This window comes from Cyprinodon tularosa, unplaced genomic scaffold (assembly GCF_016077235.1).
Source record: "Cyprinodon tularosa strain WSP-4 unplaced genomic scaffold, ASM1607723v1 ctg16, whole genome shotgun sequence".
NCBI lineage: Eukaryota > Metazoa > Chordata > Actinopteri > Cyprinodontiformes > Cyprinodontidae > Cyprinodon > Cyprinodon tularosa.
The window spans coordinates 1238950-1383128 of record NW_024038437.1 but is presented as its reverse complement, the minus strand read 5'-3'; the positions used below and the strand labels follow the sequence as shown (position 1 = coordinate 1383128).

General features: G+C 36.3%; 3 protein-coding genes across 7 annotated transcripts; 1 reads left to right on the top strand and 2 right to left on the bottom strand.

Moving 5' to 3' along the window:
• Positions 1 to 25115: 25115 nt before the first annotated feature.
• On the top strand, positions 25116 to 81569 carry shisal1b (shisa like 1b). Of its 3 annotated transcripts, none has more exons than XM_038280445.1 (5): positions 25116 to 25193; positions 25264 to 25400; positions 49574 to 49781; positions 55165 to 55378; positions 61133 to 61442. In XM_038280445.1, the coding sequence occupies exons 3-5, from the start codon at positions 49715 to 49717 to the stop codon at positions 61440 to 61442; spliced, it is 591 nt and encodes a 196-aa protein (XP_038136373.1). In that variant the 5' UTR covers positions 25116 to 25193; positions 25264 to 25400; positions 49574 to 49714. The 3 variants fall into 3 exon arrangements, with proteins under 3 accessions (XP_038136373.1, XP_038136375.1, XP_038136374.1); XM_038280447.1 differs by adding an exon at positions 78216 to 81569 and having other exon boundaries at positions 25142 to 25400; positions 61133 to 61438; XM_038280446.1 differs by lacking the exons at positions 25116 to 25193; positions 25264 to 25400 and adding an exon at positions 29946 to 30044.
• A 16574-nt stretch (positions 81570 to 98143) lies between these two features.
• parvg (parvin, gamma) lies at positions 98144 to 112442 on the bottom strand. The gene is made up of 13 exons (XM_038280383.1): positions 112060 to 112442; positions 110323 to 110423; positions 108000 to 108064; positions 106252 to 106354; positions 105979 to 106122; positions 104149 to 104264; positions 104009 to 104064; positions 103890 to 103927; positions 103725 to 103786; positions 101485 to 101553; positions 101255 to 101356; positions 100615 to 100687; positions 98144 to 98365 (listed from the first exon to the last, which is right to left on the bottom strand). The coding sequence occupies exons 2-13, from the start codon at positions 110384 to 110386 to the stop codon at positions 98292 to 98294; spliced, it is 966 nt and encodes a 321-aa protein (XP_038136311.1). The 5' UTR covers positions 110387 to 110423; positions 112060 to 112442; the 3' UTR covers positions 98144 to 98291.
• Positions 112443 to 116238: 3796 nt separating this feature from the next.
• parvb (parvin, beta) lies at positions 116239 to 143187 on the bottom strand. Of its 3 annotated transcripts, none has more exons than XM_038280435.1 (13): positions 142915 to 143187; positions 126546 to 126635; positions 126069 to 126139; positions 125866 to 125968; positions 124812 to 124952; positions 121856 to 121971; positions 119819 to 119877; positions 119692 to 119711; positions 119271 to 119335; positions 119095 to 119163; positions 118744 to 118845; positions 118583 to 118655; positions 116239 to 117003 (listed from the first exon to the last, which is right to left on the bottom strand). In XM_038280435.1, the coding sequence occupies exons 1-13, from the start codon at positions 143027 to 143029 to the stop codon at positions 116927 to 116929; spliced, it is 1101 nt and encodes a 366-aa protein (XP_038136363.1). In that variant the 5' UTR covers positions 143030 to 143187; the 3' UTR covers positions 116239 to 116926. The 3 variants fall into 3 exon arrangements, with proteins under 3 accessions (XP_038136363.1, XP_038136365.1, XP_038136366.1); XM_038280437.1 differs by having other exon boundaries at positions 119271 to 119332; XM_038280438.1 differs by lacking the exon at positions 142915 to 143187 and adding an exon at positions 130707 to 130841.
• Positions 143188 to 144179: the final 992 nt, after the last annotated feature.

The window sequence follows — 144179 nt, the reverse complement described above, 5'->3', positions numbered from 1 at the left end:
AATAAAAAAACATCTGGAGCATATGAGGTGAGTTTCCCATGGTAGTAGATAAGAGTATGCTATAGCGAGACCTCTGTACACCACATACATTTAGTATGGGGGTTTAAGTAAATTACCTGAACACATTTTATTTTTGGAGATGATAGGTGGTATTGACCCTATCCTCAGCAACATTGAGGCAAAGAGGCCTGGCACAGTTTATGACATTTCATACCTGGTATTTCATTTTAGTTTATGATGCCATGCAGAAGCAGGATTTTGATTTTAGTAAAAGTTACGGCTCACAGCATCACACAAACCCTTGTAGTGGGGCTCTGTTATGATGGGGAAAAAATGGAAGACAATGCCAGAGTTCCCTTAGATGTTGTTTATTGTGCTCATCTTCAGGTAGGAAGTAAAAAAGCTGAAGCAGCGGTAAAATACATCTTACCATGGACATCCAGGCAGGCTTAAACAGAAAAAAAGGCAGTACCTTATCAGAAAGCAACATTGTATAGTAACGTAAAAATACTTCACTGTACTTAAGTATATTTTGGAGTACTTTATACTTTCCAGCAGGCTGATCACCACAGAGGAAAATGCAGGACAGACATGTGCAGAAGAACAGAGTGAGTTAGTATAGGAAAACTGAAATAAAAGTTTTCTATTTTATCAATCCATTATAGCAATCAGTCACATAAACATACAATTGGGTACTTTCATACCTCCTAGAATAAAAGGAAGTTGCACCCCTGCTCAGCCAATATAAATACCTTAAATGTACCAATTACTTCATGGGAAAGTGATATCTAGATGTACACACCAGTATATCTAATTTCAACAGAGCAGCACTGCTAATTTTAGAGTAACTAGCTTCTGGTGACCTCATTTTACAAGTTTTTTTTTTTTTTTTTTTTACAAATTTTCATATCAAAATTCAGTTTTCTCCACATATTTTATTTCTAGATGAACAGAAATGAAATGTATTTGCTATTCAGTGGATTTCAGTGTATTTTACTGCTGCTATTTTAATGCATCTACAAATTTTTTACATTACCGACCTATTCCACTTCGGATCTTACATTTATTTCTCAAAAATGTTAATCTAATGTATATCCATAACACACAAATAGCAATAGGCCGTGTAAATGAAATGATCATTCCCAAAGACGTATTTTGTATCTGTAATATCGAAAGAATGACCAGAAATGGTGCTCTGGAGGCAGAATGTGTTTGAGGGACTGTTGTAAAGTCAACGACACAATGCAAGGAGGAGAAAATCCTGCAAACTCAATAACTGGATGGGATCAGCTGGTTGTCTTTAGATGGAAAACTTTAAATTCTAGCTGAATTTTCCCTGTAAATTGCCTTGAGATTACTTGTGTTATAAATTGGCGCTATATAAATAAATCGGTCTGAAATATTTCAAAGTTTATAATTTATGACCAATCTAATTGAAATCACTTTGCTTTCTAAAAATGTTACAGAAAGCAAGATTTTTTTCTAAAATGAGACGCACATACTGAGACAGAAAAAACACAGGCCCTGAGGTGCGTTAAGTCTAAAGAATTGACAGATTGAATCAAACAGTTAGAACAGATAAAAGACAAGACACAATATGTCTGTGGGCATGTGTGTGTGTGAGAGAGATGGATCAAAGCTAATCTTGCAATCCTCAAGGCACTATCCAAAAAAAACACAATGTCACAGTTCACTCAGCAAAGACTTGAGTTTGAACACTTTACTGTGATTTAAAAAGCGCCTTTTTTGGATGTAGGAGGAAAGAAGGCTGCACTGCAATACTAAATCAAACATGTAGAGCTGAAGCAGCAATCAGTTCCCCCAAACAGGACGTGACAGCAAAGCAAAAAGCATCTTCGTCTTGCTTCACTTTGATAAACAGTGTGAAAGCAGCTGTGTTTTTGAATTATTTCCAGACCATTAACGGAAGCCTTCGGGCTGGGAAATTTCATCATTTCACTCTCGATGCACTTATTAGATTTACACTGAGTAGCCTAATGTATTTGCGATTACGATTTTCATTTATTCTCTTTACGGCAGTTCGTGAGGAATGTCATTTCACCTTAACACTGAGGAACCATACAGAATTTTTTTTTTTTTAAATAACAGCAAATAAATGAAATATTTGCATGTTATCACAAGAAGGAGAAAATAAATAATATGTGCTTAGACTATCAACTCCTGCATTATTTCTCCATCTGATTACATTTGACTGTTTTTGCCTGTGGAAAGCTGTAAGACCTGTATTACTGTAAAGCTCTCTTTTATGGGTTTCTTGTCCCGGATCTGATGTGTATTTTCATTTTATCATGAACCAATGTAATTTTCTGGTACTGTTTTTTTTTTCTTTTTTTTTAACCCCAATTTTATCCTCTGGAGGAACCAGAACAATCTCAGGTTACCCAGGTAGAAATGTAGCCCAAAAATCACTACCAGAAACTGAGATTACTGCTGGATTGGTCTGATTTCACAGTTTCTAATAGATGAAAGCTGTTAGACTTCTGTAGAAAGAGAGACTTCAGGTCTTAATCATATAAACAGCTCATTTTTGGACAGTACAGTGGAAACTAATGTCAGCCAGGATAACATTATAAGCTCATGGAAAAAAAAATATTCCTCTCACATGGTTAAAACAAGAGTCAGGAATAAGATTTTATCACAAAACCTCATTTGATTAAAGACTAATGGACAAGAGAAAAGTAACAACTAGTCTTATGGTGAAATATATCTAAACTCATTTTACTTTCTTTAGCATTCTTCAGGGTTACTGAGCTTGATTTGGAAACATTAAATGGAATTGGGATGACTGAGATTAGCATCATGTGCCTGGCATAAAGGAACACTGTCTGCTGAACTAAAATATCCAAGGCTTAGGTGTACTGCAGTGAATAGATGTTTTCAAGAATGCCTCCACAATATCTAGGAAAATCTAAAAAACATTGGATTTTATTTCACCATTTATCAGATATTGATTGGTGGGCTAAGAAAAAATAATCATGGAAGAATTATTTTCTTCCTTTTTCCCCCCCCCTAGTTGCTTTGATTCTGTTTTATTTTCCTATATTTTAATCACGTAAAGAACTTTGCATTGTCTTTGTACTGAATTGTGCTATACAAATAAATTTGCCTTGCCTTGCCTTACATGTCTCATAATCTAAGGATCCATCAATGCTGACATCCATCCGCCTTACATTTCCATGACACACCCTGCAGAACTTTTACAGTTGATTCCGACATATGCTCTTTGGATTAGAGATATGGGCAATTTGAGTCTAGAAACATCTGGAGTTTCAACATGAAATATGTCCTAAACTGACACCACAAACAAGTTACCGCAGGGCTGTGTTTTATTGGGCACAAACTGGAAATGATTAGAAAAAAAAACTGTGTTCAAAAGAGATCTTTGCCAGTATATATAATCTATTTCTTGTAGATCTTGGAGGTTTGCCCTTCATGTAAAAAGAATTATCATCAGGCTGTTTAAAATTTAATTGCCTCCTTAGGCACTCTGTGTTCCCTGATCTTTGCCTAAAGCTGTTAAAATTATATTGTTGCTTTCACAATAGTCTTTGAGTTGATGATTCATTCTTGGAGGATTTGAGAGCCTTGTCTTGTGCAGCCAAACCCCAGCACTACACATAATCAGAAAGCTTTGTGAGGGATCCGCATCTTTTTATTGCTTGGTTTCTGGCCAAGGACACCAGTCTACTTTAATTAAGGTGTGAGAATCTTGATTAAAAACGAGCAGGAGCTTCCCACTCTCCACACCTCCGAAAGAAGAAACTGAGAAAACTTGATGTCATGTACTGATTCTAGACAGAACACGTATTGGGTACAACTAAAACATGTTTCACTGTGGTCACCCTCAGAAATAAGACATACCAGAAACCCAGGTTGACTTTAGAGCATATACTGTAATCTGTGTGAACCAGCAGGCCCTTTATATACCTCCTGCTGAAAGAAACCAGTTTGAGAGAATCTAACAAAAGCTTTTAGAAAAAGAAGCAACTGTCCCTTTTTGTTGTTATATTTTCTGTAAATTTAGAGGGGAAACTGACTTTCTAGTTTTATGGATGTTAAACTAGGGGGTTTACTCATATAAATTTTGATTTTACATGACATATTTCTATTTGTTTTTACAGTTTTACAATCGTAAGCATATCCAAAGCTGCCGGTTGTATTTTATAGTCAGTTGGAGTTTTTTTATTCAGTTATTTTGTGAACCATGTGGAGTTGTGGTTTTTTTACTGCTTGGTTTAAAATGATGAATCATTTCAAAATCTTAACTCTGTGTTAGATATTGCACTTCATCATAAATGATAGGATAATAAAAAAACAGAAAACTTTCCATAGTATCTTTGTCAAGATGTAATTACCTCACCTTGCACGCCTTATCCGTCTTTGTTTTTAGAACAACGGTATTGAAAAGATTAAAAAGTTTTCTGAGTTACTAAATTCAGCATGAGATAAAGGAGATTTATGGTGCAAAAGCCTCTGAAGACATATGGAGCACAACCTTATACATGCAGAAATGTGACTGTCTGTGTATGCTTAAAATTCATATAAAAAAAATAATGAAACAAAGAAATATATCTGGGTTGAAAGAAAAGCTTTGGTAGTTCTGACTGATGTTTCTGATCCAGAAATACCAAAAACTGATCAAACTAAATATATGGAGGAAACTTCATTAGTCCTTCCATGTACAGAAAGAAGAAACCTGAGCGCAACTTTTTAAATGCTGAGAGGATCCCTCTTTCACTATGACTGTCTGTATATTAAGTAGCATTTTAGTAGTTCTTTGAGTTCATCTTATGTACCGTATTTTTTGCATTGTAATAAGCACTTAGCTTTGGCAATAGAATATTTGTTATTGCCTTGAAAACTTGTTTAAAAAAATTTGTTTCTTAGGTTGTTTGTTAATTTTCAGACAGATTAATAAATATTAAGCATCACTTTCCAGCAGCAATCAAATTATAATCCATAATAAAGGATCATGTTTTAGCTGAAAATACCTCCTGCATGACTCTAAGCGAAGGTTAAGTCATTCATTTGAGGGTTTTTTTTCTCCAAAAATTTGTTTCGGTGGAAGTCTTCTCTGTTGCTGCCATTGAATTACTTCCTTTTGGCAAATTATCAGTCATATTAAGGATTCTTAGCAGGTGATAATAATGAATTATGAATTGTTTGGAAGTTATTTCAGTAGGCCTACTGATATGCTTAGCTATTCTAGGAAAATTTTTTATTGGTTTAATGAGATAAAAATGTATATTACATTTATATTTTTACAGCGATCCTGTGACTATATTTCCTTTGTCCAAGGTCTTGTAAGCATCAGCTATACATGACCTTCATGAGTCATTCTGTCCTGTGACTCTAATCAGCCAGATCACCATTGACAGTCAGGCTGTAGCAAACACAGGTCATCAGTCATCCGCACAGTACACGCCTGGTCAAACAGACCAGCAGAGATGAAACACTAACATGATATCATGGGTAGATGTGCAGCTTTCACAAAGGAAATTTCAATATTGTTATTTGTCTGATTTGGTAGAGCTCCAAACCTAGTCAGTGTCAAAAACTGTTTTACAAAGACCATCTGAATTTCTAAATCATATATGCTTGAACAAACATGAAAACAATGTGCATGTCAATAAATACTGTGAAAGTCTAGATGAAACTCAGTTGAAGTAAAGCAATGTCCAAGCATGAGACTTTTAAATAAAAGGCTCAAACTGGTTTTCTTACAAAAGATTTGAGAATGAAGAAGGTGTGTCCTTTTAATCACTGTAGATAGGTGTATACAGATGTTTTGCAATGGCAGTAATTCTTTGGGCTATGGGTAACAACTGAATGAATGAATATCTGTGTAGACTGGTCGAAATTTGTATATTTATATGTACATGGGATTATTGCTCATGTTATAGACTATAACAAGGTGAAGGGGTATGATTACACTGCAAAAAAAGATATCTAAATAAGTAATTTTTTCTTGCAATAAGTGCATTTTTTCTTGAAATAAGGAAGTAAGTGAGACACTTTGCCAATGGAACAAGACAATTTACATTTAAAATAAGAAAAAACAATTCCCTTGTCTTATTTCAAGAGCATTTTATCTAATTATCTTACTTTAAGAGTAAAAGTACTCATTCCATTGAAAAATTATCTTATTTACCTACTCAAATTAAGATTAAATGCACTTAACTGAAGACATTTTTGCTAATTTCTAGATCGTTTTTGCAGTGTAAATAAGTTTTTAGTTCTTTATACCCCTTTTTTAGCATAAACACAAAAATATCCCTTTAGCAACGTTCACATGCATATATATACACACACACACACACACACACACACACACACACACACACACACACACACACACACACACACAATACTGACCTGCGGCGTACACAGACAGCAAGAGTGCCGTAGCAGATTCCATTTCATCTCAGTAATCTGTTTTCTCAGCGTATTTCAGGTTGCTACTAGTTACCAGACACTCAACTTGTTTGTTGGTGGTGGGGCTTAAAGAAAAGGCACTAGCGCTACCCAGTGTATGAGCGTCTTTTTTCCTTGAGGAGCTCCGCTCTCGAAGCCTATGGAAAATGCATAGACTGGTGGAAAATAGCCCCGCCTTCCCGCAGGCTGCAGCGGGATGTACTTGGAAAATTGTACCATAAAACCACATAGCGTTAACCTCACTTAATCTCACGTTAAAAAAATTATCGCCATTGAAATGGCCTCGCGTTAACGCGATAATAACGTGATAATTTTGACAGCACTAATATATATATATATATATACTGTATATATATATATATATATATATATATATATATATATATATATATATATATATATATATATATATATATATATATATATACTGTATAGATAGATAGATAGATAGATAGATAGATAGATACACATGTATACGCATAGATATCAATATATGGGGGTTATTAGAGCTTCTGTAAGATGTCTAAATTAAGGGAAAATAAAAGATTAGATGCAAATTAGGATGTAATGTTATACTGATTTATTTCAAGCCACTTCATATTATTATGCTTGGTTACACTTCCATTATCCACACCACACTTGACTGTTTTTTGACAAGTATCTTTCATAGGTAATCAAAAAGAAAAGCTCAATGGTAAAGTCTTCACCCCTGGAGATGATGCTGCTGTTTGCTTCCTGCAGGTCCCATGTTCTTATTCATTAGGGTAAGCTCAGAGGCACTGAAGAGCTCTTGAACTGACCTAAACAGCTTTAATGGTTCTTAGGCAATCACATGAAAAGGCTCTTGAACTGATTGACAATTTAAGTACTAATAATTAATCCCTCTTCAATCAAAAACAATTTCAGCAATGAGAACGTTGTACTCGTAAAATGTCTCTGTTCCTATGAATAAGTTTCATCCATTATGATTTCTGTGATTTTTGTGTATGTGGTAAAAAAAAAAAAAGAAGATAGAAAAACAAAATTTAAATTGAGAGTTCTAAAAGTGTCAAACTTTGCCTGCTGAGTGGGTGTCTGATGTGTTTGTCACCTGCAGTAATTTGGACTTTTTCCTGGCTTCTTGATTCATTTCAAGTGTTACCTATTTTGTGATTGTAGATGCAGCATTTTAACTCTAAAGGTTGCACGAAATACCTGCAGATCCTGTGATGAAATCCCAAGGTTCTTTGAAAACTCTTATTGTATGAAAAGAGCCAGCACCTTTGCCAGGAGCACACAGACCCAGACAAATTGACAGTCATTTGGATCTGAGCCTTTTTTGACGATTTTCTAGTGAAATCATGGTGGAATTATTTTCCCCTCCTTTTCAGTCTATAATAGTGAGAACAGAAATGCTTGAGTGCCATAAAGGCAACAAACTTTCAGGACTCAGAACAGAGGACCCAGAATTTGAAGCAAACAGACAGATGTGTTTCACAAAAGCATTTATCAATATATATGTTGGATCTGTAACTCACCAGCTGAGACGTCAAAGGTCAGAATCTCTGTAGGTGGAAAACTCAGGTTAGTGACCACGTAAATCTGACGGAGGATGATTACGAGCATATGAGTCACTAACTTGGTTTTAGATTTCAGTCCCTGCCCAGAAGAAGAAGTGGAATCCAGTCGGATGGCTACCAACAGCACTTGGTGAACGCCGCCCAGAGAATTCCAGGAACCAAAGCCTTGAAGACTGCTGAACTGGCAGACCCAAGTGGATGAAGGAAGGCAGGAGTTTCCAGAAGATCCAGTCCAAGCCGGTGTCCGAGAGATCAACAGGAGTCCAGGCCAGAAGATCAGAGATTCGAAGAGGGGAAATCCAAGTCCAAGTCAGGAGGCAGATCCAGGTACAGTCCACAGACAGAAACCAGCAGGAGTCTGAAGACAGGTCAGGCAAACTAATCTGAAACAGGAACAGGCAGGCTCAGAGGTCTGAAGGCAGAACAGGTCAGGATCTGGCAGTAAGAAAAACAAAAAGGTGCGCTAGATAACTGACCGAAAGGCTCAAATAATCTGGCACTGATGACTGGGAGCAAGCAGTTTAAATGAAGACTAGAGCAGGAGACACAGATGAACGGTGATTAGAAACTGGGCGGAGCTAGACAGGAAAGGTGAATGATACAAACTCTCTCTCTCTCTCTCTCTCTCTCTCTCTCTCTCTCTCTCTCTCTCTCTCATGCAATTGATATATCATGAATTCATCAATCTGAATTAATCTTCTTTTGTTTAAGCGGTAGTTGTGTGTTTCGCATCCTGTTGTTCTTGGAAGCCATTGACTCATATTAGTGAAAAAACAGCTTCATGACACAGCAGACATTTTGGAGAGGAAGACATGGAAAAGTCTGAAAAACTTGCCATTTAGTACTGATTGTTCTTGTTTCCACAGATTGTTCTTTATTTGAGTAAATTAGTCATTTACACGAAACATTTCACCTTCAAGTTTTAATAGAGTTACACTAAAAATTTTCTGGTCAGATGATGTCATAGCTGAAATAATTAGTCTACATTGATAACCCTGTGTATGACAGAAACATCACTTTACATCATCTTGAAACACTGCACTTGGTGAAATATGATGAGGCTAACGTTACACATTTAGACTTTGCATGTGTACAAATTTTGAAAGGTTATACAGGTAGAACTAAACATTTTAAAACCATAATAATGTTATCATTTGTGGAGGGTAGCACAGAAATGTAAATATACAAGTGAAACTGTGCAGCACAGCTAGCTTCTACTGTAGACTAGCAGTTTGCTCCCATCAACCATTGTTTTAGTTGCAAATTAGTGACTTGGAGGTTGGATAATCTATTCTACTAATCGATTCTATTGGTACACAACCCATAAAGCCATAAAGCACCTTGTCATAGTGTGTTCAGTAGCTTGTAGTATCTGTATGTCTTAGTATGTTATTTAAAATCGGTAATAATATACAGCTATGATAAAAGTCATGTGTTTTACAGTGTTTGCAGTTTGGACAAGATACACACATGCATTATAACCTTACCCTCATTCTTATTATTGTTAATCAGACTTCTCACAGATGGTTTATGTGCTCAAATTTATGTGGTAAAGCATCATTTATGCTAAATAAGACTTTATCCTTCCATGACCACTAAATAAAATCTTTTTTCCCCAAGGGAAAAAAAACTTAATTTTCCCATACCTTAAGCTGTACATTATTGGTGGCCTAGGAGAGAAAATGTGCAAACATTTCTAGGGTATAAAAGAACATGTATGAGCCATTATTAAACCTCTCTACAAAATGCTGCATTATGGGGGCAGTTACTGAGAAAGATAGAGACATGGTCCCCACAGCTATTGACAATTGTGTGGCTGTGTCCCAGAGCTATTAACCACCAAGTCATTTGAAGTCCCCCTGGATACGTCCAACTCTGAAAACCTTGTGAGTAAACACATTACAAATGTTTCTGAGTGCTGCAGGGTGCACCTCTTGTAAAAGCCCTCATGGCAGACTTCTTTAGAAGGCCCACTGGACTCAGCTGTTTCCTTCAGAGAGTTAAATGTGTTCTCATATTGTAAGCTACATTGTTTCTCACTATAGCTAAAAAACTGGGTACTACTTTGAGATTAAAGACACATGACAAACAGACACACAGGCATGAAAAGTTTAAAACCTCCAATTAACTCCTGTCTGGACTTAAGGAGAAAGGCTTAGTGCTTGATTAACAAAAAACAAACAAACAAAAGAAAACACCTATGCATGCACTAAGAGGATAAAAAAAAAACCCATAAATGCACAACTGCTTATCAACTCACTAGTTTCCAACAAGGTGCTTTCATGCAAAGGCTTAGCAGATACATTAGACTTCTTAAGACTATAGTGATATATATTTTTTATGTCTGTCATGAATTAGCTGTGAAGATTCTACACATACATTTGTCCAGAGATATCAAATGCACAGAAATGCTCAGAGTAGGTAAAGAGTCGGGGGAAAGAGTTTTAAGCTTAGCAACAGCTAATTAGTTTTCTTGGAACCGTTAAAGGCTAAAAGGTCAGTGGCTGCCTTATAACTCCTCAACTTAAACACAGTACAAGTACCAGAAGCAGATTTATTATTCCAGAGAGCTGTTCGTTATATTACACCCTTATTTTATGAAATATCAAGATATAAGTGAGGATTTTCCTGTTGTAAGATCTTCATTGTATCTTGAGAGCATGGAATTAGGTTGTAAACTCTTCTACCTGCCCAAAAATACTTATTTGTTGCTAAAAAAAAAAAAAGTCATTTAGAAAAAGAGTTATATCTCTCCTCTTACTGCACTTTAGTTGACAATAGAGAGTCCTGGCAATTTGAGGTGTATCCAGTAAGAAGTTCAGGTATTTTCCTCGTATTGAGAAAAAACAGTCCAATGAAAATGTGCAAGTTAATATTGCTGGTGAACCTGTGATAATGCCAGAATGAGATCGATGGCCTTGAGCTGTGGATTAAATTTTAAACTAAACATTTTTGAAGATGTCAGTGCAAATCCCATCTGATTGAAGGCTTTAAAAGTATTTCTAGTTACAAAAGAAAGAGTTCTCGAGGTACTTCTAGCATAATTACCTTCCCTTCTTTTAGATTATCACAGAGCTTTAATATATTTTTTGTATATTTTCCAAGAAAACAGCATTTATTTTTTATTATCTTTTGCTATTTATTAGGTAAACTCTAATTGCCAGTTAGGTTTCCATGTTTACAGCTAGATGTCTTGAATCTCTGTGGTAATTTATTATTGATGCTGCAAAGACAAGAAATCTTTAGCAACCTGTGGATCTGACACAGAGTGGAATTGATCTCATGCCTGGCAATCCCTGCACTGCTTCTCACTAATTATCCATGGGGCAAATCAACAGTAAAAGCATCAGTCACTGCAGATGACATGAGTCACTTCTGAGGTGAGGAGCTATAGAACTTTGCACAAAGAAACAACCTAATCCATGCAGTGAGAAGGGAATGATTGCTGTGATCACATTTAATCCTTATGCACATACACAAAAGTAATTCTAGTACTTTATGACCACAAAAACATCTCAACCATGTCGGTGACTGTGAGCAGAGCTTTGTTATTTTTGGTTTAGCCCAAAGTGTATTTTCACATGAATTACTCTTGAAAGCTTTGTCCCCCGCTGAAAAGCTCATATAAAATTTAGTTAGACCCTGAGTGGACCACTTTGACTGACAGATATTCACCACTCTGAGGCTTCAAAGCAACATGTCATGACAGGTGACAGTCCTTTAAGGGTTTTACATGCAGATAGGAATGCAAAAAGTAAATCTATGATTGACAGATTTTGAATATTTCATAGAGGTGTCCTGTGTCATTTGACATGCCTTTTAGCCTCTCCATTTTTGAATGTTTGAAAAATTAACAAAATGGTTAGAAACAGTTTAATTTTAAGGAATATGTTTTTAAAAAATGAAAAAGAGAATTTTAAGTTTGTACAATTTACCAATAAGCCATCTTTGTCTTACATTTAACCAGGAGTAACAAAGAAACTTAGAACATTTGAAGACTTCATAATTATATCTGTTATCTGACAGTCTGAGCAGCAGAGTAAAGTTTTTTTTTTAAAGTACAGTAATTATTTTAGATTAAATAATTCTCCAAAATAGCATTGTTTGTCTGCAATTATATCCAAACAATGTTTAATTTGCTTTCAAATGAAATGTTAGGCAAATTTCAAAATCTTGACCAGCTGATAGACATTTAAAACATATCCATTACTAAGCACATAAATACACACATAACGTCTAATGGAAATTATGGGAACCTGCATCATTACAGAGAGACAGTTTTTTTCTCAGTGAAGCTATATAGCCTATAATACTGAACCAGACCTGCTCTGATCCCTGTTCCAGAATTACAGGAATACATTGACTCATGTTTGCAAACATGTTTGTCCTGACTGCTTCTATTAACTTCAAATATAAAGAAAATCTGTTCACTTTTTAGAAGACAGACAAAAAATTAGAACAAAAACTTTAATTGAGTCAAAGAATTTTTTACCTGACAGGTTTTGCAATGCCATAGCTCTTCATTTGTAAATTTGTACATTTTTACCATCAGTTTGTGTAAAAGAGTTAACGAGCATTTCTTAAATGGAGTCTCAGAGACTGTGAGGATTAGATCCATAAAAATAAAAAGAACAGCAACATGTATCCGGTATATTTCCCCCATATTTACTGTAATGGTAGTGAACTTGTTGTATTGATAAATGTTTTTTTATTTTTATTTCAATCATTTAGTATGTTTATTAAATTTGTCAGCTTTTTTTTATATTAAGTTACAGGGTAAAAAAGTTAAGTTCACCATATACCTGTTCAAACAGCAAAACATGTAAGTTGTGACATGCCGAGAGAGAGAGCTGTAAAAGCAAAAAAAAAAACAAAAAAAAAAACAACAAAAAGAAATATTTTGCTGACCTGATTCCTTGAAACATGATGACAGTTCGGACAAAGAGATTTTGAGGCAGCATGGCTATTTCAGTGCAATGCCAGAACCAGTTTGTCAATTCACCTACAGCAGGAGAATATTCCAAGAGGCATCGGGCTCATTCACATAGAAAAATTTTTTTTTGCAAAGCTTGTGTGTGGATTTAGATAAGCAGCATAAAAGGTTGCTTGGAAAATGTATTTATTTAGAATATCCTAATATCTTAGAAACAAATGTTTATGAAAATTAGACTATTCTAAAGCACTATGGCTTTTTTAAAAGCATACATTTATGCAAAGCTTTAAATTTCTACCAAACATGAAATGTAGCAAATAAAAAGGCTATTATATTCTATCAAATCAAAAGCTCAATCAAAACATAAAACAAGTTTGTTTAGAGGTGATAGTAGTAGTGAGCAGTGTGTTTACAAACTGCAAAAACGATCTACAAATAACTAAAAAAAATCTTGAATTAAGTGTATTTACCCTTACTTTAAGTAGGTAAATTAAATGATTTGCCAATGGAATTAGTATTTTTTACTCCTAAAATAAGATAATTAGATAATATGCTCTTGAAATAAGATAATGCAATCTTTTTTTCTTATTTTAAATGTAAATTGTCTTGTTCCATTGGCAAAGTATCTCACTTACCCCCTTAATTCAAAATGAAATGCACTTATTTAAAAAAAATAAAAATAAAAATGCTTATTTAGATTGAAATTTTTTGCAGTGCAGCAGAAGAGCTGCATTAATTTTCCACTTTAGAGTCGAAACTAAGCCTTTTCTGGATTAAGCTTGCTTCTATTTATATTTAATTTGTCAAGGGTTGCTAATTCAGAGTTCCCAGTACTCATTGCACCATTTATTTAAGCTGGCATGACTAAAATAAACATTGGTCATCAATTAACATAACAGATTTACCAGAGAACATGATGTTGTCAGATTGGCTGGCTGTGTTGTTGTTTCATAGCTTGGAACTAAACTAAATGATTATTTACCTGGGCAACTCTAATGATTGCATGTCAGAGAGATTTTCCCTTGCAACAAGAATTTTTCCAATCTAGGCTCAAACTTTGGAGATGGCAAATGAAAGTGCTACTCAAAGCTTTTTCCTGATTTGATATTCATAGCTTTCTATTACTGAGTGTAATCTCCACAGAGAGAGCCAAGTATTTTACAACAACCTGATCAATCAGAAAAAGAAGAAAATAGCTGTATAAATAGACGTTACGAATTATCCAAGTTTATTAAACAAAACTTTAGAAAACGTCTGTTTATTTAAAAAAGCACATGAGATGTCAACTGCAGTTTGACTCACCATTTATCGACTCATTATACCCTCTAGTTTTTAGGAAGCATTCTCCCTCCTTAAGGCTGTTGCAAGGTATGTTTTTTTCCAGATCAGTGATGAAGAAACCAACTGCTTCCTCTCTAATCTCTAACCTTGATTAAAAGGCTGCTGTCTCTGTCCTAAGTTTTTTTGCAGTTTATTTGCAGATACATCTTTTCTTTTTTTTTCTCAAAATGATATATGGTGGCATACTCATCAAAAAACACGGCTTAGCATCAACTTAAGCCCTAAAAATAAATATGGATACACAGGGTCACGGATGTAGCTGCTAATGTGTGTGTGTGTGTTTAAAACCTAATCTGAAAACTGTGAAGCAGCAACACAGTGCGTCGCAAAGGCAGACCTTTCTGAGGCACACAGAGGTTTGGTTTGGTTTAGATTGTTATTCTTCAAGTTTCTTGAACGACTTGTGATTGAATCTAGCAGTTGCCAATTAATGGCGACACCTCATTGCATTTGAAAAGAGGTTTATCGCTTTTAGGTTATGAGGAAAGAAACAGCTCATTAAATTAGGAAAAGTGGATCCAAAACAAGGTGTTTTCCCCTCTGTTTTGTGTCAGTATTAGCATGTCAAAGTCACATTGAAAAAGTTGATTTTGTTTTGATTTGTTTAGAAAATTAATTTAGTCACTTGAAATCAGCACAATCTCCTTTCCTTTAGCTGTTTCATCTAAGTACCAGAGGACATGCAATAATTTATGGGGATTTGTTCAATCTCTTGTTCCTTCTTTGACCTCTATTTCTGCACTAAGATGAGCCCCAGAGAAAGACTTAGCAAAATTTTTTCTTAAAAATAGGGCAGGACTTTGCATTATCATCTCTAAGACACTAATTCATAGCTCAGCTCAGTTCTGCAGTCGCGTTTAAACCAACCTTTTTAAGAATACCAAGTAGAGAATATAATCCATATCTTGTGGTTGCGGCTTTACAAATGCAAATGATATCACATAGGTGAAAAAATAGATGAGTGTTATTTTTTTCTTTTTAAAGACTTAAAGTCATATTTGTGTCAAACCTTCATTTAGTTTGTTGACATGCCGTGTAAGCTTATTTTCTACAGTTTTATAACCTGCTAAAATTATTTTTAAGTATCTGTTTGAACCTCACCAAAAAAACAAGTTAGCATCTATCATCCACATGTTTTAGAGAAAACACGTGGGTGATAATAATAAAAAAAAATACCACAGCAGATTGATTTAAATAAAACCTTCTCTGTCATTTAAAGCCTATATAAAAACTCTTTTTGAATTTATTCTAATTATTCAGCAATACATCATCTCTGATTGTTTATGTTGTCATGTAGGATTTAACTGAAAAACCAAAATCAGTCTATCAGATTTGCAAACCATTGCCACGAGAATGCACAACCATTTTTGTTTCTTTTTTTAGATATCTTTTTGTCATGCTCCTCAGGTGTTCAGGTTTGATTTTGTGTTGATGTTTGCAAATGATCCTCTTATTGTTTTCTAACAGACTTTGCCATATTCTATTATTTTGCCATCAGGGATTTGGCACATTGTTTCTTTCCCATGTTTAGTTTCTTAGTTTATTCTTGTGTTTTGCATTTTGTGTTTACAATTTTCTGTATTCACTGTGAGGTAGAAAAAAAAGAAGGGACCAGTCTCAGTTTTCTCATTAACAACCCCAGCTGTTTGGAGGATAGTTCAAACAAGGAGCTTGTCATGAAAATGACCCCACACCTGAGTGTGGTCACTGATCAAATGTGGGGTTTCTCATCCCCATGGAGATGGGTCACACCTGTAGGTGAAACATCAGGTACTGAGAAAAAAGATGAAATGAGTCATCTAACTTCAAAAGATGCAAAACAAGTCATCACAGGGACTATCTTGAGACGAATGAACATGCCACACAGCTTCCAAGCATTGCATTCATCTATCATGACCTGATTTACTGCACACATTTCAAGCTCCTCAATAATTCATACTTGTTTGAAGGAAATGTGTAATGTTTACTTTATACTGTATCCATGTGGGCGATGGTTCCATATGAATTCCCCCAATAATTTCATCATCTGAAATCATCTTCTTTGACAGTGCAATAGCCTTGTGCTTGTTTTTTATTCTCACATGCATGAAGAGAGGAAATAACATGACTTAAACTGGTCATGTCACTCTTCAAGTGATACATTTATGCACTATTTTTGCACGCCATGTATCACTTTACTTGGATTTATCACTTTAGTTAAATATTCACTTTATTTGGATTTAGTTTTTACATATGCATATATACATATATATATATACAGAAGAGCTATATGTGTATATATTTTATCTCTTTTTATTCTTATTTTTATCTTTATTATATTGTGTAGTTGGATGTGTGTGTATATATATATATATATAAAACTGTAACTGGAGCGTGTAACAAAAGTAATTTCCCTCTAGGATTATTAAAGTATTTCTGATTCTGATTCTGATTTAAGAAGCTGCAGATGCAGCGAATCTTCTAAGAGCAGGACTTGGCTTGTGGATGGATATACTAAAAATGGACAACAGTGTTCAGGTCCGCATGCAGAGACACAAATGCACTCGCACAGGATGCATTATATCTCTCCCCTGCATATTTCCTCCTGGCTGAACATCATACGGACCAATCACCACACTGACATGCTTCGGGCAACCCTGTCGGCACATGTTCCTTTGGACAATAACTGGACTATAACACTCCCTCCCTCTGCTGCATGTTGATATGTGTTTGAAGGCAACACCCGCAGCTTAAATCCGCATGGTGCTCCACGGGGGTATCTCATGCTCGCCTGGTCCACGACATAAGACGAAGCAGCCATATGTCCCTACAATTCATTTCCCCACTCTCTCCCTCTTCATCTGTGGCGTGACTGAAGGTCATCCTCACCTTGGCTCTGGTGAAAACATCCCGGTGTGGGGCACATTTTGACACTTTATCAACTGAATGAAAGAAACAGTCATTGTGACCCTTTAATCACCTTTCATAAATGGTTGGGACCTCATTGATCTGCAGCTCTATGTGCATAGTGACCCAGAATTCATGGTGCTCAGGGGACACATTTAGGCTATTCAGCTGCCAAGTTACATCAGGAACCAGCAGAGTGTGCAAGATGGGCACTTAGAGGATGTTCTTCCCGTGCAGCACATGCTGGGCTGAAAACTGCAAGAACGGGTCACAGACCTCCATGATAGTTTGCTTCAACATCTGTAAATGTCACAAAAAACAGTGCTTCCTACTCACTTTTGGTTTTTGCATTATTACAACCTATGAGCATATTTCAGTTATTGTAGACTTGGTGAATATAGTAATGATTTAATTTGGTTAGGCAGAATATTTTTTTTCAATTACTCAGTTTTTAAGTGATTTTTATTATTGATTTAATCAAAAAATGTTTGGCTGGTTTAAAAGCAACCTTTCTTGCCAAACTAAATTTGATAATCAAATAAAATAGAGAAAAACATAATTTAAATTGAATATCACTATAGCTGTGTGGAAATAGAATATTATGCACTGAAGTTCTTGTTACCATGCATTTGCAAGCATTAGAGCATGACCTTTTCTTTTGAACGGACAAGTCAACCTAGTATCTATCATTATTTTGGCCATTTCTATTGTATGTATGTTATCATATTCGCCAGTTCACTGTATTTTTCATATGCTTTATCTTTTATTCCAGTTTTATCAACAAATGAAGGGCTAATTGCATTGGTGGGTGATAACTAATTATATTTTTTCAGCTACATATATTTGATTATTATTCTTTTTTTTAATAAATACACCTTTAAGGGTTGTTTTACTGTAAAGTATTTCTTATTTTTACTTGAGTATTATTCTTGTGAATTGTTGCTGTTCCTGCTTAGGTAGAACTTTTAGCTACTCTGTCTGCTTTGAGAAACTTGAGCTATTCAGGGATCAGGTAAGACAGTGGATACTGTCAGTGGAGGTTCTTTACGATGGCCAATTATTTTTGTAATGATTGGTTTCATAAGTTTATGTTGAAAAAAGTCACATTAAGTTTGTTCGACTGCATTACTTCTGAAGATTAAAAGTAATGACCTAACAATTACTCTGTCCTTGAGTAGCCTTTATACCAAATACTTTATTACTCTTGAGTAATTTCTGGGATGAATATTTTTCATATTTTCTTGAGTAAAAAGGAGTTGAAGTAGCGCTACTAAAGTAAAATGTCTGGGTTACCCTCCTCTGGTTAAAGGCCAGGTACTGTATCTGCTGAACTTGCTGACATACCAAGGAGGTGAGTTCGAAGTTTGTTTGAGGTGTGAAATAAAAGGGATTTATGTAAAAGCTGTAGAAAGTGCTACTTGAGGAGCAATGTTGTCTACCTCTGATGTAGAGGGACTGTTTAATGTTTGTTATGCAACCTGTAATCTTCATGTCCTCTGCAAATTTAATAAAAGTGTTTGATTTGTTCAGCAGACTAATGAGAGCACAAGAGGGCGTTTATCATGCATGCTGTGGAGCACCACTGTTTTAAGGCACTATAAATGAAGTGTCATTTCTGATCTCTACCACCTGTTGCCTTTCTGTCAAAGGGACCAAGACTCAGTTGCCTATTTAAACAATGATAAGGATATGTGTATGTGATAATCTCTTGGGACTATTAGTTTTCCTGTTACTGGAAAGTTAGATGAGAGAGCCCTAAGGTTTTTAAAAGCTTGTGAGGTGATAAGCTACATGCCATGTTTTGTCAGACTCTAGTTTTGACCTCAGAATGGGGGAGCAGGAGAAAATTAACTTTTCCGTGTATATCTCCCAAAGTTACTTGCCTGGCAGTGAACCTGCTGGTTGAGTAGAAAGTTGATCCCTCTACAGTTGTTTTTTTTTTGACCAGGTTCTAACTGTGAGTTTTGCAAGTAGGTTCATGTGAAAGGCAGAAATGGTTGAGGCACATCTGCCAGGAGGAGATTGTTGTTCTTACCAAGTTTTGCAGTAAAATGTTGAGGTCTTCCTAATAAATTCTGGGCATTTCAGGTTCTACATTCTAGTATACAGTATCCTGGAAAAGCCTTTCTGACCTTAGTTGAAGAGGGATTTGTCAGAGGAAACTGACAATTGGTTTGAGTTTGGCCTCCTACTATTGGAAGATGAGGTCTAATTTTCTGTTGTTAAGCAAACCTTGTTATGTTCATTTATTATAACCTCAAAGCAGTTTAAAGCCTCAGTTTTAATGTTTTCTTTTAGAAGGGAGGTGTGAAATCACTTTTTCTGTTCAATCATTATAGAGTAATACTGTGCCATATCCTGTTTGATTCCTATTTTTTTCCTTTTTAGTCCTTTTCCTTTTTCCTTTGGTTGGGTGAGTCTGGGAGGCGAAAGAGTCGGTCAGTGTAAAGAAAATTGGGGTGAGTGATTTACATTTTATCCCTATTTAAAGGCGCATTCAGAAGATGAGATAGAAAAACATCATTAGAATAAAAGTACATAAACATAGAAAATTCTTTAAAAACCAAAGAGAACCTTTCCTAATCTATTGGTAGGTAATAACTCCAATGTTTCCAATTTACAGATGTACAGGTGCTGGTCATAAAATTAGAATATCATGAAAAAGTAGATTGATTTCAGTAATTCCATTTAAAAAGTGAAACTTGTATATTATATTCATACATTACATACAAACTCATATATTTCAGATGTTTATTTTGTTTAATTTTGATGATTACAAATGACAACAAATGAAAATCTCAAATTCATCATATCAGAAAATTAGAATATTACTGAAGACCAATAAAAACAAAGGATTTATAGAAATGTTGGCCAACTGAAAAGTATGAACATGAAAAGTATGAGCATGTACAGCACTCAGTATTTAGTTGGGCCTCCTTTGGCCTGTATTACTGCAGCAATGCGGCGTGGCATGGAGTCGATCAGTCTGTGGCACTGCTCAGGTGTTATGATAGCCCAGGTTGCTCTAATAGTGGCTTTTAGCTCTTCTGAATTGTTGGGTCTGGTGTATTGCATCTTCTTCTTCACAATACCCCATAGATTTTCTATGGGGTTAAGGTCAGGAGAGTTTGCTGGCCAATTAAGAACAGGGATACCATGGTCCTTCAACCAGGTACTGGTAGCTTTGGCACTGTGTGCAGGTGCCAAGTCCTGTTGGAAAATGAAATCTGCATCTCCAAAAAGTTGGTCAGCTGCAGGAAGCATGAAGTGCTCTAAAACTTCCTGGTATGTGGCTGCGTTGACCCTGGACCTCAGAAAACACAATGGACCAACACCAGCAGATGACATGGCACCCCAAACCATCACTGACTGTGGAAACTTTACACTGGACTTCAAGCAACGTGGATGAAGTGCCTCTCTTCTTTTCCTCCAGACTCTGGGACCTTGATTTCCAAAGGAAATGCAAAATTTACTTTCATCAGAGAACATGACTTTGGACCACTCACCAGCAGTCCAGTCCTGTTTCTCTTTAGCCCAGGCAAGACGCTTCTGACGCTGTCTGTGGTTCAAGAGTGGCTTGACACAAGGAATGCGACAGCAGAAACCCATGTCTTTCATACGTCTGTGTGTGGTGGTTCTTGAAGCACTCACTCCAGCTGCAGTCCACTCTTTGTGAATCTCCCCCACATTTTTGAATGGGTTTTGTTTCACAATCCTCTCCAGGGTGCGGTTATCTCTCTTGCTTGTACACTTTTTTCGACCACATCTTTTCCTTCCCTTCGCCTCTCTATTAATGTGCTTGGACACTGAGCTCTGTGAACAGCCAGCCTCTTTAGCGATGACCTTTTGTGTCTTGCCCTCCTTGTGCAAGGTGTCGATGGTCGTCTTTTGGACAACTGTCAAGTCAGCAGTCTTCCCCATGATTGTGTAGCCTATAGAACTAGACTGAAAGACCATTTAAAGGCTTTTGCAGGTGGTTTGAGTTAATTAGCTGATTAGAGTGTGGCACCAGGGGCCATCAATTTTGAACCTTTTCACAATATTCTAATTTTCTGATATGATGAATTTGAGATTTTCATTTGTTGTCATTTGTAATCATCAAAATTAAACAAAATAAACATCTGAAATATATGAGTTTGTATGTAATGTATGAATATAATATACAAGTTTCACTTTTTAAATGGAATTACTGAAATCAATCTACTTTTTCATGATATTCTAATTTTATGACCAGCACCTGTATATCTTACAGTACTATTTTTCATATTAGTCAACAGTAGAATATTCCCATTATTAGATTAATATAGCCAACATTAATAATGAAATGAATGAAATAGTTTACAGACACAAACAGTTAAGGCTTTTTTTTTAATAATTGCACTATATGTGTGCCATACACAATATGATCTAAACAAGTTCAGTTTAACTTCATCATAGCACTAGAACTTTAGCTTGAGTATGTGACATTTGCAAATGGCTTTTGTTTTCTTACCTCCCTCTTTTAGAAAAAGAATCTGCCATCATGGTTTTGTGTTGTTCTTTCTAATTAATCATATAACATATTTATACTTTGCATTTGTCAATCTTTTGTTTAATTACCCTGTCTAGGTTTACCTGCTGGAGCCCAAGAAGCAGTAGCTTGTGGGCTCCAGCATGATATCTAAACATATATGGGTTTCAGACAGACCTAATTTTGATCATGGTATTGCTTTTATTATAAGACAGGCTGGTTTCCAATTAAATTTATATCAGAAAATGACCTGGATATATCAGTTTTAGAGTAATTAAAGCCCATGCATGCAACTGCCTATCTTAGTGATGTTATGTTACATATTCAGTGTAGGCTTAATAGCCAGTTTTCCAACAGTGTGAGAAAGCCAGTCTATGTGTGTAATATTTTTGGGGTACTTGACACAGTTACATTTGCAGGTATATGAACAAATCAAATTGATATCTCAAAAAGAATATGATAAACAATAGACACATTGAACAAAAAACATATTCATACCAACATATTCATAGCAGCATGAGGATCAATGAAAATGATTAATTTCAGACAATGCAAATTGCAAAAATTTGCTGATCAGAGCAAAGCAGTATAGCAATAGGGACAGTGGACCCAAGGATGGAGCACATTCATGTTGCGTTAACCAATCAGGTTCATCCATCCATCCATCCATCCATCCATCCATCCATCCATCCATCCATCCATCCATCCATCCATCCATCCATCCATCCATCCATCCATCCATCCATCCATCCATCCATCCATCCATCCATCCATCCATCTATTCTCAATAGGGATCCTCAGACTTCCTGATTCACACACACCTCCTCCAGCTGCTCTGGGGAAACCCCATGCGACACCAGTCCAGCTAAGAGACATAGTCCCTCCAGCGTGTCCTGAGCCTTCCACAAGGCCTCCTCCCAATAGGTGACCAGGATGCATCCAGAAGAGATGCTCTTAGCCACCTCAGCTGGCCCCTGTCAACATGGAGGAGCAATAACTCTACTCCAAGCTCCTCCCGGGGATCTGAGCTCCTCACCCGATCTCAAAGGGCGCGCCCACCCACCCTGTGAAAATAATTTTTCCCGCTTGTATTCGCGATCTTGTCCTTTCAGTCATTAACCAGATGTGATGACATCAGGTGACGTCGGGAACTTAGATCGATAGGTAAATGGGGGTAAAGCTATTTCTATCTTGGTAAATCTCATCTTTCTCACGTATTGTTTAAATAAACAACAGTTTTGATTGTCAAATTAGAGCTGTAATTAAATTTACAGAATTATTTAATCCATCCGATTTCTCCAAAATGAAAAACCTACTAATGTAAAACACAATTTACTTAGAACTTAGAGTTGTACATACAAATCCTTTTAGTAACTTACAGTATATTCAAATAATAGAGTCATGGTCTCCACCACACAGACCCAGCTTTTTTATCTCTGTTAACTGACTAGTCCTACCCTTTTAGTTTCCAAATGCTTTTTCGTTATTTATAACAGCTTATATTTAGTAAATGCCCTTTATATTACAAAATTAATTAGAGAATATATTGTTAACATATAAATTCCAATTATGCAGGACTTCAGTGCTTTACATTTGTTTTTGGTTTTTTGGTAATGTTTCTTACGGCACTAGTGGCTCATTTTTTGTACAGTTGACTGAGAGGAAAAGGGTATGAGAGAGGGGAAGAGCCATGCATGGTTGATGCGCACTAAGCACTGCGCTACTTAAGCACACCCTGCATTTAAAATTCGATATTATATATAATACACTGTGCAATCAGCAAACCAGGTATAACTAACATCCAGCATTGAACAGACCCCAACAATGCTAACAGCAACTTCGCCTGATGTATTGCCGTCCTGGCTAAAGATATTGCCAAATATTTAGCCCATAATCTCTCATTCTTAGGTTGATCAGTAAAAGTCTATGGAGTGTTAAAGAAGGAACATTAAGTAAATATCTATCATAGATAAATATGAATATACCATGAAAAAGATATATATAAAAATATATATGTAAATATATATGTCCTATAAAATATTCCAATAAATAGTTAAATATATCTTTAAGCAAAACTTTTGAATGACATACAACTATTAAAATTAATTTCTTAAGATAAATGTATAAATATTTGTGATGTCATACTTGCCCCATCTGCCGGGACTAAATATCTATGGTATCACACCAGTGAATATGGATAACAGTGGCTCAGGAGGTAAGAGCTTGTCCTGTAACTAGTGGGCTGCCGTTTCAAGGGCCAAGGTAAGACACTTCACCCGTCTTGCCTGCTGGTGCTCAGAGTATCTGATGTATGGCAGCCTTGTTTCTGTCAGTATTACAAAATTAGTTGTGGCTACTTCATAGAAATGTAGCATTGTGTGAATAAGTGCACGAATGACTGAAAAACTGAATGTAAAGTGGTTTGAATTATATGACTTCAAAAACACTATAGAGATACTGCCCACTAAATGCCTATTACTCCAATCTGATCTGTAGGAAACCTCCATCATAATTATGTCTTGAAAACAAAGCTAACTTTTAAAAGTTACATTTTGAAATAAAAACTGAATTTAATTATCTTGGAAAAAAAATTATCTGTCATGTCACACCACTCCCTCCTGCAAGACAAACCAGATTTGGTCCACGGGCCTTGAGTTTGAAACTACCTACTGTAGGCAGGCTGTGGGGTTTAAAGAAGGTTAATCAGGTACAAGATTTATCCGTACAATTAGACCCACAGCAGCAGCATTATATGTAACCATAAGACAGACTGGTTCTATTTTTTTAATGGAAAGCGCCTTGCTTATCTCAATCCTGCTCCTAAAGTCATACCTATCAGAAAAGCTTTTCTGGGGCCAAGGATCTAAAATCCCTGTTTCTTCATTGATGATGTATTTATGACTGCAAGTTCAGCAAGTAATCTTTACTACATCATACCATCATATATGAATAAAAGTACCCACAAAGAAAAAAAAAAAATAAAGAATCTAAATACATTTTTGCTTTGTTTTTAGATACAGCAGCCGATGCCACATGAGTAGGTTAACCACTGCATAGGCCATGTTTGGAGAGGGGGAAATTATATTAAGGCTGGCCTGGAAGCCGATAAGTCTAAATTGAAGACCCGCTAAGCAGGAATATGACTGCATGAGAGAGGAGAATTATTAAAAACAAAAAGACCAACAAACTCAGACCTCCTTCGCCATGAAGAAAGTTAAGGAGCGAGCTTACAGGAAATCTTTTCCCTCAGGAGGAAACCAACTCTGGTTGCTGTAAAAGCAGCTGACCCTGTGGCTTGTGTTGGAAAGGAATGCATGCACATGAGGCAGACAGACAGAGAGATAAACAGGAGCTCGTACTGTACAGAGGATAACCCTCCACTCTCTCACACCCTCTCACTCACCCATGGAGTGTCATTTCCTCCTCTCCCTCTCTCTCTTGCGTGTATACACACTTTCAGTTGCTGCGCTCTGACGGATGGGGATAGACTGCCAAGGAGAACTAAGGGGTGAGAAGAGTGTGTTTCTTCTCCACTCTGGTGTGTTTTCTGGCTTTCTCGCATGAGCTGTTAATTTCAGCCCCACGCCCGAGGATGAGGAGAATCTATAAGTAAGGAAGACACATAAAAGAAGAGGGAACAAGGATCAACAGGGTGGATGATTCTGTGAGTGGCAGACAAGCAGAGATCTTTTATTTTCCCCCAGGATCAGTCAAGGTAACTATAGAAAGCTTTTCAGCATTGAATACTTCATTCTGCTTTTGAATACGGTAACTTCTCTCCATTCAAAGCTGGCTTTGTTTTTTTCCTGCTTTAACTTTTTGCCTTCATAGTATAGTTTTTTATTTTATTTTTTTGTTTGTTTTTAAAGAACATGATGTTTCATGTTACTATGAGTGACATTTCCCCAGTTTCCATGTTGGTTACCGAAGTTTTTACTCCAAGCCAGCAATACTGTTTATTTCCCTAAGGGGTGAAGAACAATTCTTAGATGAAATCCTCCCCCCTGGAAAGGTAACAGAGAGACTGATCTGCAAGAATAGGCGAGGACAGCTCCCTCTCATTGCTCGCTCATCAGCTGTCAGTATACACAGGAGGCAATTAAGCGGGATTGGCAGCCAGTGCTGCTGGTAACTTAGAAACAGGCGTGTGGGAGGGAGCGAGGCGCCATACGATAGGATTCAAAGAGAAAGAGAGAGAAGAGAGGAAATTCCCTTTGTTCATTCAAACAAAAGCCCGTTCTTCTGTGAAAAATCATGCCCTTGCCAGTGTAAAAACTGGCCCAGGGGCAGCAGTTGTAAAGCTTTTATGATTTTTCATGGAGGTGAGCTCCATTCATGTGTATGCACTCCAAAGGCTGGCCGTAGGAAAGTGTGATTGTGTGTCATATTAGTAGCTGTACTGAAAGTGGTGTGTTTTTGCCTGCACCTTTAATACAATTATCAGAAAGGATTTGCTCAATATTTGTCTCATACATACTGCAAATAAAATGTTTACCATGCCCCTTCCCTTGATTGGTAGATTAATTAAACACCATAGCCACACTAGATTTGCTCTTGACTTATTCTTTTCTCTCTGACATTGGTGAACATATCTTCTAATGGCAGGTTCAAAAAGCATAACCCCATCAAAAAGTTTTAATCACCTCAGACATCTTGAATATGACAATAAGGGTATTGATCTGGAGTGGCATCAGTGGTCACCAGTCCATCAATCCATTAAACCCCCTCTAGGATGTGGTGGAAGGATATGCAGCCGGCAACTTTGATAAATCTGTGCCATTAGGGCGTCCTGCAATGTGCCTAAGAAAGTCATTGGGAGTAATTAGATGAAATTTGTAAAAAAAAAAATGACAAAAAACTTCCTCTGGCTCTTATAAATATACACCCATTCCTTAAATCACACATAACTTGAGCTAATAGATGTTATTAATTTGAAATTTATTATACAGAATACAGTTTTTTTTTAAAAAGGTCACTTTACACAGGCTCTCTTCTTCTGGGACTTGGTAAATCTCCTTGAAACCAGCAGAAATCCTATTATCACCTTTCTTACATTTTGCCGCACAAATATGATAGTAGCAGACGGGAAATTTGGCCCAGTTGCTTAAAGGAGGTCTTTTATTTGAGACCAAAGCAATAAGATTGAGGCGAGAAGTTCTTTGAGTCTTCGTTTTTGGGTGGTAAGGCAGTTATTCTGGATCGCAAGTGTTTGGACAAGAAAAGAGAAATAATGTATAAGCCTCCGGTCTATTCATTTTGGTGACAGGAAAGTGCTGGTGTTCGTACAGTGTGATGTGTTTATAGAAAGTGAAAAATGAGCTTTTAAAACAAGACTGTTCAGCTGGAGGTCAGTGTGGTGTTCACGGTTGCTTTGTGTTTAGTCTGGATTTGCACAATCATACAACAGCAGTCGGAGGGGCTGAATGTATGTGAGGTCAGGGTAGTCAGGGACAACCATCAGCCAATAGTTGATGGTCACTTTCTGCGTCACCTTGTCTTAAATACTTGGACAGCGCTGCCCCACAGAGATTATTATGGCAAGTTCTTCATGGATCACTGACGTTTCTGACACGGAGGAGTTGGTGAACTGTAAAAGCAATAATGTGAGTTCAAATTTAGTCTCATCTTCAAAAGAGCTTCCCAGTTATAAGTTCATGGTTCCAGGAAGAGATTTATAGTATACGGAGATCCACACAGGAGGAAGCAGAGCGCAGGATCTGTCGTGACAGTTTGCTTGGCAGAAGCCCCCAAGGTAAAAATTTAAAGTGTGGAGGGTTTTAGATCTAGTAAAGATGATCAAACCTATGTTGAATTAGCAGAGCAGCTGGGGGGCATCAGATCTATACAATCTTCTGGATGAGGGAGTCCTTTTGATGCATGAATTTCTAACAGAAAGAGCTGGATGATGGAGTTTAAACAGATATCAGCTGTGGTCACGCTCAACTTGTGCTTGTGGTTCCCACCACAGTTCAGTTGTGAGAAGATATGAAAAATATTTAATTTCCCAAGAGGTACTTTGTGTACTCTGATAATTCGAGTAAAGCTAATCCTACATCAGATCAGAGAGCAGACAGGGAAGGTGTAGATGAGTAAAGACAAGCCAGGAATATGTCTGGAGGTCACACTAAGAAAGTATATCCCACTTTATCTCACCCTGAACAGATGTGAGCATTGGGCCAACTGGATAACTGCCTACAGGAAGTCAAAAAGCACCTGTGCTTTGCAGCTTCTTAACCAATAGAAAATGCCTTTGTGCTTAGGCAGCCTAAGCTATGAATCCGGCAGCCCTTTATCTCTTGTACTCAGCATGACACGACTTACCAATTTGCAAAGGATTAAGTACTACTTTAACATTTCTTACTTCCCTTAAATTCAAAACTCACACACACATGAAAATTGTTTCCGAAACTGCAAATAAAATTACTGCCACATTTAAGTGACAAATACTGTCTTACATTGAGAGGATTCTGATAATAACAGTGATTTATTATTTAGTTCTGCAGATGTTCATCTTAAGATTACCATGTGTCTGTGAGTATTAATATATTCAATTTCTTTTTTTTTGTCATGAGTTTCTTCCAATTGCTTCTTTATTTTGCAGTTTTATTTGCATGACTGTTTGCTTGCAGCTATGCCACTGCAAACCACTTTTACAGGTCGATTTTCAAGGACAGGAAAACCACATGTACCCTTATTATAGTTATTAGTGCAGCTTGAGGCAATGAACGTCGTTATTTGTTTAAAGTTACTATTTATATCACTTATTATTTATGTTATGTATTTATATATACTTTAAAATGTGTTTATGTGTTCAGCCAATATTTTCAAATCTGAAGAGTAGGATCTGAAATGCATCAATAAAAGGTTTGTAGCCAATTTTAAACACCTATTGACCCGTTTTTAGATATCTTCTTTATAATTAATATGTGCTTGCTAATGTTTTATTATGCAGCACTATGCAAACCTCTAATATGTGAAGTTTTTAAACTTTTATAATCTTTTCAGGTCACATGCTGTGTCAGCTTTACTTTCTTTCATTTACTGTACGGTGCAAACAGCTGACAAATCATAGAAACAGAAAAGCTGCAATGGAAAAACCTAATTGTTTGAATCATTTGCTTTTATAAAAAAAAAAAATAGTCATCATTGGTTTAGTTACACTTGTAAATAAATAGTTGGCCATAAATGGAAAAAAGAATCTTGCTTGAAACGGTTTTGAACATTGATGCAGTATTTGGTAGTTTTTACAACTTAAAAGCTAATGGAGGAATTTCAGAGGTTTTGTGTGAGAATATCTTCAAAAGATCCTGTGAGATTAAATAATTCTCTCAGCTTTTGGCCCTTTATATTAGATCAGGCAGCAGCACCCCAAAGTGATGAGGGGAGAAGCTACCCACCCGAATACCACAGAAGAAATAAGATGTGTAGAGGTTTAAGCGGAGAGCTGTGGAGTCCAGCCCACTGCTATTCCTAAGAGATTTGTCTTGAAAGATATTCCTCAAAAGAGTTATTTCTCCATGTCTAAGGGACACTTCCTTTATCATCAATATGACCCCCTTTTTACGGCCGCCTGCCTATAAAAGCACTAAGCTGAGACTTCGACAGAGACAGAGATAATGAGCTGGACAGGTATCTACCCTGCTAGCAGGGTGACTGAAATCCTGAAATCGATGCTTTTTCAACTGAATCAGGGGAGTAAATGTTTAACTCAAAAAGACCTTCAAACACCATTCCCACTTGAATTTGATAATATGGAATCAGATTAAATTGAATATATTTTTACTGAAGGTTTTAAAAGTCTGAAGAAGACTGAGAAATGATGGCTGTCCTGCAACAGTTTGAACAGTTCCTGGCCCTGCACAGCTAAATCTGATAGCTGAACAATCTGGGAGCATGCAACCAGGTTGTACAGAAACCTGTTGATGACCAGTTTATCTGAGTGATCTGTATGTAACCAGCAACACATCTTTAAGTTGCAGAAATCTGGCCCTCAAGGACTTAATAAGAGCTTAATCTTTGAATGATAACATCAACACATGTTCATTTGTCATTTCTTTTTCCTCTTTTTTTATATATCAGAAGTAGATCAGCTTTTTAGCCTCATTTGTTTGTGATTTTATGTATCTTCATACTTTCCATCAGTTTATATCTTTAGATCTATGTTAATATAACTATACACTGTGATTCAATTATAAATAGCAAAAGATAGTTAGAAGAACCAATGCTGTTCTACTGTCAACAGGTCCCGGAACTTACTAGCCATCAGGCATCCCTCCAAAAAAAGGACCAAACTCATTGAACCGCTTCCAACTGAGAGTAAAATGGATTCATAAACACCAGCAGCAGCGGTGGTAGTCAAGTAATTACACTCTCCAGCCCTGAAAAATAAACACAAGCATGTAGTCACTCTGTGAGCATGGGGTTATTTTGTTTTATTGAACCACCACTGCTGAAAACTCTGCTTTTCTTTGGCTTATCTGTTCTGTCATCAAAACATCTGGGTTCACACCAGGTTCCTCTGCCCCCAGTCCAACTCTGTGTCAGAGTGTGAGCATCTTTGTGTGAGAGAGAGTGAAATTTATGCTTTAAGCTGTATTATCTCTAAATAGATGCTGGTGTCTGTGATTGACAAAGCAAAGTTAGAAAATGAGATGTGGGCTGAAAAAGTGTTGGTGCATGTTTTGCTACTCGGCGTCTACAGTTTTATGTATTTATTTATGAGATACTCTATAGGGGCCAGCAGAGGCAGACAGTTATCAAGCTGCAGCATTGCATATGATGGTAACTTTGACTCTATATCAAACACTGGGGAACACATGATAATCTAGCAGAGGTTCTGGAGCATTAAAACTTATTCACTTATCATTCCTAAGGAATCACAGCAGAAAGCTAGAGTGGTATTATGATAATGTTGATGCTAATATCAGTTACTCTCATCAAGTGGTGACTTTATGCATTCCCGACTTGAGGCATCATCCAACACTTTCTCTTAATCTTCATACAGAGTTTCTCATTTAACTCTTATTTTATTCTAATAGAATAACTTATATGTTTTATCATAATGAAATCTCAATAGTAATTTAAAAGGGAGCATTTTTTATTACATCACTGTTGTCATTTGCATGTTTGAAGGTTGCTTTGAGCTTCTTTGCTGTTGATCTTTTATTGTGTCTTTTTTTTGTTGTTATTGAGGGGGTGGAGGGGTTTGGGGATCAGAGAGGCATTTCCTCTGTGTGTGCAGCTTCAGAAATGAATAATCAAATGACAGACAAGCTGCTGCAACTCTGACAAAGGTTTGCCCACTGGCTCTTTTGAATATTAATGCAGTGTCTTGTCTGTGTTTGTGTGCATCTGTATCTCTGATGAAACACAAAACGGAAGAAAAATGACCTTGGCTCCTCTGAGCATTAACCCAGGCAATGCAGTTAAATCATACATGAATGATCTGCAACAGGAGGACATAAGGATATTTATGAAAATATGGAATGTACCAAGGACAATATATCTTCTGTATACTTTGCTACTCTTTTTAGAAGTGATGAACACAACCATACTTAAATGTTGTCTTTAATCAGTTGTCTTTAATATTCCTCTCCGTCAAACTTGTTTCAACCTCAATCATTTTTAACTTTTTTGTTTTTTTTTACTCTTACCCCCTTGTGTGTAGGGGGTAACCCCAGAGCATGATGCTGCCAACACCATGTCTCAATTTTAGTGTTGGTTTATTCAGGTTCATGAGCTATGTTTGTTTTCTACCATTCAAACATTACGTGTAAGCAAGAGATTGAGCTACTGGCTTTTAAGTCATACACATATACATGCGAATAATTTTTTTCTATTCCATGTGATGTTCCTCACATGGCTCTAGCCAAATATGCGCAACATTAACCAATCATAGCTGTAAAAGCTATTTTTACCTCAGGTGTAAATGTCTGCTTGTATCTTAATCCATGGTTACCTAGAGCCTTTTGTTTGCTTGATCATATCACTTATTGTGGACATTAGTAATATGTTGGCATAGGTTTGTGAGTCTGATGTTGTACTGTTTGCATTTTCGGATGATAGCATGAAAGGGTAGAGCTAGCTTGAGATTGTATTTTTCAACTTAACCCTGATTTAAACCTTTCTAGATATACATTTCTAGCATCTTTTCCCTTTTGATAATAACTATTTTTCATATGTTTTTTTTAACATACCTCTGAATAAAGGACTTTTCAGTGTGAGTTGAATTAAAGGGTTAGTACATTTTGGGAATTAAAAAGGGATTCTTATGTGCAAAAATGCCAAAAGACTGAAGTAATATATATTTTTGTTTTACAGTTATGTTCTGCTTAGCATAGGTCTATTACATAATGCCCCAATGGATCCCACCAGATGTTGTTCATGCAAATGTAATAAAATCTGGAGAGGGAATACATAGGCAAGGTACATCAAGATTTTCTTTTAAATCACACAGTTCTCTTCCTTTACTGTTAGTGATAACTTACTGGCTTTACCTTTAAGTAAAAAAAAAAAATTTTAGATGTCGCTAAAACTTTGAATATATGCACTAAATGTAGAACCCTCTGTTTCAATTAAGTTCAAGATAAAAGAGCCTCTTGCCCTTACAGACTGTGTTGGCTGTCATAAAAAACGCATTTATCTTAGAACTCATGAAAATGTGATCAAACACCCGTTTTTCTTGAGCTGTTTGTGACGAGCAGCAGTGACACATGCACTTCAGACTCAGATAAAATAAAGCTGTGCAGGAAAACTATGAGCTGTTAAATGATTTGTGGAAGAGTAAATAAGGTTTTGTCTGCTGCCTTAAACCCAGAGCTTTTGATATCCTGTATTTACAAAAGATGATGTTTTCAATAAAAGATGCAAGCTTTCATTTCTTGCATGGATTTGAATTTGCCTGTGTTTAAAATAGCATTAACATTTCATCAAAAGTAGAGTGAGGAGAAGATCTCATGTAAAATCCTCACCCCACAGACTGAGAGGAGTTAAAGGAATCAGCGGCTGTTTGTAATTGACTGCTTTGAAATGCTAAATGTGAACAAAGGGTTAAACACTAATCGTCTATACATTTAGCTTCTTAAACAGCCAGGGGTACGGATAATTCTGCATTATAGCCTTAAGGCAGCAGCCTTGAAGGAAAAAACATACAATCAATAGATTTTTAAGTACATAAACAAAGATAAAATTTATGCAGTGACGTAAAAACAACTTTCAGAAATCCTACAATACTAACAACATATTCACTTATTTAGGGAAGGGATTTCCCAATTCACCTCCATGTGTTTTTGAAATGATCAGCACTAAAGTCCATGAATTAGTTCAGCTGTTGATACCTGCTATATTGTGCTGTCTTGGAGTTTATGTCAGCTGTATCTCCAGCGTTCTTTTCAGCCATTTTTCAGGCAAACAAATTTTAAAACTTGCTGTCAACAACTGTGGATACCTTTGTGGTTCTAACAAATCTGTCTTTTCCATAAACATGAGGGTTGTTTTCACTCTTTGCAGTGGCATTCACCATGAAATACAGACTGTTGACTGCTGTTGACTTCTGTTAGGCTGTGAGGCTTCCCTAAATACTTGATCTTTTTCAAAGAACAGAAGAACAATGTCTGCATTAAGTTTCATCTCCATTATACTGTAATATGTGAGTAAAACTATCAGTAGTTTACATCAGAACAGAGAGCTAACATGCTACCCTTTGCTTAACTCTTCAGCATGCTACAGTTTCAAAACATCACTTACAGGCAGGAGTTTATTAAGGACTGCAGCTGCATGTATCAAATGATCAATCTGTTAAAACCTAAGAATGACTACAGAGCCTTATCTTGGGATAATGTGCGGCTGAAATTAATGAAAAACATCAGGTCTGCTGTTTGCAGAATGTGTTCGGGCAGTGAGTTAGACGCTGGATTTATGAAAATAAACTACTAATAGCATCTTTTATTTACTGCACTTTGGTGCACTAGTGTCAGCCGTCATTGCACTAACAAATGCGTACTAGAAGATAATTTTTCATCAACTAATTCTTATCCATGCAAATGCACAATCATGGGTCTTCTTGTCCTTCTGAAATATGACCGCTAGTTATATTCTAGTGCTTTATGGAGCTTTTTCAAGATCTAAAGGTGTTTCATTAAATTTGTTTATCTCTCTACTGGTAAAGCAACTCATGTTTTAATGGTGCAACACACATACAACTTATAACCAATCAACCTCTATGCTCACGTGTCACATAAATAGTTTTTGCATTGAAAATTAACTCATATCTATTTTTAGTCACCAAGATGGGTTCCACTTCCTACAATCTATTATTTCCTACAGATAATTTTGGAAATTTCTCAATTTTGTTGAGGTTTCTCTTCAACAAGGTGAGTCTTAGGAGATTATTTTAGCAATAGCACTTTTCTCTAATGTTGAATCTTACTGTTAAAAGGGAATACGACTGAAAAAGCATTGGTGAAAAGCAGCGAAGAATTGCCGTGGATAGAAACTGTAGGTGTGGGCGGCTGGACCCCCGTGTCAGCTGAATTTAACCCATCAAAAAATCTCTTGAGTTTTTCTATTTTAATTAAATGACATATTTACAGAGCAAACAGGGATAATCTATCCATTCTTATGGGCTCAAATGATTATAATTTCTCATTCAACTTCTAAAATCATGGCTCATTCTAACCAATTTCTACCATAATTACTCATAATCTAAATATGCACAAAAATTAGGTTCACATATAATTGCTGAATTGCTGAACAGTAGGTAACCCTATTGTTCATTATGATTATAAAAACTGACTCCACAGAAATTTTAGTTTAGCAGAACTTGATGCAGTAGGGTTAGACTCCTAGTTATTTGAGGTCTTAACAGAAGTTATTTTTGACAAAGCACAAAAGGAAGGGGGGTCAAAACCAGGAGAGCCTCATTAATGAGGAACGATGCCACTGAAAAGGCCAGTCAACCAACACTTCCACTAATAATCGCTGGAACAAAACACAAACACTTCCTTGACTTCTTCATTTCTTTTACTGGCTGTTTAAACTGACTGCCAAAACACCATTAGCATTTGGATGAGGAGGAGTGTGGAGCGTTTTCCACTCACATCTGAGGTATTCTTGGCTGCTCGGTACAGAGCCGCCTGTGACCTCTGGTGTTGTTGACCCTGCGGTGACTGGGAGCTCTCCATGTCTGCTCTACATCTATTGTGGCTATTTTCAAGGCTGAGAAATCCAGTAATGCTGGATAATATATTTTTTTATGTTTTTTTTTTGTTTTTTTTAAAGGTCACTGCGGATTAATAGTTTAGATTTAAGGAATGTCTGCAGTGTTGGATCAGAGTCATCCACGTAGTTGTAAAGCTGCTCGTCAGTAACATTATGCTCCTAATGAATAATAGCAGAGTACTCAAGCAATTTTAAAACCATTTATATATTAATAACACCCTATCATTACCTGTAATGCACTAAAAGCTTTAGTCCTTTTGTTCGTGTCTCTGCTCAGCAATATCTCTCTTCTACCTTAACTTAAAAAATATTTTCCTCCATATCTACTTTTACCTCAGATCATATACAGGTTCAATGCGGTTTTCCCAAAATCTGCTGCCAAGGCAAAGACATGTAGGAGAAAGTTAAACAACTATGCTCCTGTTGCATCTTTCTTTTGAACCACTATTACTTTTTTTCCAAATCAATAATTTTTTTCTTCGTTAGGATTTCATTTACTAACAAATTCAGTTTCTGAATTAACACAAATATCTCTTGTTACTACATGAAGGGCAAAGAGAAACGTGTTTTAAACAAAAAAAAATGCTTCAGATTAGTGTGTTGGGACATATTTAGAAAGAAAACCTTGGTCCACTGCTGAATGATAAACGGATCATTTGATATTTTTGTCAAATATTAGCTTTTATTAAGGTGTATTCTGCTTGCTTTGGGAGAAAAGAGAATACAATATTTATGAGCAAATAACAGCTCAACAAAAGACTAATTATTTTAGCAGTCTTCTTTTACATTGCCAAGTCTTGCTTGGGTTTTTTTTTGCGTGCCATTTTTGAAATTCCCTCTGGATTACTTTTCTTTGGGTAGGAGCTATTTTAAATCCCGGGGTCAGCCAATGATGACAGGGAACATTTCCAAAACAAACCAGATGAGCTCTGTGTGTAATGTTGAAAGAAATCCAGACAAACAATGGTGGCTTTTCGTCTGGGATGTTCTTTCGTCTCTGTCTGCATCACAGACACCAACAGACCACAGGATACGTTTCCTCAGCTTTAGGGCTAAAATCGGTCCAGTTAGTCTGCATGAGTCACAGTCTCCGTATCTTAGAAAACAGACAATGAGCAACAGAGAACAAGAGGAGGCCTGAATAACCAGCAGAACGCTCCGAACCATGATAACGGTGCGGAGCTGGAAGATTAAACTGCTGTTTCACTGTTTTATACACTGTTAAAACAGCAAGTTTTTGTACAGTAATGCTGACAAAATAGCCCAGGGTAAATTCTCTTAACCTTGAGCCCGGTGGGCCTGGTACCGGGCCCAACTGACACCATGTTGATCCAGTTATAGAAATGGCCAAAACCCAGTCACATGATGTTTCATCCACATGCCTTTCAAAATGGGGCTTTAAAATTTCTAAAACATGTCTCAAAATATTTTTTTCACAAATACTTTTTGTTTTATAAATGTGTTAACAAATTAAATGTTAAATAAATATTTAAACATAACTAAATAATTAAATTAAATTAACCAGAAACGGACGGGGCCGCCTTATACAGCTGCATTATGTATCTCTGCTTCTGTCTCCTTGAACCCCAGTCGGCCTCAGAAGATGGTCGTTCACACTGAGCCTGGTTCTGCTGGAGGTTTCTTGCTGATAAAAGAGAGTTTTTCCTCTCCACTGTCGCTACAAGCATGCTTAGTGTGAGGGATTGTATTTGAGTCAATGAGTCGATGCAATCAACTGGTTTTCCTTAGATATAAAACTTTGAATCAATTTGACTGTATGATCTGGTTGAACTGTAAAGTGCCTTGAGATGACTTGTGTTGTGAATTGGCGCTATATTAATAAACTGAATTGAATTGAACTGAATTAAATTAAATTAGATTTAAAATTCCACCTGACTCTGTGGGAGTAATGCAACAGGACGTATTAATTTTTAGCCACACCCCTTAATGGTCAGCATCATTGGATACTAGAGGCTTAAACCTTTCCAATGAGGGGTTGGAGGTAACTGTATGGCCATTTCAGGTGATGCAACCACCATGCATTACATAACCATTGCATAAGCTTGCTCTGTTATCTTATTTTCTATTGAGTTTGGTGATATTATTGTGCATTCAAAGGTAAATTTCAATTTTAAATCTTAGGAGCAAAGGCTTTGTGTTAGGCAGAAGGTTTCCTACAATGTAAATCAGCATATTTGTTTTGCAGTGTTTATTTTGAAAAAAAAAATGTAGAGGCCAAATATGTCATACTAACACAAACATTTGTATTTCCAATTTACATTTTGGGAGCTGTACTTGCTTTAATCCACATATGTAATTACAATCGGAATTTGCTCCTAAAACCCTCAGGGATTAAGGGGTTAAAAGTTTATTGTAATGATAACTTGTCCACAAGGGGCATATCACAGATGTCATATCAGACTTGGTTCTTCTGGAAAATTTATTTACCTCAGTTTAAATCATTCTTTTGTTTATTTTGAGCCATACTTAGACTTACTGTAATATAAAAGGTTTTGGATCATGCACTGACACTTAGCACCATTCGTTGTTTCATGTTTCTTCAAAAGTTACCTTGTTCCATCAGAAGAAATGTAGCACCAGAAGTTGAGTCTTCCACTGCCACTCTTCAGTCCATCCACAGGAAAAATGTAACAAACTGTTTTATCAAGTAGACCAGAAAATTCTGAAGCCTACCCGGCCAATTCCAGTGCAGTGCTTTTATCAGTTATGAACAAATATCCAGCTTTTGTAAGCTTTCTGCAAACTATGGCTTTTGATAAAGATGCTGTTTCTTTGCTATTTCTTAAAAGTTCTGTTTATTAAAACAGCAAAAAGAATGCAAATCCCAAATTCTCTTTCAAGTCAACATCAGATAAAGCTCAAGTATATAAAATAATTGAGAAAATATTAAAATGAAAAATTTAAAAAGTATTCATAATAAATCCGTTTTTAATCCGGTGTCCTACAAAGTTTAAATCTTGCATCTAATTTTCTGTATCGCACGAAAATGAGGGCTTTGTAGATTTGCATCGTTTCAGATTGGCTTCCAAGAGGGCTTCCAAGAACTCCCATTCCCCAGCTGACTTTCAGACCTTGATTGTATAATTAATTCAACTTATTAAACTCCAGTAGCTGTCTCATTATCTGCCTCTCTCTTTCTGCATGCATACATTTATTACCCTGGAAAAAGTACTGATAAAATAATGAACCAATGGTAGGTTCCCAATTTGGGCACAGATATATTTCCCTTGTTAGCTACGATACATTGGAAAACTGGTTTATGTTTGTGACCACAAACCTTCATTTATTTTATCACGATGTTATGTAATTTAATAAACAATTTGCACATAGTTCACATAAAAAAAAATATTATTTTTTCTTTATTTTACAAATAAAGAAATGAAAACATTTCTATTTATGTCTGACATCCCTAAATAAAGCTCCACTACAACTAGTAGCAAAATCAATCTGAGTATAACAACAGCTGTTTCTTTAAGGTCTTAGATTATAGAGAACCTCAGCAAAAAAAGAAAGAGCCAAGAAGCACATGGTAACTGGAGGAGCTGCAGAAGTTAATAGATTAGTTGTAAAGTACAACCATTAGTTATGCATGCCACAAATCAAACTATTATTGATCACTTTGCTGCTTTGTAAAAGTTTGTCACAACTTTATGAGCAGGTCTCTGTCTGCTTCTAAGACAGACTTTAGTGAGGTTTATTTTACATCTGTATTAAAACAAGCCTTGATCAGACTCAAATAGAGAAAGCATTGTTCTCTATGGATTTATCAGTACATACTGTAGTAGTGAAAGTAGTAAATCATATTCGTCTGTTGCTTAGCAACACTGCTGCCAGTACGCGATGGATCTCCTTACACTTGCAAAATGCATATCCAACACCGTCCCAAAACTGAAAGGAAAATTCCCAAAAGTCTTCATTGAACGAGCTGCTCTAGGCATTTCGTGGTTTTGCAGCTGTAATATCAGAACAAATACGTAAATCAGAGGTGCTGAATGCAGAAGCCCTATAGCCCTATAGCAATTTCCTCAGATTCCAGGACTCTGCTCCATCCTGCACTAGAAATTTCAATTTAATGAGAAGAGCAATCTTTGCAAGCATGGGTTTGTTGTAATCCACTCTAGAATGTAAAAATAAACTGAATTGAATTGAAAATAATAATAATAATTTTGTCTTTGGTCCGAAAAAGAAATGAGACCATTGGTCCGAAAAAGAAATGAGACCAAAGGACATTTCTGAATATTTTATTTGAAAAAATATTATAAAAGAGATGGAAATATTAGAAAATATTGTGGTTGTACTGTGTCAAAACATGAACACTTTAGTATGTAACATAGTTTAACTAAGTAGTTAATAGTAAAATTCTTAGTTCAAGGCCTAGGGATACATTTGCAAGGCCTTATAAAGTACTAAAAATATCTGCTGTGATTGGGACTAAAAAGACTCTTTTAAATGTTTAAGGTTGTATATAAATATTTAAAGTCTCTTTGAACTTGCAGTTTTATCAATAATTATAATGAAACCATGAAATAACCATGAAAAAAAGGGAACATAATTGTAATTAGAGAGATTGGGTCCATTAGATGAGATTTACTATAAAATAGATACTAATAACAATAATAAAGGCTTATTTGGAGAAAATTTAGATAAAAAATAAGAGGTGTTATTCTAACTTGTTACTTTGGTTGTGGGAGGATAAGCCAGATTTTCCACTCTGGTATATAGAAGCAAATTAATGAGGGTAAACTTTGAAACACTAAATTGATTTAGGAAGCAGGATTGTTTCCATCACATGATAGGTAGCGATAAAGCAGACCTCCTGCAGTTTAATGTTTGAATACACTTCTTCTTCCTCCTGTAATCTCACAAACCAAATTAGAAACAACAAAAAGACCACCCATGCTGCTATGCAGAAACCCTGTTCAATAGTTAAGCTCATTATACTGCCAAACTGGTCAAAATCTCCTAAACAAACGCTATGGCAACCCTGTTGTTTTTCTCCTATTAGATTTTTTTCTCCCTCAAAGATGGACTATATTAATTTCCTGTGTAATACATTGTGGGAACTAATTATAAGGTGGTACATTCTTCCCCGTGTCTTCTGTGACGTCGCCGTTTCCCCGGCGACATCAATCCTATCGACCAAAACATGCTGTTGCTGCTTCTGCTTTATTTAGAAGATTTGAGCTGGAAAATTCAGTCAGTGTCATGTAAACCAAAAACTATTTCAGTTCATTCCATCTTTCTATGAAATGTTTGTGTTCTAGAGTTATTTCACTGTAAGATCAGCCAATACTCTGGCTCTGCTTCATGGCTACATAATAAAGTGATGGCAGATTAAAAACACAAGGGAAACATCCAAGGTTATTGTTACTGGGTATCTCTAAAATATTCCCTTAATTCATTATCTTTTTATTCTAACTGAATAACTTATTTTTGTGCAGGTTTATCTGTAATTAAAGATTGATAAAATGCATCTTAAATACCGTGGCAAAACATTTATCTTTGGTCATTACTGCTTTAGATTAATATTATGCTGTGTCTTCCGGCACAGTTTGTGCCTAATCTTTTCCTAAAAAAAAACAAACCTAAACTGCTACATTATAAGTGAACCACGGCTTATCCAATGACTTGTGATTGATTTCGAAAGTGTAGTTATTTTATCTACGCAAAATTGCAATGCTTAAAATATGAACAGCTCTAAGCTGTGACTGACATTTGTTGGTTTTGTTTTAAAGATTATTAGCCAGAAATTCAACACCCATAAAGCCCTAATGCTTCTTGTCATTTTGTTTTAAGAATAGGAGTGAGCAACGCCATAGTTATTGTTCCTAGATCTACAAAAAGCAGACCTGGTTAAGAAAAAATATGATAAACAAGATGATATTTGTTTATGGAGACCTGATTTTTTTTGAGAGCAGGTATGTCATCTCTTCCATTAACATATTTTTTTCTCTCTGACACAAACACAGTAATAGATGGCTCGTTATTAATAGGAAGGTTCATGACCAACTTCTAATGAGACAGCCAGCTGGATGAGCTTATTAAATGAAGATGCGTACTGTAGAACGCGCTGTACTCTGGGCAACAGAGCTGTTAGATGGGCAGAGGGTAGAGCAGAATTTCAGGAACAGACATAAGCACTGTTTATTTCCTTAGATAACAGGGTGAATTATATACATATGCAAGTAAACAGCATGAAGAGATAACTGCTGTGTTTGTTTTTTGACCATCTGAGTGTACATTAGACAACCTTTTATTTAGATGACAAAGCAGCAGGTCTGAGAGCGAAACAGTTTGTTGATGCAGCGGTCTACATTCAAGTTAAAGTGTAAATCATTACTTGAAGTGATGGACAGCACTGCTTCCTCCAACAGCACAGTAAATGCACTGGCTATGAGACTGAATATAAATTGTGAAGAAATGCTAGTGGCAAATAATTCAACTTAGTAGATGATTAGCTGCATCGAGAGGAAGACACTACTTTGCAGACATTATATGGATGAGAGAACTGCAAAGTTTCCTGAACTGAGAGCAAATCAGCACATAATTCTAACACTATTTATCAACTGTGCCTCTTACTGTCTCTGTACACATTACAATAATTAGATCCCAGCACTGCCAAGTGTTACAACGAAACTCAGAAGAGCTTTTGAGAGGGACTCTAATGGCATACAAAGTGAATGACAGCTAATTTAGTATAACAGTCAAGAGGAGCATTAATTAGGGGACAGGGCTTATTGCAGTTGATCAGTCCTTGGACACAAGCCCATCATCAGCAGAGGCACATTTGGGCAATTATCATGTGAAAATGGAGTCCCATCTCTAACCTGTACTTCACTTGGAATGCTCTTAGGCTCATTAATTTTACAGTGATTGATGCTTCACATAAACATGGATTAAGACCATGACTGTAGCTAAAGAAAATGCATAAAAATCCTTCTAAAATAATCAAAATGACAATATTTTGTTGCTCAAAAAAGCTTGATCTGATACGTCTTTAAAAAGTTGTAACTTAAAGTGCTTTGGCTTTTTGAGCTTCAAAAGCTGCTTAGATGAAGAAAATATTTCAGAAAAACTTTAAGAAATCAAGCCCTTTGTACGTTTTGACCCCCCCCCCCACACACACACACAAGAAAAAAAAAAAAGAAAAAAAAAAAAAGAAACAGGAACTTTGAGCCCGATGTCTGTGAGATACAGCCAGCGAATCACTGTGTCTAATCTCCAGATAGCCCAAAAAATTCCACAGCGCATTCCTTCATTACACAGCTGACAGATCTGGGTCTAGTGCTGTGTTGTGATGAAAAGTGTGTTAGTTTCACAGGGGTTGCCGCAGTAATTGGTCACTTCACATTCAATTCTTCTGTTTGGCTCCAGTGAGAAGTATGTAAATGAATTTAAAAACTCCCTGAGCTTTTGTTAATTATGAGTTTGGAGGTTTTATTTACATGTTTGTGTTCACAAATTTTAAATTTAATCAGACACCCGGTAGCTGATAGATTGCTGTGATGCTCTTTATTTATATTTTAGTCGGATCTACTTGTGTTGGAAAAGCATGGCTGCTGTAATTTCACCCTTTTGCAGTGATACACTGTTCTCAATGCTCTATCTGCCTTCCTGCATGTTTTACAGTACATGTTCTGCTTCACTAACATCAGACTCTTTACACAAACCAATCAAACGCTCACTTCTTTGCAAACAAGAGCTGCTGCACTGTGAACCTCAGCCGAACAACGCAGAAAGCTGTGTACATATAAAATGGATAAATCTGCTGTACAAAAATATGTTAAACACTGCTGATTTTGACTGAAAATGTGAGTGGGTCTAAAAAGGTGGGGATTCCTTTTCTCAGACAAAGGATTCCGCTGAAGCGGAAATAAAAAGATGGGGGAAATCTTTAAGAAATTCCTTTCTCCCCTAGAGGGGAAAGACTGTCAGTAAGGGGGTGGAGGGAGTGTGGGGAGGGTATGTGGAAGCAACTGACCTGGATGTCCCAGTTTTATGTGTTTGGAAAGCTGGCTGAATGTAGGGGTGGTTAGACTTGCCCATGTGACGGGTTGTTTAGGGGGAGTGATTGCCTGGGATAGGCCGTCACTTGGGGTGGTGCTGCTCTGGGATTTGCTCTGGTCGGGGGGCATTCAGGTGAGGCTCGGATTATAGCCACTTCTCCTCCATATTGAATGGAGTCAGCTCGAGTGGCTTGGATGTCGTTATTGGATACCCCCTGGTCACCTCACTTGGGAGGTGCTCCAGGCACATGCCACCAGATGGATAGCCATGGTGCAACACAGCATACCACATGTATGAGGAATGTAAGGATATTTTTATTGTCTTCCCCTGTCTGTGTCTCTGTTAAGTGATTGTATATGTCCGTATGGATGTAAGAGTGGGATTGTGTGAATGTCTTGTCTTTGTCTGCTTGTCAGGTTAAGTGCTTACCTCCCCACACCTACTTGAACATCACATGCATCTAATATGAGCAGGGTCTGTCTCATTCCCCTTCTTATGCTCCCCACCGTTGAGAGGTGCCTATGTCTGCAGATGTGCTAGTGGTTTTCTAGGTGCAGGGATAGCGTACTTCAGTGGGTGCTGTCTCATTCTTGGTGGCTGGCAACCCGGCCCAAGACCTTCTGGCCCTGTGTAGTCCCCACTAAAGGGTGGTGCACCCCAGGCTTGGAACACTGTACACTCATCTGGGTCCACCTAGGGCCTGACCATCTGCTGGCGGACGTCAGAACTATGGCCTCTGGCGTCGGGTCCCTCAGGGACTGGGCCTACTTAGGGTTTGGCAACTCGGAGGTCGGGCTCCGGGTGCTATTGTCTGCCCCTCTCTGGTGGGTGTGGCCCCCCCTATGTCTACCCTCCTTGAGTCCCAGTGATCTGATGCCTTTGGGAAATCTAGGTGTGGTGTCTTCACTTTATCGATCCAGGGCCTTGTAGGGCGAGTCTGGGGCCACCTAAACCTGCTATTAAGCATATTTTCCTTCGGAAGAAGCTTTGTAAATCCTTTATACACAAGCATGTCTACACATGCATACCATGCCAGTTTGGTTCCATGTGTTCATGGATACACACAAATACTAAACACTGAGCTTGAATATCATTGTGTAAACACTATAGGTTTTGCCTTCCACACACATATATATCTAAGGGATACCTAATATTTACTTTGGTTGTTGGTTGTTTTCTTTTAGCTGTTATGATTTCTATTTTTTGCCCCTCTTGTCTCATACAGGTGTGGAAGCAGACTTCTGGAGTTACTGTATATCTTTTGTGTTGTCTATTTTTTCTCTCTGTCTCTCTTTTCATGTTCTCTTTCCTGTCTCTATCTCTTTTTCTTTCAATTTTCGATTTTACTCCCTAAATAATTTTCAGTAAATATTCACATACAAATTACCAAACTGAATCTTATGGCAACAGTCACAATAGTCTGCTTGTGAAAGCAAATCTGTTGGGTTATCATCTCTGGGACATTGATTTGCAGAGCTATATTGGCAAAACAGGACACACACACACACACATAAAAGGAAGAAATTCCCCTCTAACAAGGCTCCTGGGACCCCAGCTGCCTGTGTTTCTCCAGCAGGAGGATCTTTAATGATCAAAGATGTGTTTAAAGACTCAAGCACAAATGCTCCACCAATGCTCCACCAACAATTTCTACACATTATGTCCATGCATTGGTTTGGTCATGTGCAGCTATCAGTCAATGATTTCAGGACTGCAAAGGGAGAAAAATAAGCAGCTGCTGCTAGAGGTTTGGGTCCTCTGAGGTGTTTTCCTACATATTTGTTTATCCACTCAAGCTCAACTAGACAAGAATATTTTTTCCATTATGTAATCATTTAATCAACGTGCATGGATATAAGTCACATGAAAAAGTTTTTATTGGTTTAGAATGAAAGAAAAAAAAAGGACTGAGGAAAACTGAACAAGGAGGACTTCATACTGTAGGTCTCTTAGCTCAAACATTTGAGAGCTCACTCTAATGGTGATGAACAGCTGTGACTGAGTGTGTTTAACAGCTCTGATCACATGGTGATATTTTTATTACATGAGACAGTGCTATGTTTACCATCAGGCAGCCCACTGATATCTGGTTCCATATCATGCTGCTACTTTTATTGTTGTCCTTCCATGGTGTTTTTGAGAGAGGAGTTACTGTAAAGATGAATTTCAAGAAAATTAGCATGAATACGATTATTGAAATTGTAATAACTGTGGAATTTCAATGAGTAATGCTAACATCTTCAAATGAGTGAGACTTCTTGGAGGAAGTTACATGATAATAGGCTTTGTTAAACTTTTCTTTACTCCCTGTAGTGACCATATATTTTTTTATCTGCTCTTTTTCTGTTGCCTGAAACATGATTTTTTTATTTATTTATATTGTTCTAGTCACCAGCTAATTTCTTCATGCATCACAACCCCTTTTCTGTAACACAAGTATTTATAGCCTCGTAAACTAAATACATGAGTAACGGTTGGATTTAGGTATATAAGATCCTAAAAGCATGTCTGCAGGGAAGGTACTGTAGGAGGACCTAACCAAGAAAACCACTTAACCCACTCCTTAATTAAATCCGGAGGATTTCCACTTTGACAGCAAAGCTGTGTAAAAGTAGAATTAGGATGAGCCGCTTTTGAACCAAACTTGTTCAGATGTAAAATCACCTGCTGCAAACAAGAAATTAAGACAAAGAGACATTTGTTACATGGGCTTCCTAATATTTGATCATGTATTTGTTGCACTCTCCATGCAGCTTCACTGTGCTACCACCATGCTTCACTATAAGTATAGTGCTCATTTAAGCCTTTTCCATATTCTTCTTCCTCCTCCAGAACCATATAAAGTTCCAGTTCTGATTTGATCCACTATTCATCATAGCAGATAAATTAAACGTTTGTGAAACTTCTTAACTTATCTTTCTTGCATTTTGGGTTGAGTGTTTTTTTTTAATCTTCTTGGAGGTTGAGGCATGTTCAGCTCTTAGTAACTGTATCACTGTGGAAACTAAGACTTCAGTGGCTGCTGCTGTCATAATCTGCAACAAGCAGGAGAAAAAGGTTGTGGGTTTTTTTTCCAAAAAAACTAATTTTAAGTTCAGGTAATTAGGTAAGAAAACGTAGACTTAGAAAACTTTTATTGTTATTTTGTATACAGAGAGTGTATACAAAACAAAATTTCATTTTGTACAGCTCTTCAGGCAGTAAATGAACATTTCCATCCCATACAGTGCAACAGTGATCAAATGTAAACAGTGTGGGAGAAATAACTGGTGCAAAAAAACCCTGCAAGTTCAGAGCATTAATGTATATAATGAAAATATGCAGTATTTTTTGGTTTGTATTAACAATTTGATTCAGAGTTTGTGTATCAAGAGTTTTTTCAACAGTTCACCAGTCTGATGGCAGTGTGGAAAAAGCTGATGCAGAATCTGCTGGACCTGCATTGAATGCTGGGAAGTCTCTTCCCAGAGGGCAGCAGTGAGAACAATCCATGGCGGGGGCTTAAGGGGTCATTGATGATGTCACAGGCTCGGAACACGCCGCACTGTGATGAAATGTCTTTTATGGAGGGAAGGGGAGCCCCAATGATCCCCTCGAAGTTCTCGGCAAAACGGCATTTCCCTTTAAGGCACACATCCTCTATTTACATGTGCCCTTCTTTTTGTTGGCAACAAATATAGCAGATATACGAGTAATAACATTCCTTATTCTGCTATGAGAACCAGGATGGTGGTATAGTGTTCAAATGGGGTGGGTCTTATCTGCTAGTCTTTAAATATTTTACATGCAAGCAAATAGGAAGGATTCCCTGATATGATGAAGAAGCCTCAGTATTTTATCTCTAAGCATTACATGCACTCAGAGTTTTAAAGAAATAGCTAAAAAAAAGTTCAAAAAAAGACATTAGAGGCTGGTGATGTAACGGCAAACGGGATATGGGCCTCAATCACAGTATTTTTTAGCAGAGGTGGCCTTATGTACTCATGTTGCTGCCTTTCTTCATAAGTAGTTTTTCTCTTGCTGGCAGCTGCCATTCCTCTGTCAATAATTCAGTAGTCAACTTTTGCAGTGCTCTCTGTGAAACTCATGCTGAGATGAATTTCAAAATTCTCTACGTGAACTTGCAGCTAAAGCTGTGAATAGTTTAGAGGTGACTTTTGTGGGCTGTTTTTTTTAAGCAGCAACATTCTTCCAGGTATTAATATTAATAAAGGTTCAAATTGGATTTATTGCAGGTATATTTACTTTGGTGTTGACACATGCAAATTATTTATATGTTCATTGACAAAATTTTGGAATTAGCTTTAACAAATGATGTGGCTAAAAACTGTTGATATGCAATTTCTTCTAGTAACTGGAATGAATTTACCCTTTTACAGAAAGGTGCATGCCTAAGCAGGTCCTACCCCCATCTCATTATTCTCACTTATATTCAATGGAGAGACGACTTCGACAAAGCTTCAAATGTTAACCAAAATAAAACAGTAGAAAATAAATGCATACATTCCCAAAATACCTAATTTATAAGCAACATGCTCCTCAGCAGTTTAATAATCAAAACCCTGACACTGTGCTGAAGGAGCAGATTCTTTGTGATTTATTAAACATTTGATGCAAACATCACCTTTTTCTTATAATACTCTCCTTTTACTGCATTGCCAGCATTTTTCCATGTTTAAACCAAGTAAAATAGAACTGTGCACTCATGGATGTTAAGCTGTTTTCATCTCTACTCTCTCTGTCATAAAAAGAGAAAAATTAAAGTGTAAATTTAAGATATATTGCTGCCATAACTGTTCCTCTTAAAGTTGTTTATGCTCATATTTATTTTTTCTATGTACTAAATATTTTATACTATAGGCGTACCAGATTTATAAGCATTAAGTCCTGTTAAATGTAAATCTAATAGAGAAATAAAACTGATGTTTTTGAGGCCTAATGGGGTGAATTCCTAATGGAAGTAATAAATACAGGGGCCAGCAAAGGTAAACCGCTCTAACTTTAATACATGTTATATTACAATCAAGAACATTGATATAAAAGATTTACACACACACACTTACACAATTTACTCTATATATATAAAATATGTACTTTGAAGCATGCACCTCTAATCTGGTTGTCAAGTCTAAATGATATCCAAAAGTAAAATTGTCCACTATCTTTGAGATAGAAGTTGTTTGTTTGAGACAAATTGCATCCAGTGTGTTACATTTTATTGCAAATTTTTTTAACCATTTCTGAAGAATGGCAAAAAAAAATTATTCTGTTTGTTGTTTTCCATGTAGGGACACTGCAAAAATGTAACACAAGTGGCAGTTGTCAGATGGGCTAAAAATGCACAAAAAATATATGCATGGTGCAAAAGTAAAACACATCATCCAGATTCAATACATATTTTTGGTAAAACATGGTAGTGGTAGTGGTGGCATCACTTTGTGGGACATATTGGTACTGTTCAAAAAAAATGGCTGGAGATAACTAAAGGCTATGTTGGCAGGGGTGGAGCTAGATGGGTGGCCAATGATTGACCGCCTAAATAAACACCAAACTTTGCAAATAGTTTTTGCTCAGATGTTTTCTACAGACTTTGCAGTTATTAACTTTGACTCCAAAAAGTACCAGAAATGTTTACGTTTGTTTCAATCAATCAATCAGTCAATTTCTTTATTGTAAACTACAATTTACTTTGTCATTGAGATTTCAGTTTCAGTACAAACCGACCCAGGGCCCCAGCCCATAGGTGGTTCCCTATAGTGCTGAAAGATAGGAGCGATATTGGGGAGGAAGAGGAAAAAAAAAAACATATTCCACACTTTATCCTTAACAGGATACAGTTTGAGATATCAAAAAAACTTCAGCACAAGAAAAGCACCTGTAACACGAGACAGACATTTTCAGCAGAGGGTCGCATTGGATGATATGGAGGCGCTTGTTTATCTATGCTCTGTATTTTGGAGGAATCATATACTTTTTCAGCACTTTTAACTGAAATCATTTTAAATCCCAATGGAATACAGTCACATCTTCAGGGGTTAGGATGTGGCAAAATATGAAGAAGTTCAAGGAATTTTAATACTTTAGCAAAAGGCCACACAGAGTTTTCTCTGTGAATGCTGTTCTTTATTGGTACCTCTTGTGAGTGAGATTTGGCTCTTTCAATTTTTCTGGATCTATTTTATTGTATTTTGGATCCACTGTTCTGCAGGTGCAGGGTGCAGCCTTCGGCAGAGGGTTGTTGTAATGGTGTTCCCAAAAGAATGCTGAGGAGGTAGGAGGAATGTGTCAAAATGATATCCGGATGTCAGAATATAGATGATTCACTGCAGCAACCTGCTGAAATAATCAGCTGTCAGTTTGTTTTCTTTGTGCCTCAAAGATTATTTGAAGTTGGTTGAATTTATAAGCATGACTTACCAGCAAACCTGAAACCCAGTTTAACCACTGCCCAAATTCTTATCTCAATTAAGCTAAATGCGTTTTTTTTTTCTGTTTTGCAACTTATTTCTAGATGGACAAATTTAGGAAGGCATCAGCAGTGTTTCCTGCCAGACAAGCTGTCCTCCCAGTTAGGTAGAACGCCCAGAAACCGAAATCAAATATCTTAATCTTTTGTCTCCTTGCTTGTCTTGTTCCCTTCAGGAGTCCTGTCTCCCAGTAGCAGCCATGTGAAAGGAGCTGTCAGCATGCAGAGGATGCCCACTTCCAGCTAAAACAGAACAGTCCTCCCCCTCTTCTTCTCCCCACCCGCTCCCTCCCTCCTTCCCACATGAGGGCACGAAGATGACTATCACCAGCCGGCAGTCCTTTAACATCCTGACGGTCATCTTCCTACTGCTGACCACTGCAGGTATGTGAAAGCTAGGATGGTGCTCTGGATCTGGCTGAATCTGCCAGATGTAAAAGTTCTGATTTATCTCATTAGAGGGGTTTATAGACATCCCTGTGGAAGTTCCAGGTCATATCTATTGGTGTATCCTGATAATTGCATCTCTTGTAAGGTAAAGATTCTAAAAATGCATATATCTTATAGGATGTAGCCGGGTTTTGAATTTACACTGTGATTAAATCCTATAAAATAACCAAAAAGCTTACTTATTTATCTGCTACTAACTTCAATGGTGGTTTTGAGTTCTAAATTGAACAGAATAAGTAATTGTTAATATATTAACACTATGGTCAGAGTTGAGGGCAAAGTTTTGAACTAAACTGTAAAGAAAAACTGAAAGGGAGCTCAGCTCATCCTGAGATCATTTAATGATTCTCTGTTGAATAAAACATTTACCTTGTTTCTTTAAGGGGTACATTGATTTTATTGTTTGTGGTCATAAGATAAAACAAAACAAACAGAAAGGATTCAATTGCTTTCTATTACACATCTCCAAAAACATCTTAAAAAATGTGTCAGGGTTTATTTTTTTGATCACTCATTTGAGGAATTAAAATATATCAAGTATTTATTTCTTGTAATTCTGTTGCACATGGTTCAATGAAAGCCACAATTTAGTGTCTCGGAAAATGTGATTATCAAAAAAGAAAAGAATATAAAAGTAAGATTTCAGAAATCCATAGTGTCACACTATTAGCTAACACCTGCAAAGTTTTCCTATGGTCTTTCACTTATGATTTGAAAGACGTCTGGAATACGTATTGGATGGGATTATCCAAAAAGATCCATAGTGGTTCATAGAGAGCTGCTTTCAAGAAAATTAATTAAAAATTTTCTGGGAGGAAAAAGTGTCTCGAGAAAAGGTGCAACATTTACAGAGATAACTGCAGCATTGGGAGGATTTTTAGAAACTAACACAAAAAATGTGGGGCTTCATGGGGAGTAGTTAAGGCTGGAGTCACTACAACTCACCAGAAAATAATATCCACGACTAGAGAAAAGAACAAATGAGGCTAAATAAAAAAAGATAATATTTTTTTAAATTAAAATTTACAGTTTGGGTTTAATTTCGAAAAAAGTCTGAAGGGAAAGTTGAGAGGCAGATGTTGCGTGAAGAGCAGACGGGAATTAGTGTGGGTGATGATCTGGGGTGTCTAGTCATCTGCGTATATTGCTCCACAGGAAGTTTTAGAGCTTTTCATGCTTCCATCTCGTGACAAACATTATGGTGATCCTACATAGTCAAAGAGGCCAACTGGTGATTCAGTGACCATGGTCTTACTGTGCTTGATGAACAACAAACTGCCCTGAACCCCGCAGACATTATGCATTATGCATCATCAGTGCCACACCCTGATAGCTAAGTCAAAAGAGATCCTTTCAGCTTCTGATTGTTCTTCAGTACTCCTGTGTAAATCTGACTTTCTAATAACAGTTTAAAGGGAAAAACAAAAGAACTCATGCCAGATTCTGTCTAATACTAGCTATTTTTCATATGGAGCCATTAAGTTCAGAATAATTAAGTGGTGAACTCTGATAATCAGTTGGTTTAAACTCTGGCAGCATGCCTCCAATCAGCTGCTGAACAGACATGCTGTTAATAGCTTGTCAACTGTAGTTAAAGTGTAACTTCAAGTAATGATATCTTACAAAGTAACATCTTCATACAAATCAGTGTGTTGATAATCAAGATGGAAACAAGTACTTAAAAAAAACTGTCAAAAACAATTGAAAATATCATCTTTGTGGCTTTTGCGGGGGCGACAGTGGCGTCGGATGTAGGAGTTTGTCCTGAAATCGAAGGATTGACGGTTCAAGGCTCCTACTTTCAGTGTCGTTGTGTCCTTGGGCAAGACACTTCACCTGCATTGTCTACTATTGTTGGTGAGAGGGCCCGATGGCGCCAGTGTACGACAGCCTCGCTTCTGTCAGTGAGCCCCAGGGCAGCTGTGGCTACAATGTAGCTTGCCACCATCAGTGTGTGTGTGAATGGGTGAATGACTTAATGTAGTGTAAAGCGCTTTGGTCAAGTCCCCTGACTTGAAAAAGCGCTACATAAGTAGAGGCCATTTACTATTTGCTTAAAACCCTCTCAGAAATATAGAAGGTGGTATGGAGTAGGGTTTGCCTCAAGGAGGAGAAATGGAAAAAAAAAAACCCCACCAGGCTTGAAATTGAACCAAGGACTGTCTTGCTGCAAGGCAACAGTGCTACAACCTTTTTAGTAAAATATCCATTTACATTTAACCCAGTTAAACAATTATTTCTGATAGTGTTTAAGATATACAAACTGATTTTTATACAAACTGATTTTATTTGGTTCACTTTGGTGTTTAAATAGAATAGATTATAAACTTTAATGCTACAGAAAAACAACAACAAACTTAGGATTAGACTGCAGCAATAAATGGTAAAATAAAGAACACCTGGCTGTAATTTTAACCTGCTTTCCAACTATCAGTTCAAAAATGGAAAGTTGTAAACAAACTGCATTGGGAGAACCAACCTGTTAACTAATTCTAAAGACGCGTTAATGAAATAAATAGAGGGCTGGATGTTATAGCATCCGTACTTTTTAGAGGGTAGCTGTTTTTCATTTAAGAAATAAAAGACTTGACCTGAATTTTACAGTTCACCTTCTGATGCTGACTACCACTGATTTTCTCACAGCCAGATCTTTGAAACAACGCACTGCAGAATTTCCTACCCCTTCAACATGCTATTCACCAGCTGTTTCCCTTTGCTGCTTAATTCTAAACTCTCTGCTTTTAAAGCTGCATTTGAAGAGAGGCTTGCTGGATACAATGAACATCATTACCATCTTAGAGAGCCCTCTTTGCAATACTGATCGGTCTCTGTCTGAGATCACTGAAAGACTTCTATCTAAGCAGACCTTGAAACTAAATCAGAGCAATAACTATTTCATTAACAACGGCGCCAGATTTTTAGGCTTAGCTGATAAAAGGCATTTCCGCAGACAAAGAGGAGTTACTTACAGCTAAAGTGATACGAGTCATCCTTTTGTTCATGCGTTGACTTATAAATATGAGGCGCTGACAAACATAGAGTTAAAGTGCGGCAAATCATTTTAGCATATCAACCAGTAAGTTGCATCATCTAAAATCCAGAATGGTGTCCAAAACACATGAGCTTACACAAAAATGAACACGTATTAAATATTTTCACATCTGCATGAAAAAGTTTCAGAAACATTTCAAGTAAAAGCAGGCTACATAACAATACTGTTAACTTCATGCATCTCTCTTTAAACCTACCAAGACATTGCCATCCACTGAAAAAAACAGGCCATGCTAGTTTTAATAAGAGCTACTGGTTAGAAGTCCATGGTAACTTCAGTGTAGCAGCGGAGTCTGACCTTTGAGAATGAGGGGCAAGAACACAGCCACATACTGTAGTTTGGGATGTTGGGGAAAAAGCAAAGTTAGAAGAGGTTTCTGTGGTTGGATGAAACCAAACTTTAACTTTTTGATTTACATTAAAAAACATCACATAGAAATGAAGCCTAAAGTTGCACATAATTCACTACTAAGAGCATATAGTGAGGAATGATGTGGCTGGTAGAACATGGTGGTGGCTATAGCATGCTGTGTTGACAGCATTTCAGGAGCAGAGATGGGGGAAACTGGAAAATACGGTAAGTTTAAGACATAGAAGTGGTGCTACTTTCACCAAGACCTCAAGAACCCTAATCAAAAAGGCAGAGATAAAATAGCCGTTTCTAGTTGCTGTCAAAGTAAATCTAATTGCATTTCAGTTATTTGGAAAAGAGGAAGAATCAAACATCTTAGTGTAGTTGTGCAAACCTACACCAAAAGACGGTCTGTAATTGCAGTAAAATGTCAAAACTTACTCAGTGGTTTTAATACAGAAAATCTGAATTTTATTCCCTAAAAGATAATTGGAAAGCATGTACTTTTTACTTCTCTCTACTTTCTGTTAGGTTGTGAGAAAATAATAACTAGATGTATTGAAGTTTCTGTCTGTAACATGAAAGAATGTGAAACACTTCAAGAGCAGTTTAACTCTAGCAAGGTATGTTGATATTCCCTAACCACTATCCTAAGCTCCTATAAGGTCTGAGTTATTCTGTGTTAGCTCTACTTTTTCTTTTGATTTTAACAAAGAAAAAAGTTGAAGAGATACAGCCGAAGACCATTTTATAGAACACACACACACACACACACACACACACACACACACACACACACACACACACACACACACACACACACACACACACACACACACACACCCACAGAGCCAGCATCAGCTGCTTAAGTTTTCTTTATGGGTGTGCAGAAGTTTTACGGGTAGGAGAGCAAGTGCTTGAGCTCATTAAGGGTACGGATTAGATGTCCTCTGTGCTGTTTTCATACCATAACAACTGTCTCACTTGAAACTGCAAAAATACTTATTATTGGCAATAAAAATGAAACAACGATATGGAACTAAATGTTGACTAAAAGAAAAGCACAGAGGATGTTTTCATGTTAATTAACCAAATAATTTCTTTTACAGTTTTCTCATGGTAATGAATGGAGTCTGGGACTGTTTTGAAGCACATTCCAAAGATTTCAATGTCAACAAGAAGGTTAATTCCTGCAAAATGTCCCTGCAAAAGTTTAATTGTTTTAAATTTCACATAAAGAAGAAAGAATGTAGTTTTTTGTTTCTCCCTCTGAAGTTGTAGAAAGTCTACAAGAGAGTCATTTCTGAATTCAAATAAGCAAAATTACCATTTTCTCAGTGCAGCTTTCCTTTTTTTTAACATTGATCTTATTCTCCTCATTTTGTATTTTTAGATTACATAAACAAGAAAGAGGTAGGCTGGTGAATATTTTAGACTTTAGTCTTTCCGTCCTCTATGACAGACATCATCCAGGAATTTGATTGTATTTTTTTCAAAGTACCTTTGGGTTACATGTTTAAGAACTGTACATGGTTTTTTCATGCAAGGCTCCTCTCTGCTTAATTTTGCAAGAAAACTCTTATTGTTTTTTGTTCTTCATCCTGCATCCTTATTATTACATGGATTCCTCCATTTCCTCCCTGTCCAGGAGCTTCCAAAGCAAACATACCAACAAAAAAGAACAACATTAAGCATTCACAGGTCCACCAGTAAAGCAGCTGCAAGCTGAAAGGCCTTCAGCTTTCGTGTACGAGTGGTATTCCATCAATAAATCTAATAAGGGGGTGTTCAGAGCTGGGAGATAAACACAATTTCTGCCTTAAATGTCATGAGTTACATTTGTTTTGAGTAGATGGATCTTTGCCAACTGAAAACAGTAACAATGGTTTCTTGTGTTTTCTCTCAATGCTGCAGCTCTTTCAGCTCATGACCGAGTGTGTGAACCCTACTCTGACCATAAAGGGAGATACCACTATGGATTTCACTGCCCGCGCCTCACAGACAACAAGACCTACATGTACTGCTGTCATCACAACAACACGGCCTTCAAATACTGCTGCAACGACACCGAGTTCCAGCTGGTCATGCAGGTCAACCTTACCACCACTTCTAAAGGTTTTGCACACAAGTAAGTAAATATTTAACTCCCTGTTTGCAGTTTGTAATAATGAATGTTTATATTTATATTATGGACATAGTGAGTGCAAAGTAAACCCGGAGAGTAGTCTAAACACAGTGCAGTGCAACATTATTTACTGCAGATGGAGAATCAGAATCAGTTTTATTATTGTCTCACGGATATGATATATGCCCAGCTCCACAAAGGGCTTATAAGACACCACTGTTTAAACAGATAATGTTTTCCAGATATCAGTAGAGACAACAGAATTAATATCTTTCCAAATAAACAATTCAACTGTTTCTTCCAGGCTTTACAAATGGATGTGACCAACCTGCACACATTAAAATTAAAGAGCCATTTCATCTTGTCATAGTCACTACTCCAAAACCACTCCTGTTTGTGTAAGCATACATTCATCAACACAAGTCAAAATTTATCATACAGAGGACAATACAAAATAAAATGTACTTCATTTTTCTACATCTTCTACTGCAAGTCACACAACTTACAGAGTCAATCTTCTTCTAAGATCTGGTTAAATCTTCCAGTTTCTAAAGCCAAATGGAAGATTTGGCTTTAAAACTATTTTGATATTGAAATTTGCAACATAATTCAGTTTTAGGAGTATTTTATATGTGGATGTATTTTCTCGACTTTGGTTTACATATTAAGTCAATTTGCCTCTTACTTTCAAAGTAGAAAGTTCTCAAGTTGGTAACACTGTATGTTTAATATTTCTGAAAATCCTACAAAGGTTGAGCATGCCAAAACTCTGCAGCCCAAGGTGAGTTTAACTGAGTTAGATTGAAAACTGTCTTAGCAGTTCTGTTCCAATCTGAAGACATATTGATCAAACGATTCCACAAGTTGACTATTTCACATAGGTTTTGTAATTAACTAGGAACCCAGCCTGTAATCCTCTACTGCCAAAGATAAAGTATACTTATGAATTTCAAAAAGCAAGAACTTCAAGTAAAGAATGAATAGGTCTGTTTTGCACTTTATTCAGAAATTAACTTTGTCCAACCTTCCAAACACCAGCCGTATTATTCAGAAAGGCTTCAGCTGAGAACAGGTTTTACATCCATGATTTTAACATTCTTTAAACACAGTTATCAAAGAACTCAAAACTCTGCTCCACTAAATTCCATCCATCTTCTTCCGCTTAATCCATTAGGGTCGCTGTGGGCTGGTGCCTATCTCCATTCGTCTATGGGCGAAAGGCAGGGTACACCCTGGGCAGCTCGCTAGTCTGTCGCAGAGAAACATAACCATGCACACACACACTAACACCTAGGACAATTTAGAAAAGGCAACTTACGTAACAGTCATGTTTTTGGACTGGTCGAGGAAGCCGGAGTACCCGGGGAGACCTCAAGCATCCATGGGCAGAACAAGCTAAGTCCATGCAATCGAATTCAGGACCTTCCTGCTGCAAGACAACAGTGCTAAACACTGCAGCACCATCTGGCCAATTTTTCTTCTTGTGGTTTTTTTTTTATGTTGGTGAGACAAAAATTTTGCTTGTTTTACATTAAAAGGTAAACTAAACCAGTAATTCAGTATGCTATTTGAACACAGCCAATACAATCGCTGGACAAAGATTTTACATTTTTCAGTTGCTTTTTTGCTTTCCTCCTCTGGTAAGCATCACTGATTGGCTCGCCAGCCTCTCGCTTCAGAAAGATAACATATCTCAAGTTTCACGTTTTATAGGCTGGAATTGAGGCGGAGTGAATTCCTTGCATGCTCTAAGTGAGGGGATACAAATTCTAGCTGGGATAACTAACTTGGCACGACACCCGCAACGGCGTGACAATGGCTTAAGAGCTCATTTTGTAGCCACACCCCCAGGGCAAAGGGAACCATAACATAACCTGCAGGACCTTACAGCTTAGTGAAATTTGAATCACGCTTCCATTTTTTTAAAAGGCAGTCCATGAAAACTGAAGAGGATCTTGCCTCTTCTTTCTGAAAGCCAACTCATTCAATGCTTGCTTAAAACCATCCTAGAGCATCAACCAAACATTTCAGTTGATATCAAACCTTCCTGTTGTCTTTAACTAAATGTGTGATATCCTTTTATGTGGTATCCTTTTCCAAAAAAAGGTGTAAGACTAAACAAGCAAACACTTTTATGCCATAAATGGATAAAACCTGTAGGGATGGTATTCATCCATTAATCATTTCCCTGGCCAAGTGTATCGTCTTCAGGGTCATAGGGGACTGAGCTCCTCTTAGCTTTTAAAAACACAGAACAAGTTTGACAAAACAAAAAACTGGAAACAAAAAGTGAAACCAATAAATTCACATAAACAAAAAGTTTGTACCACAGTATATTGCACTCTAGTGTTCAAGCTCATATTATAGTCAGTTCTTCTTCTACAGGATTTCATCTTTGAATTTTTTTTGTAAGGTGTGAAATATATCACTGCTAAAGGACATTTGATTAAACACATGCTTTATTTCTGACATTTTAGAGCCTTAATGTTTTTTCTATATTCTACCAATGGTCTGGTAGGTAAATTTGGATTTATGACTCTACAATCAAGAGAAAACTGATGCAAGATATTTTTCTGAAAAGATTATTACTGAGAAATAAGTAATAGTTTTATGACCATCTCTCTCCAAAAAATCAAAGAAATTCAAAACATTTAAGCACAAATAAAGAAAAATTTACATTGGTACCAGATTTTTGTTTATGAAAGCTAATGGATGTACAGTAGGATTGAATAGAATGACACACAGGAATAAAATGGATATATAAAGCAGATCTGTTCATCTTTATCTATCTTATTGTATTAATAAAAGTGAACAAGCTTATTATGAAGCAAATTAAGTGGAAAACGTCTGAAACAAATGCAGGAGGACAGTTTGAGGTATATGAAGACTTTGCATCAGATTAGGCAATCTGAATTCAGTCGATACAGATAAAAAATGTTGCAGTTGTTTAAGCTTTGAAAAAAAAAAGAGCCACTGCTTGAGGCCTAATACAACTGCAGGAAAAGAAAAAAAACAAAACCTGCTCATGCAGTGTCAGAGATACAATCTGATGCTGTTATTCTTCAGTTCCTCTCCATCAGCAGCAATGTGCGAAAAAAATAACATTTTTCAGCAACTCTTCTGAAACAGGTTTCAATCTACTGCATTTCCAAGAGAAGGACTTTCTCTTTAAACACTTTTTGACACAGCTTGCCTTTTTCCGGAGAGGTTCATTGACACTGATCTATACCCACAGAGGCATTCAAAACCATGAAAGCAAAGAAGAGATGCTAAAAGCACCTTGTCTCATAGGCCCACCTGCCTATGAGACTGCTGCTCTAAAGATGAGCATTCAGTTGTACATTTTTTCATGGTGTCAGCGTGTCTGTATAAATTCATTAGCAGAATAGAGAGAATGTTGTCATGTTCTTGAAAGTAATGTACAGTGGAAGAAAGTGGAGGACAGTTTTTTGCTGGCAGGCTGAGTTGATTTCTACTGCATGAAGAACACAGAAAAAAGGTGACTGTGGGAGCTCTCAGTGGGAGATTTAGGTGACAATACCACAGCTCTTTGTACTAATGCCCTCCCAGCATGCATCTGCCTCAGACGGTTCCCGCTGCCCCCCAGCAGGCCGTGATATTTCATTTTTAGTATTGGAAAGCCTGTTGAGTTATTCTTTCATCTTGGCTCTAAAGGTGATGGGCCTGTAGGTTTGATATTTACTGCTGGCAAAGTCAAAAAAGAAAAACCTTAAAACCTAAAAAAACAAAAAACAACTCTGCTCTCTCCTCACACCAGATGGTGGAAATGTTATTATAGGGTAGAAATTTACTGCTGCAGGTGTTAAAAACTAAAGGGCATATGACCTTTGAAGCATCCCTAGTAAATGCAGGGTGCAAAAAATGATGACATTTCATTATATTTGTTATTTGTACCAGTACATTTTTTAAATATAGCATAAAACTGCAAGTTTCAATATACTTTATTTGGGTTTAATGATGTAGAATAACAAAAATAATGTATCATTGTTTTTGATTGTTTTGTTTTTGCAAATCAAAATCTGTACAGAGCATCCCTTGGTATAGCATATCTAAAGACTAAAGCATTTGCAAATTTCTAACTGGAAATAACCTAAGTTTTTTCAAAGATAATGGTGAGAAACTGTGACATGAATTTCTAAATCTTGTCACAAACTCACAGTTGAATCATACGTCTGGACTTTGAGTTGGCCTCTCAAACACATTAATTTGCTTCCAAGGCGGAAATTCATGCTAATGGTTTAATCTCTGCCTCATTTTAACCTCTGATTTCTTTGTTTCATCCTTGACTTAGCTGACATCCTTGCTTCCATCATCCAACCATCACAACTATATGATGACGTTTTCCACCACCTTTCTATTACTTTGATGGTGGTTGGTTCAGGTTCTGTCACTAAGTGGGTATATTTTGTGTTTATATTTATATGGGTCATTTATATGTGTAGTCCTAAAACTGCAATGATCAAATTCTTTAGGTGCAACAAGAGGTTCCTTTATAAACAGATTCTCTTATCATAGCCTAAGGATCTGGGCACCATCTCCTGAAATATCATGGGTCGCTTTACCTATTTTAGAATTAAATACCATAGTCTGTGGAGACAATGTGACACAACATGAAAAGATTCAGAGGTATAAAATAACTTTGCATTGAAGATGAAGGTATACAATAAAAATGAATAATCTAAAAATGCTAGACTAGAAGGCAGGGCTGTTTGTCAGTTGATTCACTGCATCAGCTTTCATCCTCAGAGGAAAATGTGTTTATGTAATTGATAACAAGTCAGTGATTCATTTTAAGCAACGTGTAAATTTTTCTCCTAACAAATACGGCATCTGATTATAAAAAAAATACCCTCAACAAATCTCACAGGATATAATAGTTAACTCAAACTATAAGTATATTTGTCAGAAGCAGAGGCTGGAAAATGCAGGTAAGCTTGCATTGTTGCACACCTGAGTACAGGGAGGGCATTTAAATTGCACTTAAGCCCCTATGAGAAGCTCAGATGTTCCACCTAAAGTAGTTTCCTCAGTTCAATGTCCTTAGGGTCCTAATAAACATATATTTTGAAGTAATATTGTCTCAGCTCTGTCTCTGAGTCAGACTAGTTTTTGTTTCCATGCATTTATGGGTTATTCCAACTAAATGCTGTCAGTGCCAACTCAAGCAGAAATGTCACAACCAGAGATAATTCAATGACCCCGTTTGCTCAAAGGCAACCAGGGTCTCAGGAAGCTCATTTTCTGAAACTATTTTTGTTTGTTTACCTTGTGTCTTCTTTATGGATGCTGGAAGACTAAAGTAGACATCAAATGTGACCCACATAAATCCAGCAGGATCACTTTAACCGCAAAAAATAAATAAATTCAAGAGGGGAAAAAAAAGAGCAAAGAAAGGAACAGGATTGAAGGGAATTATAAAGTCTCTCGTGCTAATTACATTCTTTGTCAAATTTGTTAAACTGAATTTAAGGAACTGCAAAGAGAACAGATGGTGGGTTTTTAATATATTTATTTATTTAACTGTTTTTTTTTTTATCAAGGGAACATTGGATGAACATCTTGGTCTTGCCAAGTGAATAGCGTACATTCACACCTGGCAGCACCACCGTAGCCTCTGGGATTTAGGAGCTTAGCTTCAGAATATCAAAATGGAAGCTCCCAGCATGTGAAGACTGTTAATCATCATCTTCTCCAGATAAAACTGTGTAAATATTCCCCATCTGTCTTCTCCTGCAGTAATTACACAGCCTTGATTGGCGTGTGGATCTATGGCTTCTTCGTCATGGTGCTGCTGGCCTTGGACTTCCTCTACTACTCAGCCATAAACTACGAGCTGTGCCGGATCTATCTGGAGAAGTGGGGATTAGGTGGACGCTGGCTTAAGAAGGCTAGGAATCAGTGGCATAGATCCATGCCTGAGGAGAGTGAAGTTCAGACTCAAGCCCAGCCCATGGTCCCCAGCGGCCACTATCAGCCCAGACACAGCCTCAGAGGAGAGAGCCACAGCCCGACGCTCCTACCCTACAACACGTCCACTGCATGGTGAGTTCATTACCAACATTGCATGCAGCAGTTAAAGGGATGTTTAGCTACGTAATGTGATAGGGGCTCTAAAAAATTCATAAAAATCCAATTTCCATTGGAGTATTTGCTCCTTTTACAGATTTTTCTGTTCCTAATTTGTTGCATTTAAGGGCATCAGGTCATCAAAAGTAAATCTAGAAGTTAAGAGGGTTAACGGAGCAAAAAGTTAATAATTTACTTTAAAGTTAATCAAATTCACTCTCATTTGTTACCTTTTATAGTAGTAACATTCCCTATTAACAATCCTCTATATTAACAAAGTCTTCTTTTAAACCTAGAAGTACAGTCAGGAACCACTTTGGTGCAGTTTGCGACCATTTTTTATTTTCTGGTTCCTGGGCCAGTCATTTAGGAGTTTTCTGGTTCACCAAAATAGAGTGCAGCATTTGATATTTTATGTTGGCAAAAGAGCAGCAACCTGCAAAGATTGAAGCTGGCAAAACAAGCAGGTCAGAAATACGCTCAATTTACACTACCCTCTGAAAACCAATCCGTGTCAAGTTCGGATCGAGCTTAGATCAGTTAACCACGGGGAGCTCGGTTCCTTGCGACCATTTACACACCAGGCTAGCACTGTTCCTGGCCTCCTAGTGACGATCTACAGTACTACTGCTCTCTCCAGGGAAACAAGCAAATCAACATGGCAGTGCCCAAAACATTCAGGAAGTTTGGTTATAATTGCGATATTTGGTTGTTTGCAGAGAGTCAGGAAAAGAAGGCAGCCTTTGGTGAATTTATTTGAGATAGTCAGCTTTTGGGAATTGGATGCGACAATTGATAGTCTAATCAGGTCTTACAGACGCAGGAAACAATAATAGGCATTAAGGTTCACATTTCTAAGCACTGGAAATCATGTGGGAAGGTAGGGAAGCTTGTATTTTTATGAATGTTTGAAATTTCATGATTGCAGAGGCTGAATGTAATGATAACTGTGCAAGCCCTAATGATGAACCAGTACCAGTTTAGTGTGGTTCGATTGTGTCTGACACAGTCCAGTTTAGTTTTGCGTTCCATTTACACTCAAAATTTATCTCGGTTACTGTGCTCAGACTGATCTCAGCACGGTTTCAAAAGGGTAGTGTAAATAGGGCTACATATTCAACAAAACCTAGGGTTAGGGTAAGTCCCAGCATCCTCTGACAGATTTTCCCAATAACCTACTATGGCTGAATCATCTTTACTCTCCATCTTGAAATATATCCTTATTTCTCTTGACTTGGCAACCTGTACAGCACTCTCTAAAGTGGAGGAGGATGAAGAGGAGTGGATGGGAGGTGTTTTGTTTTCAAAGTGTTCTGGTTTGGCATTATTCAGACATGAGCAGATCTTTAGATAGTAAACCCGATCGTCCCAGAGAAAATAGGGTGATTGTTGTCAAAACTCTTTGGAGATAGGAAAGATATTAAATTTAACAAGGATGATCAGAATCATTTTTATAATTTTTCTAAATCTGACACCCTTGACTACACAAAAACTTAAAGTGAATCCCTGGATAAAAGGCTTTAGAAACCAATTAATAATAAAAAATGAAAAAAATACTGCAACAACCACCGCCAAGAAATTAAGGGAGAATAATTTTTTTAGGAAAATTATTTTCTAGTTTCTAACTTGCAAAGAGCATAACAGATTTGTTTGATAAACTGATCATATCCATGTTGTTTGGCCTTTTTACCTCAAAAAGGCGTCTGGTTAATGTCACCCAGCCGTTCACAGCAGCCAGTGTGAGCTCTAGAGCAAGTGTGCTGCTGTTTTATCCAATAAAACAAGCTATGCAGCCCTTCCTTAATAAACATAATAAATATAGTTGCTGTTCCTGGATTTTTTCCACTGAGGTTACAGCAGTTTCAGCAGTAGTGGACTTATTACAACTGATATTGCATAACTCTTGCTTTAACAGATACATCAACTGACTTACAGGATTTCAAGCAAAGCTGTTAAATATCAAGAAAATATGTAGGTTTGTTAATATCTGGTTAATATCTGTTGTTCAGAGACTATTGTTATATTACATAAACCTGTGTGGAGCACAACACAATGTGGTTTGTTCTGCTCTGATAAGCATATTTCCAAACCAGGTACTGTTGCCATTTGGAAAAGAACATTGAATAAAACAGATGCTTGGATACCGAGGGGGTGATTGACCTCAGAAATGTTGTTTATTCCATTTTTCTGAAGCACAATTTTTATGTATTTACTTTCTTGTTGGTTTTATTTCAAGTCTTTGCTTTACGATACAAAAAGCAACACGCCAGTAGATCAATGAGTCATGAATGATAGCGTGTTTAGAGTAACTTCAGTGAAATTAACAAGATGGAGGCTCAAATATTAGGTTGAATTCCTTTTGAAGAGCAAAAATAATGATAATGAGGTTGCACACAAACAAGTAAATACAACAGGAGATAAGATCTCTTCACTATCTTCCTTGAACATTTTCCCATTCTTCTATTGGATTTTTATCTTTTTAAGATAAAGCTGCACTTTACCTCATTAGGTAAATTTCATTCTAGATTTAGCAGAGATTAAATGATTAATGATAACATAAAATAGTTTGGGGCTGTTTTCTTTGGAAAACATAATCTTTCATCCTTTCTGTGTGTATTTCTTTTGCATCAGAGAGAAGTCACAAAAAACTCTAGGTGTGCGCTCCCACATGTGAGCGGGGTTAAGACAAACAAGATGATTTATGACTCCCAGGGAACTGTAAAACGCTGTAGCTGTAGCTGTGGAGGAACTCCTTCTTTTTTCCCCCCCGACGTTGTTCAAACTTTGATGATAAAGCAGCAGGATCGCAGAGCACAGCCTGAACAAACATCCACTTTTTGAACAGTCAATTTTTCATCCTGGTCTCTGTCTCAGATGCTGTGCAGCCAGACTTCTTTGACTAGAGTTCAGACTCCTCCTAGAGGTAGACATGTCTCTAGGGCTATGGTAATTTAATGTTGAAAAGGTTTGACAAATGGCTTCAAGAAAGAGTGCAGACTGTGTGGACCGACAGACGGAGGAGCAGGGATGCTGGAGAGGGGATCTGGGGACCGTTCTGCTGGTGGGAAACGTAGTTAACTTATACTCAACAAATCCATAGAGCTTCCTCATTAGACATGAAGTCTGTTCGGTATGATAGTACTCATCAATCCTATTTTGGCTAGGCTCACCTCTACTGCCTACAACATGTACCAGCTCAGGCAGATTATGTTAAGGTTAGGAAAAACAACAAATTAAAGGGGCTTCAACATGTAAACTACTGATCTTTGCAAAGGTATTTATACCCCTCTAACTTTATTCTGTCATGCTAATTATATATACAAACTTAAATGCATTTTAAGAGGGTTTAAGACATTGACACAAAGTACTAAAATGGTTTACAATAAATGTAAATTTCACTACAACTCCAGATATATACATTTTGGTATGTATCTGTAACTACTTTTCTGTTTTTTTTTTTGTTTGTTTTTTTTTTTTTTTTTTTTTTTCTAAAAAACTCAAGCTCTTTTGAGTTGCATAAAAAGCCTATGTTGACTGCTTCTTTTTTCTAGATTGTGATGAAAAAATTATGCAGAGACATTTGTTTTTCGAGATGTTAAGGTAGAGCAGTTCAACTCGTTTCAGTTCTGAACTTTGACTGGACCATTCAAACACAAAAATAGGCTTTAAAGAGACATTTTGTAATTTTTTTACAGAAAAGTATCTTTTAATTAGCCTTTTTTTTTTACTCTTTATACTAAAACATAGTTTGATAAGCAGACTGATACCTCAGTAATTCAACGCTGATGCATCCATAAGCCTGTAATCTATATCAGGTCTGAAGTTCCAGTTCTGTTCTGTGGATGCCCATCAAACAACTCCATGTTGAATGGGTCTAATCTAGCAAAAAAAATCAAAGCATTATAATCAAGTCAAGTGTGAGGGTACTCTACGAAAACGTGCAGAAGAGTGCTGCAGTTGTGTGTTTTGGCCACAGGTGGCAGTGTCTTATGTTATGCCTCTTTAAACTAAATATTTTTATTGCAGCTCTGACTTGATTTTTAGTGACATCCAGCTGAAGGGCCTTCACTCCAGAGTCTTGTATTTTTACTCCATGTAATCAGCTCGTCCTCCTAAGATCTTTAATGACCTTTTCTGACATTGCTATCAAACAGCCCCTCCATGGTATAATGCTCCCACGACTAAAGCGTCTTTTTCTAAGTCGGTCAAATAAAATGCCTGTGAACTACACTGAAGTTTTTTGGAGAGTGATACATCTGTAAAACTTTATACAGTTTAAACACTTTTGGCAGGGCATTTTTTGTTTAAAGAAGGAAGCGAACCTCAGCGGTCTAAAAAAAGAAGTCCCTTTTTTTCAAGAAGGATGTCATATCTTGTATGAGGGTTTTTTTTTTTGCCATAAAAGGTGCTTCTGCTTTTTTTTAATGAGCAGGCCAGCACTTACCAAATCCTAAAATGGTTCTTGCACAATCAGTAAAACAACATGACAGATGCTTGGAGCTATATTCAGCCACAAGCAGTTTCTGGGACAAGATTAGAAGAGCCTGTTTGCAGTTTCACACATTTAAGCTCTCCTCTGAATGCTGATAATGCTCACACTTCGTCTTAAAAGTGTTAAGTAACCAAAATGGGCAATAGTGTGGTGCAGTGGATGATACCCACGCCGTGTGTCATCAGACGGCCCCATATTTGATTTGTTGGGACTCACAGATCTTTTCCCTCTGGGCGCAGGATGCAGAGTAATAGTTGATAAAACTGGGTCCACTTGGTTTAACATCTGCTGGTCAAATGTAAATAAACACAGACCGGGTCAAGTCCCAAAACTGGCGCAGCGGCATCTAAAAACAACCCAGTCACAGGGAACGGATAATGACCAGCACAGCAGAGCAATCTAAGCAGAAACTCTAAATATCCGCTGATTTCTCCACACGAATGGAGAAAGTGCAGCTTGGCATTCAGCAATGGGAATATTGCTCTCCATTTTGTTACATGAGCAGGCTGCTTTAAACTGCTGCAGATCTGCTGGGGGTTTCAGTGTAGGCGGCCTGAGAAAGTGTTATTACTCTCCATGGATACCATTTATTAACCTCCGCTATTCACATATTCACTTCAGTTTGGGCAAATATAGAAAACTTAATTCTCCCTCTTCACCAAATTATATTTAAGAGGAAAATCCTGGGTCCACCCAATATTGTGGTTTATCTTCACTTTGCTGGAGCTGTGCTGTGGTTCTTTGGAAACAGGAAATTGCCTGCAGATGGAAGTTTACTGAACGTGTAACAGGAGACCGAATGGCAACAACATCCCAGTTAATGATTGAGTTTTTTCAAAGCGTGTTTTTGATTTTTCCTTTCTGGATTAAAATACAGGATAGCCAGTTAAACCCACTATGCTTAACCTTCACAATCAGTGCGACTACTTTGATTAATCTATTCAGGTCTGTAAAGCAAAGCAGATGCCAGGAACTCAAGATCCTCAATCAAGACAGTTTTTAGTTCTCAAAATGAAAATGTGCAATTATACCACCTTAAGGCTCATTTAATTTTCTGATGAGATAAAGAGTTAACCTTAGACAATGTTTTGCAGAACTACTAATATCCTTTCAACCTTTTTTCTCAAAATAACCACTGACTTCAGTTGCTATTATGGTCTAATTCAAGAGACAAATATAAACTAGTGCATAATTATAAACTGAAAGGAATCAGATTCATAGTACTGTATGTATTGTTTGGTTTGTTTTTATAGATGCCATCTAAAAGATAATGCAAGCATTTTTATTGAGACCTCTTGTGTCAGTACTTTATGTAAAGACCTTTTTTGCAGTTGTCTGCCTCTCACCACTTTGCTTGTCTTTGAAAAGCAATTTTCAAAGACTTGCCTCAGATTCTTATTTTGATCTAGGTCTAACTTTAACTAGGTTTTTTTTTATATATAAAGGAACATGCTGTAGTGTAGAGCATTTAGTTGTAGACTGGTTATATGTTTTGGGTTGTTACCTTCTCAAAGGCGAGTCAAGGCCCAAATTGTAAGTCTTCTACAACCTCTAACAGATTTTCTTTAACAGTTGTGTTGTCTTTAGCTCTATTCTTCATCTCTTAATCAGTTTTGACCAGCTTCTCTGTCCCTAGGGAAGAGATTTAGGTTTTATCTGACTTCAATAAAGCTTGTGAATTTCTTTCAACTGACTGCTGACAGTTACCTAGAATTATAAAGTAGAGGACTTATCCTGTCAAAATATTATAACACCTGAGCTGAGGATCTCTGCAGATGCTCTAAAGCTATGCTCTGCTTCTTGGCTGATTTAATGTTATTGTTAATATTAATGTTGGGTTACAATAAAGGAGTCTTATTTTGCAAACTAGTGCTGTAGTGAATGCCATCTCGATCTGGATTTCTCAAAATCCTTACTTAATCAAAAACCCATCTTTTAGTCCCTTTATAGTGCAGCCACTCTGACATTCTGCAAAAATGATCTGATCAGCTGCTGACATTTAAGTGAAACTGGATTGGTTTCCTGATGCACAAATATCTAAGCAGTAGGATAAGATGCTTAAGGGGTTTCTTTGCTCGTGTTTTGCAGCATTTTTATAAAAATGCATGAGTCAATATTGGTTTTATTAAGTCTGAGCATCTGCCAGGACAGTCATAGAAGAAGAAAAATTTAGAGAAATAAGATGTTGGGCAACATTCAATGACACCACTGCAAAATCAGCCAGAGCTCCATATTGAATCCCTTGGCGACTGATAAGTCACTCTGCACTCAGAAGCAGCAGTACCCTCCCACTCAATCTGGGCTGTGTTGCTCAGAAGCCCAGCTGAGCTGAGCCATGTGGAGACTGGTCTATGTGAGATCTGTGGCGTTCACCTGACTCACCAGGCATCGTAACACAGCTCCTTACAGCCCGGTCTAATGTGACTCAGTGTTACCATCTTCATGTAGTAAATGTGATCACCATCAGATTTTTTTTTGTTTTACATCCCTTTAAGCTTTCCTAGTAGTGGTAGTTTAGCACATGATCTGCAGGAAACGGTGCTGAGCAGCCCTACTCAGACTCAGGAGGCTACAACATTTTCCCTCCTTTTTTCAGACTGTGATCAAAGCATTGCCCTGTCTCCTGCACATTCACATCCATCTTTGAACCCACTGGTTGATTTTCTGTGATGAAAATGAAACAGTATGTTAAAATGTTATCCTGGTCTGCCTGTCCACAGACCAGAACACCAAGGCCTTGTCCAATTAATAGAGCGCTCCATGTGGTGTGAGTTAATTAACATCATAGATGCTACAAAAGCAGAAAGACACAGAGCTGTGTGAGGAGATAGAGCAGGCGAGCAGGTTTAAGACCTTTAAAAATGTTACATTGAGCTGCAGGAGTTATATTTCATATTCCCCTTTAGCCTGTAAAGATTTACGGCTCAATAGATGAGAAATAAAATATGTAAGCTGTTTTAGGAGTTCTTTTCAACAAGTGGGACACATATGCTGTATAGATTATCTAGACACAGAAGGAAAAAGAACATATCTGTTCATTTGTATGACTTTGGCTCCCAGCTAATGAAATCCTAGCTTCTCAGAGACTGACAAAAACTGACAGATAATATTCTTTTAGTAAAATAACTATTACATAACGCCTGGAGCAAGTCCTATTCCTACCAAATATTCTGCTTAGTGTTTATATTCTAAAATGTGTTTATCAAAATCACTTAATGTTACATAAACAACAAAGAACTATTAAAAATAGCTTTCAGTACTCTGAAAGCCTCAGTAAGTTAAGTGAACTCCTTGGAAAACTCCTTGGAAAATTAAACTAAATTATATCAACTGTTTTAAGTATTGAAGTGGCTTAAAGATATAAATATATATTGGTTTTCTAAAAGTGTATTAGTTTATTTTATTTTTGAGTAAGCTAAATAAGGAAAACAAACTTTACTCAAAGATTTTGTATTTCTATTTTAACGCTTGTGTTTTATTTCAATTTAATATGTTGATGCAAAACTGAAAAAAAAAAATTTCTAGATGCTTAAAATGTATTATAAACAGTTACAGAAGGGCTTTTAAGTTGTGCCTATGAATCTTTTGAGTTGTTGAGCTCAGAAAATATGAGCTCAGCTAACTGTCAAGATCTATCTGTTTGGTTCCCAATTGACATCATCAATTAGCTATATGCCCAACTCCAGTAGTTTCTGAACTTCAGCCAGCCCCTTTGTTTCCTGTCTTTCATTACTGGTGTGTCTGACCTCAGTAGCAATGACTAGAATGGCCAAACACACCTGGATTAATCAGTTTGTCCAGTAATGAAAGACAGGAAACAAAGGAGCTGGCTGAAGTTCAGAAAGTATTGGAGTTGGGTATATAACCAACTGTTTCAGAACATATTAAGTTATAGCCAACCATATTGTAATATTGAGCGACAATCTTGATTTAAAGTTGAGTTGAAGTAGAAATTTTAGCAGGAAAGCCGCACAGTGAGAGCAACCTATCTCTCATTTCGAAATTGTGACAATCAGATCCTTAGGTCATCAGAAGTCTTTGTTCAGCCTTCAGAAATGATGTGATGTGTCATGAAATGTGGAGAAACCAGAAAGGGTTAGGTGGCTTTGCTTTTAGTGCAAGAGTTAGGATTTGAAGAAGACATCTATAGTTTATAGCAAATTAATATCCATGTGATGCCAAAGGCACTATTTAATCATATATTTTCTTATAGGTTACTTTAAAGGGGCTTAAAAAGCGTAATATATGACTTTTCATTTTCTGTCCAACAGTTTATGAGTATAAAAAGACGAGTCAATGTTAATTGAGTTCTGTTCACTTAAAAACCTTCTGTTAAATTAATGTTCTGGAAAAAAATCTACTGTTGAATTAAATCGCATCAGAAAGTCCCCAAAAGTTGAGCAAGTCAAGCATTGTTGTGTTTCTCTGATGTTCTGACACCTAATGTTTTATGAACGTCGAAAATTCAAACACATACATGCAGTAGAGTATGAATAGTAGGCAAGTGAACTTCCTCTCCTTCTTTAATTTGTTTCCCCCCTCATACAAAAAGACCTCTTAATTTCTGATCATCAGTTGGAAGGTTCAGCTTTGTAAGCTATAGTCAGAACATTCACAGTTATAGGGCCTCTTAAGAAATCACTGACCATACCCTTCAGCTCAATGCCAGGATAATCACCACTTGATGATTCAAGCATTAACTTATTGATACCAATATGCAAGTAGTTTAAGTTATACAGGTGCTGGTCATAAAATTAGAATATCATGAAAAAGTAGATTGATTTCAGTAATTCCATTTAAAAAGTGAAACTTGTATATTATATTCATACATTACATACAAACTCATATATTTCAGATGTTTATTTTGTTTAATTTTGATGATTACAAATGACAACAAATGAAAATCTCAAATTCATCATATCAGAAAATTAGAATATTGTGAAAAGGTTCAAAATTGATGGCCCCTGGTGCCACACTCTAATCAGCTAATTAACTCAAACCCCCTGCAAAAGCCTTTAAATGGTCTTTCAGTCTAGTTCTATAGGCTACACAATCATGGGGAAGACTGCTGACTTGACAGTTGTCCAAAAGACGACCATCGACACCTTGCACAAGGAGGGCAAGACACAAAAGGTCATCGCTAAAGAGGCTGGCTGTTCACAGATCTCAGTGTCCAAGCACATTAATAGAGAGGCGAAGGGAAGGAAAAGATGTGGTCGAAAAAAGTGTACAAGCAAGAGAGATAACCACACCCTGGAGAGGATTGTGAAACAAAACCCATTCAAAAATGTGGGGGAGATTCACAAAGAGTGGACTGCAGCTGGAGTGAGTGCTTCAAGAACCACCACACACAGACGTATGAAAGACATGGGTTTCTGCTGTCGCATTCCTTGTGTCAAGCCACTCTTGAACCACAGACAGCGTCAGAAGCGTCTTGCCTGGGCTAAAGAGAAACAGGACTGGACTGCTGGTGATTGGTCCAAAGTCATGTTCTCTGATGAAAGTAAATTTTGCATTTCCTTTGGAAATCAAGGTCCCAGAGTCTGGAGGAAAAGAAGAGAGGCACTTCATCCACGTTGCTTGAAGTCCAGTGTAAAGTTTCCACAGTCAGTGATGGTTTGGGGTGCCATGTCATCTGCTGGTGTTGGTCCATTGTGTTTTCTGAGGTCCAGGGTCAACGCAGCCACATACCAGGAAGTTTTAGAGCACTTCATGCTTCCTGCAGCTGACCAACTTTTTGGAGATGCAGATTTCATTTTCCAACAGGACTTGGCACCTGCACACAGTGCCAAAGCTACCAGTACCTGGTTGAAGGACCATGGTATCCCTGTTCTTAATTGGCCAGCAAACTCTCCTGACCTTAACCCCATAGAAAATCTATGGGGTATTGTGAAGAAGAAGATGCAATACACCAGACCCAACAATTCAGAAGAGCTAAAAGCCACTATTAGAGCAACCTGGGCTATCATAACACCTGAGCAGTGCCACAGACTGATCGACTCCATGCCACGCCGCATTGCTGCAGTAATACAGGCCAAAGGAGGCCCAACTAAATACTGAGTGCTGTACATGCTCATACTTTTCATGTTCATACTTTTCAGTTGGCCAACATTTCTATAAATCCTTTGTTTTTATTGGTCTTCAGTAATATTCTAATTTTCTGATATGATGAATTTGAGATTTTCATTTGTTGTCATTTGTAATCATCAAAATTAAACAAAATAAACATCTGAAATATATGAGTTTGTATGTAATGTATGAATATAATATACAAGTTTCACTTTTTAAATGGAATTACTGAAATCAATCTACTTTTTCATGATATTCTAATTTTATGACCAGCACCTGTATGTCTCAAAGTGTAACAGGAAGAAACACTCCAAGGAGGTTTCTTCCTGTTAAAAGGGCGTTTTTCCTTTCCACTGTCACTACAAGCATGCTTAGTGTGAGGGATTGCATCCAATCAATGAGTCGATGCAATCAACTGGTTTTCCTTAGATAGAAAACTTTGAATCAATTTGACTGTATGATCTGGTGAACTGTAAAGTGCCTTGAGATGACATGTGTTGTAAATTGGCGCTATAGAAATTAACTTAATTGAATTGAAATTTAATTGAATTGATTTGAACCATCCCTGCACACACGACTACACCAGTTTGACCACTGAGGTGCAATTTTACAGTAAATTGCAAATGTATCACGTTGGTTGTTTCATGTTGGGTTAAACGATGCTTCAACTGTGCAGATGGTCCAACAAGCAACAATTCTCTCTAAAACCCAGCTATTGTTCAAAACAGATGCATTTTAAGGTGATTTAGCTGAGTAGGTCCTCCTGTAGTGGCATTGATGTGGTGTCTCCATTAGGGATCATAAAGGTAATGAAATGACTACTTAGCAGACATAAACAAAATAGTTAATTCCTCGTGTATGTTTTCAATTCTACAGGCAGCCTTTTTAGTTTGTGAAATGAAGCAACTCTTCTCTTATTTACTATATTTGCACTGGTCATGGAGTTTACTACCCCTAGTGTTTCTAAATAATACTGCAGCAAAGTTAGGGAGAAGCATAAAAGCCTGCAGCCCATGTTCAGGCCCAAAATCCTGAAAGTTTTCACAGTAGCTAAGATTTTAGGGCTTGGAATAGAGCAATAATTACCTAAATGGCCAGAAACAGAAAAACAAAATATAGATATCTGTGTATAATAAATCTATTTATGATGTTAATTGTAGGTTTTTAAAAAGAATTACCAAAATATTATTAGCAATAGTACAATTATTTATTTAGAATCACTGGTTCATAACTGTTTTAACTAAAAATAAAAAAAGTTTTTTGATTTAATTCTCTTAAAAGTGAAGAGCTTATTGTTCCCAGTGAGAAGAGGCTCTGTTATTTTAAGCAGAAGTGATTAGTGGAAGGCTTGGTGGATGTGATTCATAGATCTGAGGTGGGCTTGGAGTCCTGACGAGACTTCCAGACTCCTAAAATATTCCTGTAAATCTAATTGCTTTTAGAAAGCTGTCCTGTTTTGTGTGTTTTTCATTTCTCTGACTCTGATTTCAAACCAATGTTTTATTTTTTCCCATAAAGAAATGTTGACCATAAGGCTGAAAGAGCACTCGCTCTACACTTAGACGGTATCAGCCTTTCTGTGTTGTTCAGGAGGAAGACGAAACCTCTCTGTATCAACTGTGGAATTTAATGATGTAGACCTGTGCCCCCTGAGCAATAAAATGGCTTTTAGGAGAAAAAAACACTGTTGGTTATCTGCTTGTTATCTGCTTCCAGTCTGTTTAGATTTACAGTACCTTGTCTGCATGTCCAGAAAGATCTCCTCTGCTTTTGTATATAAGGGAATCTTCCTAACTCTGAACTGTTATCATGCAGTTTAGATGTAGCCATTTAGTCATGCAGATAACTTTAGATAAAGGAAGGAATTGATTTTCTTAACTTTTTATAAAACTGACCCATCAAACATTACCTACTAAATTAAATATATAATTGTTCAAACTGATCCAGATATGCTAAATCAATGCAGATTATGATTATGTGATATATTTTGTGTAACACACTGTCCAACCAATACTAGTTTATGTATTTCATTTCAAATTGAAATCAGTTGCTGCTGGTTTTTCATTCTTCAACGGAAGCACAAAAAGCTTTGATTACACTACCTTCATTATCTTCACAGTTTGTCATGTTATGGAAAATCTGTAAATAATTACTGTAATTTTACATGTTTGGAAAATAGAAAAAAGGTACCCTTTACAAGACACTTTGTCAAAAAAACATTTTGAACAGTATGTTATGCATTTGTGATCAGACCAAGCCTGACTAACGGGTAGGCCTTATATGTATCTATGAGCCCAGAAAGGAGCAGGCAGAAACCGACTATGTATATATATATATATATATATATATATATATATATATATATATATATATATATATATATATATATATATATATATATATATATATATATATATATATATATATATATATGCAGTAAAGTGAAAAGGGACTTTCTGTCCCTTTCTTTCAACCTTACATTCAAGCTTAAATTCGTAATGCTTAAGATTTCAATGAAATACTCTAAATTTTGTGATCAATTGGTGCAAAAATGTCAGAAGTTCAAACAATGTCAATATTTTTTTAAGGCACTATCCATTGTGTTTCTCAATATTATTGTGGCCTTACAGGCTTGGAAGGCAATAAGCATATGTCTTTATCATTTCTGTCTGTAAATCAAGTACATTTGGGCTATGACATTAGTTATGCTTTAAATATAAAAGGAATGAGAAGTCAGGTGGCAAACAATTGTCATTTTAAGGAATCTTAGTAATTTATTTTGCAGAGATTAGATATTTCTTTATATTAAGATTTGGTGATGGAAAACAAATTAAAGTATAAAACAAAAAAGGGTTACTTTTAGAACTCCTAAATTAACTACCTTATTTAGCATGAGACATACCAAACGTACAACACTTTGTAAAACCCTGTGGTGAGTTTATGTATGAACTTCTTGCCAGTAGAACAGAAGGCACAAATAAGAATATGTATGCAATTTCAGCTATTGACTTGAAGAATTCAGTAGCACATTTTTACTATACGCCTGCAATTTCTGGGAAGGTAATTGATAATTTTTGTCTGTAAAACTGTATCATTTTTTGCATGGTCACTTTATTTGTGAACTGAAGACATTGTCACTCGACTGCAGCCAAAGCTGTGAAACATGAGCAAAAACTAAAACGTTTTGGAAAATCTTCACCTTGGGCAGATTTCACCACATTACCCAGTGAAATCAATTTGCATTTGAATTAGCAATTTAATTTGAAAATGTTAATTAAATGTTTTATTATCAGCCATCCCATATGATTACTTAAACTGATTAGTTATTCTGGGGAAGACTAGCGAGGGCAGCAACATGTAATCATTTTGTCAGCTGCTTTGGTGCATCTCTACAGCCAAATGTTTTGTTTTCAGAACAGGGCTGTCCGCCTTCACTTATAAGGACAACCTTTTACACCTGAGAAGGCCTCAGAGGCAGACAGTGGGTGATTTTTATTCATCGTTCTTTGTTGTTATGACTGCCTGAGAGCGCACTAAAAGCAGAAACATGATCCTGTGGTTGCACAAGAAGGGAAGTAATTTCTTCATCTCCTGCTGATTTTCTAAGTTTGCTTGCTCACAGAAAATATCTCTCAATTTTTTGTGGTAGCTTTTTTTCTAATGTGAAGGGACAAAATATCACTCAAAAACTCAGGAAAGACATGAAAGAAAATAATGTCCATGTCATTGAGTGGAATAGTATTTTCATCCACCAATAGAACATGACTTAGTGCTCATTGTGGAGAGGATAGAAACTAAAGCAGTAGGACTGCTTAGCAACTAAAAGCCATGACTCCCTCCTACAGATGCGTTTGTTGTTGGATTCAGGCTTGGAGACACAGTTACTCCATTAGGCTGATATTCCCCAGCCATCCTCATGATGAGAGATTAAAGTCTGAATAAAAGGCTTTACTGTGTGTGGATCTGTCCACTGGTTCCTTAGCACAGTGAATCCAGATGGACATTTCAGTGGAAACAATGCAATAACATAGAACATCGGAAATCCTCTCAGATATCTTCCATTTTTACCCCAGTTATAAAACATTGCATTTTCTATTGGTTTATTATCCACTTTTTAGAAGTCAGCTATTTAAGACAGTCAGACCAAATATTTTACTTTGCACCTCTCCCCCATCCTGAGCCAGCATGTGCTGACAGTGGAAAGACACAACTCCAATAGAGCCTGGCTCATTGTGAGCACCCATTAGCTATGACAAAATTGGGTTTAAGAGGACAGAATAGACCACCACAAATTCAAAGGGACTTGTCCCCCCCAAAAAAATGTTTTATATCAGTAGCTCACAATGTTTGCATACAAAGACTTTCCATACAATTGATGTAATATCTCTGTGTTTTACTCTTAGTTTTTGATCTATCTCTTCTGGAGGTAGCCTAACAAGACAATTTGACTGCAGGTACAAAGCCATGCCATGAGTTAACAAGGAAGTAATTTCTCTAGCACAACTTAGAAAGAAAGAGGAAAACTTCAAGATTAAGTAAAAAAAAAAAAAGAATTATCTCAAATACTAATGCTGATTAGACATGAGTAGTAGTTGGAAAACAACATGACTGATTGGGTTCACTCAGGCAGAACTAAAGCCACAGAAGCTGTCTGGTTGATGGGTAAATACTGCAGCAGAAGGCAACAGCATACAGCAATGTTTATGTGTGTTGGCCACCCGGTGCAAAAATTCTCTTCAGGCTCAAAAAAGTAGAGGTAAACACTATGAAATGCAGTGACACGATCAAAACAAACATAGACCAGGTGCAGGTGAAAGTAGTTTACATAGATCATTTTATAATTACTACTTTATTAGTCTGTGTAAGATATAGATTTTATATAAGCCTATTTTACCATAGTCCCTTTGGAGCCTAATGGTGATCTCTACAGTCACTAGTATTTCAACTCTGCGCTGCTGTAGAGCAAATATGTCTGCATCCATACAAACGCAACCTGCTCCGTTTTTATTATATAAAACCATTTAGAAGGCAACACAAAAAGAAAGAGACCTACACTTTATAGATGATAATAAATAACATATGGATAATACATTGCATTTCTATCAGTAAATCTCTGAAATCATTACACAGTGTAGCTTTAAAGTGATTTTTTTATATAAGCATAGTGTGTGAGTAAGCCCGTTTTATTGAAAACAGAAGCCTAATGGCAGCAGTAGCTCAATTGTTGACTTCATCAAGGAGAGAAACAGAGTTAGACACATATATTCAGATCCAGATGTAGTATCTATGGGGTTATAAGTTTTTCAACAACCAGGGAAGAGATGAGAGAGACTGGGCTTAGTTGAACATCTGTACAGAGAGAGAGCACCAGGTTGTTGGCAGCATAGTGAGATTCAGAAGGGAAACAGGTAAACACAAGGCTAGGAGTAACCGTTTTTTAAGAATGAACAGGAAAAAGTAGGAGTCACTTGCTACGTTATTTGCAACCCCCATGCTTGATATTTGGTGTGGTGTTTTATGGGTCATACTGGGTCATACATATAGCAATTCTCTCCTTCTAAGCAGTGCAAGTAGACCTAATGCCAAGGTATTCAAATTTGCACTTCTCTACTAAACCTTTTCACAAAATTGTACTGACTCATTGGTATTTTCACTATTAAACTTTAAACTTTAGCTTAAAATGTGAATATCTAGGAAAATTAGATAGTAAGATGTTACAGCATGCCGTACTGTGTTAGCAATACTGTTCCAATCACTTGAGTTACAGCTGCCTTCCCACGAATAGGCTCTTCCCATGGTCCATGAAGATGTATTAACTTAATAAAAAAATACAACCTTACCAACTGTGGTTTAATTACATAAATAAATTATGTTTAGTTACGGGAATGAAATATAACTCAGAAGAGTCCAAATGGCAACATGGGCACCAAATAACGGTACAAATGAGCAATAATACAAACTGACCTTGTTGTAATGTAATTTCTTCTCTATTTATTTTTTATATTTTATCTGGTTACATTACAATAAAGCTACTATAAGTCATATAAATCGTAAGTTTTTTTTTCATGTGTACAAACTACTTTAATTAGGTATCAATGAAATATAGATTTTAAAAATTGTATGATAAATCCTATTATGGCCCTATTTCTGTTCATTTGTTCACATTGTCGTTTCTTTTCTCCTTTTGGACAGAATGATGCAGCTATGGACAAACTGAAGAGTAGCAACACCTGGTTTCCTTATAGAGTAGAAAGGAGATGTTACGGAATCCCATCGCTGTGGACTGCAGATACATCCCCTCTGTTGGTTTGGCCATTCTTTAGTAGTTTGTTGTGACTACTGCCCCGTCTAATGAGCACAAACACCCAAGGACAAAAGCAGCTTTTTTAGAAGGAACATTTGAAAAAGGACTATTTCAGCTAGACCCTCAGCAGAGGTGAGACTGATATGTTTAAATGCTCAGAGTTTCAAATGATTTTTGAAATTAGCTGGCATGGTCTGCAGCGCCCCAAACACACCCAGGATGAGCTGCAAGCTGACTGCCATCAGTCTACAGAAACAATTCCTCTTTCTACAGTAGATATGAAATGTTTATCACACCGCTGTGTCTCTTTGTGTTCCGTAGCAGTTAGACACAGTTGTAGATTATCTATTTGGTGAATTATTTATGTGAACTAGTAGGAGAATTTCTATGAGTAACTTTCTGAAAATATAATAGCTTGGTTTGATGCTGAGCATCTCACTTAGGATGTTTTTGTTAAGACCAGACATGTTTGTCCTTGGTCATGCTGGAAATGGCATCTTCTTAAAAAATGTTTTAACTACTCCTTTCTGCGTAACAAAGGCTTTCCCTCCACAGTGTCTGACAAAAACACAACACCATACAGTTTTTTCCTAGGTGGGTCATAATCTTTACAAGAAGTCGAGCAGAGGTTCTGTTTCTTCAATCAGAACATTAGTGAGGTTCAGGGATGCCTTTTGGAGTAGGAGGAAGCTTTATGCCAAGTTAAACAAACTCCTTGGTGACAGCCCTTCAGACCAACAACAAACCCAGGCAACTTCTAAGCTTAATGTGTAGTATTTTGACTCGTCTGAAGTCTGTAAGTATGGCAGCTTCATTAGCAATATAATGCAAATTATTTTCCTTTAGCTCCTTTATAAGGGGAACTTTGTATCCTGTATTGGTGACAGATAATTGTAAGAAATTAGCCATGATTGAAAAAAAAAATCCATCCAGGCCCCTTCACTGTCAGCAATAATGTACAGCAGCCAATCATAAGGATGAACTGGTATCATTAAAGTAGTAAGTACTGACTGGGAAATCATGGAGGTGTGTCCCAAACACCTCAGAATAGACTGCATATGTTTAAAGGTGAATGAATATACAGTGTAAGAAAATTTTTCAAAATATCTCTAAAAAGCTTTCCAAAGATTTTAACTACCATTTTGTACAAAAATCTATCTGTAGCTGAGAGTTGCATCTGATCAGAGCTCATCCTAATTATCCAGAAAAAATGTTAAAAGTACTTCTATGATTTTCAAGAATCTTGGTGTTTGTTTTACTAAACAAAAGCCCTAAAACCAGGATGCAGTGCTCGTAAAAGTCTTTAAACCTCATCCCCAATTTATTTTTGTTCACATTCCAACCACTAACGGTAGTGTATTTTATTGGTATTTTATTGTTTAAACAATAAAGGGACTGACCTACTATTAAATAAAAAAACCAATGAATTGATTGGGCGAACAAAAAATGCATACGGAATCAGGGGATGATCTACTATGACTGTATGCACAATGGAAAACAGGTGCAAAAGTGTTGCAGACTGCCCTACTGAAATAAGGATTTTGCGTGTGCTTCTGTCTCTTCTCGTGAAGACTTATGGGTAACAGAGTAAAGTTAAAAAGAATCCAATTTTTAAGGCATTAAATTTAAAGTCAATTAAAACAGATAAACATTATCAGTTATTTTTATAAAGTGATTTACAGACAACTGTAAAATTATCTAGAACCATGAATATAATAAAATCTTATGTGTAAAGATAACATATGTATTACAAGGGCTGAAAAACAAAAATGCTTTTGGCACTTAAGAAGAGAATCCTTGCTCTCTCACTCTGTTTTGGTTGTTAATGTTTAGTTTTCTTTGTTCATAAACATACCGCAATATTTAAGTTCATTCATGGTGTTTTATTTTCTTTTTTCCCCCACATAAACCATGAAACACTCTAGCATATACTATATTGTCAAAAGTATTCACTCACCTGCCTTAATTTGAACATGAATATACTTGACGTCTTAATTTATATTGATCAATATGATGTTGTTCCACCTTTTGCAGCTATTATCAGTCTTGACTCTTCTGGAAAGGTTGTCCACAATGTTTAGAAGGGTGTTTATGGTAAGTTTTTACAATTTCTCCTGAGGCATGTTTGCGAGGTCTAGACTAATGGCAAGAAGGAATGGCTCTCAGTCTTTAAATCTCCCAAAGGTGTTATATTGGGTTGAGGTCAGGATCCTGTGCAGGCCAATAAAAAATCATCCATACCAAACCCTCTGCTCCATACCTTTTTCTGGACCTTGCTTTGTGCAAAGTTATATTGTAATGCGAAGGGAACATCTCCAAACTTTTTCTACAAAGTTTGAGAAAGTAAGTGTCCAAAATCTCTTGGCAAACTCAAGCAATGAGCTGCCCCATTGCTTGAACTGGAACTAATCTCAGCTCCTAAAAACTATCCATCAACATAATTCCCCCTCCACTAACTTTACATGTTGCACTTTAGAGCCAGGAAAGTAGAATTCTACTTGCAACGGCGAAAGCAGACTTTTCCATCAGACTATCCAGGATTCATCTGTACAGGAAACACTTCTCCACTTGTGTAGAATCCAGTCAAAGTGTGCTTTACATCACTGCATTAAATGCTTTGGATTGCGCTTGATGAATTACCAAAAAAGCACCTGGTAATGGAAAACTATTCTATAAATCTCCCTATGTGCTGTTGTTAAGCTAATCTAAAGGGGATATGGAATTTTAAGGTATGCAGCGACTGATTGTGCAAAACGTTGATCACCTCTGTGCACTTATGCACATCAGCATCCACTGCCTTTGCTTTTTTAGTTTCTCTACTTGGTGGCTAAGTTGCTATCTTTCTTAATGATTTCATGTTGTTATAGTGCCACTAATAATTGAGGAGCAAAATACTTTCATGCCTGTAGTTGTTGCACAGGTAGCATCCTATAATAGTACCATGTGGATATTCACAGAGCTCCTGGTAGCAACCTATTCTTTCATTATTGTTAGAAAAAGGCGTCATCCCTTTGCGCAGGTCTTCATACAAAAAGTTAAGGCTAAGAAATGGACTGAAACACCTGATTATGATTATATGAATGGATGAGTGAATATTTTTGGCAATAAAGTGCATGTTCACAAGTACTGACGGTTTGCCTCTTCTCTCATTAACCAGTGATACCTTTTTGCACATGATGAGGACATTTTGTGAGTGAGTTTGCACCTGGCTTTCAAAGATGCCAAATGTATTTGATAAATAGCATTGCTGCTGGAAAATAATTACATTTGATTATTCTCCTCCCAGTATTTTGAATGATATGATGATCAGCATATGTTCAGCAAAATCATGAAGGTCTCTGTTTCAAAGAGCAAACCTAACCTGCACCAGGCATGTACTATCTAGTTTTCCAGATGTTTTTTTTTTTTTTTTATGTGGAAAAACTTTAGTTTAGACCAGAATTTCTTTTTGTTGTGGCAATCTGTGAGGAATAAATATACATATTTTGCAAATTATTTGTTTAACAAACCTGAAACTTTGGCCATTCTTAGTAAAAAAAAAAAAAAAAAAAAAAAAAAAAAAAAAAAAAAAAAAAAAAAAAAAAAAAAAAGCCCTGATTAAGTAGTGTTGAAGATATATTTTTACATATTTTCACAGATTCTCAAATGTATTTATGTCTGGATTTGGAATGTATTTATCTCCACTTGTCTTTAGATAAATTCAGACCAGCTGCCTTTCTTTGCTGGAAAAAAAAACAAAAAAACATCCTCACAGCATCATTTCCCCCCATTATGTTTCTCTGTGGGGATAGTGCATCCAGATTGAAGCACAATATTAACTTTCCTCCAAATATAATATTTAAATTGTGCCAGAGAGTTTACTACGGTTTTATCTAACTAGTTAAAACCAGAGCTCAAAGGTTTTGTCGTAAAACATACCATGTTTTAAGCTCTTTCACATCTTATTTTGCAACATGTCTTCATAATGCTTCTAGTTTAGTAATGTCCCCTAACAGGCACTTGAGGAACATTTGGATCTCATTCAAATGGCAGTTGGTTATACTAGATATTATTTAGGGGTATTCAAGTAGTCGGGGCTTTCAGACAACAATAAATCCCTTTCTGTCCACTTCATAGGTATGTGCCAATCTCTCACATCAAATATCAATAAAATACAATGACGTTTGTGGTTGTAATGTTGCAGAATAAAGGTTCAAAGGGTGTCAATATTTTTGAATAGCACTGTAAATTAGATTTTTTTTTTATTAACTAGTAAATAAAACAATGTTTTGTTGTTTCTGTTTTTTGTTTGTTTGTTTGTTTTTATAAATCAACCAGTGCAGTTTCCCACTGATTTCATTATTTATTTATCTATTGCCTATTTTACTCGGTTAATGAATGGAGAGCTTTGCTTTGGTTTTATCTCAAATGAACAGAGACACTCTTCGCTGTTTGTCTTTTTGTTCTGTTGATTTATTCACCCAGTTGTGTCTAATTTAGGCATAATTAATGATCTCCTACTCTGGACAGTGATTGAAGAAATAAGTATTTCCCTTTAGCTGGCTTAGATAGAAATTAGAGTAACTTCTGTCTAGATTATTAATTACAGAACACCAAAGTCAGTCCTAATGTCTGACTAAAAGATATAAAGCGAGAGATTCAGCTCTACAATCATCAAAAAGTTCACTTCGGGCCAACTATGAATCAGCTGCTGAGCCAAAACCAGAAAAAAAGAAGTCAGATTTTTTATGAAAAGCTTACAAAGCATCTGCTGGCAAATAGAACTGTCTAAATAAATTGGTGAAACAAAGAGACACTAGACAGTGGGTTTCAGTCTTTAATCTCGGTGCTCAATTAGGTTTAAGTGGGACTGAACAGCGCCGCCAGCATCATGTTACAAGTTATGTGAAGTAATATTAAAATTTGCTGAACTGTTAGAGCAACTTAATTCCCACTTTCAGGAGCTGAGGTTTAATTGCACGCCTGCCCCAGACTTGTGCCATCATTTCCAGAGGGCATGGAGGAGGTAGGATGTTTCTGTCCATGTGACATAATTGGCCCAGTGCTCAGTTCTGGCTTTAAATTAATCTCACTCGCTCAGAGTGTGAAGAGCAGACAGAGCAAAGGGGAAGGTGAGAGTTTAAACAGGTGCAGTATGACATCAGTCCCAAAATCTGGATTAATTGGGAAAAAATGATTTATTTCTGGGCAACGTGTAATAAGATTTTTTTTCCTATCACCCATTATGAAACGCATTAGTCTTACCCAGGGAATAAACTTCTATATGCTTCTGATAAGTAGTAGCAGGGTATTACATGGATTTCCTCAAGAGATGTTGCAGGAATCCTAACTCGTTTTTAATGTTTCAACTTGTTTTTTTGTGATGTTTTCTGTTTTGTTAACAATAGTTCTAACTCAGCCCTGATGTGATGTGGTACTGTTGATTGTATCAGCTCAAGCCTTTTTCCTGTATTAAAAAATAAATAAATAAATATAAACAAATGAAAGGGGGGTTGGAAGCACACATCCTTTTCAGTCTCTCAAAGTTGTCATGTTAACAGTTGCCTTACAGTTTCATCCCCACCTGTACACAGACGATTTGTAGTTGACAATACCTCACTTTTTCTGGGTGTGGTGGCGAAGATGATGATGGTGATGTGCACCACGTTCTGTCTATGTACCTCCTACTAGATGGAATGTAGCTTTTCAGTGAGATTGTTATTGCACTTGTCGACTTTGTATTGTCACAAAAGGAAGACATAATAAAGTTTTATCTTTTCCAGTGTGTTTAAATCCCACTGCGTCAAGTATTCTTTTCCATTACGTTTTGCCACCTTCATTTTTTTTTCATGGTATAAAGATATAGTTTTGTCTAAATAGGCACAGTAGGGCTGCAATATCCTCCCAATGAAATAAATTGATGAAGTCAAATATATCATTAAAAGACAGAAAACAGCAGGGAAGGAACAGGGAAATATGGTCTGATGTATTTATCACAGTGCCTTGGAAAGGTATTCCTGCACAGCTTTTCACACATTATCATGTTAAAAATCACAAGCTGTATTTCCCCTATTTTCCCTTCCCTGTAAGCTATTTCCCTGGAATTTATTGTGGATTATGTTATTTGTAACTGAGAGGTAGAAAGATAATAACCTGGTTTTGGAAAGTTTTAAGCAATAAAAAATTAATGTGGGTAATGCATTTCTATTCAGAAACTTTTATTTTAAAGCCCCTAAAATATTATGTGCAGCAGATTGCTTTCAAAAAGCAACTTGCTATATAGCGATAAAGGTTTTTGATATAGGACATTTGGGCTTTTGCCCAGATACAAGCACTCAATTTTAAATGATCTATGCTCTTATGCATGTGCAAGCATCCACTCTCTTGTACTGACAGAAAGTAGGTGCTTAGACCAACCTCTGTTTCCTGACACTGAGCTTACATTGAAGAGAATTGGGGGGAGCAGAAGAAGAGGTGTGCCCAGGGAGCCTTTAATCTAAGAACCACCACTGGGCTGGTAAATAGAGTTTGACTCATCTTAATTCACATCCAGTTTTCCTCTGGAGGTCCCGTGGACTTTTTAGAAATCATTAGTGAAAAAACAGCATCACTGGGGCAAATACAGCAGACAGGTAAGGTATAAAGTCATGGGGAAAATTTAAGCTGCAGGGTTAGGTTGTAAAACAATATTCCACTATTTCATTACAGAACACCATTTCAGCTATAGGATATAGTGCTGGTAGTATCATGCTGTGGGAAAGCATTAATTTGGCTACAGCAGGTAAGCAAGTGAGAGTTGATGTAAATATGGAAAAAGCTTAATACAAGAAGGTGCTTTAGAGGCTGAAAAAAAGAGGAGGTCGCCCTTTCAGTAGGACAACGCATTTTAACATACAGTTGAGGCTACATTTCAGTGGTTTAATTAAATTGTATTTATTTGTTAAAGTAATGATGTGTGACGTTCAGTCAAAAGCATGTCTTCACAGATGCTCTAAATCCAGCCTGGCTGATTCTGAGCTGCTTGACAGAAAACAATGAACAAATTTGTCAGTAAACAAAACTATTTCAGGAATTGCTCAATATATTTGAAGCTGTGACTGCAGTGCATGCTTAAGAAGTTTGCTCGATCTTAGAGCAGGCTGCTAAAACGTGTTTGGTTGGTAAATTGCAAATGCACTACACACTTTTTATATATATATTTATTTTGGATGCAGTGCTATAAAGTATTATTTTTCCCCTTTTTCATTTTCCCCCAAATTATGCTCTTATTTATGCAAATCTTTTAAATAAGTTCCTAATAATATTCCCCACAGTTGTTGCTTTTAAGGTGTAAAAATGAGGAAAGAGTAGGGTTTTCAAGCAACTAGAACAGAACTACAAAATCCCACACACAAGCAAACTTTCACCCACCTCCATTTCCTTCCTCCCCCAAACTATTCTCAGTTCACTCACCCTCTGGCTTCCACCACCAGTGTCCAGGTCCTCAGGCGAAGATCCTATCTAATCCTATTCCTAGGTAAGTCATCCAAGCTAATTGATTCACAGCATCAAAATTTTCTGCTGGGGCCCAAGTGCCAAAGAAATTATTTTTTTTAGGGCCCTGTCACACCTTGCAGTTTTAGACAGCGCATGCCTGACGTCCCAGAATCTCCTAAAACACTCTCATACGCTAAACTTTCTATGAATTTTTTCAATTCTGGGCATATACATAGCATATTCATAACGAGTCCAGAACTTATGTCTAACAACAGCTTAAATTATGCATAGCGCACGGCAGCATAATGCCCATGAATTGATGCACAAGTATTATTTCATGGGCATTACGAAGCAGCAGTTAAAGCTCCTCCACTCAGGCGCATCGCCCGGAGGTGCCCTGCCTGCACAGAAAGATGTCTTTGATCAGCAGCTAGGTTTGTATTAACCTAGCAGCTGTTTACCAACCCCCCCCCCCACCCCCAGCAGCAGATTCAGTCATGTCATGTCTGCTAGGAAGTTTGTTGGTCATACCCGTGGGCTTGAACACAGGCAGGACCCAACACACTGACGTTCCTGCTCACTTATGGTAAGTTATGCATAAGTTCTTCAGCATGCTCATAACTTATACAAAATTACCTATAACTCATCCAACATATGCCAGTGTTTTTGTACGTCAGGTATGTGTTAGTCTAAATCGTCAAGGTGTGACAGGGGCTTTATGTCTTTATCTGCTTCTGTCTTTATCACACTTAGACAGGTATGTTGCAATGCAGCCTAATATAAGAAACCAAACGATCCTCGTTCCTCCGTTTCTACTTGCTTTTCAAAACAAAAACAAGGTTTTGATGAGCTACTGTATAAAACTTCAAACTCAACGCTATTCCTGACATTTTGAATTGAAAAAGCTTCCTGAATGGGAAGCAAAACGTCTTCAAACTTGGAAACAAAGTCCAGTGGATTGTTTTTAATTTTCTTTTTTTGGAATACAGCTGAAAAACTAAGTTTTGTCAAAATTGTTTAGCTGTGAGGTAGATTTAAAACAAGTGTGAATAGACTAAATGCAGATGCAGGTAGATCCATCTTAAATGGATCCAGGATTAGTTGCAAGAATACCCTTTATTTCAGAAATGTTCTTTTTATTTCAAAAATAGTGTAAGCAGTTAAAATTTATTCAATTTAAATGACTTATTGCCCCAAGACCATTGCAATGTTGTTTACGCTGCAATGCACTCTGGGTAGATTACATATGCTAGGTTCTGTAGTGCTAGCTCCGTCCAGCAAAAACAGCATGAATATATAATAATATTAAACCTTTTCAGTTTTAACCGGAGCCCATTGAAATTAATGAGAACATACAACACTGTTTTAATTTGATATCTATTTCAAACAGGCCAGAACATTATGGGCCCTTTTTCTCTAACAGCAGCTCTTCACAGTGTTGTTTGTCTTTACGCCTGGCTGCTTTACTAATGTTAGAAAACTTCCTAAAATATAAAATAATGGGAGAGTTTATTTTGTTCAGCCATTCAATACAGATAAAAGAAATGCATTAATAACCCCCAACCTAAAAAAGCAAGAGATAAATCATTGTTGGGTCTCCATAAAAAAATAAAGTTAGTAACTTGTTAGCAACCTGCTGGCTACTAAATGTCACTTATTAGACATAAAATAGTGACATATATCACAATTAGTTGAAAAGCTGTTCATTAACTTAGGATATAGTTACAACATGAGATAAATATTATATATACTTGATTTTCTTTCTTATTTGTTAAAGACAGAACTTTCAAATTATTTTCATTTAGTTTAAGATTAAACTACTTCTTTTCTCCTTTACTTGTCAAGTTCCTCTAGATTAATTTAGGGATATCTAAGATTCAGGATATACCTATCATCTAAACATTGAGGGGAAGTAATATTTCATCCAAAGTGGTGCACATAATTCCAACAGTACCTTTGCCAGACTACTTAAGGCTCATTGAATTTCCCCGCCATTGCTCTTGGCTGAGAATATTTGATGTGTGAGGATACTAAGTTGATCATTTAATACAGTGGTTTTCAAACCTGTCTTGATTGGCCCTATTTGGCTTAAAAAAAAGGTATTTATGCCTCCTCCCTTTAGGAAATACTGGTTTAAAAGTTTATTTGGTTCTAAAATTAAGGTTTCCCAGCAGTTTAAATACAAGTTATAAATGAAGTTGTTTGAAAATTAAGAGACAGACATGTGGGTAGCCAAAGAACAAGGGTTTTCAATGCTCCAACAGGTAGCAGTATTGTTAGCAGCTTGTTTGACTCCTGTATTTGCACATTAAAAAGACAAGTGGCTCTGGCTCATCAATTCTGGTGTCACTAATTGACATTAATTCTGTCACTAACATGCTGCCAGACCACATTACACCTCGTGTGCTGTCGCGTTTGGTTCTTTCTGTGAGCTGGTGTCTGTGCTGAGCAAACATCTTTGAGAGGAAAGCCCCGGTTACAAAAGGGCTTATTTTTCCTCAATAGTAGATCTAAACTTTTTTTCTTCTTTATAAAGAGGAATTCAAAGGTTAAAAACATTGAATTCTTAAATCGAGTGTTTATGCTTACTTTTCATACAGGAAAAGTGAGCAATGTAAAAAGTATTTTCCCCCTTGCATATGTCTTCTGTTTTTGCTTTTTTGTTATTGTTTATTGTTTTTTGTTTTTTTTTGTCACAATGCATTTTTCAGATCATTAAATAAACATTAATGTTTGACAAAGACATACTAAGTAAATCCTCACCGTAGTTTCAAGAGAGATTAACCAAACCCTTTGGGATAAAGTAAGCATATCCTATACTGGTAATCTTGTCTGGTATTAAAATGTGTTTGATGATATTAAACATTTAATTGTGCTAAAAAAGAAAATAGAGGCTATGTAAGTCTCTATTTACAGCTCCCAGTGAAAGAAGACATGCTTATTGAAAGTTTATTTTATTAACCAAGAGAAAAGTTTTAAATGTTTTGCTCAGACACACGGTGACCTTTTAATTATATTGACTTGTTTTTATTGTTTTATATATGTCGAAATTTAATTTCCCCTTATAGCCAGTCATTAATCAGCACATTATGTTGTGAAGCATCTATCATCTAGACAGTGGTCCTCTGTGGGGGGGAGAGTCTCAGAGCTCACCAACATGGCAACCTCATTAAAGCAAAGAGCTGAGGGTGAATAAGTCAGCAGACAGACAGCGACGGACCACATGAGAACTCAACACCTCCCTTCAAACCAGACACCTGCTACCACCTGCCTTCAACAAACTCCCCCTCCCAACCAATAAAGCTTTTTCATCACCTCAACAAAGTCCTGTGGAGCTTTTCTAATAAGCTCTGACTTTTACCAATTCTGCCGGAGATAAAACCCAGGTTCAGGTGATGAGACTGCTTCTTCCTGCTGCCATTTTTACCCCACTCAATCTAAGTCCTTTTACTTTCCATTCGCCGGTTATGAGCACTCTTCCTGTTCGTGCTTATGAAACAAATTGCTCCCATCCATCACCATTTAAAAACCATTGTCTGGATTCTCACATCCTGTTGTTATTGAAGAGCCAGAGATACATCCTTCCAACATTTATCTATTAAAACTCCATTAAACCTTGGCTCCATAATGTCCTGTCTACTTTAGCTGGAGCTTCAGTGACACTGACACCACATTAAGATCCATCTGATGCACACAGACGTTTTCAAGTACGTGGCCTCACTCTGAACTGGAGTTATTCTACAGAGATAAACTACTGTACTTCTAACAAGTGGAAAATATCTGAAGATTTGTGTTATGTGGTTTAGGTTATGCCTGTCAGTCAGTAGTATTATGGCTCTGTGAGGATTTTTTTTTACTCTTTACAGAGTGGATGTATTTTCTTGTATGAAGTAGCTTAGTAGGGATATCATTTGTGGAGTTAAAGAAGATAAAAATCACTTCAATGACCCACAGTGCAGGAAAAGTGTCTTCTGTGCAGTGGATTGCACATGCTGAGTGGCACCCAGTCATCCTGTTTTTTTTTATTATGTGACATGTTTTTTTTTATTATTATTCTAATACCAGAACTTGTACATAAAGTCTATCTGACGACAATATTTCTAAACATTGAATTAGATCTTATGATCCAACAATTACTTAGTACTTTAGTAGCATTTTTTTTTTTTTTTTCGCTTTCAATAATTTTTAGTCTTGATTTCTTGTCTACTTTTGTGACAACTTTTCATTTTTCCTTGACTTAAAAGAGTTGAAGTAGTGCTACTCTTTCTTGGGTACATTTTTTGGGTACTCTACCTTTTAACTCAGGTTCTATTTAAATATCCCAAAATAAAATCTACTGGATGTGCTACCTTTATTAGTAACCATTTACTAAATAGAGCAGTATGGACATACCTACTTAAGACCTAACTTAACTGTCTGAGAGGTTGGTAGAACAAACAGTCCCCCAATTATATTTGAAATTTAATCAGTTATTGTAGAATTTAAACGAAACAGTATGTAAAGGTCAGGGAATATAAACACAAATAAAATGGAAGAGAAAATTAATATTAGAGGCAACTTTTCCTAAAAACTGAGAAGAAGCAGCTCTAATCCTGTACTCTATAATACTTGTTGCAGCTCACTCAGACATTTTTAGGCTTTGTTTTGTTATCTGGCACTAAGAAGTTGTAAATCCACATTAGTGCATTTTGGAGTGGGAGGAAGGTTAGAGTGAAACAGAAGCACCACTAAGAAGATGTATTAATATACATGTATGGGGGAAGGTTTCAGAATGTTACATAAAGCAGCTGTTTTTTGGATTAATCTTGTATGACCAGTGGGCAAAAGGGTTTTGCATATGAAAAGATAAGCAGTCTATATAATTATCCAAACTTTCATAGTGCTTCGATAGCAGTTTTACATTATATATATATATAGAGAGAGATATATATATGTATGAACTCATCAATATTTCAATAGAGAATTCATAGATATCCATGGCTCTGGGGCATTAACAAAAAAAAAAAGAATTCTTTGGTCATGAGGGATCTCAACCCAAATCTCAACCTCGTATAAAAACATTTATAATAAGATGAAGATTATAAAAAAAAAACATTTTTGATATAAAAAGACAAAACTATTTTAGAGCATTTAAAGACAAACTTTGGTGCACTTTTTCAGTTGTGCATGACCTTTAAATATTATGGAATTCCATCAGCTCAGTGTGTTTCTAATTTTAATATTCAAAATAATGCTGACAGCCTTGAAAGTTTACAGTTTCACTGTTTTAAACTTTTGCATCCCTCCTTAACACTGCATTTGATGGTCCAAAATGATTACATGAGGATGTTAGAGCTTCATTTTGCAATTTACAAAAGCAAAAATAAGAAGAACTTAAATGAAAGCTGCCCAACATCACCAAACAAATCACTCATTTTATTAGGAGAAATAATACTTTTGCATTTAAAAATATTGACTAATAGGTAATAAAAGCAATAAAATGCACTACCACTTCACATGCGCTTGATGAACTCCATGTTTGATTTCAAAAAACAACTAAATACATTTCTTTTTAACCAAGCATTTTAGACTCCTTTTATATATATGTGTATTTTATATGATGCTGCTTTGTATTTTTATGCCTCATGTCGTACAGTACTTTGTGATGTTTCTCAGTGAAAGGTGCTTGATAAATAAACCTTACTTACTTAGCAACTTACTAACTAAAAAACCCAACAGACAACAAAAATTACATTCTAAATAACTGAATTATGGACTAAACAAAAAAAAAAAGAAAATACACCAATATCATTCAGAATAAAGGTATATATTCTAAACGGATTTTTTGTATTGTAGAGCTTTATCCAACATACACCCATTGAACAGAATATTACCTCACCTTGTTACATACACAACTCTGGAGGAAAAAAATATGACATTTTCCCAGATTGCTGCTCATTCTTCATGAGTCAAGACCATGAGAGGCGCCATTGGTTACATAACTGATTTTTTTCTTACTGACCAGATGTCACACACTGCTGCCCATTACAAGACAAGCACAGATCACAGAGCAGATCTGTGACACAAAGAAAGCCAGAACCACATTTATGTTGTGAGTTAGTTTTTATCTATTCATTGGCTTTAAAACTAGAGCAGAATATCAATGTAGAGCCTGAGTGTCTGTCGCTCTGTAATTCAGCCAATGTGGACAGAACAAAGTTTGTTTCAAAATCTGCTTAAACGGTTTCTCCACTGCAGACAGAAACTGTGATCATGATGGAGATAATGGGCATGATTGCTGCAGTGGCTCTCAAGTTGCATCACTACCGTTTTAACACCAGACTCAAAAGCAAAGTACTTTAGTACTTTAGCTTCTTTAGCCTTAAAACCTATAAAGTTAACTGTCCATGCCTTCGAGTTAATGCTTTATTTGAAAATAAAGCTGATACAGGCCTTTTATTCCCCTCTTAGCTTTATATTACATGTTTTTTCATACATTTTACTGTAAATCTATATCTATCTATCGAGGTAGGCAGAGCTCAGTCCATTTGATCTGCTGCCAATATCTGCTTTAAATCAAATAACATGAAAACTTGGTTCATAGTTTTACCAAAGGAGATTGCTTTAACATTCATCCCAAGCGGTTCAGAGAGGGTTCAGCTTCATATATCAGCACAGTGGTTTGAAATGCCTCATATTTTGCCCAAAAAACTTATTTTTTTGCCCAACAAACTTATTTTTTTAATTTATGTAGGATAAATCATTTTTGTTTGCTATTCATAAGTTCTAGGTGTAAAAATATTACTACCTACATTTAATTCAGGTTATTTTCTTCTTTAAAATTTGCGTGCACTTTTTTCTTTTCTTGAAAAACACCATATTGGAAGGTGAAAGTAGGGAACAATAATGGCCATATGAACCGTATCTTATCCCTGATTGGTGGAAGTGGTCTTGTTGCAACTCTCCAAACCCAGTTCCTCCTACGTCAACTCAAGCAAAATCTTAAAAAAAATCAGTGTTGTAAATTAAAATTTGGGTATGAAAGCTTGATCTTATCTCTCATTGGTTTCTTTGTCCATAAATGAACTTTGATTGACCCCCATGCTATCCACTGTCAGCTGCTAGATCCCATGTGTAGAAGCTGTCAAGACGGACTCTTAATCAGGGGTGCTCAAGTCCAGTCTTCAAAAGCTACTTTCCAGCAACTTTTTGATGCAACCCATTTTTAACACATCTGAATCAAATGAGTGGCTCATTACCATGCCTCTGCTGAGCTAAATGAGGGGACTGAGCCTTTAGATACAGGTTTGTTAATGAGGAAATGCATTTAAAAGTTACACTGAAGTAGCTCTTGGACTTGAGCACCTCTGCACTAAATCATAAGACCTTTAGATTAACCACAGGGAATAAATGTCAGACATAAATATATGGCATAAATTATGTTTGGTAATACGGGGCTGTGAATTTTATAAAGATAAATCTGAACTATTCTAGAGCCAGACAATAATAAAATATATTTAAAGCGATTGTTTACAGTAATATTAAGACAAATTAAGATTATGTATATAGTTGTCAAAAATCCCAAGGATATTGTATTTAATGGAGCTATGCAGAAGGTAATCATAATAATGATTATAATCATGACCTCCTAAAAACCCCTTAAGGATGAAAGCATCAATAAATTGGGAGATGTTCTCTAAAGGTGCAATGCGCGTTTTTAAAAGTTATTTTTCATTTCCCATTCATTTGCCCAATGTGTAAAACGGGCTTTCCTCTATTTACAGAAGTTGCCTCTATAGGCTCCATTAAGGTGCGTTCACACCGAATGTGAACTCTCCGAACTTCATCTGCCCTCTCTCGACTTGAAATTCGCCTGGCCAGTGTCAGTTGTGACATAAAAACTTAGAGGATCATCACAAAGACTCAGAAGAGAATATATTAAAATACTTAGTGCTGCTTAAATCAACTGATACCTCTAAATAAAATTCAGTCAGCTTAAAAGTTGATACTTGACAGTAGTTTAATCCAAAAATAAATGGCCACAAAAGTATTTTAGAGGAATTAACAGGAATGAATAAACAGCATTTTGAAGATCAAGGACAACAGCTGAAAAGTTAGTTGTGGAAAGGATTAAAGGGCTGTAAAAGATGACGGAGCTAGATAAACAATTATCCTAGAGGTAAATCCATTAGAAGCCTAAAAAGCCTTCAACCTTAGAAAGAGGCCTAACATAGTGGAATAACCCTGAACATCAGGTAAGAGTTACATTAGAAGAAATAAATTTGAGAATCTGTGGCAAGTTTTGAAAACCTAAACTTCTTTTTGTCTATGCATTTAAAGCTGGTAGAGCCACAAACAAAAATACTAGCAGCTCTAGAAAAGAAATATTTGTATCAACTGAACAGAAGCTAACAGGATTAGAATAAAAGTTTTGGACAGTTTGTCATTCTTCAAAACAACAAGGCATGAAATGACATGCAGCGAGAAAAGAGGCAGTGTGTCTTTACACCATGACTTGCTTTACTCTTAGCACCAACTGCTTCCAAGCCTGGATTCTGTCTCACACACTTGTTTGTCACCATCATAAAGCCTCCCTCATCCCTTTAGATATGTGCTCGTCCATAACCACTGACAGGAAACATGAGTAATAGTGACACCACTTTTATGCCTCCTGAATATGTTTGTGCCGAATTTCAAAGCATTAGAAATACCAAATCAGAGCAAAGTACAGCTGTGAGTGCTTTTCTCAAGAGAAAACAGGTTTTCACTTTCCTGCCACTGGGCAGGAGTTTAATAATAATGATGATAATAATAAGAGCTGCCTGTTTTTCCTCTTTTTTTTGCTGGTCCTTTTCTGTTGGCTCAGTTCCTCTTTTCTTCCACATAGAAATACATAAGTTTTCTGTGACATGAGGCACAGATATTACTCATGTTTCCTGTCAGAGTATTGGACGTACTCCAGCTACTATCAATCAAGAGGTTCTTTGTTTCGGGTTGTTTGTTTTCTAAAATAATATGTTTCACAGTCAGTTATGATATACTGATAAATGTAATGAACCTCATAATAGTAAAGATACTATAGAGTTTGACATCTTTACTATTTATCTGAAATGTTCTATTATTTCTTCTGATGGATCAGAAGCTGCTGTCAGGCTGAATTTGTGACCTTTTTGCTGATTTCAATACAGAGGCAAAAAGACATTAATCTTCACTGACTTTCACGCTACGGTATGTAACAAAAATTTACCCAGATATGTCAATGATATGTCTTTAGTACGGGTCTCTATACCATAATGCATGAAATACATATGAAATCTGTTCTTTCTTATTTATTTCTTACAAAACAATTGCAGTGGGAAATAAAGGTGTGTTATAGATTTTAGTAATTGTTTCTAAACTTTGACAACATTTTGTAAAAGTAATTCAACAGAAAAATAAACTAAGGGATCTAGAGAAGAGTTATTTTCTGCTCTTGTTCCTCTATTTCCAAAATCATATGGTACACCGTGAAGGAAGTGTAAATGATCATGACGAAGAGCCAACAAGTTTCCTACATTAATGTATTTACTAATATACGGTTCTGAAATGTGGTTATACATATTAAATTAGGATTTTTTTTAATACTAATTTAACTAAAGGAATATAATTACTGGTGAAGGATACTATAAACATCACAAAGTTACATTAGTTTCGACATATTTCAAATAAGAAATTTGATGCCGGATCTAATTGAACATTTAGAATTCCCTAAATATTTAAACTGATTCCTGTAGTTCAGAAACAGTAAACCACAAAATGGTCCTACCCCTGAAAAATGTAGATTTTGGATTATGTACATTAGGCTACTATGTTTTTTCAGACAACAAAAGCAAGCATTTTTTTCTACAAGATAACGGAATTATGTAAAGTCTGTATTAAACTTGTTTAGAACATTCTCAATAAACTGTGTTTGGTGCCAAAACCATGGCTATACCTGAAACTGAGTAATTTTTATGCACTTCCATTTATTTATTCATCCGGCCACAACGATATATCTTATTTACGATTAAAGTTGATTCATCAATTTAGATACATTTGTTCTATTCTCATGCACACCCATTTAGTTCATTTATGCATTTTTTCCCCCACTTAATTGGCATTTTTGTTTGCAATTTTGTGAAATGTTGTTTCTCGCAGCCAGGAGTCAGAACACCTGGACAAGAGCTAACTGGACCGCACTACCAGCTCCTGCTAAAGGAGGAGAATTCTCCAATGTCTTAAGTTTAAGTTGCTTTTAAAGTTCAACTTATGATTTGTGTTTATATGTTTGTGGTGGATCCTTCTACCTCCAGCACAAAGTGTTGGTATAGTTTCCATAGTTCGTATTTAGTTCCAGATTTAGTTAAAGTTTGTCTGAATGGTTTAACTCACTTTTCTTTGAGGTTTTGCAAATGCAGATCAGCTGGAGGTGAAAGCCAGGAACAAACCACTTTCCCAAAGAAATGAGGGGGGAATGTTGTTTCAGTTGACCTTAATTATTTTGTCACTTTAATATTCTATTATTATTTGTGCTAAGTTAGAGTTGTTCTATTTGTTTACTAGGTTTTAGTAACCCTCATGTGGCAAGTTTAGGTTATTCCACCCCTATTTAAGCAGCCTGTTCTTTATCATTAGGTCACATTTGTATAAATTAGTTACTGTTCAGTTGAGCTCAGTTGAGTTGGGCCAAAATCCATGTTATTTACAATTTAAGCTATTTTTTGTTTCTGTTTGAGCCTTTAACTATTTTTGACATTATTAAATCAAAGTTCTTTTAAATATTTTAAACTGCTTATTTTCCTTATTTAAGTTTAGTCCCCACAATGTTATAGGAATTTTATTTCCATCTTTGCCGTAGTTTTGTTTAACAAACTTAACACTACTGTGTTGATTCTTGTAGACTGTTGTCATATTGTTGAATATAATGGTCTGATGGTCTCAGAATATATGCATACCCCTTGAGTGTCATTTGTTTTTGAGGTTAGTTATATTTTTTATTGAGTACTTTGTTGATTTGATAAAAAAATTTCCTAATGAAATTGTTTCTTTGTTCTCTATATTTTGTAACTTTTTGGGTTAAAATTTTCTCTCTTTTTTGTTTTTTTATTAAATATTGGAAACAAATTTATTGGCACTACAGCAATTAAACCTGATTCAAAATTGCTGATCAGTTTTGTGTTTCCAGGGATATGTTGATTATTTATCTTTGATATGCTGCAAGGCTTTAGGTTAGAAGATATCTTGTCATCATTCTAACATTAAGCTCCCTTTACATATTCCTAATGGCTGTTATTAGATGAATGAAATAAATATACTTATGTCTGGTCTTGCAAACTATGGAAACAGATCAAAGATAAATTTGCATTTTTTTTTTCTTCATGAAATAAACTAGAGGGCCAAGGAGATCGGGGCAGTTAAGAGAAGCTTCAGGGAGTGTCTGAAAAATCAAGGTCAAGGACCTGGCAATATTTGTGTGCAAAAACCTGGAGAATAAAGTTTATCCTGATCCTGATTAATGGAAAAAAAATATCATATCTAGATTGAACATGACTGAATAACACAATGTTAAAAAGTATAAAAGTCAGTTGTAAAAATATCTCTTTGAACTACATCTTAAGTATTACAATGTTTGATTTTTGCAAGTCTGTTTCTTATCTTTTCTGACAGCATCATGTTTGCTCTTCATGTGAAAATGAGCAGTAAACTTTTCACTGAATTTGGAATTTGTATTCACAGAATATCAGCAGAAATACAGGAGGAAGCAGCAACATATTTTTGCAGAGACAAAAGACTGATAATGTGACAGTAAACAGAGCATGGACCAGTTGTTTAAAGTAAAAGTAAAATATAAGAGACACCAAAAACTTTTTAATAAAATATCAGGAACTGAAATTTTATTAGACTCATAAACAAGGAAAAATAGCACATTTTATACATGCTGTCAATTGGCTTATACTGAATCACATACAGTCAATAAAAAAAATCATCAATGCATATCTTGAAAATATTAAATACAGTAGGTGTAATTAGTCACTCATTTGGATTTAAGTTGATTATTTGCATCATAAACCATATCCTTTTATAATGATGATGAATTTAAGAGCAACATATCAACAATAAAACTCATACAATTTACATCAAGCTAAGTTATAATAAAATGAAACACATTTTAGACAGTACTTTCTTTTGGCACAAAACCTTTTGGCACAGAAAGAAATCTGTAAAACCCAATGTACCCTGTAAACTGTGATGAATGCTTTTGTTTTTAAGTTTTTAAGATTTCCAAAAAATCTAGTTTCATCTTTTGGCATTTGAAACAATTTAAATTGTTCTATAATGGGCTTTAAACCAACCCATCTATTCATTTTTTTTTTTTTTTTTACAAATAGATCCCAAACAACAAAAAATAAAAATGTCAAATAAACACAAGATACAGCTTTAGCTGCTTCGAACACTTCCCCCTAGCTTCTTTGCATTTCCATTCAGTTTATCTTCATCCAGCATCCTCTCCCTCAGTTTTTTTTGTGCTTCTTAAAAAGGCTGTAAAGGACCTTCAAGGTGGCGGCGATATCCTGAGAGACAATATCTGTCACGATATTCACAGGACAAACATTACAAAATTAGTGTCCATAAATCAAAATCAAAATGAAAGTAACAACACTTTATGAACATTAGCTAATAGCTCCTCTCACAATCCCACCTTAAGAGGCCAAAAGATCAGAGGCACAAGATAAATCCATTAGAAATTTAATCTCCCTGTCCTTGGTGGGATGGGCTCACCCCAATTCGCCTGCAGTTGGTAGGACCCTCTAAGTGAATTAACGTGACATTAAGATTGACTCCATCCCTCCTCATCTAATTAATGCACACAGTATGCTCCCATTTTAGGCCTTTAGTCCTGGAATTTCCCCTTCCCATGCAGCAATTATGCCGTTAATTAAAAAGACACAAAAAATTAATTAAATTATCCCTATCTCTGGGCTAGGATTAATTGGAGTGGTCTTTACTTGATTAGTTATAGTACAGAGAATATATCTAGAAATGAAAAGGTGCCATATATGTCAGTTGAGGGAGATAGTAGGAAAGTTTAGGTGCTTGTAAGAGGGATGCTGAAGCTTAGCCAGAAGCTCATCTCATCAATAATGTATCCACAGAGAAAAGAGGCTGATCCATTTGCTATTGACTAATTTAAGCCCCAATATGTCAGTTTCCCTTAGCCTTTTGTGCCTTTATTTTCAGTGAGAAAAAGATGAGTTTCAGATAAGTGCAGTAAAGTGGTTGAAATTGTTGCATAATAATATTTCTCTGTTAATAAATAAAAGTGTACATTTTATTAGTATTCATAAGTATGCATTAATGTTAGTAAAAAATGTGATTCGATTCAACTTAAAATTGTGAAGCATTATTTGGTATTTAAAGGTACTACTACTGTAGATATAGTACAATGAACCAGACAATATATAGTTTGATGTGATATAATGCAGTTCTGTACGACACACAGTACTTCAAGATTAGGTACAATCTTAAATAATTGCAAACACTCATCTGGCTACAGGATCTGGATCTCAGTCTGTCTTCAATGAGCATCTTCCCAAGATTTTCTCTGTTTTTAACATATTTGTGTATTTGCAGTGGGTTTGCCCTTTACTGTTCTCTATTTTTTATTTTTTTTATTTTAACATTTCTATTATGCTGTGTTTTTCCTTTGCATGTTTTATTTGTTAGAGTAGGCCTAATTGTTTGCAGTACTTTGTGTGCTTACAGCAAGTTTATATATTCACAGCATGTTTGCAGGTATTAGTCATCATACAGTCTTCTCTGTATCCCTAAATGATCTTACAGCAAACTTCAAAGTCTTTAACTTTGGAATTTTTTTAAGACAATAATAAGAATCTCCCTCATTTCCCTGGCATTTGGCAATTAGAAATATTATTGTGTTTAATCTGACTTAAATGCAAAAAAAACAGTTATATATTTTTATACAGTGCATGTAAATGTCTGCTTTTGACTTTATTAAAAAATATATTGCATCAACAGTGTAATTCTAACTTGTTCCAATGTTTTCAAATGGGAAAATCCTCTCATTATTCAGAAATATTTAAATAATAAAAAATCTTGAGAAAAGTCTAATATTTTTCTTTTCACTGTCCCAATAATTACAAAGTCTCTGCAGGAAATATGATAATTTGTGATTTAATAATTAGTATTGATTATCTTACTTAAATGAAGGAAAAGCACTAATATTTTTCATGAATGGATGATAACTGGGATACATAAAGAATAGCAAAAAAGCTTATTAACAGATTCCTCCTTCCAGACAAATACAGGTAGTCCCAGAAACCGAGTTCAATCCCTTCTCCTATCAGAGAACCCCACCACAACATTGGCCCTTTGAGGCCATCTTTCCTGTTGCTCCTCTGCAAATGAAAGATGATGTACTCACACTGAGAAAATTATCTTCAGGGATAAATACCAGGACTGCAGTCACACTCATTTATATTCCCAAAACAATTTCATCTTCTCCCTCTAAAACATTGCAATTCCCTTACCCCACTCCGCTTCAAAGATTAAATCAACTTTGGGAAAAGCATCCAGCCTAAAATACAAACAGATTTTGTCTTTTTCCATTTCAGTCAGATTAATCCTGCTGCTAGAGGAGATAATCTGAATTACTTTCACACTGTTGTCTTGGAGCAGGGGGCATTTTGGCTGTCTGAATCCGTTAGATTGTATTTTTTTTGTCACCAGTTAATCACTTTATATTATATTGTTGATTTGTTTTGTTTTTAGTTTAGTTTTGTTGTTTTGTTCCTGAAAAAGAGTCAATTTTCTCACCTTGTGGATCAATATTGGGCAACTGCAGGCCAATATCCTTCAGAAGATCCAGTGCTAAGGTCACATTATGGAGCTAAAGTTCAATGCAAAATAAACAAAAAATACACAGTCATCCTTAAATTATTGCAATTTTCCATCAAAAATTGTTTAAACGAATTTATACCTCCATACATAAAAATTCCATTTAGAAACGTGAGAACACAATACATTTCATTTTGCAGTTGAAATGATATCTGGTATTTTAATACTTTCTCAAACATGGACATATGAAATACTAGTTTAAAATGATTGTTCATAGCATTCAACAGCATGTATTTTGGGGAGGAATGATGTCACCAAGCATGAATTATTCATGAAACCATCATATACCCCTTACCTTAAGTACATTTAAATTACAGACATCAGTAAAAGTGAGTCCATGTGATTTGTGTGGGTAATGGCGCAAATACATCTTATAAATTGAACTTGTGCTAAAGTGTTTAGATAAGAGATTGGATATATAAAAAATAAAGCATTTTAGACTTCCCCGCATGACAGCCAAAAAAATATGTTACTTTTTGAATAAAAATATTATATTCCTATCTTGAGATTATGAAATCCATTGAAATAAAATCCCCAAAATCATAAACTCATACTTTACCATCTCAGCGTCATTAACAGGGGTCAGGTTGAACTCAAACAGTGGGATAAAGAAGCCTTCCAGTTGACCAATCAGCAGCAGCAGTATCACTCCATCAGCAAACTGGGGAACAAAAACACTGAACCTTGAATTACGCTCTGGTAGACGATGATGAAATCTTGGACAATGGTAAACAGTAGGTCTATTTTTATAACTCTGCAGCCCATGATAGACTAAATGTCAGATTGTACCTGTTTGTCCATATCAGCCACCTGCAGACCCAGGTTTCCAATGTTCTGGTTGACAAAGTGTAAGATGGCCTGAAAATGGAAGTAATGAAGTTGAGAGGTAAAGTTAGTTTCAGCGACAGTGGGGCATTATAAGACCAGACTTGCAATGGTAAGCTTTGTTTATTTTGCATGCCATGTGACTACCCTGCACTCTTTGTTAAAATGTTTATTCATGTATTAAAGTGCTCCAATGGTTGCTCATAAACCACAGAAGAAAAAAGATGATAAGCTAAGATACTAATGGTCAATAATAGGAGGCAGATATCTCGGCTGAAAGTCTAACAGCATTACACTGAGTAGCAGGCAAGTAAACAGCCATAAGAAATGAATGCTACAGGAATGATGTGCTTTTCCCATGGGGATAAAATCTACAAGTTTATATTCCTTGCAGGTCTAGCTGCATTGTATTTTTAGCAGTAAAACCTGAAAAGAATAAAAATGTCAGATACTGCAGCTTTACTTAATACTTAATGACAGTCTTACTCTAAAATATCTGCTACCCAGCACAACAACTAGGATATACTGTAACCTCATAGAGACACAAAACCAAACTAAAATACAGAACAACTAGGAGGGTCCATACCTAAATAAAAATTTATTTTCAAAGATAATTGTAAGTACAAATCAGCTCAACAATTAATGAGCTGTTTTAACAAAGAAAATCTCTCATGTTGTTTCCAGCTTTGCTTACAGCATATGAAGAATGCACTTTTACATGTTTTAAAGGATATAGAAGTATACATCAAACACCTCTGTGTTAACAAGAAACGAGAAAGAGTTTAAAGGAGCATGTGCAAATATGCATTTTAAGCACCACGGATGTGAACAGCGGCCATAAGATAGCGAGATGCAGATTGAAGGTATTGACTTCATCATATGACTTAACATATTTTAAAACTGTTTAGCACAGATACATTTTCATTCATGTATTAGTTTTTTTAACTTGCTACAAGCTACTTTTTCACTTGATCTGATGATTGTGATTGAAAACACTAACAACTGCAGGGCAGTGCACATTGCAAATTCTGGGGATCAGCAGATGTCATACATTTTTTTTCCGCCCCACATCATGTCTACCTGGTTAGTAGACCCTGTTTGAAAAGGCAGACACTGATTTTTAAATGCAGCTGATGAAAAACAGTAGAATTTAAAATACAGAATGGGCCTAAATGCATTTCAGAGTTGTTTGGCAAATGTGACTAATCCAGATCCCTTGCAGCATTTGAACTCTACAGAAACTGGTGGCTTCTTTAAATAAGGACTGAAAGCATTATTAGCCCTATAGATTAAACACTTCTGGCATCTTCAAGTGTTTTGGGAAATGATTAAAAGAGCAAGGGGGGTAGAAGTCAGGGGCCTCTGTTGCACCCCTCACCCACCAATCAAAATAATCATGGGCCAGCATCGGATGACCTCCACTGGGTTTACCCAGTTGCATTGGTATAGGGAGTGATATAAAGTATAGTTTATAAAAGAAATGAGCCAAATGATTACCAAAAGACTTAAAGGGGGTCAAATTTTGAGTTTTAATTCCATACATGGAAAAAAAAAACACAGAGATTTAAGGTGTAGTGCTAAAACCAATGCTGAACAACAGCTATCTTCGTCCTGCACTGTTGTAAATCTTCATAAACTTCCACCTGTGCAAGAAATCACCATATCCAGAAAACCATCCAAAATTAGGTTTTTGGTGTACTTTTTTTTTTCTTCACCAGTTATCCTCATAAAGCGCTTCAAATCACTTTGTGTATGAATAGTGCTGTGCAAACAAGCAGGCTTAGCATTGTCTTGCCTAATAAATCTGGTGTAGGCTGAAATAGCTGCAATGACAGATGCAGTGATTCACAGACATTACTGATGGTGCTTATTTTCAATAACTAAAACATTCTGTAACCTTTCTAATTTAAACTGTTTTAATTGGATAATCTGTCATTATATACACATAAATTAATAAGCCACTTATTTCTAGCTGGCCTTTTTTTATGAAGACAGTTTAAAATGTCTGGATTTTTTTTTTGTCTGGGAATCTAACATAAAATAATCACTCAAGATAAAGGTTACTCTCACAGGGCTAAACAGACTTATTTATTGTAGTGAAAGTTGAGATGTGGACCAGAAGCCCACGCAGTATGCAGTGTTGAGAGCGTCAACACCTAGAACCATGCCAGCATGTCTCCTCCTGTTGTTATTTTTCTTTTTACCTTCTTCACTGTGTTGACCTTGTTAGCCTCCAGCCTCAGCAGTCGCTCAATGGGATCTTCCCCTGGGTTGGTGACACATCCAGAAAATATGTAAGTAGACTCTAATGGTGTTTGGATGACATTCAAGATGCCACATTAACTCAACCTCTGACCGCTCTCACTCACCTTCAGGATTGCTAGAGGAGTCTGTGTCAGTTCGGCTGCTAATATAGACAATATAAATGTTAGATTTCTTTTTTTTATTATTTAAGGTTAAGACGAGAGTAACACAGAGGTCTACTTACCCGTCTCCAGTCAGAATTTCAGTCTGCACCTCAGATTTGATCCCATTCTTGCTAACCTGGATGAAAGTTAGACATTAGGCCCAACAGTGTGTAAATTATGCCAAGTAGTTAAAGCCAGATCCAGGGAAGCAAAGACTTACCTCTACTATAACAACCTCAATCTTCACATTCAGTGGCAGATTTAGCTTTGGCTGAAAAGCTTTCACCATGGCAACCAGCAGATGAATTGTAGCCAGGAGATCTTTGTTGTGGATGACTGACAGGCCAACAACAGAGCGAGAAAAAACAATGTTCAGCTTGCACTGATGTGATAGATCTCAGAACACACAAGATGACCCAAAAGGATCTGGGATAAATAAAATAGAAGCTGAAAATGACAGGCTTAGGGTTGCATTTAGAAAGGCAATGGTTCTAAAACAAGGTTATGAGATTCAGACGAGCAAAAACAGGGACTTATCCCTGACTTGTTTGTCTTGTAGGGATCGGGGAGAACAGTGAAAAACCCTGAAGTGCTGAAGAGGGTGAACCCTTCATAGGTGAAAATAGAGGATGTCGAGTTAACTCAGGCTGTTGTTATCTGACCATTTGATATCCTCACGGTCAACAGTGAAACATATATTCACCCTTGTGAAACAGCATACGTCTTGGGAACCTAATTGGTCTAAATCTTTGTTTTTATCTATATAAGGCTTACAACTGTCTTCCTTAAGGTATTCTGTGGCAGGTGCTGCAGAAGTAAAGAGTTCCTGTTACTCTTAAAGGCTGACTGGTCCTTGTAGTAATCATCAAGGTCTGTGTCCACATTGTTAGCAAGTGTTTCAGACACACAGTATTGAATATTAGGCATGAGCTGTTAGGAGACTCCTAGGAGGTTGAACATGGGTAAAAAAAAAACTCTGCTTAAAACAACAATCTGAAACAAGAAGGGATAGCATGGTTTACATTTAACAAAGGTAGGCAACAGTTATTAAATGAAATATAGAATACTTGATTCGTATTTTATATATATATTAAATATATACAATACTAATGAAGATGAATCAATTTAACACAAGTTTGTTGTTAGTACCTCTAATTCAGTCAAATATTGCATGTTGCCATTAAAAAATGCTCCTGGTTCCTGTAGCTAAATATATTTTAGAAAAATCAAAGGTTTAATCATCATTTCATCATAATCAGTGAGATAAATTCAAAAGCAGAGAACTTAAGCAGTGGGTTGCTCCTCAGTATTGAGATCTTATTGTATTAAAATTTGACTTTTCATTTTTAGACCTTGACTGAACGCGGGAAATTAAAAATCTACCTATTGCGCAGGATATTGTCTTTTCTTTATTCTACCTTTTTCATCAATCTGGTATAAGCTTGTTAATTAGCCAGGCTATCTGCTGACATAGCAAGTCTACAGTCTGGTGTCTCTCTGTAACCCAACTAAAGCAATAGGTGCTGATCTTTGAGGTTTACTGCTATGAATTCACAAACAGAGAGAAAGATGTAAGAGTGACCAATATTGCACTAAAACAGAAGCACCTCTCCTCCTTACATCTGGGGAAGAACTCATTCTGCAACTTTACGCTAGTCTTCACTTGTCTTCACTTGTTAAAAATCTGTCATGTTAAGAGCTTATTTTTTTTTCCAACTGTAATTTGGAATTGAAGGTCACATTGCTCGCCATCATGAGATCCTTGTTAGGGCACATTATTATGAGCCCAGAAGTTCCACTTTCAGCCACTTTCAGCCGTTCAATTGCATGTAAAACGTAGGAATTTGCCTGTTATGTCTTTTTATTTATAATTTACAAAACCAAATTCAATCTCTCTGTTTAAATTCTTCCCCAGTTGGTGTGAGCTTAGATGGCATCCTCAAGCTAGCACCAAAGCCTGTCGTGATATGAAGTTAAAGTTGGTGCCAGAAGGGAACATTTGTTCACTTGTTGCTGTCATTGCTGGATCCCAGTCCGATGCATGACTCACGTTTGACGTCCCATTTGATCAGGCTGCTGTCCTCCACACCCAGCCTCTTGTTGAGCTCTTCCATGATGACTTCCAGCTTGTGGATCTGAGCAGAGCTGGTCAGAGCTATTTCATCCACGTCTAATTTCACACCACCTAATCTGGCTGCAGAAACCAGGAAGAATTTATTTGAAAGATTTAATTTAAGTTTAGGAGACTGTCTGTTCCATTTCTTTAGGTATTATATATTCTGATTGAGCGAAATAATGGAAGATCAAACATGTAATATCTCACACAGCAGGTGATGAAGTACGAGTCCATCATAAAGATCCTCCTCCAGACTCTGAATAACGATGTGTTCTGCCTTTAAACTGGTATTGATCCAATCAATCAATGCCTCTCAGGACACAATTAATCACACAGTCAGAAACATCAAACACATCTTTTCACAACTGTTTTTCTATTATTAGCAGGTTTAAAAACACGACATCTTGAAAGCCTGTTTTTAAATAGACTTTTTATGTGAAAATGAACTGGACAAAAAAAACCTGTTATTTAAATTTAATTTAGTTTAAACATAATTTGGTAATTGAATTTGTTAATTTATTATTCTGATCGTCACTTGTTTATCTTTATGTCCAGCTAATCTTTCTGGAATCATTGAAAGCATACATACACAAAAATATTGTCAATGTTAACTATTACAAGCATATAAACCAAATACAAAGACATTTCGATGAAATTTAGATACACACTACATCGGTCCACAACCTGCTTTTTACTTACAAACAGGTGTTTATTAAATTCATAAATAGAGGAGGCCTATATATGTCCACAGTTTGGCTCTATATCAATACATTTTAGTGGCAAATCATTCCATTCTTTAATTGCTCTATAAATAAAGGTAATTTTAAAGAAAATTTGTATTTGCTTCTGGAATAGAAAACATTCTTCAAAAAAGCCTGGTGGCATAGCCATATGATTCTCTATTGTCTCTAAATTGACTAAATAAGAAGAATGGATGTTTAAGTTTTAATATTTTATAAGTAGAAAACAAAAAAAAGGCCAATGCCTCATCTCGAAAGTTCAGTCTTCTTTTCAATATCACATGTTCTTTATACTGCTTCTAAAGAGCAGTTTAGTCATACTTGAAGCCTTACTTTGCATCATTTGCAGTTGTTCTAGGTCTTTTCTTTAAGCGCTGGCCTGGATAATCTGACAATTATATTCTATTTAAGAAATTATCAGAGTTCTGACAACATTCTTCACCACAATCTTAGCTGGAAGGTACTTATGACATCTTCTTACTGCAGCTAAAGATTTTCCTATATTGTTTGTCATAAATTTAATATGTCTTGACCAAGAAACTTTGTTGCCGAGATATTCCCACAAGAGAGAACTTTTAGAGCGATCACTTGGGCAAAGATCCCTTAAAAGGCTCCTAAAAACACTGTCCCTATGCATAAACATGGTGGTGGCAGCCTCTTTATGAGCAGAAGCTTTTCTTCATTAGGGAAAGCAGAAAATTATCTGAGTTGATGGGAAATTGGATGAAGCTCATTAAATGGCTAGAATAAATTTTATTTGTAAAATATATTTAGAACTATATATATAATTTGACTTTTGATGAACAATTAACTCTTGACCTGTGCTGTCAAATATCACATAAAAGGTCACTAAATTAAAGGCCTTGAAGTTTATAGTTTTGAAATAACAGAATATGACATTGATTTAAATTAAAGTTTTCAGGTTAATGTTATTATAATTATGAAGCCCGTTTCCACCTGAAATAAAGAAAATACAGAATAAAAATACAAAATATAAAGTGAAGATTATGAGATACAAAGTCATAAATTGGACTTTCAAAGTCATAATTATGAGATACGTTTGAAAGTCGAATATCTCATAATTATGACTTTGAAACTGGAAATTATGACTTTCTATAAGACTTTTTTTTTCATGTGTTTGAAACGGTCTTCCATATATAATATATTATGTATATTAACAGATATACAAAAGAAAAGAAAATCACATATTTTTACCTGTTTTAGGTTTTCAAGCTTGGGGTCTTTTAAAGAAGTCGGCTGTATGATCTTTCTTTTTTCTCCTGTTTAAAAAAAGGAAAAAAATTTATAACATCACTAATTCATTCATTTAATATTAATGTCTTTAACCAGCAAAGAAAAAAAGAAGAAAACCATCTAGACTATGATCCCTGACATAACCTCAGAAAATCATTTCCTCCTGACTCTGCACTGCTTTATTCTCTATTAGCCAACTGTTACTATCAGCAGAGCTATTTTCATGTGCAGTCAGAAGTTTAAGTCAGGGACAAGAAAAGCCTTTGATAAAACCATTTAGCCATGAAGAAAGAACATAATGAAAAATACAGCATATTATGAATATGTCAACTTAAGAAAGCTGTGAAGGCCAAATGAAAGGCTCATAGAAACTGAAGTTCAGTCCCCTTTTTATAATATATTTGGTTTTATTCAAACAATAATTCATTTCATTTATTAGTATCAATAATTGCGACAGTGGCGTTGGATGTAGGAGTTTGCCCTGAAATCGAAGGGTTGACGGTTCAAGCCCCGACTCCGACTTTCAGTGTCGTTGTGTCCTTGGGCAAGACACTTCACCTGCATTGTCTACTGATGGTGGTCAGAGGGCCCGGTGGCGCCAGTGTACGGCAGCCCCGCTTCTGTCAGTGAGCCCCAGGGCAGCTGTGGCTACAATGTAGCTTGCCACCATCAGTGTGTGTGTGAATGGGTGAATGAATGTAGTGTAAAGCGCTTTGGTCAAGTCTCCTAACTTGAATAAAGGCGCTATATAAGTACATGCCATTTACCATTTAATTGAAAAGTGCATTAAACTAAAAATCATTAAATCATTTCTTTTATAATTATTTTTGTGGCATAATCTCACACTGCAAATATAGAAAAAGGCAACCTTTAGTTTGAGTACATCGGTTAATGCAGATAAAAGCCCTACTTAAGAAATAAAGTCCCACTATTTTTGAGTCAATGTAGAACAAGCAATTCCATTTCTCTATAAACCAGACGCTAGTTCTCTTTTTGATTCTAATTTTTACCTAAATATGCTTTTTTTTATTAATAAGTGAACTGTATTTTCTTTCTGAGATTTTTTTTCTCTTCTACTGTACAGCTAAATTTTAAAAAATATCTGTTATATATTTGCTCTCATGTGAACCTTTAAGCTCTGTCCTCTCCTCTTGCTTGGCGCGTTAATTTCCACACGGTATAAAACAAATCTAGTTCTATTGTATTCTATTCTATTCTATTTAATTCTATTCCATTAAAGCTAATTGTCAGCTCCTTGCTAGCCTCCTAAGGAGCAGAATCCTGGGGAAACTAAGTCTCCATTTTTTTTTAAGATTCTGTGCACATTGCCATCATGTGTATATGCAAATATCTCTATGTTAAATTATAATAATGAATTAAATTTATTGATCTCACACTGGAGAAATTTACCTCTGCATTTAACCCATCCCTTTAGGGAGCAGTATGCTGCCATTGTGCAGCTCCTGGGGTGCACTTTGGTTAAAAGGGTTTTGCTCAGGGACCCAGAGTGCAAGCTGTTGGAATCAAACCAGGTACTTGCAACCTTCTCAGAGCACAAGTGCACTGCTCTAACCCCTAGGCCAGGGGTGTTGAAGTCCAGTCCTAAAGAGTTACTCTCCTACTATCCACTTTTAGATGCACCCCATTTTTAACACACCTGAATTAAATGATTGGGTCATAAGCATGCCTCTGCTGGGCTAAATGAGCGGATTGAGCCTTTCGATTCAGGTGTGTTAGAGAAGAGATGCATCTAAAAGTTACAGGATGGTAGCTCTTGAGGACTGGACCTTAGCACCCCTGCACTAGGCCAACAGTAACATGTATGAAATAAAAAATAAGACATAGTTAAATACCTCCAACTAAATTGGACCCTAACCTTTGCATACAGATTTATTTGACATCATTTAATTTTAGGGTGGGATTATAACAGCAATGGCTCCAGGTGAGTTAACATGAAGAATACATATTTATAGTTTGAATTTATTTATTAAAGAGAGTTTCAGTCTAGGTTTTAAACTACCGGTGTTCTCCTTATTTTATATTAATAACTAAAAAACAAGAACATTTGACCCCATTGCATTAATTGTTTTACCCAAAGGGCTCAATAAATGTGTCTCTAATACTCACTATGATGAAAAAAGTTGGCTTGATAATTGAATTATAAATTAGTTCTGAATTGACTGACATATAAGGGTAGGAGGAGTGTCTGAGATTTTCAGTCTGCTAAATGAGAAGCAGATGGGTTTCCGTAAACTGAACGATGTCCCGTTTGAGGCACACATACCCTGAAAAGTCTCAACCTCCAGGGGATCTTCCTTTTTTTGGTATTCAAAAACAGCGGCCTCCATCTCTCCTCCAATAGGTGGGTGTAAACACTTTGCTGACCTGTTGGCAAGAATCAGCTGAATATTCACCTAATAAGGAACAGATAAAGATACCAGTGGCAGCAAAAAACACAATTCTCTTTATCCCTACAGTTTGTTAAGTGTCCCTAACTTTATTACTCCTCTATGTGCTGCTGCATTGGATCCATCTAGCAGCCAAGATGAGAAAATGCAGATCCGGTTGATAGGCAGCCCATAGTTTAAATATCTACACCACCTTGTAAAGGTGTGTCCATTTTTTTCTTGCGTTTTGTTACATAATAACCAAAAACTTCTGCATGAATAAATTAGTATTTCGTGTGGTAGGCCAACATAAAGAAGTGCATAATCATAAAGTCTATTTGTATTTATCAACATATACTCTGATACCCCTAAATACAAATTATTACAACAAACTGCCTTTACATTACTCATAATTTCATGATTAATACTCTTACATGGAATATAATCTAGTGCTTAAGTTTCAAAACTAGTTTTTAAAATGATGTTTGAGGGTTGTTTAGGAAAATTTTCCAAAACACAGCATTATAAAGGCCACTGACAGCAGACAGGTAAGGGATTTAGATTTGGGCAATTTCATAATATGGTAAGGGTTTAAAACAGTGTCCAAAGCTTTGGGCCTCTCGGTCCATTATTAAAAAATAAAAGTATAGGCATCACACAACTGCAAATGATAATTATTCATTATTTTGTATTAGTCTAACATAATCTTTCCTATATGCTAACAGATGCCTTTCAGTTTAATAAACTCTCATTCACTCTGTGATAGAACAGTTGTACTAACGGATTCAGACATTGGTTTAGTGTCTTGCCCGGGTCCACAGCAAAAAAATGCACTCAAGCAAATCTTCCAAAACATAGCTTTCTACCTGTAAGAAACAGCTGAGAGCCCCGTTATTCTGAAGGAGCAGCAAAGAGGCAGTTCAAGAAGAGAAATATGTTTGCAAGACCACTTTAGGAAGAGTAATCGACAAAGTGACTTTCCAGAAAAGTGTCAAGAAGAAAGCACTCGCTAAAAGGCAGGTTGGCAACTTTTGAGGTTAAGAAAGTCAGAAAGACATATCTTTTTTTTTCTTTTTTCTTTTTGAATGTTCATCTTTTGTGTTGGTCTACAGTAGAAAAAAAATAAATACATAAAATTAATGGAGGTTTACACTTGAGGGGTGTAAAAACTTTTGAACAGCAAAGTTCAAAAAGAAAAAAGACTTCCTGCAGAAAGTTTTAAAAAGGTCATGTTTTCTGTACACAAAAGGAGAAACGTACAGATCTAGACAAAAACTCCTCACCCTACATTAGGAAACGTCAAGTTTACTCACTTCCTTTTATATTTTATAAGCTTTGCACGAAGCAGATCTGGTATCATCGATGCCTGCAGGGTTAAGTGACAGAATATTTTAAACCTCATGGTTTCAGACAAAGCCCAGCAAAAATACAAAGTCACACATTCTGACAAAGCAGACATGATATGAAGCATGTCTTCTTGTAGTTTCCTGGATCCGGAGAAGAGAAACGATAGCCTCCCTGAGCAAGTTTTCTTTCCCCTCATGTGTTTTATGCATGTGTGGCTTCTTTTTCCTGAGGTTGACAGTAACTTTCAAACAAAGACGTAAACATAAAAATGTTCTGAATAAGCTTACCTTTAGTTTAGTGAGAGCAATCACAAAAGGGACCAGGGGAGTTCTGCTGATGTGAATTCCTTTACACGATGTTAACTCTACGAACTGTCAAGATCCGCTTGCAAAATGTTGAAGGTTGCTCTATGATCTAAAAGGGTATTCTAATGAGATCACAGACCCGACTGCAAATAGTTTTAAAGAAAAAGATCGTTTGAGGGTCAAAAAGGAAGATAAGCACAACTGAGAGGATGTGGCATGAGGGAAGGTAGCACTTCCTCTTTTTGATTCAGGGTTTGCAGCAGACCGTTTTCAGATAAGGCTGTTTGTGTTCAGTGACACAATCTGTATTTGAGATTATAATAAAGCCAAGTACGTGTGAGGTGAGATGAGAGAACTCCATGTATTGTTAGAAAATCTGCACCTCTGGAAGCCTGGGAGAAGCGTGACTTGTTGAGGCCTGAAACATTCAGGCTTCTCGATCTGCGATTGGTTGGCTCAACTTGCCGACATCTGGTGTCCAGCCTCTTCAATTTTGTCAAAAACAGCAAAAAGCAGACAAAATGAAAGCAGGAATAGAGACAGACAAAAAAGAATAATAAAAAATAAAAAAAATCAGCGTGTTCAAGGCTTTGCTGGGGAAAAGGAAAAAAGAACACCCATAGGAGAAGAGGGGCAATTTGGGAGATGTGGAAGGTTACCATAGCAACAAAGGTATTAGACAAGAAAATACAGGCCTAAAATAAATGTATAATTCTTCTATCCTACCTAAATTGTAGGAATTGCCTGTTTCCTCTCAAAGACAAAAAGCAAATCTACCCCAACACGCACGTAAGGAATAAAATGAAATTCTCCTTCAGTTTGATTCCAGGCTTTTACTTCTTGACAAGCAAGATGAAGGGAAAAAAAACATCATGCATCTGAGCTTTGCAGTGCGATCTGCGACTAGATCGACCCATCTATTCTCTCAATTATTCAGTTTGGCTGGAGAATGAGTGAACAGACGTGCTCTGTACATTTTAGGAGGTCTCTAGGTAGCACCACAGGGCCAGATCAACTTCAGGCGCACTGTGAGAGTCCGGACCTCCTCTGAGACTCAGTTAAAAGCATCAAGATGCCCCAGATTTTCCTAAGACAGCAAGAAGACAGTGCACTTAAGGTAAATTGAAACATCAGCTTTTATGATGCTATGTCAGCCAGGTCAGGGTCATTCACTGTTCCCATTACTGAGATATATCTACAGAGCAAATCTTATATATTTAATTTTTAATAAGAGAAAAAAACAGGTGAAAGAAAATATGCAACAAAATATTTGTAAAAATCTGTTTACCTAAAAAGATGCACAGCTCTTTCTATTCATTTTCAGGTTTCAGTGCTTTTATATTAACCCTTGTTATCATGTTGAATCTGATGAAACAAAAAGTTCAGCTGTCCCAGGAGGACTATTTTTAACAGTGGCTTAACTGCATCCATCAACAAAAACATGGATTTTATTGCATGGAGGTTACAAGAGATCACAGCAATGTTCTAACAAGCAATGGTTCCAACCTCCCAAAGTTATGTTTGATGCAAAAACAACCTTCATAACCAAAGCAAAGAATCCAAAGTGAAATATAGCTTTGAGAGCTTCTTCATGTCAGGGTATTTTGCTTCAGATGGTGCTTATATTTTGTCAACGTGGGTGATATTATTAAAACCTCCAAATGTCAGATGTTATGACCGACATCTCCAGGTGTCTGCATGAAAGCTGATGATAAAGAGTGATATAAATCAGAAACATGCATCAGAAATAACAAACTAATGAGTTTATTACCTACAAACTAAAAATTTGGAAGGACCCAGCTAGGGTTAAAACCAGGTCCAACTTAGAATCTGCGAGAACAGGAAATGTCATCACAGTCTGACAGAATTGCTACATTTTTGCAAAGTAAAGGACAAATAAGTTAAGTTAATACTCTGAAATCAAAGATTAATTCAGAGAATCAAAGGTTTTTCAACAGAGTAGTAGTTTAGCTCATGTCCATGTTTTTACCTTTTTGCATTTCTTCATTTGACATCTTTGTCAAGGTAAATTGGATGGTATAAATACTGAACAATTTATTTTGAAAAGGGTTAAGAATTTTTACGACATAAAATCTTAACATTGCATTAGAGATGTCAACACCTTTGAAAGTTTTGCAACTTTTTGGCATTGCTGTATAAAGCAAAAGTAGATTTGCAAGAGGAGTACTTATGAGCAGCCAATATCTAGATACTGTATCTTAGCCTAGCTTACCGTAAAGCCTGTAAGGTGGTATATTTTTAATATAGAATTCAATTGGAGCCACTTAGTTAATAATTATAATTTTCTCTCCGTACCAAACTAAGCACCATTATTTTATTATAACTTATTATAATCTGATACATAATAATAATTTAACTCACGTTGGAGAATTTTACCTCTGCATTTAACCATCCCTTTGGTGAGCAGTTGGCTGCCATCGTGGGGCGACCGGGAATATTCAGGGGTTAAGGGTCTTGTTCAGAGAGCATGAGTGGCAGTCTGTGGGAGTGAGTTTCAAACTCACAACCTCAGGATTCCAATCCCTATGCCCTAACCACTAGGTCGCTACTCCCCGATAAGATAAGGCTGTTAGAAACTAAGACTGTTCCCTTACATATCTATGCTGTATAAAGTCTAATTTCGCAAAGACTGTGATAGTGAAGTTTAACGTAGTTCATTTTTTTTTATAGTTTCCTCTAAACTGTTTCTATTAATAAAGTCATCCTATCTTTTTTTTTTTAAGAAAATATAACCTCAGTTACCTAAATGAGGAACTGAATCATTTAGTGTGTTCTGTGATGATTGTATTGTGACCAGAAACAGAGAGAAACGCTGATATGTGGATCTATTAGTTTTTCATTATAAAGGTCACCAAACTTTCCAGCTTCTGACCTACAAAATGGTATCAGTCGTCCCATGACCAAAATCTTTGGTTCAGTAGAAACATTTCCACAATATCAATTAACCGCTGGTGTGTTAATATTTTAAATAACATAAACAAAAATAGTAGATGGTTTTGTCAATGTTAAAGTGATGTTGTTATATCTTCAAGCTCTTCAACATAAATGTTTATTATTTTGTTTAATTTCTCTGGTGGATCTCCAAACCTCATGTTGGTTGAGTCCCTAACTGGGTCATGACCCAAACTATGGGAATCAGTAAAACTAAAGGTAATACATTTGCTTTGTAGAGCCACAAAAATATCTCTGATAACTGAAAATAACTCTAAGTTTTCTTAAACAACTAAAAGGGGTTTTTGACAAGAGAATAATTTCTGTGCTTATTGCAGAAAGCCATTGATGCCCCAAAATCCAGGGGCGGGTCTAGAGGGGTAGCCCGGGGGCCCATGGCCACCCCTAGCCAATCATTGCCCACCCTTGTGGCCACCACTACCAGGTGACTTGTTCCCCTTGGGATTAAATTCAATACCCCTGGAACAAGAAGTTCTCCATTAAGCCTGATGGTGGCAGCATTTATACCATCATGTGGAATTTCCTACTTAGACCTTTTTAATGAAGGTATATTAACCAAAAACTGAACACAAATATGCAACAAAAAACATTCAAAACAATATATTACAAGTAAAAAGAGCTAATACAGAATGTTTGTTATTTTATGAATTAGTTTTTAGGTTTTTAAAAGAACATTACTCAACACATTTTATGCCTGTATTATGTAGACAAATAAATTAATTTAAATGGCACTAATGTATAAATATGCTTATAGCTTTATTCAGTGATTTATTTGGAAGATATAGATATGCATGTTCATTCTCCTGTCGGTTTATTTCAATCAGTATAGATTGACCATAAGATGTTTTTGCCGCCTATCAGTTATCCCCCTCACCATCCCATGAAGGTGTTTCTGGCACTGCCACTGGTCAGGCACCATGCTAATGTGGCTACCTCTGGAAATCCCTTCGACACCCCAGTCAAAATTTCCAAAATTTCCTTTTGACATACAAATATAAAGATTTATGCAATGCTGAATATTGTTCCAAATTCATTTCAGCTTTAGATTAAAAGTAATTCTTAGATCCTGGAACTACATTTTTAGACACTTATTTAGCCTTTCCATGCGGCATGTGTATTCAAAAATAAAATCTTAGCCTAAAGAAACACAGGAAACAAAACAAAAAAAAACACAAGTTAATCAGTTGATTTGTTTTTTCTGTACCATTTTAATTAAATATGTTTAAAATGAAAACTATAATATTTGTGTACTTTTACACCATATTTATGAAGACAGGTTTTAAAGAAAACACAAGCATGTCTCATAATCTCTCACATTCATGTTACTATTTAGGTTTTTTCATAGTCTAAACAATTACATGAAAAGATCAATTGTAACACGCTGTTTGAACCATCTGGGCTTGGTTGGTTTTTGCAACAAAAAAATAAAGCAATTTTTACCTAAAATATAAAATCTAATTTCACTTATTTTAAAAAATGCATAAAGAGAAGAATCCTGGGACATTTGAAAATGTCTGAAGAATATTCGGCACTGAAGGCAAATAGTTTAACACAGGCCTTTTTGACTTGTGTTTTTTTCCCTGATGGCTGTATTTAAATGCAAAGCTAAAGGTCATGCTGCGTTACAGAGGATAGAATAAATAAATACTGACATTTAGAGATGATCAAAGAAGATTTTTTATCCTTTCACTTATTCTGTCCCTTCCTCCTTGGTTGTTTTTTTTTTTTTTGGGGGGGGGTTATAGATAATGATGATGTCTCTCAGTCCCAGATGCTCTCCTCCAGTGTCCACACTGTAATGATGTTAGCCTTAGCTAACATCATTATGGTCTGTTCAGAGATACTCCGTATTCAGTGTAATATCAGGGATACCAGTTCAGTCGGAGTTTTTGTAGTTGGTGAAGAGGTTGTAGAGGACTCTGAGAGTGGATTTAAGGTTCAAGTTGACAACATCTGGTGAAAAAATAAGAAACAATTGAAATTATTAGCTTTAGACTGTTCTGCATAAGAAATCGACTCTGAGATAAGTGTTGAACCACTTTACTTTCAAGCAACTATTTGTAATTTTGAAACAGAGCTGCAGCTTAAAATAGATCCCAAGAATTCGTAAATGATTATCATATGATGTATTACTCCTAACTGAGAATATTACAGGCACAAAGTAGGTTTCTGGTTTTTTTTTTTTTTTTTTGGAAGTGCTGTGCATAGGAGACTAGGCTAAATGAATCACCAGAAATAGGTCTGTGGTAACAGAGGCCAGTCAGATAAGAGCTGTGCTGTTGCCTCCAACCTGCTTTTAGCCTCCTAATATCTGTATCTCTCTAATCAGTGTCTCACGTGTTGCCAGTAATCAACCTGCAACTTAGTAAGAAGCTGAACAAGGCTGATGATAATTATAGCAGCCATGACTGCAAGAGTTGTATTATTGCAAATATTGGAAACAGAGTTTGTAGAAGGGATGTTAATTCAGAAAGAAACCTTTTTTTTCTTTGTTTAGCGTTGTGACGGTGAAGATTCTCAGTCATCCAAGTCACATTCATTCCCAAAAAGTTAAAAAACAATCCACTGGATTTTGTTTCCAAGTTTGAAGACGTTTCGCTTCCTATCCAGGAAGACCGGAAAAACGGGTCCGCCTCTTTAGGATGATCCCCATTCCTAAGGGCCGGACCCGTTCGTCCGGATTAATTTGCATTTTTTCAAACCCAAAACAAGGCTTTGTTTTCGGTCCACTCTATAAAGCCTGGAACTCAACGCCAATTCTGGCATTTTGAATTCAATTGTTTGTGGATTGTTTTTTTTTTTACATTTTTTTGGAGATTGTTTTGCATTATCTCTTCAAAAAGCAAAATAACATTAGAAGACTTTAAGCTCCAGATATTTCCAGGACATGAAAAAGAAAAACGGATCCAAAACAATTATGAAATAATTTTTTTGCAACAATTTCATGATACTATTTTGCATGTCATACAGTTGTACAGACAGATCTGATAAATCAAAGAGGATAAATCATCTGTCTGAAGATCAGCCCAAGGTCTCCACCTACTGGAGGATTGTGCTAATGACAACTGCAGCAAAAAAAAAAAAAAAAAAAACTCCCCGAAACTTCATTACCTGTTCAATAAAAACTCAGAGATAAATTAATTTTAGCGCCGTAGAATCATTTCACCCAGTATTGATTTTGACAGCCATCTTAGATTTAGTCTTAGTCTTCAGGATGAAAACTATTATTAGTTTTAGTCACATTTTAGTCATTACAATATGTGATAGTTTTAGTCGCTTTTAGACGACTAAAACTTGAAAAGGTTTTAGACTGTTTTATGTTGCAAAAAAAAAATGAACCTTTATAATTTAGAATAACAACCAGATTCTTTAGCAGACTGACAGCTCTAGTCTAGATACTACAATTGCTGGGAATAGAATGCTGCCGTGCAGTTCATCATTGCTGTTGGGCAGAAAACTGTCAATAGTTTTTTTTTCAGCAGATTTCACCCTTCATATGCCGCTGTAGTAAGGTGGTAAAACATTGGAGTACCTTCTGGTCTGGCTTTTGGTTTCTTCAGGCCTCCATCCTGCATCAGCTCAAAGGCAAAAGCCACATTGTGAACCTAAGTGGTAACAAAACAAGCATTAATCATTTCTGAACTAAAACAAACACAATAAACCTAATTCTATGTTTCCTAAAAGTGCGACAACCTTCTGCTCAAAGCTTTCAGGGGTGAGGAAGAAGTTGTACAGAGGGACGAAATAGTCTTCCAGCAGCCCCATCAGCAAAATCAGGTACACTCCATCAGCAAACTAAAGAAATGAAAACAGACACATTTAATAAATATATATGATATAGATAAACATGCATTCTGCCTGTGACAGACAGCCTGAAATAGGGGGCATCAGGTTTCAGCTTCGTAAATATATGTGCTTCAACAGATGTCATGCAGTAAAAAGAACAACAGAAAAAAGGAGGTCAAACAGAACATAAAAATAATAATAAAAATAGATATTTTTCTGAGTTCTGACTCTGATAAAATATTTTTGAATTTCTCCTACTTGAGTTTCCAGCTCAGTAACCTCCAAGTTCAGCTTGTTCAGGTGTTTGTTCACGAAGGTGATAAGAGACTGAAAAGAAAAAAAACAAACGTAGCTCAGCAGGTTCACTCTGAAGTCATTAAACAAGAAAGTTTCAGAAACATGTAGTATCAGCTGATGATGCAGAGATTTGTTACCGTTTTTACTACATTGAGCTTGTCAGGCGCATGATCCAACAAAGTGTCAAACGCGTCCCTCTCTGCTGGAAAGAAAAACAACTTGAAAATGCAAAAACACCCACTGTTGGCTTTATTATGACATTTCTCCTCCTATCAGTTCATAACAGATTAGAATTTTTAAGTCTGTTTCTAAACTAGGATGCATTTACTTCTAATTTTATATTTAAGATGAACAAAATCCATATAGCTTCAAATGACTTTTCTGATTATAATATCTAACAAATGAAATCACAGCTGGCCCACAACCAAAGTAGATGTTCCTCTGTGTTGTTTCTCTTCAGATTAATTTTTAAAAGGACCAACATTTTTACCAAAGTGCTGAGCTATTTATGTGATAATTTGTATTGAGTTAGGGGAATTACATCCCAGATGCACTCACCAAATCGCCCCATCATCATCCTGGAACCGAAAAACAAAAGAGAGAAACATGATAATTAATTTGCATGTTCTGATTGCATCCAGTAGGTCCCATAAACATGTTGCATGTGCCGTTTATTAGGCCTTACTCTGTGGTGCTGGTCAATTCTTTGGTCACCACAGCAGTCTGCAGGATTCCTTCTCTCTTCTGCGTGAACAGAAATCAAAGTAGTGACTTCACAGATTAACTGATATTGCTGATCTAGTATTATATTAATCAAAGTTGAGTATAATAATGTATTACTCTTAAAGGTTCATTCATAACCAATTTGTCTTCAACAGAAATATTAAATTACTATTGTTATGATTTATAGAATTGTTCTGAGCTTATGCACATCTGTCTTAATAATATTTCTCTATATAAGTAGTTGCAGGCGACATATGTGCTGCACATCCTCACCACTGTAAAAGAAAATTATGCAAAAGTCATAGCAATGACCCGATCATTGCACTAATTGATCTCATTATATGGAATGCATTGTGCAGGACAACTCAACATGCTCAACATTTTAATTGTTTGTAATAGCAGGACAGGAGTTGGTCCTGTTTTCTCACTTCATCAGATAATAACCAAAGGCTCTGTGTAGAGAATTGACCGTTGCTCTTTTCACAAAACTTAATCCCAAAAACATGCAACATATTTAAAAAAGGCACATAGCACGTCATTTAAAACCAAGAAATATATTAGTTTCTCATTTTTAAATGATTTTCAAAGCTAAACACAGACAATGGGCCAAAGCTTTATGTAGATGCTGGTTTTTCTCTCACTTGATATTTGGTATTTGTCAATCCTGCAAAAGCACTTCTATCAGACTTAATTAAACTGTGTTTTATTAGTAACCAAACTCTTCAAACCTAAAACTATTTAAGATCCTATGAGTTGCTTCGAAAAAGGGGATGCAACACTGCAACAATATGAGCTGAGGGCTGCAGTGAAAACAAAAATGTCCCGCCACATTGATGCAATAGCTCAGATAAAAGCAGAGGTGTCAAAAGTACTCACAGGCTTTACTTAAGTAAAAATACAGATATCCAAGTTAGAAAAGATGCTGGTTAAAAACATTGACTGACATCTTTCACCTACATAAAACTATAAAAGTGCAGAATCGACATTGTACTTAAATACAACATTAAAACGAAGTTTTTGCCTTTATTGATACAATTTTTTATTTTTATTTTTTTGATATTGCTGTTTTTGCTCACTGTGTTTGCAGAGAGAACATAAAAACACAAACAATGTCTGCTTGCGGTCTAAATGAAAATGTTAGGTAGGATAATAAACAATAGATTAAACTGAACAGAAGTCCTGCATAAGCAAATGAATACTTTTTAGAGTTTTGGTTTTCACAGGATTAATATTGCAAATAACACAAAAACGGAAACAGAACTTGAAACATGATCAACATGTAAATTTAAATTGTAATAAAATGCAAATAGATGGGGCCTTGCATTGCAGAATCTGGGCTCCTTATAAATATAGAGGTAATAAGCCAGTTTTTAAAAAGTAAGGAGTACAGTAAGAACATATTTGTGTTTGAATGTAGAATGTAAAAGTAAAAAGTCCCACAACAATAAATATCCAATTAATTACAGTTATGGAAAAAAGATACGTAAGAACAGTAACTGTGTATGTATCCTTGGTTACTTGACACATAAAATGAGACAAAATTAAGGGTTGAATTAAAATTCTGAATGTTTGTAGACCTCTATGGAACTTTCTGCGTCTCACAAGCTTTTCCCTTTCCATGCTGAAATATTCAGATTTTGGGGGAAACTAAATGTTGGGTTTATTTTTGCTATAAGCCACTATCATCAAACCTAAAAATAAATAAATAAAAATCACTCTGTAATGAAATGTTTCAAAACATGAATGTGATTTTTTTTTTATTAATTTTTTTTAATAAACATTTCAATGTTTTACTAATACCGAGATTCATCTTGCTGTTTCCCAAAATACATTTAGACATTTCTTCACATTTAGACCTTTGCCGACAGCAGAGATCAATGTGAAAAACTCAAAATACATTAGCATGCTTTTCATTTCCTTTGAAGATATTTCACAATTTAATTATGCTCTTATCTCTTCATAGTTTTTAAAGCTTCTACAAGTTGAATGGAGAACTTACCTTTACCACCACCACCTGTACAGACACATGCTCAGGTAGTCTGATGGGAGCCTGGAAGTGCATGGCCAAAGCAACCAGCAGGTAAACGATAGCCACCAGGTTCTTTGAATGAATCGCTGCAGAGACAACAATAAATACAAAAAGTCACATTAACATTTCATGCTAGTTTAGGCTGTGCAAGTTTAGGAAAACATGCAATATATGCCAACATTTGCAAATCTCACTGTAATGATATGAGATGCAAGAAAAAGACACTGAGCTGTAATCTGGATAGAGCTGCTGGATTAGCAATAAAGCAGTAATGTGGCAAGATGGTGCCTTAATAAAAAAAAAAAATGTTTTATGCTGTTTTAAAAAAAACAGTTATCATTAAATACTGTGTACACCATCTGGCAAAGTAAGAATTTTTTTATATTTAGACAGTATAATATAGTTTATTTATGTGGCACCAGTTTAACAAAAAATCACTAATTTCAGTCATGTAGAGAGACTCTGAGTTAATTTCACACATTCCTAATTGATCACCGTAGTTAAACCATGGAGTCCAGTTTGTTTCATTATTCATACTAGTTAAGCGTTTTCTATCTAAGGAACCCGAGCATATTGCATCCATTCATAGATTTATTCAGTAGGAGAGGTTTCCTCGGTCCTGACTTATTTAGGGCAGAAAGTTTTATGGAAATCTCACAGCTGGACTTGTTGCATAGGGGAAATTCAACCAAATTACCCCACTGGGATTCTCTGGGCTCTGAGGGCGACCCATTTTTTACAATAATGAAAGCTAACATAGTGTATATGAGGGAGAAGTATAGAGAATGCAACACCTAAAATATTTTATGGCACAAGTAGCCTTTTATATCAGTGTTACAAACGATCTTCTGGAAGACTGGTTAAATATTCCCATAAACTAGCTCCGAAAAAACTGGTGAAAAGTTAAGAAAGCCTGACCAGAAGACCTGAAGCTCTAAAGGTCAGGTTCTGAAAGGGATGTTTCCAAATGTGTGTGCAGTCAAGAGAGAGAGCACTTCTGCCAGCAATGTTTCGCTCTAAGCTGCGTGCTTGTGCAATTGTGCGCTACTCGCTCATTTTCAGCGCAGAAGAAAAAATGTGCAGTGCATAAAATAAAATCCAGAATAAATTAACAATAACATTCTTTTTCTGGATCATTCTGCGTCCGTGCATCATTCAGTTTTTTTAGATCAAAACCAAAAATGAAAATACGAGAGGCAACAGTGTTTTTCCCCCTGAATAGAGAAATGGAGAAGTTTTTTCTTAACTTGCAATACTAAAGTATTACTACTAAGTACATTCAAAATCAAATGCATAGAAAATACGTTCATCTTATTTTTATTCCATTTTAGGCTCTTATAGCATCTTGTCTTGCCTCGTCTCTGGTACATTATCTACTCTTCAATCCCAGTTTCAAATGTAACTATCAAATCAGTTTTATAATAAAACATTATTTGTTTAAAATTTGTATTTGGATGAATATGTTTAGTAAAATGTCAGTGTTCATTAAAAAAAATTTAGCAAATGTCCATATTAAGCAGTCCTTATCAAAGCGCGCAACAGATGCATAAATAAATGATCCAATAGGAAGAAGATGTGGCGGTCCAAATTATTTATTAGTCTAGTCTTCTAAATTGATGAAACCCACCGGTTTGTAACAGCCCTGCTATCAGACAGCTTAGGATGCATCTGTTGACAGCATAGCGTAGCGTGGACAGCATGTTCCATGTGATTTTTTTCTTTTTTCTTTTTTCTTTTTGCTTAATTCAAGTACATGTTAAAGCAAAAAACGTAAAGGAGTCCAGCACCTTTTTTAGAAACCGTGGCTGCAGCACTTAAATGCTGATTGTAAAAGAGGATTTGGTTTAATTAATCATATCTAAACAGCATCCGGAAAGCTCTTAAAGAGGCATATTTGGAAAACCATTGGGGAAATTAGAAGGACAGACAAGAAAAAAAGATACATTCAAGTTAGATTTGTTCATATTCTAGTGACATTTATGAAGTTTCTTTTATTTATAGATATTAGTAGTGAAATGATTTTACTTTTATATAACTTATAGCAGAAACACAAAAAAACTGGTTAATTAAAACATTTCAAGACAAAAAAAATGAAGGAATTTATACTGTATCACAAGCTACAGTATGAATTTCCTTGTGCAGAATTTGAATGTTTAAATGGGAAGAAAAAGTTTGAAAGGTGTGATATCTCCTTCCTTCGAGCGAAGGAGACTCACCCTGAGCAGGACTCTTACATATAGCATATTAAACATAAGACATCTCATGATACAATCTTTTTTTCTTTTTTATTTCAAGTGAGACAAATCCCTTCAATTGGGAGTAAACTACTGGAAATTGCTCGAATAATCTCTAAGCCATGTAACTTGCTATTATCCCATGTTTATCACAACTTTAATAATGATGTGTGATGATAGTGTGCTCATCCAATGTTGCCCACATTGGTCCTCAGTCTACTCAAGCGCTTGTGTTAATGCCCACACACATGAAAAATTAGAGGGAATATTGTCTGGCAGTATAATGTATCTCACTGTTACTGATATTGTAGATGCAGATAATTTAATTAACAGAGAAGGAAGTTTTTTATAACAGGGGGAAAAAATGAAAAACTGCATCTGACTTTAAAATTAAGGGAAGAACGACTATCTAAACTAACTGAAAACTATATTTTTATATTTTTTATGCTATGTAATGAAGCAAACATCACTTTAAAAGAATTACTGAAGAAACTCATCTGTGTTTAACCAGAATCCCACATAGAAAAACAAAGACAAAAAAAAATAAAGTTCCATTAAGCTACTCAACAAATGTTTCTCTAACTGCAGATTAAATTCTAAATTATTTATTCCATTCAGTTCCATTGACTTTGAATCCTGACGTCAATGTATATTTACTTTAGGCTATTATAAACTAAAAAGATAAAACTCACAGTCTACGCTCCACTCCACTGTCCAGCCGTGGGGCCTCAGTGTATTGTTGACGGCCTCCAGAACCGTCTGAAGCTTCTGCTTTTGTCCAATCTCCGACTGGGTGACCTCTGCTACATTCAGCTTCCGATCCGACAACTTTTCTGTTGCCGACAGGAAAAACAAAAGAAAAAACACAAATAGATTGAATAATGATACATTTAAAAAACAATATTTATATACTCAAATTGGAAAGGAATAAATAACAACTTTCTGCTATAAAAAAGACGTCCTTATTTTCATATATATCCCTGATTAATAGTAATCAGTAAATGAAACATAACCATTCAAGATTAGTTGAATTGTTGAAGAGTTGTTCATTAGACAGCTGTATGAAGCAGTTTTCTTCTAATATTTGGTTTATGGTATACCAAAATAGAAAACCACCTCATTGGAATTCAGAAAGTATTTACATATAATGCCACCTACTGGTCAATCTTTGTAAATGCACAGTGTTCATGAGGGCAAGCTGGCATTATGAAATGCTGACCATGTCTTGACTATCTTATCCCTCTAAAATGAATCTTCTGCCTAAAAGTTTTCCTTCAATATATATTGTTGACTGATAAGATGACTGAAAACACTTGGTAGAAACAAAAAAATGTTAAACAAACAATAATTGCTAATAAATTTCATAATAACAGAGTAGCTAAAAACAGATTCTTTCATTTTGCTAAATACAAATTTGCCTCATCCTGTAGGAACTATTGGAAAACAGTTTTTTTTTTTACAGTAGGCACCTTATTAATTCAGTTTCTTGTAGTAATTATGCCCATAACTGAATGAGTATAAACTTTATTTGAACTTCCTAATTATTCTAATAGTTTCTAGAAGTACAATTGTCCCATTGTTTCAGGAGCAACAGTGGCAAACAGGACAGCAGGAAATCAAACTTTGTTTGAAACAAAAAGCGATGACAACATGAGTGAAACTGACCTTAAAATGTTTATACATTATGTTCTTCCTCTAAGGTTTTATGTATAGTCCTCTCTATAATAAAAAAAGACCATTTCCTACCAAATAACTTCTGTAGCACTTGTCCATCGTAACAGTCCTCCTCCAGATCTTTCACTATGATCCTCTCCTCCGCCAGTTCACTGTTGATCCAGTCAATTAGTACCTATACAACCCAGCCGGCAATTAGGTTATCTTATTTTACGCATCAAAATATAAGTTTTTTTTTTTTTTCTGTACACAAAATCCAACTTAATCTGATCTACCTTCACTAGATCTTTAAATTTGAGATCTTCCCGTGATGTGGGGTCCAGCATAATCCTTTCAGCATTTTCTTCTGCAGGGGGAAAACACCAAAATAAAAATATATAGCTTGTACTAGCTTTGCAATCAAGTTAAGATGGTAAAGACATCTCCCTGACAAGTTTTCCATTGGATTTCACTTAACAGTCAAAAAATAGATGCAGAAGATTTTCCTTAAAGTTGTGTCAGTGGGGATTTCACGGTTTACTGAGTACAAAGCAATCTGCACTCCACCCACTTTCATTTCCCTCTGTTCAACAACCTAAATAACCTCTCAGAAACTCACTTAAAAAATTAGCCTGAAGTCTTAGAAACAGTTGCCTTACAATCCTAACTGATAGCTAATTATTACTAAACACATTCTAAGATATGTTTAAGGTAATTCACATTTTAAGGTAAGTCCAAATAAAATAACTCTGTATACAGGGGAAGGTTCGTACCCAGCAGAGTATCCTCTGGATGGATTTCTGTTGCTGAAGGAAGCAAAGGTGCATTGATAGCGTTCTTCCCCTCCTCATGGAGATCACTCACTGGTGAAACAGAAACAGAACCACCAAGATTTTTAGAAAAACTGCTTTTAAGATTCCCACAAAATATCAGGTATTGAAAAACACGATTAAAGGTAAAAGGAGACTGAGGGTTAGGCCTACTCAATGACAGTGATATGAAATCAAAACAAAACGGGGACATTTTTCAGTTGTGTCACATATATCAGTAGTTACTTCTTATAAAAATGTAGAAAACAATGACAAATGCTAAACAACATAAGAAATCAATTTTCTCAAAGTAAGGTTTAGTATCCGATCATAAACTACTAATATTATCACAGTATTTCATATACTTTTTAACAGCCCGGACTGCAGCAAAATGAAAAAGACCTAGGCATATTCATCTCTGCAAATGGCCTAGTTAAAGTCCGGAGCTAAATATAATTCTGTGAAAAGACATTAAAACTGCTTCTCTCCTATGCTTTTTATTCAATCTGCCTAAGTTTGTTTAGGAATAAAGAAAGTTTGGCTCAGTGACCAACTATGCAAATCTGCAGCCCCAAACACCTACTGTTATATGAAAGTTGGTTCTGCAAAGTATTGGCTCGAGGACACATTTTCCGGTTTAAATTTATAACATGCGAAACTGTGTAAGAAAATAGCAGAGTTGTTTGAATCTTTTACAAAGCGCTGTAAAAAAACAAATTAAACAAGCTGGTGCATTTGCATGGTGCAAGAGTAGTGGACTAAATATGTCCTTTTTCCTTAACCCTTTAAAGCCTGATCCAAGAATAAAACAAAACAGAATTTTTTTTTTGGTTTGAATTCCTTATTTGCCCTTTTAACAAAATATGTAAAAAGAAAAACCAGAAATACATTTTTTATATTAATAATTTATTACTATGCGATAAGTCAAGATTATTTTTTGTGTAGTCTTCTACTGGCTGTTATCAGGTATATCTGATTGTGTACAATAGGATTTTGAGCAAAGTTTTTACCATTAAATTAAGCAAAAGGTGTCAGACGCACAACATTTCAGAAACCGTATGTATCAAATACGATACATCTGACATTGTAGGGTTAACTCCATTTTTATTAGAGTGTGGGACAGTTGTTAAGGTATTCCTTTTTAGATGTGTAATATTGTCTACTTATTTATTTTTTACCAACTGTCTGAAGTGGAAATTAAGTTTAATGGTTGGCCTTAAATGTTACAGAGATTACGGCAAATCATTCGTTTTAAATAACATTTATATGGATTCACTGACCAAACATTTTATTGGGAAATCCTGTTTAATTCAATTCAGTTTATTTATATAGCTTCAATTCACAACACATGTCATCTCAAGGCACTTTACAATTCACCAGATCATACAGTCAAATTGATTCAAAGATTTCTATCTGAGGAAAACCAGTTGATTGCATCAACTCATTGACTCGAATGCAATCCCCCTGTTGAAATGATTGTTGACAAAAATATCAAAATCAGCTGATCACATGGCAGCAGCTCAGCCCATTTATTCATCATTTGCTGAAGTAGAGACCAAGTAATGCTGATCCACTCAGCCTTTCAACTATAAGCCTCCCTCAGGTTTTAGAGAATTGTAGGAGGGGAAAACAGGAGAATATTCAGTCAGAGAAATCTTGAACCAGACTGGTTCAAGGTGATAAAAACGACCTCTCACTACATCCAAGGCATGCTGAATACCACCTAATGAATAACACATGAACCTTTAAGGCTACATCAGCAGAAAACTACATTAGGTACCAGTAAGGTCACCTAAGAGCAGCAAACTGAGGCCACAATTGTCACAAACTCAGACTTTACCTGTCTGATAAGATGCCATAGCAGAGTTTAAATTCCTCCATCTACCTTAATATTGTTACTGGTCATGTCTGTCTCTTTATGACCACTTGAACCCATCTTCTGATGGGCATTGCTAGCAGCATACCACTCAGTTTCACAAAGCTTAGACTAACTCAATCAGATTTCTTGAACATGAAAAGGAGTTCCCTTAAACTTCCAGTGGGCTCCATAATCCAGCAGATCTTAGGCCAACATGGGAACTAAGGAATGTGGCGGAAGGGGGGCTTTAGATCATAGATATGCTACAGATAGGTTTGAAGCAAGTGTTGTCATGGTGTCATGTTAGGATGGACCAAAATATAAGAAAAATGTTTCAGACACCTTTTGGAATCTGGCAAGAAAATTTAAGGTTGTTATAAATAAGATGATCTAGAAAGAACAAGAGATGAACAGATCCGATTCCTGGATCGGATATCGGATCCGATATTGACTTGTTAGCTGGATCGGATATCGGACATATGATTTGATATCAGATATAGATTCAATCCAGTACACTCTACGTGGAGCAGTTATTTCCTTCTTTTTGTTGTTTATTTGTTCATAAAAAATAATAATAGCATATTAATAATAATATTTTGTTACCTTTTTTAAACAATGATTATGTTAAGGCTAAAGCCTTTACTCATATGGTAAGATATGTGCTTAATTCTAGGCCTGGACAATTAATTGCATTTAAAATGTAATCGCAATTTAGCAAAATGCAATTTTCAAATTGCAAAGGCACTCAGTTTTAATCACACTATATTTAACAAGAGCAAGACAAAGCATTTTTCCCTCCAGCCCTTTGGGTGGCTGTAAAACACTTGAAGTGGGTTTATCAGCACACAGAAAGGTAGATCTTTTTGCGACTAGTAGAAGTAGAAGAAAGCACCTTTTTCACACAAAGACTACAGTAAAGTCCTACAACAATAGAGTCTGTGCAAGCAAGCTTTCAAAAAGTGAAAGCCAGGGGTGAAGAAAAAAAAAAATTTGGGGTTAGGGCAAACGATAAACGAAATAAAATTGTGATCTCTATTTCGGTTAAAAATAATTGCAATTTAGATTTTTGGCAAAATTGTTAAGCCCTAGTTGATTCATTCAACAACAGAATCGGATCGGTATCACATATCTGCAGATACGTTCAGCCCAGTTATCGGTATAAGATTGGATTGGGAAAAAAACTGTATCGGTGCATCTTTAGAGAGAACCTGTTAAAGCAGAGTACCTCATAAAGTAGTGAGTGTGTTTATAAGATATATTTTGCTTAGGAACACTTATTTCAAAAGTGCTGGCGTATAACTTAGCTTTGCATGTTGCTGTAAAAATCCAGATATAATCTCCAAGCTCAATAGTTTTGCATCATATTTACATCCATACTGCTGAACACTTGGCAAATGTTTATTCTGGTTTTGCTTCTTTCCAAAAGTCTTTTCATTTCTTACTTCCTTTCTCACAACAGAATACGACATTTACAAAAATGATAAAAACCTTTAAACATTTCTATAACCTTGTTTGGATCTGTTCAATACTGTATGTCCAATGTATAATACAGAAGCAAACACTGAAACTAGGATTCTAATATTTTTAAGTGAGCAGAACACATTTCTGCTGACACGTTTCACTGCTGACTGCAGCGATAGTCCAGAGATTTACAGCCTTTCTGTCGCTAATGGCCGTAATGCTTTTATCCTTCCAGCTTTTCTATTTGCCCAACCTGCAACAGGCTAAACCAAAATCAATATATACCAAACTGTCATTTATTCAATCCTATTATTATTCTATTATTATTCAAAAGGACAGAGGTGGGAAAGATGGAAGCATAAAAACATCAAAGTGAAGGAAGCCACTCTTAGTGTGTTTATGGTTCAGATAGAAGAATGATGTGACTTAAAGGGTGAGTCATGAGAAGATAAACAAAATTAGCTTGAGAAGGTCCCCAAAGATTTACTATCTGATTCGGCCCCTCTCATTGAACCTTTAATCTTACTATAGATCATTTTGCTTTGTAATTACACATCAGACTGGCTCAGATTCCTGATAATTGTAGCTTCCTGTCTGCATGTTCATCCTACTGCATCCCTGCTGCTTTGGGCCATCTGAATATTTAGAAATATATAAAAAATAAATAAGTAAATCAAACTCCTTTTCTAAAGCAGCTTGCTCACTGCATACTAACAGTTAACATTTAACTTAAGCTGCACCGATGGCTCCCACTTCCCCATTTCCACCTCCAACTTCCTAACAGTCCAACATTAAAGTCAGATTACCTTGCTTCTTCCTCTTAGTCCCACACAGCAGCCCCGCCATGTCCCCAACAACAGATTCTCCTCGGCGCCGGCCAGCAAGTGAAGGCACCACTCACAAAACAGGAACGGTAAAAATATAGAGAGCATGTGTTTGTGTGTGTGGGGGGGTGAACTGCGATCGGTGCAACCGAGAAGAGGGCAGGGGCGTCATCACGTGTTTATTTCTGTCACAGCCCTCCACCCCACCTCTGGAGTTAGCAGACAGGTTCAGGGAGGGGTGACAGGAAGGAGGCAGACGCCACTGGGCGTCAACGCACACAGGTTGGCTCTGGGATGAGAAGACAAGAAGGACTTTCAAAAGTAAGCCCAGGTAAAGTGAAAACTAATGTCACTGTATCACAATTTGAGCCCCGGAGAAAAGAACTGTTCCATCCATGGCTAACAGCTGATATCAAACGTACTGGATGCAAATTTCACAGCCTTTCTATAATAAGCAAATCTACTGACTAAGCATGAGAACTGGGCCTTTAAAATCAAGCTGCATCAGATAGATAGGCAGGCTGTGGCTCTGCTCCCATTAAGACAATTATTCTAATTTAATACATACACAGCTTGCAAAGCTTAGAGCTGAAACCATCAATCTTCTGAACCAGTTAAGACCCAAGAAAGGAGCTTTTAGGGAGACATGGGAAATGACAGATTTATCAAAACTAGCAGAGCAGCTGCAGGGAGGCTCCCTTTGCATTAGAGATGGTCTACTTATAATCTGTGTGCATCATAAACAAGAGCGTTAAGCAGATTGAAATCGACCTCCTCTGGTTGGGCTCCACCGCCTCCCCAGGAGGGAAACGAGCCGCTTTACTGTGGCACACAGGGGAGGATATAAATAATGCTGTAGTATGGAGAAGACAGACAGACAACATGCTTAAATATAGCTCTGGTTATTTACACCGAGTCAGGGATCAGTGAGTAAGAGCAGCCAGGAGAGGATGATGTTTGAGTGGATTCCACATCTAGACCCCTACGCCTTAGCTGGAACTCATTCAACTGATTATCCGTTTCTCATTATGTCTCTTATTTTTATTACAGTTCACATTTATACTGAATAGAAAAGTAATGAGTTTTGTCACAATTTAGCTGAGATTAGGACTGTTTTAATAAATCTTTAATTAATCTACCAAAGTCATACTGTCTGTAAGAAGTGTTTACATCGTCTGGTAAAATTGCTGGGCTGCTGACTGGACCGGACCGGGCCCTCAAACTGAGCCCTCAGCTCCGGGACTGGTCTGGGAACCCCGGTATGCTAACCCCAAAGCATACCGTCCCCGGCTGGCTTCCGGCCCCCATCAGCTGGGGTTCCCAGACCAGCCCTGGCTCGGTTTGAGTGCCTGGTCCAGTCCAGTCAGTGCTGGACTGTAGTCGACCAAAATCCAAATCCTGGACGATTTTGAAATTCCCCCCGGACATTTTTTTAGGTATTAGAAGTGTGACATGTCTGGGAAAAAGAGGACGTCTGGTCACCCTACCATATAAACAATTTGATGTTTCAGTGAGTGAGCTCAGCAGCTTCCCTCGTTGGAAACCAACCAATCAGCGCACAGCTTATCTAAATATTCATGATCATACCATAAAAGGAAGAAAACCTGTCATAGAACAGCAATTATGTCATTTTCTGCCCAACCAATGTTACACACCCTATTCAGAGACCTGAAGGACCAGCACCAAATATCCTGCTTAATAACTCTATGACCCCCTTAAGGCAAACACTTTATCATACTTTTGTACTTAGGTATTGCCTCTTGTACTTAAAAATCTATAATCATATTAAATCTATAAAACATAATCTATAATCTATGTACTTAAGTACATCTGTACTTTTTTATTTTTACTTAAGTAAAGGATTTGAGTGCCTTTGACACCTCTGGTTATAGAGTTGTATACATGTCTTTGCAAAGAGCAGCTTTCCCACAGCATGATGCTATCACCACCATGTTATCATGAATAATATTTTACACGTGATGTCTGGAAACTGTTTTTCATTTATCTATTTTTTACTTGTCTGCCAAGTCTCCCTTGAAAAAAGAGATTGTTAAATTTAGTAGAGACTTTCCTGGTTAACTAAAGGTTTAATAAATGTTTCCTATCAGAGTTGGGGTGTCAGCGGTGTTCTCAGACTAAAACAGTTGACTATTTAATGGCAATGCTCTAATTTCTCCCCCTGGTGGGCGTCACTATCTTGGTAGATTTGCAGTTAAGCCATACTCTTTCTATTTTTGAAAAAAACAATTCAAATGTTCTCAGTGAGACTTAATATTGTTTTATAATGCAACTTCAAACTTCTCTTTAACTATATTACAGTTATAGTTATATTAAAAAAAAATTTTTTTTCTTCTACTTGCTCTGATTCTGTTTTATTTTTCTATATTTTAATCATGTAAGGCACTTTGCATTGTCTTTGTACTTAATTATGCTATACAAATAAATGTGCCTTGCCTTGACTTGTCTTGCCTTACAGGTCAGTCTGCTGTCTTCCTCTTTCTTCTCAAACCTGAGAATCTAAGCTCAGCAAAAAATTCATGGGTAAATTGTGTTTAACGATTAGTTAGTCTCTAAAGGTCCACATTTACACTGGATCTTATTCATTGGCATCAAAGTAAATGCGGCTGAATGCAGTTTATAAATTTTTATCTCTAAACAAGTGAATTGTTTTCCTCCCACTTCAAAACATGTTGTGTCTATCGCATGCGATTAAATATGCATTGAAATCTGTGGGTCTAACATCAAAAACAAAGACATAAAAACTTTTGCAAGTCTCTAAAAATTATATGTATGAAAATGTTCTGCAATAAGAGAAAAATATCCAGTAGAAGTTAGAAACATACCAAGTTAATGAGCAGTTAATAAAGTTGACAAATCATAACATTGAACATATTCCTATGGTTATGTGTCAAAACTTTATAATTATATCTTCATTGCTATCTACTGAGCGCTTACAGTAAGTAATTAACTAATATTTAGTAAATAAAAAATTATGCTGAATTGAGCAAACCTTTTCTATGCAGAGGGTAAAAACTTACTGTTGTTGCTGTTTGCTGTTGCAGCCTTTTTTTCTGTTATAGTTTGAATGTTCAGGGTGTTACTGGCCTGTTAAAATAATCAGGATGTGACAACAGCCTCATCATTTTTCCAACGAACAAGCATTGCTGCATTTTCTGCCCACAGAATGATTCCAGCCTTGTCAAAGAAATGCAGACTTCCTTTCAGTTTATCTCGATGCCCAGAAAGACTCATACACCAGACTCTATGTACTCAATGAACCTCAAAATTGTTTTTCAGAAAAACTACATGTTCCATTCTTTTATTAATACAGCCAATACAGTAAAAGCACTAAACCACATGTTGTGGTCACTAATAGTGATTAATCAGCAAAAGTGAGACAACATTTCTAGCAGTATAACTCATCCCCTGGGTGTTGGCTTTAAACCACTCCCAGAGCAGAAACCAGAACAGCACATCATCTTCTAACAGCAACATTAACTTCAGAGCATTGAGTTTATTCAAACTCACGGTTACTTTCTCTTCAAACATGTTGAATTAAAATTAAGCAGTGTTTTACCACACAGTGGCAGTTAAGCGCCTTGAGTTGCAAGATCTGCTGGCCCTGAATCAAATACAGACTGAGGCCTTATTGGGGAGATATGGGTTTATATAAATAAAGGAAACATCATGTTCTTATCTTAACAGACATATTTCCTTAAAGGTATAGTGGAGGATGTTCTTTTGCCGTGTGGATCATCAAAATAAGTGGTCCTCCAAATTGTCAATCAATCTGGTGATATGCATATTTAAGGCCATACTACGTGCTCGTCCCCATTTCCACTTACCGGTGACGAGTCTGACATAGTGGAAAAATTTAATTTTTAGAAAGTAAGCTAATAGCGATGCAAACAGCAACTTGTAAACTGAGCGAGGAGAAATAGGCTCGTGCACGCTCTCACAGATTTTTATTAGGCATTCCCTCTTAGGAAGCGGGTGCAGGGTTGTGCATGTGCATTGTTTTTTAAAAGTTGAGAGGGAGGGTCTTCTTAATAATTTGCAAAAATCCTCCTCTATACCTTTAATGCTTTAGTTTATAACCAATTATATGTAAATACCACTTATTTGCTGTCAGTCAAATGTTTAGTAAATTAATGTTGAACCCAAAATTAATGTGCATTTTGGTATGATGACAGTTAATGGCATTAAGCAAATAGCAATAAAAAAAAATAAAAAAACCTTTCTCCCAACTAAAGTGCCAAAGGCAGCTACAGTGTTTTGCTGCACTGGCTGTGAGCCTCTTCACAATGAGAAAAGAGTGTGTTAGAGTGTGGAATTAATTATTTATTCGCCATTATTCAATCAATATCTAAATGGATAATTTATTTCAGTATTGAATTATAGCTCCATATACAGATAATTTTTATTTTCAACTATTTAAACTACAAAGAGAAACTTAGAAAGAAAAAAAACGTCATGACTGAACTGATATGTTAGAGGTGGAAAACGTTATTTAGCATTAGCTTTTATAGAATAGAGTTCGTCAGATTTATGTAGGTTATTATCATCTAAAATCCACCAGGTCTCCTGCTGCATACCTCTACTTTCATGGACCAGGTAAAGTTCAGATCTTGACCACTAGATGATAAAAAAAACACTTCTAATAGGATCCTTATTGTGGGGGGTATACAGGCGCGCTGGAAGCTGTTTCAAGCGAGGGGGGCTGATGGCTGGGTTGGACGACACATGACGTCATTATGTTGAGGGCTGTGGCTGATGTTTTTAACATAATATTGTAGGCCTACATTTGTCGCCAAAAACTGCCATTTAAAATGCATCGGAACAAAGCATGAACATTTTAAACTTTATTTCTTCTCTTTTAATCATTCAAAAAAAACAACAGCTCCCAATCAACAGGATCAGGAATACTTGAATGAAACATGGCCTAAATATAGCGTAAACTGAGCATTGAACGTCTTGAAAGTCCATTCGACTATGGATATGGGGAATGATTTCATATCTGAAACAAAAAACACACAAAAAAAACAAACTGATTTCATATTTTATCACTAATTAGCTTAATACAGACATAATATTTAGTGATATGCAGCCTTATTCTACCGTAGACTTCTTCAGTCACAGGACTACGACGAATAGGCACAGCATATAGAAATAAATAAGAAATAAATAACGCTAAATAAATGCTCGGCGGCAGTATATGGGAATTAAAACCATTTCTTACCTCGAAATAGTCAGAAATACGTTTCTGTTGCCTATTGCTAGCCATGCCTAAACGAATGTGAGGTGGTGGAAGTACTTCCGGGGGAGTAGCCTAGTTTTTTATGAAATATCAAAATAACGAATCATTAGATTATATCTTATACACAGCCCATCATTTTAATCGCATATCAAACACAGTCTTTTAAAAAAATAAATACATAAATAATTTCATGTTTTTAAGTACAATATTATGTTACTCCACAGCCCCCCACCATGGGGGCCTGATGCTATGACGAGGGAGGCTGCAGCCCCCGCAGCATCCCCCTTCCCGTGCCACTGGGGGTATATGCATTAGTCAATGTCTTTGACATACGCACACCAACTCAGCAGCGTTTGAAACAGAACTGGCCTTATAAGGCGACTTCATGGTAAGACACCTAGACCGGTTTGCATAGATATACAGTTACTCATCATTTGCATTAAATTAAAACTGATTTTTTTTTTTACTTTTGATGACTCATTTGAACAAACAACTTTCAAAACAACAATATGTACAAACCTTCATTAGTTTATTGTTAAAATCGATTTTAAGAGACACCGCACACATTTGGAAACTTGTATTCTTGTGGCTGGATACTAGATCACTCTCCTTATAAAAGAAAAGGCTAATTAAAACAAAAGGTTTCTGGTCTTCAAGGAGTCTACTGTATATCTTTACTATGTGTTTCAACTCAAATTAATTTAAAAGTCAAAGCTTCATCTTAGCCTGCTTTTTAAATTTGAAGGCAGATTTTCCATGTGTAACCAGGATAATTTTTCTATATTAGATTCAGTTTATTTTATTTTCCATTTTTAGATTTAATTCTTTTTTTTTTTTAAGGTTTAATTAAAATCCTACTTTCCTTAATTTATTCAACACTAATCTAGTGAGAACAATACTGTTCTCGCACGGTTTTGACATCATGTGCCAGCTGCACGTCATTGTCCTAATTGACAGCTATGGCTTATATGGCTGCTAACCACGCCTTAGGTAGGAAATGCTGTTGGACCCTGACGTGCAGGTAGGCTTCTGGTCTGTTCCCAAGTGGTTATCATATCTATTGTACATCTTCAATCGTGTGCCTCTGTTAATTTGCAGACGTGTGATCAATCACCCAAACATTGTAAAGATCACGGTTGGTCAAGAGTAGTGATGGGCAAGTGAAGCCTCATGAAGCAAGGAAGCTTTCCAACGCAAAGTGTTGAAAAAAGTTCATTACTCGATGCTTCATTCATCACTCACTAGTGACATCTGCTGGTGAAACTGTAACAGCCTTGTTACTCAGTTGGATCATACTTCCAAATATTAGGAAATGCAATATTGTCACAAAGTTTTCATCAAACTCATGTTTAGTAAGAGGAGAATCCTATTCAATTGTCATGTTTTAATGATTAAAATGATTTGTAGCCAATCTAATCCTTGACCATCAGTGGTGGTGTTAGGTTTTCTTTTATGTCATGGACTTATTAGACAATGAAGATATGTGTTACTTTAATGTATTGAGAACTGAGTGACTGTTGCTGCAGACTCTGTGTACTTTGAGCTTGAAACTTGCTTCCTTAAAGACAGAATTTGTTTAAAATCATCTCTTCCTAGGAGTTCTAGTTCTGATTCTTAATATTAAGTTACACATAGAGTTTGCCTCTTCTAATGGCTTTTAGTCTGGTTTTGATGTGTGATTCTGATGCATCTCCTGATTAAACAAAAGAAAATATAGAAATTTCTGGATTTTAGGTTTAATTGTTTTTATTTAGGAATAGGACTTTTTTCACTGTTTCAGGTTGTGATTGTGATCTGTCACCTCATAACACTCCCACATATGAGAGGTTTTTCTCTTTTTTGACGGCTCTATTACAACCACTGCTGATGAAAACTGTTCTGCTGATACCAAACCACCTACTACACAACCCACAAAGCAACAGGATTCATCGCGCTTTTATTTTGAAAACCGACACGCAAAATGAAGCAGTCACGTGACCAATGCAATGCGAGGCCTCGTTTGTTGCCAGTCACGTGGTTTTCAACAAGACAACACAGGCCTCGAAGCGGGGCTTCATTGACACGCCCCCTTATTACTCGGTACAAGCCTCGAAGCCTGGCTTCAGATAGCCCATCACTAGTCAAGAGGGAACTGGTGAGTGTTTGCTTGGGAGCTAGCATGCTAGCACTAGCCTCCCCAGCCTGTCATAGTTATACACTGAACTAAATTGAAATGCTTACCAAAACTACTGTTCTGTAGAAATACTGTTTTGCATAAGTTGCATTTAACTATTATGTAAACTCCTGCATTTATAAGAAAATGTACATGTAAATTGATTATTTAGGTCTGTTTACACAGGCCAGGTATATTGCAGATCCCCCTCAAGGCGTGGCTGAAGGGTCTAGGATACAGCAAAGATTGTCTAGCTTCATGCTGACCAGACTGGCGAGCTAACCGCTTAACGGATTGGGATTGTCTGAGGAAACTCTTCCGAACTGGTTGGAGATTCAGCCCAACAAGTCTCCACTGAAGGAATTGGATTATTATTTTTGTTTTTTCTCCCTTTCATCATCAACAAAGACTGGTTGACTTCCTTGGTTTAAGGAACCCATTTGGACTTTAAAATTGTGGAATAACTTGTGTATATATTGTAAATAATAATACAACTCACTAATTTTGCACCATCAAACTGTCTCTGTGTTTTACAATTTGCCACCTCCTCCAGCAGACGAACCTAGTCTATAAGAAATCACATGGGTTGACTTTAATTTGGGTTATTTCTAATCCTAATAATCCTAGAATGCAACCTGGGTTACACATGTGACAGGATCTATGATAGAAGTATGATACAGGTAGGTGTTCCAGCTGGGCTACGATTACTAAACGTATAAAAAATTTGGAAGGGATAAATGGTAGCAGAAATAATTACTTAATTTTAGAATCAGGTTAAGTTATCTGCTGCAATTGCTGAGACAGCAGCTGACTGGAGCTGAATAGGTATCTGGGAGGGAATTAGTCGATAACAAATGTGTGAGATGAAAATTTTTTTCAGTTAAATGCATCATAACTCCCTTTTTATTACATATTTATCTATATTAATGTATACTTTTCAGGAAATAACATATATGTCATTGGATGCATGTATCATATTATCAGTTCTATAATTGTAAGAATGAAACAGGGGGAACTTTTTTTGACTGTTTTCCATTGGAATGATTCATTAAAAAATTAGGAAATTATAAGAAAAAGATCTGTAGAGCTGAAAAAAAACTTAATTTCTATCACTTTTTACAAGTCAACTACAAAAATTTAGATCCATTACATTTGAACATTAAAGAAGCTTCTAACTTTGATTCTTTAAGACAGATGTAAGGAATTCATTTTAGCTCTGACATTAGGAGCATTGCATTAATTTTAAAGAAAGACAACTAAACTGCATAGTTTACATTTTTATATTGATGATATATGCCTTAAGGACACTAAAGCCTGGTTGGCTCTGAACTTATATCTTAACGAGGAAAATATTGAAGTGATGGTGTTTTGTCCCAGTAACCTTTGGAAATCCCCTGATGTTGACTTGAGCCTTTTCACTGTTTTTTTTTTTTTTAAAGTCTCAAATGTGGGTTTTAGGATGGAGAGTGATTTTAAATTAGATTGGTAAACTAGAAAAGTAGCTTTTATCAAATCAGACAGTTGGCCAAGGTCAGACATTTTCTTGCACAGCAGCACTTTGAAACCGCAGTCCATGACTTTGTTACATTCACAGCAGCCTTTTACATTTCCATTTTGTATGTCTGCTTCTGTCTCCTTGAACCCCAGTCAGCCTCAGCAGATGGCCGCTTACACTGAGCCTGGTTCTGCTGGAGGTTTCTTCCTGTTAAGAGTTTTTCCTCTCCACTGTCACTACAAGGATGTTTAGTGTGAGGGATTGCCTTCGAGTCAATGAGTCGATGCAATCAACGGGTTTTCCCTGGATGGAAAACTGAATAGATTTGATCTGGTGAACTGTAATGTGCCTTAAGATGGCATGTGTTGTGAATCAGCGCTATAGAAATAAACTTAATAGAATTTAATTACATCTCGGCTGGACTGTAACACACTTTTTGGGTTGAGCCAGTCTCCATCGTACCTCTCCGCCTTTTGACTGAGAGACATACAGGTGCTGGTCATAAAATTAGAATATCATGAAAAAGTAGATTGATTTCAGTAATTCCATTTAAAAAGTGAAACTTGTATATTATATTCATACATTACATACAAACTCATATATTTCAGATGTTTATTTTGTTTAATTTTGATGATTACAAATGACAACAAATGAAAATCTCAAATTCATCATATCAGAAAATTAGAATATTACTGAAGACCAATAAAAACAAAGGATTTATAGAAATGTTGGCCAACTGAAAAGTATGAACATGAAAAGTATGAGCATGTACAGCACTCAGTATTTAGTTGGGCCTCCTTTGGCCTGTATTACTGCAGCAATGCGGCGTGGCATGGAGTCGATCAGTCTGTGGCACTGCTCAGGTGTTATGATAGCCCAGGTTGCTCTAATAGTGGCTTTTAGCTCTTCTGAATTGTTGGGTCTGGTGTATTGCATCTTCTTCTTCACAATACCCCATAGATTTTCTATGGGGTTAAGGTCAGGAGAGTTTGCTGGCCAATTAAGAACAGGGATACCATGGTCCTTCAACCAGGTACTGGTAGCTTTGGCACTGTGTGCAGGTGCCAAGTCCTGTTGGAAAATGAAATCTGCATCTCCAAAAAGTTGGTCAGCTGCAGGAAGCATGAAGTGCTCTAAAACTTCCTGGTATGTGGCTGCGTTGACCCTGGACCTCAGAAAACACAATGGACCAACACCAGCAGATGACATGGCACCCCAAACCATCACTGACTGTGGAAACTTTACACTGGACTTCAAGCAACGTGGATGAAGTGCCTCTCTTCTTTTCCTCCAGACTCTGGGACCTTGATTTCCAAAGGAAATGCAAAATTTACTTTCATCAGAGAACATGACTTTGGACCACTCACCAGCAGTCCAGTCCTGTTTCTCTTTAGCCCAGGCAAGACGCTTCTGACGCTGTCTGTGGTTCAAGAGTGGCTTGACACAAGGAATGCGACAGCAGAAACCCATGTCTTTCATACGTCTGTGTGTGGTGGTTCTTGAAGCACTCACTCCAGCTGCAGTCCACTCTTTGTGAATCTCCCCCACATTTTTGAATGGGGTTTGTTTCACAATCCTCTCCAGGGTGCGGTTATCTCTCTTGCTTGTACACTTTTTTCGACCACATCTTTTCCTTCCCTTCGCCTCTCTATTAATGTGCTTGGACACTGAGCTCTGTGAACAGCCAGCCTCTTTAGCGATGACCTTTTGTGTCTTGCCCTCCTTGTGCAAGGTGTCGATGGTCGTCTTTTGGACAACTGTCAAGTCAGCAGTCTTCCCCATGATTGTGTAGCCTATAGAACTAGACTGAAAGACCATTTAAAGGCTTTTGCAGGTGGTTTGAGTTAATTAGCTGATTAGAGTGTGGCACCAGGGGCCATCAATTTTGAACCTTTTCACAATATTCTAATTTTCTGATATGATGAATTTGAGATTTTCATTTGTTGTCATTTGTAATCATCAAAATTAAACAAAATAAACATCTGAAATATATGAGTTTGTATGTAATGTATGAATATAATATACAAGTTTCACTTTTTAAATGGAATTACTGAAATCAATCTACTTTTTCATGATATTCTAATTTTATGACCAGCACCTGTAGCTCCCATCCTGGTCGCCCTCCATTGGCAGCCTGTGCATTTTACAGCTAATTTCAAGATTATTTTCATTGTTTTAAATGGACTTCCCCCTCCCTACCTCTCTGAGCTTCATCCCTCCTATGCACCCACTACTCTGTGCCTCAGATCAGCTGACCTGCTGCTCCTGAAGGTACTGAGGTCCAAATGGAAGCTCAGAGGAGACAAAGCCCTTTCAGTTGCTGCTCCAAAATTGTGGAATGAGCCCCACCTCCTCACTAGACAATCCTCTTCTGTCTATTTTTAAAACCTATTTTTATTCTTTGGCTTTTAACACAGCATGAGACTCTCTGTGTTTTTTTGTTTGTGGTCTGTTTTACTGCTTTTTATTTTGTTTTTATTTGTTTTAATTAATCTATGTTAGTGTATTTGTTTTAATCCTTTAAACTTCTATGTGGCTTTTATGTAATTTAAATTTTACCTGATATGTACAGCATTCCATGGCAGCTGGGACTGTTTTAAGTCTAAGTCTTAGTCTATGTTTAAAGGGCTTTATAAATAAAGTTAAGTTCAATTGAGTTTAGTTTACATTAGCTGACCTATTGTGGTGTTAGGAAGTCTGAATTCCTTGAAATAAGTGAAAAACCTCCTTGAAGGTGAAGACTGGAATTCAGGGAGGCTCTTAAACAATTAAAGTGTCTCTGACCTCCTGCTGGTGGCCCTGCTCTGGTGGAAATTATAAACACATGGCTGTGAAAGGCACACACACACACTGAGGTTGGTAAACCTTTGCAGCTGTCCTTCTGACCAAACTGGCCTGTTGAAGGGCGGAAAACAGTCTGAGTCCACAGACTAAGTAAAAAGGTGGTTTACAGTCACCATATTTTTAAACATCCTTATTAATTAGCATTTCTAATCACAGGTCACTGCGTATTTGATCTATTTATATGAACTTGCTTCATCCTGAGTGCCAGAGGAGTTGCTATGAAGTCTTTGTTTATATAAATAGACGTCATTCAGCCTTTAGAGAACTGTTAACTTTATCAGCCTCACTTCTGTTTGTGTTTTTTAATAATGCTCCTACTCTTCTCTGAGATTAAGGTTTTTTCTCAGAGCGCGTCATGTGATTGCAGCACCATGGACAGAAACACAGGATGACTTTTTATTATAAAAATGTATTTTTTAATAAAGAAAAACTAGAGACTTACCTTCCTTAGCTCGTTTCTTTCGCGCTAAGGTCCCTCCTAATTTCCCCAGGAAGGATTCGTCCTTTTTCATCTTTGCAGGCTGCAGGCTGGCAGATGCGCTCGGAGTCAGAGACATGCTTTTCTCTGCTTTTCTCTCCCTGACTGACTGCCACCCTGTCCGGTCTCTGTTGTTCACTCCTCCCAAGCCTGCATTAGGATGATCCAATCAAAACACGCAGTTCAGTCATCAGGCTTCATTCAAGGAGTCAGCGGTGGTTTGGCTTTTACGCAGAATGAATCACAGGAGAGGAAAAAATCTCTATTAGTTGCAGCAAAACCACAGCGCCACCCACAGGTCTGCAGATGTCGTTAACGGAAAGGTCTCAGCTATAATTAGTCTATCTCTCCCTTTTTTTTTTTTTTTTTTTTTTTTTTTTTTTTTAGACTTAAGAACAAGGGCTGCAGACTCACTTATCTAAATTAGTCCAGATGACGTAGAAGCAATGAAATGTCCCTAAAACCCAGAGGGGGCCAATGGGAGTTTTTCATTCTAAGTGGAACTCTAGATAAAACCCTCGACTGATGTTTAAGCAGATTCAAGCAGATTTAGGCACACAATGTTACCTAAAGAAACCAAATAATGATAATTATAATAATAAAAGTCTTCTAATTTGAGCCTGTTGTGTATGTATATAGAAAAAGCTTATTTAGGGGTAATTCATATTTAGTTTTTATCCGTTTGAGTGATTTTTTTAATTCAATTTAATACAATTCATTTTACTCAGTTTATTTCACTTTCATTCAATTCACAACACACATCATCTCAATGCAATTTGCAGTTCACCAGATCATACAGCCAAACAGATTCAAAGTATTCTATTTAAGGAAAACCAGTTGATTGCATCGACTCATTGACTGGAAGGCAATCCCTCACACTGAGCATGCTTGCAGCGACAGTAGAGAGAAAAACTCCCTTTTAACAGCAAGAAACCTCCAGCAGAACCAGGCTCAGTGTGAGCGGCCATCTGCTTTTTAGGGTTGTTTGTCTCTATATCAAATAACAAACAGCTTCAATCTATTAAAAAAAACATTCAATTTAAACATGGCTTTGAACATAGGAGGGATTTTTCTAAATCTTAATTTGTTCTTGTTGTTTATGTGGTGTTAGAGTTTCAAATAGTTTTTTTTTACCAAGAATGAAGCTATGCAGACAGTAGCCAGCTTTATCGATTACAAGAAACAGTTTTGATACTTTTTGTCCTTTTGAAGGTTCATAACACACAATC

Coding starts and splice junctions, on each gene's coding strand:
- parvb (XM_038280435.1), bottom strand. CDS start 143,029: ATGTCTCTGACTCCGAGCGCATCTGCCAGCCTGCAGCCTGCAAAGATG. Junction 119,878..121,855: donor TACAGGTGGTGGTGGTAAAG/GTAAGTTCTCCA, acceptor CTGTTCACGCAG/AAGAGAGAAGGAATCCTGCA. Junction 118,656..118,743: donor CTGAAAGCTTTGAGCAGAAG/GTTGTCGCACTT, acceptor GTTACCACTTAG/GTTCACAATGTGGCTTTTGC.
- shisal1b (XM_038280445.1), top strand. CDS start 49,715: ATGACTATCACCAGCCGGCAGTCCTTTAACATCCTGACGGTCATCTTC. Junction 49,782..55,164: donor CCTACTGCTGACCACTGCAG/GTATGTGAAAGC, acceptor TCAATGCTGCAG/CTCTTTCAGCTCATGACCGA. Junction 55,379..61,132: donor TCTAAAGGTTTTGCACACAA/GTAAGTAAATAT, acceptor CTTCTCCTGCAG/TAATTACACAGCCTTGATTG.
- parvg (XM_038280383.1), bottom strand. CDS start 110,386: ATGGAGGCCGCTGTTTTTGAATACCAAAAAAAGGAAGATCCCCTGGAG. Junction 103,787..103,889: donor CTCCTCTAGCAATCCTGAAG/GTGAGTGAGAGC, acceptor TCACCAACCCAG/GGGAAGATCCCATTGAGCGA. Junction 98,366..100,614: donor GCCCAATATTGATCCACAAG/GTGAGAAAATTG, acceptor ATATCGTGACAG/ATATTGTCTCTCAGGATATC.